The sequence below is a fragment of the Anomaloglossus baeobatrachus genome, chromosome 11 (assembly GCF_048569485.1).
Source record: "Anomaloglossus baeobatrachus isolate aAnoBae1 chromosome 11, aAnoBae1.hap1, whole genome shotgun sequence".
NCBI lineage: Eukaryota > Metazoa > Chordata > Amphibia > Anura > Aromobatidae > Anomaloglossus > Anomaloglossus baeobatrachus.
Window position 1 is genome coordinate 122,000,390 of NC_134363.1, and position 101,618 is coordinate 122,102,007.

At 46.0% G+C, this 101,618-nt stretch overlaps 1 protein-coding gene across 2 annotated transcripts; it reads left to right on the forward strand.

The window, feature by feature from the left end:
- Positions 1 to 14,265: 14,265 nt before the first annotated feature.
- Positions 14,266 to 85,277, forward strand: THAP7 (THAP domain containing 7). Of its 2 annotated transcripts, XM_075329223.1 has the most exons (8): positions 14,266 to 14,396; positions 16,403 to 16,509; positions 20,630 to 20,837; positions 42,297 to 42,376; positions 61,227 to 61,382; positions 80,796 to 80,885; positions 83,022 to 83,156; positions 83,573 to 85,277. In XM_075329223.1, the coding sequence occupies exons 2-8, from the start codon at positions 16,430 to 16,432 to the stop codon at positions 84,240 to 84,242; spliced, it is 1,419 nt and encodes a 472-aa protein (XP_075185338.1). In that variant the 5' UTR covers positions 14,266 to 14,396; positions 16,403 to 16,429; the 3' UTR covers positions 84,243 to 85,277. The 2 variants fall into 2 exon arrangements, with proteins under 2 accessions (XP_075185338.1, XP_075185339.1); XM_075329224.1 differs by lacking the exon at positions 80,796 to 80,885.
- The last annotated feature ends 16,341 nt before the right edge of the window (positions 85,278 to 101,618 follow it).

A 101,618-nucleotide genomic window follows, 5' to 3' on the forward strand; every position in this document is an offset into this window, starting at 1 on the left:
CACAAATAGGACAGACCTATTAGTATCACATAATAGAACAACATCTAATTCAATCACGAGATTTATTGGATCGTATGATGACCAAAATGACAAAGTCATGAGCATTTTAAGATGTCATTGGGATATCCTGAGGGCAGACCCAGATCTAAGAAAATGTATTACCCTCCATCCGAGCGTTACCTATGGAAGAGGAAGAACAATAAAAGACTATGTGGTTCATAGCCACTTTATATCACCGAGATCTACAGGCACATGGTTTGATCGCAAGCTGATTGGGACCTTCAGATGCAGCTCATGTAGCTTCTGTCCCTATATTGATCAGGCCAAGATGTTTTTGAATTTGAATACAGGGAAAATGTTTTACATGAATAACTTTGCTAACTGCCGCACAGAAGGTCTAATATGCAGATGTACTCGTGCATGCCCTCTAAGTTATATACGTAAAACGAAACGTTAGTTCCGGATACGAATTGGAGCACACCTAGGGGACATTGTGCACAAACGTTATTTGATACACTGATGATAGGCATGTGGTACAATGTCATCAGGGTAATCCAAAATCTATACGCTCCCTTATGATAGAGATGGTCCCGAAACCGATCAGAAAAGGGAATTGGGATAGAAAGATCTTACATAGGGAGGCGTGATGGATCTACCTATTTAGACACCATTAATCCCAAAGGCCTGAATGAGGTACTTAGTTTCACTAGTTTTATCTAGTGTGTGTCATTTTGTACAACTATTGCCCCATTTCTCATTGATATATGTATTCACATATTCCAGTATCAATACCAGATAGCTACTGGTATATACATACCGCTGTCTAGATAATATATGAACATTTATCATTTTGCTAACTAAGGGAATGTGCTCACAATCAGGACTCGCTGCGTTCTGCGCGGGTCCATGAGTCGCCTCTGCAGGAGAACGCAGGAGACTGCAGCTGCTTGTACCCACGATCAGGGTTCAGTGCGCTGCGGTCTCTCGCTTGTGTTCTCCCTACGGAGGACGCATGCAAATCCGCACCAAACAATGGACATGCTGTGGTCTGGAAAGACACACTACAGGTCAGTGTTGGCTGTGGAAAATCTCATTATTATTATTATTATTTATTATTATAGCGCCATTTATTCCATGGCGCTTTACAAGTGAAAGAGGGTATACGTCCAACAATCATTAACAGTACAAAACAGACTGGTATAGGAGGAGAGAGGACCCTGCCCGCGTCCACTATGCTTGTACTGTACAACCAGCGTTTTGGACGCAGCTGAAGGGTGCTACATCCAAAACGCTGCAAATACTGATCGTTGGAATGCAGCCTAATAATTCTTTCTTTGATATATAATATATACTCTTAGTTTTTCCATATAGCGATATCTATCAAATATATATTTTCTTGTCTCTTTGAAAAAATAGGATTTGTATACTGAATTCAATTAGTGTTTTAGTCATAATTCATCATTTAGGTATATTTAACAAAAATATAAGGATATTATATATAAAAAGGGTGTATTTTATTTACCTTCCAGTCATTAATACTGTATTGTCTATAGCGAATAGGCTTTTTTTTAATGCTTTAATCTAGCCTTTTTGCCTGCTGAGGGTACTGTTATCTACCCATTATCAGACAATAACATTATAATGGAACAGTTTTTTCATTAGATTGCAACTTACCCCCCTTTCCCCTTCCCCTCCCCCTTTTTTGATAAATGACTACTCTTGTTATTTGGCACACTGCAGCCATTGCTTTCCATTGGGCATATATGTATATATATATATATATATATATATATATATATATATATATATACATATATATATATATATAAAAAAAATAGTGGTACGCCAGTATTATCTATATAGAATCTTGTAATTTTCCTCCTGAGCATGGCAAGAAATGGCTAATTTGTGGGAGAATATGAATGCTTTTTGCCAGTCCTCCTCCTAAATTTGACTACCAAATTTCCTCTCCCAAGCCACAGTAATGGTAGAAGGTCACTACAGGTGTCCCTTTGAGTTCCTTTGTGTATACAAGTTACAAGTTTAATACAAAGACCTATTTAAGTGATTAAGGTTTAAAACGTAGTGAGTTCATCTTTTATACTTGTCAGATATATGTGAGAATTTTATAAATTATCTGAGCTGGAATAATCCAGCCAGGATAGACGCCCACCTGCACCAAGAGCCATCAAGTTCTGGAAAGGAAGGAAAAGAACTTGATCCCATGAGAACATGTCTCAATCTTCTCTTAGCGGATGTTTCCAAGAGTAGAAATGAGTCCATACCTGAAACAGAGAGGAAATGTTGATTGTCATATACGGGTGTTAATGGACTCCACCTACGTGAAATAGATGATGGGATTAAGACTTTTTCCCATGTTTGCAAAAACTGTTGAGCATTGGTAATTGTTTACTTTGTACATGTGTCCATCCAAGGTAGAGATGTGAGTGTCCAGGGAGAGAGTCCTCTTCCAGTTTCACCCATTGCTTATGTTCCACACAACTGAACCAGTTCACTGCTCTCATAAGAGTCACAGACTGATAGTATCTTTTCAGGACAGGCAGACTAGTACCGCCTTTATCATGGGACGACACAATATTTTAAAATATTTCCTAGGCCTCAACGTTCTCTATACAAAGTTGCTAATAGCCTTGTTGAAACAGGAGAAAAAGGTCTGAGTAACACATACAGGAATGGTCTTAACATTATAAACATATAAAGACATTTTGGTAAAATGTTCACTTGGATCACATTAGTACGACCAAACCAGGATAAGGGTTTTAATTTATAATTTGTTATATTTTGAAGAGTTTGTTCAAGGATAGGGATATAATTAAACTGGTAGGAAAGGGTAGGGATATAGTTAAACTGGTAGGAAAAGATAGGGATATAATTTCACCGACAATCTAACCGATGATCAAAGTTCCCTGGCATTTGTGTACCCAGGTACCTAATTCAGTCTGTATGCCTCTTAAAGGGAAAGTTATAAATTAACTGTTATATCAGTGCAGTATTAAAACTTATGTTCATGGCTTTCTTTTTTAGAGTAGTTGACTTTAAAATTGCTTACACAGCTGAATTCTTCTAATTTATTTATTATAGAAGGAAATTAGTTAATTGGGTTTGCAACGTAGAGAAATGGGTCATCTGTGTGTAGAGCTAGTTTACAGTGATGTGAAGCTATAGTGACTCCACTAATATCTGGATTTTTATATAATGTTGCTGCGAAATTTTCATCACCAATATGTATAGGAGAGGTGATAAGGGACACCCTTGACTCGTCCAATTTTTAATGGAAACTTTGTCAGATAGTCATTTACCCTAACTCTCGCCTTAAGGTCAGTGTATAAGGATAGAATTTCAGATAGCAAGAAAAGGCCCAACCCAATTTGTCGTAGAGTGCTCTTCAAGAAAGTCCCATGCACTCTCTTGAATGCTTTTTCAGCATCTACAGAAAGAAGGCGCATTGAGATCTTCTGATTTTTTGCATGTGAAATTAAGAATGTTTTGGTTGTATTATCACAATCTTCTCTGCCCCTTCACCCCCGGGCAATTTTCCATTTTTCATTATTGGTTTTTGCTCTCCTTCTTCCAAGAGCCGTAACGTTTTTATTTTTCCTTCAATCTTGCCATATGAGGGCTTATTTCTTGACGGACAAGTTGGACTTTTGAATAAACCATGAGTTTTACTATATAGTGCACTGGAAAATGGAAAAAAAAATCCAAGTGCTGTGGAATTGCAAAAAAATTGCAATTGCACAATAGTTTTTGGGATATTTTATTTCCCTCGTTCAATATATGGTAAAATTAATGCGTATGACTTCATAGATATCAAACGTATATTATTACATTTATCTAAGGGGTTAAAAAAATCTGAATTTTGTCAGAAAAAAGAATTGCGCTTTTGGTGCCATTTTCTGAGGCATGTAACGTTCTCATTTTTTGGGTTCTGGGGCTCAGTAATGGCTTAGTTTTTGGGTCTTGAGTTGGCGTTTTTGATGATACCATTTTTGTGTGGATGCTACGTTTTGATCACCTCTTATTGCATTTTAAAAAATTTTATGGAGACCAAAAAACGTAATTTTGGAGTTTGTAATTTTTTTCTCACCACAGTTTTTTGGAGTTTTTTTTTATTTTTTCATATTTTTTTTACACTTTTGCTTATATTACTAGTCCCCCTAGGGGACTTTACCACTGCAAAGTCTGGTCGCTTGTTCATTTTTGTTGATACAGTTTGTTATCTCTTAAAATCTGTAGAACCTGTTTTACATGTATCTGTTTCTCCATATCGGGTGAGAAGATCAAGGTATCATGCAATTAAACCACCACAAACCTGCCCACCAAATGGTGAAGAATATCATTCACAAAATGTTTGAAAACGGCAGGGGCATTAGTGAGACCAAATGGCATGACCAGACTTTCAAAATGTCACTCAGGTGTATTGAAAGTCGTTTTCATCCCCTTCTGATTCTAACCAGATTGAAAGTCCCCCTTAAGTCCAACTTGAAGAACCACTTAGCTCCCACAACCTGGCTGAATAAATCCAGAATCAGAGGGAGATAAAAAGGGCCTCGGATGGTAATCTACTTCAATTCTCGAAAATCCAAACAAAGGCGGAGACCTTTGTCTTTCTTCTTAACGAAGCAGAAAACTGCTGCCATGGGCAAAGAGGAGGGTCTGATATGTCCCTTCTCTAGACTCCCAGCAATGTAATCTTTCATGGCCTATCTCTCTGGGCCAGAAATATTATACAGTGTGGACTTGGGAAATTTTGCTCCAGGAAGCAGATTAATAGGACAGTCATATACACGATGGGGAGGCAAATCCTGACAGCCCCTCTCCAAAAATACATCCTCAAACCCAAACAAAAATGCAGGTAAGGACTCCGTAGAAACCGTAGAGAGAGAAGTGTTCAAACAATTATCAATACAGTAGTTTCCCCACTAGACAATTTCCCTTGATTGCCAATCCTCTACAGGATTATATTTCACCAAACAGGGTAGACCCAGTACAATGGAATTGGGAATGCTTTCCAGGAAAGCAAGAAACTACATCATAATGCAGGGATTCTATCCTTAGTTTTATACCATGCACCATCTGTGTCAGGCATCCCTTAGCAGGTGATGCTAAGTCGATGGCATAGATGGAGATGGGGTTAGTTAACATACTGCAGGTAAGTCCATGAGTTCTTACAAAGAGAGCATCCAACATGATGTCTCCTGTTCCACTGTCCACAAACAAAGAAATGTTCTCAGTCCTGCTCTCTAGCATCACTCAGCTGCCAGGAGAAAGTGAGAATTACATGTGGAAGATAATGATTGTCCTGATTGTCTAACCCCACACAACCAAGGGTAAGCCAAGTTCCAAATGTTCCTTTCTGCTTTGGAACTCAGGGACAGACTCCAACAAAATGACCCTCTGTACCACAAAAAAAACTCACCTTCATTTTTTTAGATTTTAGTGGGAACATGCAAAGTAGTGGCTCTCCTTAGCTGCATGGGCTCTTCCAAACCCATGAGTGATGGTTCACCCCCAGATCGCCCCCCCCCCACAATAGGTTACCGCCCCGAGAAAGGGTCTCCTTGGAGAATGGTCTAACAAGTCTATCTCGGAGCCATCTGTCCATACGTATAGCCAAGGAGATGGCAGTCTCCAAGGACTTTTTGTAAATCATCAAGGCATTTTTCAATTTCTCTGAAAGGACTTGACAGAATTGGCTTCTGAGAGCCGGGTCATTCCAATTAGTGTTGGTTGCCAATCTACAAAATTCTGAACAATAAGTCTCCGCTGACTGATCCACCTGCTCTAGGCGACGCAGCCTGAACTCAGCCAAGGAGACTCATTCAGCAACATTATAGATGAGACTCAAGGCTTCAAAAAATTCATCCACCGACCAGAGACAACTGGAGTCATGTGGCAAAGAGAAAGTCCAGGATTGTGGACTCCCTCGCAACAGTAAGATCACAATCCCTACCCACTGTTCCTCATCTCCAGAGGAGTAAGGCCGAAGCCTAAAGTATAGTTTACAAGCTTCCTTAAAACCAATAAAATTGTCTCTACCCTTTGCAAACCTGTCTGGGAGAGCAATTTTGGGCTCCAGCTGGACCTGCCTACCTGCAGAATTCCCAACAATAGGAGTCTTCGACCGCTGCTGCTCGGCTAACTTAAAGGGAACCTGTCATCAGAAATTTCGCCCAAAAGCTAAAAGATTCCCCCTCTGCAGCTCCTGGGCTGCATTCTAGGAAGGTCCCTGTTATTATTGTGCCCCATGTGAGACCAAAATAAAGCCTTTATAAAGTTCTACCTTTTTGTATGCAGCTTCTGTAAATCCGTCACGGGGGCGGGCTCTCTGCCGTCCGTTATTCTGCCCCCTGGTCCTGTATGCCGCCCCCATCGCTCCTTTCCATATCTGATGCACCGCCCACTGCTCCAGCCATCCCCGCGCATGCCCAGTGCCAGTCTCACAGGACTGAGCAGTGTGACCGCTGGTGACATGTGCGCAGGCAAGTGATTATGGACGGGACTTTGACTGTTATCAGCAAGTACCCGGCCATAATCTCTTGAGCGCGCAAATCTCTCCAGCATTCACACTGAGCTCAGTGTAGATGCTAGACTGTATGGGCTGCTTCCAGGAATGACGTCCCTTTGTCACGTGATAGTATTTCGAACACGCCCCTATCACATGACAAAGGGACGTCATCCCTGAAAGCAGCCCATACAGTCTAGCATCTACACTGAGCTCAGTGTGACCGCTGGAGAGGTTTGCGCGCTCAAGAGATTATGGCCGGGTACTTGCTGATAACAGTCACAGTCCCGCCCATCATCACTTGCCTGCGCACACGTCACCAGCGGTCACACTGCTCAGTCCTGTGAGACTGGCACTGGGCATGCGCGGGGATGGCTGGAGCAGTGGGCGGTGCATCAGCTATGGAAAGGAGCGATGGGGGCGGCATACAGGACCAGGAGGCAGAATAACGGACGGCAGAGAGCCCGCCCCCGTGACGGATTTACAGAAGCTGCATACAAAAAGGTAGAACTTTATAAAGGCTTTATTTTGGTCTCACATGGGGCACAATAATAACAGGGACCTTCCTAGAATGCAGCCCAGGAGCTGCAGAGGGGGAATCTTTTAGCTTTTGGGCGAAATTTCTGATGACAGGTTCCCTTTAAGGTCTGCAACCTTGAGGGACATACCTTGCAGCAACTGAGCCAAAGCAGCAACAGGATCCATAAGAAAAAAATAGAAAACAAATTCCCTTTTTTTTCTAACAAAATAAACACATTTCAGTTTTTTTTGTGCAGGTAGTGATAATGTCACTCTATTTACGTGGAAGTACCAAGCGAGTGGCGAAAGGTAAGGGAAAGGCACTGCTGCATCTAGAGAAGGGGAAGATGATGAGACACCTGACCAAACCTACTGCTGGTCCCTGGGGTCCCTCCTCATCCTCCAACCTATGCACCAAACCGGATACTTGACCCTAGGTATCCCTAGTGCTGGACCTTAAATAGGGAACGGGTGAAATGAGCTCTTTGTCAACCCCACTAAATGCTAAAGGAAGACACAAGGAAGACACGTGGGAGGAAAAAGCATGAACTATTTATCCACAGATGACTCAGGCAGATGTTCAGCAAAGCTTCAGCAATGATATTATAGATGAAATGAAGCCACCTGCTTGCAACAAGAGCTCGAATAAACGGAATAATATCGCCAGCACCAGTCCATGGGAGAAGGTAGTATTTAAGCACCAAGAGAATGCTGATAATTAGCAGCTGGGTGAATAGCGAGCTCCTGCTTACTCCAAAAGGGGGAGACATGAAAATCCAGCAGGTTAGCTACCTATTACAATGAATACTATCAGCAGGAACTAAAGTGAGTCAGGGAACACGACATTTCCCTTTCAGATAGCGACAGCGCATGGTCTCCCCATGGTTGCTGAAGATGTCGACATGATTATCATCAACGGCATTGCCATCATTGCTGTTATGGCAGCAGAAACCCACCCAACTACAATCGGTTACTGTCAAGGGGCTGTGTGGAGAAAAAAATCTGAAAAAAACTGGATTGCCCGATGCAGAGGAAAACCCCAGCACGCATGCATGTGATGTTGCAGTGGCTAGAACAGTAACCCATGAAAAGCGAAGTAGTCTCTGTAGTAAGCTCAGTTCTGATCTAGTATCTCTGTAGTAAGCTCAGTTCTGCTCTCATATCTCTGCAGTAAGCTCGGTTCTTCTCCCTTATCTCTTTAGTAAGCTCGGTTCTTCTCCCTTATCTATGTAGTGAGCTCAGTTCTGCTCCCTTATCTCTGTGGTAAGCTTGGTTCTACTTCTTTATCTCTGTAGTAAGCTCTGTTTACTCCCTTATCTCTGTAGTAAGCTCGGTTCTGATCTCGTACCGCTGTAGTAAGCTCGGTTGTGCTCCCTTACCTCTGTAGTAGGCTCGGTTCTGCTCCCTTATCTCTGTAGGAAGCTCAGCTCTGCTCCCTTATCTCTTTAGTAAGCTAGGTTCTGCTCCTATATCTCTGTAGTAAACTCGGTTCTGCTCACTTATGTCTGTAGTAAGCTTGGTTCTGCTCCTATATCTCTGTAGTAAGCTCGGTTCTGCTCCTATATCTCTATAGTAAGCTCGGTTCTGCTCCTATATCTCTGTAGGAAGCTCGGTTCTGCTCCCATATCTCTGTAGTAATCTCAGTTCTGCTCTTGTATCTCTGTAGTAAGCTCGGTTCTGATCCTGTCTCTGTAGAAAGCTCGGTTCTGCTCCTTTATCTCTGTAGTAAGCTCGGTTCTGCTCCCTTATCTCTGTAGGAAGCTCAGCTCTGCTCCCTTATCTCTTTAGTAAGCTCGTTCTGCTCCTATATCTCTGTAGTAAGCTCGGTTCTGCTCCCTTATGTCTGTAGTAAGCTTGGTTCTGCTCCTATATCTCTGTAGTAAGCTCGGTTCTGCTCCTATATCTCTGTAGGAAGCATGGTTCTGCTCCCATATCTCTGTAGTAAGCTCGGTTCTGCTCCTATATCTCTGTAGTAAGCTCGGTTCTGCTCCTATATCTCTGTAGTTAGCTCGGTTCTGCTCCCATATCTCTGTAGTAATCTCAGTTCTGCTCTTGTATCTCTGTAGTAAGCTCGGTTCTGCTACTATATCTCTGTAGGAAGCTCGGTTCTGCTCCCATATCGCTGTAGTAATCTCAGTTCTGCTCTTGTATCTCTGTAGTAAGCTCGGTTCTGCTACTATATCTCTGTAGTAAGCTCGGTTCTGATCCTGTCTCTGTAGTAAGCTCGGTTCTGCTCCTTTATCTCTGTAGTAAGCTCGGCTCTGCTCCCATATCTGTGTAGTTAGCTCGGTTCTGCTCCCATATCTCTGTAGTAATCTCACTTCTGCTCTTGTATCTCTGTAGTAAGCTCTGATCTGCTCCTATATCTCTGTAGTAAGCTTGGTTCTGCTCTCTTATCTCTGTAGGAAGCTCGTTCTGCTCCCATATCTCTGTAGTAGGCTCGGTTCTGCTCCTATATCTCTGTAGTAAGCTTGGCTCTGCTCCTATATCTCTGTAGTAAGCTCAGTTTTGCTCCTATATCTCTGCAGTAAGCTCGGTTCTGCTCCCTTATGTCTGTAGTAAGCTCAGTTCTCCTCCCTTATCTCTGTAGTAAGCTTGGTTCTGCTTACATATCTCTGTAGTAAGCTTGGTTCTGCTCCTATATCTCTGTAGTAATCTCAGTTCTGCTCCCTTATCTCTGTAGTAAGCTTGGTTCTGCTCCCTTATCTCTGTAGTAAGCTTGGTTCTGCTCCTACATCTCTGTAGTAAGCTCGGTTCTGCTCTCGTATCTCTGTAGTAAGCTCGGTTCTGCTCCTATATCTCTGTAGTAAGCTCGGTTCTGCTCCTTTATCTCTGTAGTAAGCTCAGCTCTGCTCCCATATCTCCATAGTAAGCTCGGTTCTGCTCCTATATCTCTGTAGTAAGCTCGGCTCTGCTCCCATATCTCTGTAGTAAGGTCGGTTCTGCTCCCTTATCTCTATAGTAAGCTAGGTTCTGCTCCTATGTCTCTGTAGTAAGCTCGGTTCTGCTCCCATATCTCTGTAGTAAGCTCGGTTCTGCTCCCATATCTCTGTAGTAATCTCAGTTCTGCTCTCGTATCTCTGTAGTAAGCTCGGCTCTGCTCCCGTATCTCTGTAGTAAGCTCGGTTCTGCTCCCATATCTCTGTAGTAATCTCAGTTCTGCTCTCGTATCTCTGTAGTAAGCTCGGTTCTGCTCCTTTATCTCTGTAGTAAGCTCGGCTCTGCTCCCATATCTGTGTAGTAAGCTTGGCTCTGCTCCCATATCTCTGTAGTAAGCTCGGTTCTGCTCCCTTATCTCTGTAGTAAGCTCGGTTCTGCTCCCATATCTCTGTAGTAATCTCAGTTCTGCTCTCGTATCTCTGTAGTAAGCTCGGTTCTGCTCCTATATCTCTGTAGTAAGCTCGGTTCTGCTCCTTTATCTCTGTAGTAAGCTCGGCTCTTCTCCCATATCTGTGTAGTTAGCTCGGATCTGCTCTCATATCTCTGTAGTAATCTCAGTTCTGCTCTTGTATCTCTGTAGTAAGCTCAGTTCTGCTTCTATATCTCTGTAGTAAGCTCGGTTCTGCTCCTATATCTCTGTAGGAAGCTCAGTTCTGCTCCCATATCTCTGTAGTAAGCTCGGTTCTGCTCCTATATCTCTGTAGTAAGCTCGGTTCTGCTCCCTTATCTGTAGTAAGCTTGGTTCTGCTCCCATATCTCTGTAGTAAGCTTTGCTCTGCTCCTATATCTCTGTAGTAAGCTCGGTTTTGCTCCTATATTTCTGTAGGAAGCTCGTTCTGCTCCCATATCTCTGTAGTAAGCTCGGATCTGCTCCTATATCTCAGTAGTAAGCTTGGTTCTGCTCCTATATCTCTGTAGTAAGCTCGGTTCTGCTCCTATATCTCTGTAGGAAGCTCGTTCTGCTCCCATATTTTTGTAGTAAGCTCTGATCTGCTCCTATATCTCTGTAGTAAGCTCGGTTCTGCTCCTTTATCTCTGTAGTAAGCTCGGGTCTGCTCCCATATCTCCGTAGTAAGCTCGGTTCTGCTCCTATATCTCTGTAGTAAGCTCGGCTCTGCTCCTATATCTCTGTAGTAAGCTCGGTTCTGCTCCCTTATCTCTGTAGTAAGCTCGGTTCTGCTCCTTTATCTCTGTAGTAAGCTCGGCTCTTCTCCCATATCTGTGTAGTTAGCTCGGTTCTGCTCTCATATCTCTGTAGTAATATCAGTTCTGCTCTTGTATCTCTGTAGTAAGCTCGGTTCTGCTCCTATATCTCTGTAGTAAGCTCGGTTCTGCTCCTATATCTCTGTAGGAAGCTCGGTTCTGCTCCCATATCTCTGTAGTAAGCTCGGTTCTGCTCCTATATCTCTGTAGTAAGCTCGGTTCTGCTCCCTTATCTGTAGTAAGCTTGGTTCTGCTCCCATATCTCTGTAGTAAGCTTTGCTCTGCTCCTATATCTCTGTAGTAAGCTCGGTTCTGCTCCTATATTTCTGTAGGAAGCTCGTTCTGCTCCCATATCTCTGTAGTAAGCTCGGATCTGCTCCTATATCTCTGTAGGAAGCTCGTTCTGCTCCCATATTTTTGTAGTAAGCTCTGATCTGCTTCTATAGCTCTATAGTAAGCTTGGTTCTGCTCCCTTATCTCTGTAGGAAGCTCAGCTCTGCTCCTATATCTCTGTAGTAAGCTCGGTTCTGCTCCTATATCTCTGTAGTAAGCTTGGCTCTGCTCCTATATCTCTGTAGTAAGCTCAGTTTTGCTCCTATATCTCTGCAGTAAGCTCGGTTTTGCTCCCTTATCTCTGTAGTAAGCTCGGTTCTGCTTACATATCTCTGTAGTAAGCTCGATTCTGCTCCAATATCTCTGTAGTAAGCTCAGTTCTGCTCCCATATCTCTGTAGTAAGCTCGGTTCTGCTCCCATATCTCTGTAGTAATCTCAATTCTGCTCCCTTATCTCTGTAGTAAGCTTGGTTCTGCTCCCTTATCTCTGTAGTAAGCTTGGTTCTGCTCCTACATCTCTGTAGTAAGCTCGGTTCTGCTCTCGTATCTCTGTAGTAAGCTCGGTTCTGCTCCTATTTCTCTGTAGTAAGCTCGGTTCTGCTCCCATGTCTCTGTAGTAAGCTCGGTTCTGCTCCCTTATCTCTATAGTAAGCTCGGTTCTGCTCCTATATCTCTGCTCCCATATCTCTGTAGTAAGCTCGGTTCTGCTCCCATATCTCTGTAGTAAGCTCGGTTCTGCTCCTATATCTCTGTAGTAAGCTCGGCTCTGCTCCCATATCTCTGTAGTAAGTTCGGTTCTGCTCCCTTATCTCTATAGTAAGCTCGGTTCTGCTCCTATATCTCTGTAGTAAGCTCGGTTCTGCTCCCATATCTCTGTAGTAAGCTCGGTTCTGCTCCCATATCTCTGTAGTAAGCTCGGTTCTGCTCCTATATCTCTGTAGTAAGCTCGGCTCTGCTCCCATATCTCTGTAGTAAGCTCGGTTCTGCTCCCTTATCTCTATAGTAAGCTCGGTTCTGCTCCTATATCTCTGTAGTAAGCTCGGCTCTGCTCCCATATCTCTGTAGTAAGCTCGGTTCTGCTCCTATATCTCTGTAGTAAGCTCGGTTCTGCTCCTATATCTCTGTAGTAAGCTCGGCTCTGCTCCCATATCTCTGTAGTAAGCTCGGTTCTGTTCCCTTATCTCTATATTAAGCTCGGTTCTGTTCCCTTATCTCTATAGTAAGCTCGGTTCTGCTCCTATATCTCTGTAGTAAGCTCAGTTCTGCTCCCATATCTCTGTAGTAAGCTCGGTTCTGCTCCCATATCTCTGAAGGAATCTCAGTTCTGCTCTCGTATCTGTGTAGTAAGCTCGGCTCTGCTCCCATATCTCTGTAGTAAGCTCGGTTCTGCTCTCATATCTCTGTAGTAATCTCAGTTCTGCTCTCGTATCTCTGTAGTAAGCTCGGTTCTTCTCCTTTATCTCTGTAGTAAGCTCGGCTCTGCTCCCATATCTCTGTAGTAAGCTCAGTTCTGCTCCCTTATCTCTATAGTAAGCTCGGTTCTGCTCCTATATCTCTGTAGTAAGCTCAGTTCTGCTCCCATATCTCTGTAGTAAGCTCGGTTCTGCTCCCATATCTCTGTAGTAAGCTCGGCTCTGCTCCCATATCTCTGTAGTAATCTCAGTTCTGCTCTCGTATCTCTGTAGTAAGGTCGGCTCTGCTCCCATATCTCTGTAGTAAGCTCGGTTCTGCTCCTATATCTCTGTAGTAAGCTTGGCTCTGCTCCCATATCTCTGTAGTAAGCTCGGCTCTTCTCCCATATCTGTGTAGTTAGCTCGGTTCTGATCCTATGTCTCTGTAGTAAGCTCGGTTCTGCTCCCATATCTGTGTAGTAACCTCAGTTCTGCTCCCATATTTCTGTAGTAAGCTCTGTTCTGCTCCCATATCTCCGTAGTAAGCTCGGTTCTGCTCCTTTATCTCTGTAGTAACCTCGGTTCTGCTCCCATATCTGTGTAGTTAGCTCGGTTCTGATCCTATGTCTCTGTAGTAAGCTTGGTTCTGTTCCCATATCTCTGTAGTAAGCTCGGCTCTTCTCCCATATCTGTGTAGTTAGCTCGGTTCTGATCCTATGTCTCTGTAGTAAGCTCGGTTCTGCTCCCATATCTGTGTAGTAACCTCAGTTCTGATCTCGTACCTTTGTAGTAAGCTCCTTGCAGTTCCCGTATCTGTGTAGTCATCTTGGTTCTGTTGCAGTAAGTGCGGTTCTGTTCCCATATATATGTACACGCCTGTTCATAAAGCCTGTTACCTCTGCTGCTTTAATGCAGCTACCAGAGATAATAAGGCCAAAGGTGGGTCGCATAAACTCGAGGGCCACTGCCTTATGATTGCCCCCCAGGCTAAAATGTGCCAGCCAGCCCCTGATTATAACCAAATGTTATCTGGTCGTCAATATGAACGGTGATGCAGTTATTTTAAAGGCGGTTTTTTTTTTGCGTTTTAACAGACGCATGTGTAGAAAAAGTAACAGATCGAAAATTTGTGACTGAAAACAAACATAAATTGGAAAAAAAGAGAAAACAATATTACAAATATCCGGTACAGACGGTCCCGCAACAGCGAGAGCACCGAGTGATGACACCCGGGGCGGAAAGTCTCCTCATACCGCCGGCCGCGCTCACTGCACCACGTGACCCGCCGAGCCTGCAGCGCTGCAGTGCGCTCCTCCGGCCAGCAGGTGGCGGCGTAGCGACAGCGGAGGGACGGGCTGTCTATGTGGAGTGGATGAGTTCGGTGCGCGGCGGATGGGAAATGAGGATGATGAGGGCAGCTGGAGGCGGATGAGCCTGGACTCTCGTGGGCTGGGACTCTGTGGAGGTGTATATGCAGCGAGCAGGTATGCAGGGAGGCGAGCTGGGCTGAGGGAGGGGTGAGGCCACCATGTTTGTTTATATTGTGTCAGGTCATTTACATATATCACCCAGTGTTGTCACTACAACTCCCAGCCTCTCCTGCTGCACCTTATATGGCTGCATACCTGTATATAGGGGAATGTCCTTATATCTCTGCATCCCTGACCTATACCTGGCGAGCTGCTCACTTTTCGCACTGCTGGGGGTTGTTGTTGTTCTATAGATGAAGCAGAGGAGCAGCCATGGTGATCACTCCTCACATCGGGTAGTTCAGTGCACCCATAACACAAATCCTGGGAAGCTTTGGTGGACAACATGTGCCGCCCCACAGAGAGTAAGTTCTGCCCCATAGAAGATGCTGCGCAAATGAAAAGTGCCGCCCCATAGAAGATGCTGCGCTAATGAAAAGTGCCGCCCCATAGAAGATGCTGCGCTAATGAAAAGTGCCGCCCCATAGAAGATGCTGCGCTAATGAAAAGTGCCGCCCCATAGAAGATGCTGCGCTAATGAAAAGTGCCGCCCCATAGAAGATGCTGCGCTAATGAAAAGTGCCGCCCCATAGAAGATGCTGCGCTAATGAAAAGTGCCGCCCCATAGAAGATGCTGCGCAAATGAAAAGTGCCGCCCCATAGAAGATGCTGCGCTAATGAAAAGTGCCGCCCCATAGAAGATGCTGCGCTAATGAAAAGTGCCGCCCCATAGAAGATGCTGCGCAAATGAAAAGTGCCGCCCCATAGAAGATGCTGCGCAAATGAATAGTGCCGCCCCATAGAAGATGCTGCCCTATGAAAATTTCTGCCCCATAGATGATGCTTGCCCCATAGATGATGCTTGCCCCATAGATGATGCTTGCCCCATAGATGATGCTTGCCCCATAGATGATGCTTGTCCCATAGATGATGCTGCACTAATGAAAAGTGTTGCCCTGTAAAAAGTGTTGCCCTGTAAAAAGTGTTGCCCTGTAAAAAGTGTTGCCCTGTAAAAAGTGTTGCCCTATTTAAAGTGTTGCCCTATTTAAAGTGTTGCCCTATTTAAAGTGGTGCCCTATTTAAAGTGGTGCCCTAGTTAAAGTGCTGCCCTATTTAAAGTGCTGCCCCATAGAAGATGCTGCGCTATGAGAAGTGCTTCCCTATAGAGAGTGATGTCTTGTAGGAGGTGCTGCTCTGTATAAGGAGATGCCCTATGATAAGGAACCCCCCCCATAGAGAAAGTCTTATAGAAAGTGGCTCCCTAAAGAAGATTATGCCTTATGAAAAGTGCCGCCCCATAGAGTAAAGTCTTATAGGAGATGATGCCCCATGAAAAGTGCCGCCCCATAAAAAGTGATACCATATAGTAGGTTTCTCCTTATGTAAAGTGATGCCTTTTGGAGACTGATGTCACATAGTAGGTGCCTCCTTATAGAAAGTGACACTTTGCCTTCTTTTGACTTGGTAGCTTTAGCCGTTGGCCAACCTGAGACCTTGGAGCACAGGAGTGGGGTAATATGGTAGCAGTCATGGTTTGCCAGGGCAGAAACTCCCATATTCTTGAATAATGGGAGTCATTGGGCCACTGTTATGCCAAAAAGGACCCGGAGGTGCGATTTCACTGTGTCGAATGTTTATGAACCCTGTAAGGCCACTCGTATTGTACGGCGGGAGCCAAGTAACTTTTAAACACTAAAAACATAGTACATAGAAAAATATTCCAGTTTGAGAGTCCTCAGCGTCTTGATATCTGTTAATGGCTAACTGAAAAGTTAACAAATAGCAGATTTTGAGACTACGTAGGTCTCTACGGCCTACCATGCCTGAAGAGACCTGAGCAGTGGAAGGCTGCTATTTGTTACCATCTTTTCAGTTCACCATTAAAAGGTCTCAACCACTGAGGACTCTCAAGTCTGAATGACCTTTACTGGGAGCTGTGGAAATGTGACGTGAGCAGTGTGGGCTGGTGCAAGGTCTCAGCTATTACTGTCATACGATGGTTTCTGTCTCCTAATCTCCAGGTAAGATCCACGCCTAAGAGGAACGAAATGGTGCGATCATGTTCTGCTGCTAATTGTGTCAACCGCCAAACAGTGCAGACGAAGCGCAAAGGAATAACCTTCCACCGGTAAGTGGCGTGGCTCCCTGTACTCCTAGAATGACAGGTGCCCGTGCAGTGGAAAAGGGTTGCATCTGGTTATAGGACGCGGCTCCTGATCACCCAGGGCACCTGAGAGTAACAATGGAATCACACATGACCTTATCTGTAGGCAAGAAGTCCCACCATCTGTCAGCGTGCTTGGCATTGAGGCAGAGTTTTTGCTTCATATGGAAGAATTGAGGGTGCACTCAAGTTAGGGCAGGACTGTGATAATAGGGCCCTCTGGGTGACCACACACTAGTCATACAGGACTGTTTTTAATGGACATCCCTTCTACATGTCTTTAAAAGGAACCTGTCACCAGATTTGAGGGCTATAAGCTGCGGCAATCACTCCTGGGCTCTTATATACAGCATTCTAACATGCTGTATATAAGAGCCCAGGCCGCTGTGTATAACATATAAAACACTTTATAATACTCACCTAGGAGGTCGCTCCGGTGCAGACTGGTCAGATGTCTCCGGTGCTGGTGCCTCCTCTTTCGGCCATCTTGGTCTTTCTTCTTCTGAAGCCGGGGTGCATGACGTGTCCTACATCATACACACTCGCCAACATTGAGGTCCTGCGCAGACGTACTGATCTGCCCTGCTCAGGGTACTTCAAAGTATTGTAGTGCGCCTGCGCAGGACCTCAATACCGACCTGTGTGTATGACGTAGGACACGTCATGCACGCCAGCTTCAGAAGAAGAAAGACCAAGATGGTTGAAAGAGGAGGCACCAGCACCGGAGAACGGAGACATCTGACCAGTCTGCACCGGAGCGACCTCCTAGGTGAGTATTATAAAGTGTTTTTTATGTTCTACACAGCAGCCTGGGCTCTTATATACAGCATGTTAGAATACTGTATATAAGAGCCCAGTGGTGGTGGCCGCAGCTTATAGTCGCCACATCTGGTAACAGGTTCCCTTTAAAGAGTGCGCTGTGATGTCCCTTCTCGATGAGCTATTGTGATTAAAAACAATGAAAGGCTATGTGCGCACGTGTGCGCTCTGCACCGCACCGAAAATGTGCGCTTCAGAGCGCAGCTGAAAAGCTGCGTTCTGAAGCGCATGGTGCCGGCATATTCGTGCGCTCTGCATGCTGCCTCTCCCTATAGACAGCATGCAAACCGCACGGAAGAAGTGACTTGTCACTTCTTAGAACGCAGCGATTCGGCAAGCAGCCGAATCGCTGCGTTCTAACATGCCACGTGCGCACGGCTCCTGCACAATCTCCATAGACTGTGCAGGGGACGCAGGACGCATGCAGTTACGCTGCGGTGCAGAACGCAGCGTAACTGCATGTAATACGCACACGTGCGCACATACCCAAAACCAAGACCAAATACAAATTCTGTCTTGTAAAGAGGCTCAACCACCAGGATTTTGCTATATGAAGTAAAGGCAGTGCCATACAGGCAGTAAGATACTGAATCCAGGCATACCTGTTGTAGAAAGATCAAATGCTTGGTTGGGAAATATCTTTGATGAAAGTGTTGCACAAGTTCACCAGACTTTGATCGACGTGTGCAACATGGTCGGGTCCTCGCTGTAAAGTCCTCCTCCAGCTTCCTCTATGATGTGCCCCCTTTTCTTTATTTGAATATTGCGCTCTGCCACCATTGTTGTTGGTGGTGGTGTGTGCACATTGACACGGTGATGCTGTCATTATTAAAATAGCGCTGGAATCCACGCATGCGTGTACCGCGATCTCTGGCCTCATTTTATTGAAGACACTGCGGTGACGACTGAGCGGCAGGGGCTCGTCCACAGATGCAAGAAAAAAATAAAAACATGCACACGCTTCAATGCCTCTCATAGTACACACGGTATATTCTAATTGTACTGTAATACACTCATTTATCCTCACCGGCATAATCCACGACCCCAGGCTTTTTAGACCCCAATGCTGATGTTTTTAATTAATTTTTTATATTTTAATATCTATTAAAAGTAACTTTTTTAAAATGTAGTACTATTTTGCTTCTTATGATCTGATTATACACATTCCTTTAGTATTGATTTATCCTTGAAGCTCAGTGCCATAGAGGATTCTACAATTCCCATAAAGTTTGACTTTTTTTCTGTTGAATATGTCCACACTTACCATTTTTGCTGTTTTTTTTTTTTTTTTTTCTGCAGCCAAAATCTGCTGTATTGGCAATAAAAACACTCATTTTCGTGTTGTTTTTTTTTTTGGGTGCGGGTTGCTTGCGTGCTTTGTCTACAGTACATGTTTAAAGGGAACCTGTCAGGTGTAATATACACCCAGGACTACAAGCAGTTCTAGGTGCATATTGCTAATCCCTGCCTAACCGTCCCTGTATACACTAGCATAGATAAAGAGATCTTTAAAAAAAAAAATTTCTAAAGATCTTTTACCATATGCTAATGAGTGAGGGCGGGGCTAGGCCGTTAGTTTCCCGGCCAGTCACCCCTCGTTAGCATGTTAGTACGCCCCTGTGGGTGTGCTATCCTGCTAAATGAATACGCAGTGTCACAGGATGATCTCACTCACCTCTCCGCCGCCATCGCATCTGACAAGGGATTTCGCCTCAGTGCGTATGACTCTGAAGTATGGGTCATGCCCACTGCTAATGAGGGGCGACTGGCCGGGGAACTAATGCCCAGGGGACTAGTCCCTGTGCTCATTAGCATACGATATAAGATCTTTAGATATACTTTTTCTAAAGATCCCTTTATCTATGCTAGTGTATACAGGGACGGTTAGGCAGGGATTAGCAATATACACCCAAAACTGCTCGTGGTCCTGAGGGCATATTGCACCTGACAGGTTCCCTTTAACACTTCAAAAAACGTGTCCAAAATGTTTGTTGCATTTTGCCTCATTTTTTCACTTTCTCATTGCTTTTTATGCTGAACATTTAAAAAACACTGCAATTCTCAAAATCGCTCTGGAAAAAACGAGTGTGCGTGAGATTTCCAAACTCTCCCTGGTATTGTTAAAAGCAGCTTTGAATTTGCATAAAAATGCAGCAAAAAAACAATGCATATGAACATAACCTAAGATATGCTACAGTATTCTAGGCGGTTCGCATCTGTGGGGGCCATGTGAGGCCATGCTACATCCGACTAACCTCCATCCACTGTTTAAAAGTTGGGAAAGCTGTGATAAAAACATCACTTAAATGGTCCTAAAATGATCAACTGTTTAGGATCTGTGCACACTAGGAAATTTGCTTTTATTAAGGAAAATCTGCACCCTTTGGCAGAATTCCACAGCTGCGGCAAAAACCGTGGCAATAATGCATTCGGAATCAGCGGTTTGTTGTGGTTTTGCCGCGGGTTTTCACTATTATCTAAGACAAAAACGCAGGTACCTGCGGAAAAGAAGTGACATTCCTCAAGAAATTCTGCAGCAAAACCTATAGGAAAAAAAACTGTGCGCACAGCATTTTGGATTTCCCATAGATTTTGCTGGGGAAGGACTACAGCAAGGTTATAACCAAAAACCTAACCTTTTCTGCAGCAAATAACGCAGTGTGCGCACAGGGCAGTTTTTTTGGCGCTTGATAAATTCCCCCCATAATTTCCACTTTTCCTAGTTTTTAGGCTTATAGTATAAAATTATGGTGCTCGTAACCCGAAATGGCGATTTTTATCCATGTTTATTGTGAAATGTTTTATAAAAAGCCTTATTTTTGGCACAGGGCTAGTCATCGGAGACTGCTATACCTACCTGGTGCTGCTCAGAAGGCATCTCTGTTATTTATAAGTCTTTCCTGCAGTCTTTGAGCCGTACTCAAGAAGAATGGGGACTATAAAGAAAGGACTTCTTACTGGATCTATTTGGCTCAAAAATATGTATCAAATGCTGCCAATGAAATTGTTGTACTTTAACCCTAGAACGTGCAACCAATCTTGCAGACAATAGAAAACAAGTAACCTAGCAGACCTGCGAGGCCCCAGGTATGCGTTCTAGGGTTAACCTCCGAATGGGAAAACACTGTCTGGTTAGACCCAACAGTCACCACCAGGACCAGTAGAGGTAGCGGTGGTTAGCAGTTTAGTTGGAAAGCCGTTATCTCTGTTGGCTAATCTGTCTTCACTTTCTTGCTCAATATTTTGACCATTTTTTGCAAACTAGATTTCCAAAGAAAGAGTCTCGGAGGACCCTGTGGGTGAATGCCGTGTCTCACTCGCACACGGCTGTCGGCAGTGACTGGACCCCATCTGTTCACAGCTCCCTGTGCTCGCAGCACTTCCACGATACGCAGTTTGATCGAACTGGACAGACCGTGCGACTCAGGGACTCCGCCGTCCCTGTAATCTTCTCATCTCTCGACTTGTCAAAGGTGAGAACATATCTCCTAATTATAAGGTTATTCCTACCATGTAAGATGAGTTTAATTAGAAAGTCCTTAAAAAAAACCTAAAACTTTCTAATCGGCTATTTGCCAAAATTTGAACAATTTTCCCAATATCACTGTTTTTTTGTTTTTATTGCTCATGGGATGGCCACCTCTGTGGCCAAGCATCGTGTGTACAAGCTCTTTTCTATGAGTTTGTAAGAACTGCTCTGAAACTAGTCGGGTCGCTTTTAGCTCTTGATCGCAGCCAGTTTCAGGCCCACACTACAAAGCTGCCTCATGTAGCAACATGGGTGTGCACCTGAAGAGAGAAGATGATCCATCTTTTTTATTTAAAGGGATTGTATGGTTTACAAAACCCAATTTATGTATTTTGATTTGGAAAGATGAAAGTCTTCTGTGTAAATTCTCACCACCTGGGCAGTGGAGCGGGGAATGTTTTATTTTCTGGTTGATCTGTCCTGTCTTGCAGAGCGCAGACAATCCATTTATTTGTATGGGTACTGTGTAATACTTCAGTTATCCTTTGGCGGCATTGCAGGAAAATCAAACACCATGGAGAAAACTGCGGGGGGTCCCAATGTCAGCGGGCATGTCTAACTACACCCAAGAAAAAAAACAAAAATGAGAAAACATCCTAAAATAAGTAAATAAATAGCATTAGTGCATGTAAATATAATGGGGTACTTAGTTAACATATTTTTTTTTCTTTTTATAAAAAAAATAAAAAATAAAGCCATCCCACGATGTCAAGGTGACCCATGTCGGGACGGTCCTAACATCTGATATTTAAAACCTTACTATATTTCTAGCAACATGAATGTGAAATAAGGACTGAGCAGGAACGGGGCCCAATATGGACACCCAGCAATTGGAAGCTATATAAGCATAATGTCCAGCTCGAAGAATAGGCGGCCACAGCCTTGTTTGCATTACAACAAAAAAAAACAACATAAAACCGATAGAAATGAACTGGGGTATATGTTTGTATACATGCAATGTGTAGGAGATTACTCACACTGACTATTAAACAGTAACACGCAAGAAAAAAATATATACAGTCAGGGCCAGAAATATTTGGACAGTGACACAAGTTTTGTTATTTTAGCTGTTTACAAAAACATGTTCAGAAATACAATTATATATATAATATGGGCTGAAAGTGCACACTCCCAGCTGCAATATGAGAGTTTTCACATCCAAATCGGAGAAAGGGTTTAGGAATCATAGCTCTGTAATGCATAGCCTCCTCTTTTTCAAGGGACCAAAAGTAATTGGACAAGGGACTCTAAGGGCTGCAATTAACTCTGAAGGCGTCTCCCTCGTTAACCTGTAATCAATGAAGTAGTTAAAAGGTCTGGGGTTGATTACAGGTGTGTGGTTTTGCATTTGGAAGCTGTTGCTGTGACCAGACAACATGCGGTCTAAGGAACTCTCAATTGAGGTGAAGCAGAACATCCTGAGGCTGAAAAAAAAGAAAAAAATCCATCAGAGAGATAGCAGACATGCTTGGAGTAGCAAAATCAACAGTCGGGTACATTCTGAGAAAAAAGGAATTGACTGGTGAGCTTGGGAACTCAAAAAGGCCTGGGCGTCCACGGATGACAACAGTGGTGGATGATCGCCGCATACTTTCTTTGGTGAAGAAGAACCCGTTCACAACATCAACTGAAGTCCAGAACACTCTCAGTGAAGTAGGTGTATCTGTCTCTAAGTCAACAGTAAAGAGAAGACTCCATGAAAGTAAATACAAAGGGTTCACATCTAGATGCAAACCATTCATCAATTCCAAAAATAGACAGGCCAGAGTTAAATTTGCTGAAAAACACCTCATGAAGCCAGCTCAGTTCTGGAAAAGTATTCTATGGACAGATGAGACAAAGATCAACCTGTACCAGAATGATGGGAAGAAAAAAGTTTGGAGAAGAAAGGGAACGGCACATGATCCAAGGCACACCACATCCTCTGTAAAACATGGTGGAGGCAACGTGATGGCATGGGCATGCATGGCTTTCAATGGCACTGGGTCACTTGTGTTTATTGATGACATAACAGCAGACAAGAGTAGCCGGATGAATTCTGAAGTGTATCGGGATATACTTTCAGCCCAGATTCAGCCAAATGCCGCAAAGTTGATTGTACGGCGCTTCATAGTACAGATGGACAATGACCCCAAGCATACAGCCAAAGCTACCCAGGAGTTCATGAGTGCAAAAAAGTGGAACATTCTGCAATGGCCAAGTCAATCACCAGATCTTAACCCAATTGAGCATGCATTTCACTTGCTCAAATCCAGACTTAAGACGGAAAGACCCACAAACAAGCAAGACCTGAAGGCTGCGGCTGTAAAGGCCTGGCAAAGCATTAAGAAGGAGGAAACCCAGCGTTTGGTGATGTCCATGGGTTCCAGACTTAAGGCAGTGATTGCCTCCAAAGGATTCGCAACAAAATATTGAAAATAAAAAATTTTTGGGGGTGTGGCCTGGACCTCATGTAGAGAGGAAGCAGCGTGGGTGATCTCCTGCCTGGATCCTGAATTATCCTGCACACCGGCCTTGCTGACAGGCACTACCGACCCTGGAGGGCTGCAACACAACTTATAACACCCAGGGAAGCGAGCACAGCCAGGATATGCCGACCCGCAGTAGCAATAAAAGGGACAGAGACGCGCAGGAGCGTGCCTCTGAAGAATCCAATATGGCGCCGCCGGCATCCACACCATCCCGAGCTGGAGCAGTGGGAGTAGAAAAAAAGCAACAATAAGAGGATAATGTCCTCCAAAAATCAAGTATTACTCACAGCAAGTTGGGCTGCAGTGTGTACATCGCCCTGGCCAAAAACTGATGCTCTAGCAGGATACAGCTAAACCCCCACTAAGTGGAGGCATCACAGGTGCAGGAGAAGCAGATCACACACACACCTTCATGGAATGGAGGGGAGGTGACTGCTAGATGATAAAACTGCACACAAGTGGCTTGCATAGAGCGCTGTTCACATGCAGATGACACAGTCACAAACCCGCAGCCTATTAGGTAACGCCCTTCTATTAGATCAGGCGGGCTGCCAAGCCGTACTCCACTGTATATCATGCACGGACAGACACTCTACAATGCAAGGCCCAACAGAAAGGGGCCTGGCTGTATCCTGTACAAACAAAAAAATATGAGGTTTTTGTTGGTATTTATGGCCATAAAACGTAAGCCTACACCCTCGTCAAGGGACCTCATGTCTGTAGGTCCCTACACTAAATATAAAAAAAGCAACAATAAGAGGATAATGTCCTCCAAAAATCAAGTATTACTCACAGCAAGTTGGGCTGCAGTGTGTACATCGCCCTGGCCAAAAACTGATGCTCTAGCAGGATACAGCTAAACCCCCACTAAGTGGAGGCATCACAGGTGCAGGAGAAGCAGATCACACACACACCTTCATGGAATGGAGGGGAGGTGACTGCTAGATGATAAAACTGCACACAAGTGGCTTGCATAGAGCGCTGTTCACATGCAGATGACACAGTCACAAACCCGCAGCCTATTAGGTAACGCCCTTCTATTAGATCAGGCGGGCTGCCAAGCCGTACTCCACTGTATATCATGCACGGACAGACACTCTACAATGCAAGGCCCAACAGAAAGGGGCCTGGCTGTATCCTGTACAAACAAAAAAATATGAGGTTTTTGTTGGTATTTATGGCCATAAAACGTAAGCCTACACCCTCGTCAAGGGACCTCATGTCTGTAGGTCCCTACACTAAATATAAAAAAAGCAACAATAAGAGGATAATGTCCTCCAAAAATCAAGTATTACTCACAGCAAGTTGGGCTGCAGTGTGTACATCGCCCTGGCCAAAAACTGATGCTCTAGCAGGATACAGCTAAACCCCCACTAAGTGGAGGCATCACAGGTGCAGGAGAAGCAGATCACACACACACCTTCATGGAATGGAGGGGAGGTGACTGCTAGATGATAAAACTGCACACAAGTGGCTTGCATAGAGCGCTGTTCACATGCAGATGACACAGTCACAAACCCGCAGCCTATTAGGTAACGCCCTTCTATTAGATCAGGCGGGCTGCCAAGCCGTACTCCACTGTATATCATGCACGGACAGACACTCTACAATGCAAGGCCCAACAGAAAGGGGCCTGGCTGTATCCTGTACAAACAAAAAAATATGAGGTTTTTGTTGGTATTTATGGCCATAAAACGTAAGCCTACACCCTCGTCAAGGGACCTCATGTCTGTAGGTCCCTACACTAAATATAAAAAAAGCAACAATAAGAGGATAATGTCCTCCAAAAATCAAGTATTACTCACAGCAAGTTGGGCTGCAGTGTGTACATCGCCCTGGCCAAAAACTGATGCTCTAGCAGGATACAGCTAAACCCCCACTAAGTGGAGGCATCACAGGTGCAGGAGAAGCAGATCACACACACACCTTCATGGAATGGAGGGGAGGTGACTGCTAGATGATAAAACTGCACACAAGTGGCTTGCATAGAGCGCTATTCACATGCAGATGACACAGTCACAAACCCGCAGCCTATTAGGTAACGCCCTTCTATTAGATCAGGCGGGCTGCCAAGCCGTACTCCACTGTATATCATGCACGGACAGACACTCTACAATGCAAGGCCCAACAGAAAGGGGCCTGGCTGTATCCTGTACAAACAAAAAAATATGAGGTTTTTGTTGGTATTTATGGCCATAAAACGTAAGCCTACACCCTCGTCAAGGGACCTCATGTCTGTAGGTCCCTACACTAAATATAAAAAAAGCAACAATAAGAGGATAATGTCCTCCAAAAATCAAGTATTACTCACAGCAAGTTGGGCTGCAGTGTGTACATCGCCCTGGCCAAAAACTGATGCTCTAGCAGGATACAGCTAAACCCCCACTAAGTGGAGGCATCACAGGTGCAGGAGAAGCAGATCACACACACACCTTCATGGAATGGAGGGGAGGTGACTGCTAGATGATAAAACTGCACACAAGTGGCTTGCATAGAGCGCTGTTCACATGCAGATGACACAGTCACAAACCCGCAGCCTATTAGGTAACGCCCTTCTATTAGATCAGGCGGGCTGCCAAGCCGTACTCCACTGTATATCATGCCCAACTGTTGGGCCTTGCATTGTAGAGTGTCTGTCCGTGCATGATATACAGTGGAGTACGGCTTGGCAGCCCGCCTGATCTAATAGAAGGGCGTTACCTAATAGGCTGCGGGTTTGTGACTGTGTCATCTGCATGTGAACAGCGCTCTATGCAAGCCACTTGTGTGCAGTTTTATCATCTAGCAGTCACCTCCCCTCCATTCCATGAAGGTGTGTGTGTGATCTGCTTCTCCTGCACCTGTGATGCCTCCACTTAGTGGGGGTTTAGCTGTATCCTGCTAGAGCATCAGTTTTTGGCCAGGGCGATGTACACACTGCAGCCCAACTTGCTGTGAGTAATACTTGATTTTTGGAGGACATTATCCTCTTATTGTTGCTTTTTTTTTATATTTAGTGTAGGGACCTACAGACATGAGGTCCCTTGACGAGGGTGTAGGCTTACGTTTTATGGCCATAAATACCAACAAAAACCTCATATTTTTTTGTTTGTACAGGATACAGCCAGGCCCCTTTCTGTTGGGCCTTGCATTGTAGAGTGTCTGTCCGTGCATGATATACAGTGGAGTACGGCTTGGCAGCCCGCCTGATCTAATAGAAGGGCGTTACCTAATAGGCTGCGGGTTTGTGACTGTGTCATCTGCATGTGAACAGCGCTCTATGCAAGCCACTTGTGTGCAGTTTTATCATCTAGCAGTCACCTCCCCTCCATTCCATGAAGGTGTGTGTGTGATCTGCTTCTCCTGCACCTGTGATGCCTCCACTTAGTGGGGGTTTAGCTGTATCCTGCTAGAGCATCAGTTTTTGGCCAGGGCGATGTACACACTGCAGCCCAACTTGCTGTGAGTAAAGCAGTGGGAGTAGCAAGCAGGTTGGAGCGGTTTGCCAGAGTGGCCCCTGGCACAGAGCCTACCTGCAACGAGGCACCCGATGGCAGCGCTGAACGGGCCCTGGAGCAGGGAGAAAACATACCCGACAGTGAGACTGTGAGTACCCTGGGCCCTGCATGTTCAGCAGCACAAGGTATGGAGACACAGAGGCCTGCGCTGGCAGAGGGAGGAGGGGGAGATGTGGAGCAAACAACACCTGTTTTCACTGAGGCCATACTGAGAGACATTCTGGCAGCAATTAACTCTTGCAATACCACATTGGCCACTCTAAGCAGCCAGATGGGAACTGTCACCTCAGATATGGCCTGTATTAAACGTGAGCTGCAAGGGGTGACTGTCAGAATGGGGGAGTTGGAGGAAAGAGTGAGTACAACAGAGGATAAATTGCCCCCAATGTCACGAGAGCTGGGAAAGGCCACGCAAAATATCTCCACACTGCTAAACAAGGTGGATGATTTAGAAAATCGCTCCCGCAGAAGTAATTTGCGACTGGTGGGGGTCCCAGAGAGGATGGAGGGCAATGACCCACTGAATTTCTTTGAAAAATGGCTTAAAGACACCATGGGAAAAGACATACTGTCCCCTTTCTTCACCATTGAAAGGGCGCACAGGGTCCCTGCGCGTGCCCCACAGCCGGGAGCACCCCCACGTCCTATTCTGATTAAACTACTGCACTATAAAGATAGGGACACTATCCTGCGCAGAGCCAGAGATATCAAAGAACTTGCAATTGATGGGAGGAAGATATCAATATTTCCTGATTTCTCCATGGAAGTGCAACGTAAAAGAGTGCAATTTATTGAGATAAAAAACGACTGCGCAACCTGCAAGTGCCATACTCCATGATGTACCCTGCTAAGCTGCGGATTGCTGCGAACGGAGAGACTCATTTTTTTGATACGGCTGGGGCGGCATTGTCTTGGCTGGATATCAATGAGAGATCCCTGAGGAGGAAGAATACCTGAGATTTCCCTTTCTGCCGCCAGGCGTTGTTTTTGTTTGGGACGCTATGCTGGTGAGCTCATTACAGTTAAATTCATCTAGGATCCAGGTTGGGAGACGGCCGGTTCATTGTGGACACACGCTGCACTAGCGAGTTGTGGACCCCCCTCCCTGCATGGACTTGGGGCGTGTTTTTAGCCCTGATTCTCTCTATTTGGGAGAAATGTGTAAGATACACTTGATTTTGAGGGCAGGGGCACTGCGCACTGGTGTGCGGAGCCCTATCTCTCTCCTTGTTTTTCTTGTTTATTGTTATATGATGCAATCTGTTTGGGAAGTGTGGTGTGCCTCAGTCGTGTCGCTCAACCTAATGTTTTTGAGAATCGGTGGAGAACGCCTCTCTCCTCCAGGTATGAAGTATCCGTCCGGATCATATCTTAGTCTACGCTTATGGCGACATCTTTAAATATTGTAGCGTGGAATGTTAGAGGGCTCGGAGATGCGAACAAAAGATGTGCTATATTTACTCACCTACAGAAACTTTTACCGGCTATTTTATGTCTCTCCGAGACCCACATGGTCAGGGATAATGTTCATTGGCTGAGGAAGGGATGGATCGCGCATGAATATCATTCCACATACTCGACCCATGCACGGGGTGTGAGTGTGTTGGTGCACAAATCCATCCCGTTCTCATGTACCAAATCAGTGATTGACCCGGGGGGCAGATTTGTATGTTTGCTTTGCACGCTGTATGGTATACAATTTATTCTGGTTGCGATATATATCCCTCCACCATATTCAGTCGAACCGGTAAAAAGGATATTGTCTATTTTAGATTCCCTTCCATCTGTGCCGACGCTTTTGATAGGGATGTAAGTAATTATTAAAATCCCCTATCTAGATAAATTACACTCGGGAAACATATCGGAGAACGCCGCCCCGACTTCATTTGCTAGAATGCTAACGGAGCTGGGTTTTGTAGATCTTTGGCGTGCCCAACACCCCACAACCAAACAATTCTCCTGTTACTCTAGCTCCCACCACACCATGTCACGGATAGACCTGGCTATTGGAAACGCACTTATGGCCTCATATACACAAAAGGTGGCCTACCTACCTAGAAGCGTATCTGATCACTCACCATTACATGTTACGCTTGCATGGGGAAACCCCGTCACTCTGCCCAGGCCTATCTGGAAACTTAATCCCTTCTGGATCCAGCTTATTGGGGGATCTTTACATGATAACATTCTAGAATACTTCCATGTTAATGAGTGCTCTGCACCGCCACACATAGTTTGGGACTCTATGAAAGCTGTGGTAAGGGGCATATATATTAGAGAAATATGCATACGCAAAAATCAAACCAAATGTTACACCCAGAGTCTGATTCAGGAGGTATCTGATGCGGAGGCTGCGGTGGTGCTCAACCCAACAGTAGAAACTAAAAACACTCTAGAGAAGGCACAGATGTCACTCAAAGAAAATCTCATGTCGGTGGCAGAAAATAAACGTTATTTCCTTAAACAAAATTATTTTATGGCGGGGAGGGCGTGGGGCACCTACTGGCCACAGTCATTAGAGCACAGGAAGGATCTTCTTATATAAATAGGTTAAAGACGGAATCAGGTGACTTTGTAACAGAAAGCGAGGATATAATAAGAGAAATAAAGAGCTATTATATGCGGCTATACACATCAGACTGTGACCTCACGGAGACTGAGATTGAGCAGTATTTGGATGCTCTCTCTCTTCCTTCACTGAGTGATGTAAACAGGGAATTGCTGGACCGGGACATCTCATTGGAAGAACTGGAGGAAGCGCTTGGCCAGACACAAAATGAAAAAGCTCCGGGAACGGATGGCCTGCCTGGAGAGTTTTATAAAGCGTACGCACCCTTACTGCTACCCAAACTACTTAAGGTATTTGAAGAGGCTGAAAGGCAGAGGGTCCTCCCGCCCTCTATGAGGGAAGCCTTAATAGTCTTAATATTAAAACCTGGAAAAGATCCAGAGATCCCGGATTCGTATCGCCCAATCTCTCTCCTACAAACAGACATTAAATTGCTGGCCAAGGTGCTCGCCAATAGGATGTCCCGAGTCATCTCATCTATAGTGCAGAGTGATCAGACGGGCTTCATTCCATGCAGAGCCACATCTATGAATCTCAGGAAATTATATTTGGGAATTCAACATAGTTCTGAGGTACCGGGGGAAAGGGCAATTTTGTCATTAGACGCCGCTAAGGCGTTCGATAGCCTTGAATGGGAATATATGTGGGCTGTACTTCGGAAAATGGGCTTTGGACATAGATTCATAAATTGGGTAAAACTGCTATATGACTCACCGGTGGCAAAGGTTAGGGTTAATGGCAGGGTCTCCGAGTCTTTTCCTCTTGGAAGAGGTACTAGACAGGGGTGCCCGCTTTCACCCTTGCTCTTCGCAACTGCAGTGGAGCCGTTGGCAGTGGCAATACGGAAATCCAGGGAGGTAGAGGGATTTCGGTGTGGAGCCGTGGAACAAAAGATATCATTATACGCAGACGATCTACTCTTATATTTAGACAGGGTACGTTCCTCGATTTTGCCGGCAATGAATATCATTCGGGAATTTGGACAGAGGTCTGGTCTACTAATCAACTGGTCCAAGTCGGCTTTAATGCCGTTGGACCCCCTTCCGGGGGACTTTTCGGACTTACAGATTCCAGTTCCTGTGGTCCGGGAGTTTAAATATCTGGGAGTAATTGTCAGCCCAATCCCGAAGGATTTCCAGGCCCTAAATCTGGAACCCCTGTTACAGCGATTCAGAGCAAAAGTGCATACCTGGTGCCGTTTGCCGCTATCAAATGTCGGCAGATCCAATTTAATTAAAATGGTAATGATGCCACAATTACTATACCTTATACATAATTCTCCAGTGTGGATATGTAGGGAATTTTTTTGTAAAAATTAATACAATATTCCGGGAACTTATTTGGAAGAAAAAGCAAGCTAGGATTCGACTGGAAGTGCTACAGCGGGGAAAGGAGGAGGGAGGACTGGCGGTACCAAACCCATATATATACTATATAGCCTCCCAGAAGCAACATCTGAGGGGTTGGGGCAAAGAAGGAGGGTATGATACCAGTGGTGATATAGTGAGAGAGGGATCAGTATGGAAGTACCCAGGTTGCCGGTTGGATGTGGGACAAAGACAGATAAATGGGGCACGATATCCCACACTGGCTATGATATTCCGGGTGTGGGACAGGGGTAAGTCTCTTTTGGGGATAAGCGGACCTACAGAGCTCTGGCCACTGTGGCAGAACCCCGACTTGCCAGAAATTAAAAAATTAGTAGGGTTCAGAGGATGGGAGGATAAAGGGATCCATTTAGTGTCACAAGTACTACAAAATAATACTCTTAAAAGCTTTGAACAATTGAGAACGGAGTTTCACCTTCCGCATGTCTTCTTTTATCAGTATTTGCAGCTGAGACACGCACTGGAAAGACAGGGGAGGACAAACCCGGTCACAGTGACACATAATCAAACATTACATAGGCTGCTTACATCTGAGTCCTCTAAGGGTCTTATTTCGGAACTATATAAAAAATTACTACCTGCCCATCTGGAAACACATCCATTGCTTGTTAAAAGCAAATGGGAACGAGACGTCGGTCCCCTGACGGAAGGCCAGTGGTCTGATATATTGGAACAAGTTCCTAAACTGGCGGTATCGGAGTGCCAAAAGCTGTCTCAAATATATCTCATCCACAGGGTATATAAAACTCCCAGTCTACTATTTAAGATGGGACTCAGACCAAACACACAGTGTGTTAGGTGTGGACAGGATGATGCCCATTTGATGCATGTTATGTGGGAGTGTGGACACATTGGTGATTTCTGGAACCAAACCCTGGGACTTATAGGTCAAATATATCATATCACAATACAACCGTCGCCCCGCCTGTGCCTGTTGAGCCTATAGGAAGGAGAAGTGGATCCGGATTCTCCAACAGCCCTGGGAATAGCACGTATCTTGTACCAAGCAAGAAAGCTACTTGCATATCACTGGTTAGACCCTCTACCACCAACATTACCAGAGCTCAAAAACAAATTAAATAACGTCATAAGATTTGAAAGGGGAGTTTATTTAAAAAGAAAAACATTGAAAAAGTTTTACAACATTTGGCGGCCATGGATGGAGTTGCCGGGCCTACCCTCTAGTGCACTGGTTCGGGATGCAATGCTGGACCGGTTACTGTTGTGCCTGCAGTGATGGCATGTGTGAGGAAGGGAATTAAAACTAGTTTTTTCTGTGGCGAAATGGACTTTGAATGAAGAGGTGAGAGAGGACTGGAACGGTTTCATGGATGACTGCACGGAGAGGGAGGGGCGGGAGAGTATAGCAATATGATGTGGAGCGACACGGCTGATGGAGGAGGTGTTTCTGTTAGTCTGAGGCATTATTGCATAATTTAAGTTTTGTTTATTTGTAGAGCCACGAGGTTTGTAGGCTCAAGTTATATAATATAATTATGATTTGAGAACTCTATTATTATATTTACATACATGCAGAGAAAGAACCTGATTTATAAATCATATGTGTTTATCTGTTTATTGTTATCAGTTATATGAAAAGTGAAATACTCTCTGTATTGATCCCTAATGATTTAATAAAAAAAGATCTGATTTAAAAAAAGAAAATAAAAAATTTTTTTTTGGGTTTGGTTTATTTGTCCAATTACTTTTGACCTCCTAAAATGTGGAGTGTTTGTAAAGAAATGTGTACAATTCCTACAATTTCTATCAGATATTTTTGTTCAAACCTTCAAATTAAACGTTACAATCTGCACTTGAATTCTGTTGTAGAGGTTTCATTTCAAATCCAATGTGGTGGCATGCAGAGCCCAACCCGCGAAAATTGTCACTGTCCAAATATTTCTGGACCTAACTGTATATTTTAGGGTATTTGCTGATTTATTTATTTTTTCTTGGGTGTTGCTGTTTAATGGCCAGTGTGAACACGCTCCTACACATTGCATGTACAAACTTATATTCCAGTTCATTTCTTTCAGACACTTCTAATAAGTAGATTTTGTACAGTACCGAGAGAAACGTTTTAACAGAGGAGGACCTCCTTTTTATTGTTTTCATTGATTAGAGAATGGACAGCAGCTTCAAAAGGTATTTCTCATTATCCCTAATATGCACAAGAGAAGAAAGGGCTTCATAGGCACTAGTGATAAGTGAGCACTACCGTGTTTAGTACTTGGAATGAGTATTTTAATTCTTGGATGGGGGCAACTCGTTTACCATGTAGAATGGAAGTCTAGAATATACCGTATTTTTTCCAGTACCCATGACAGCACCACGAGAGAGGGGATCCGCCCTTCAAGGACAGGAAACCTCCAGGATAAAAAGGGGCGGTACCTCTCACCGCATCAGTTGGTTTCCTGTCCTTGAACAGGGAGCCTCCAGGGATCCACTAGATCCAGGATGGTCCTGATGAGCCGAAGATTCAAATCCGGCGCCCGGCCAGCCGTCTCTGGCAGCGGCATGGGTCCTGCTGCGGTCGGCCGTGGAGCTGCCGCAGCGGACCCACGGGGGTCAGGCCTGCGTGCGGCACACCATCCTCCGGTGATGCCAGGACGGATTCCAGGCGCGAGGACGTGGTGTGGAGCCTGCGAGGACCAGGTAAGGGCTAGTCGGCCGCAAGTGCTCTCCCGCCGCAACAAACCCACGGGGGTTCCGTCTGAGCGTGGGCTCCCTCCCTCTCCTTACCACCGGCGCCAGGGGCTGGGATGGAGGTGGCTGCTGCTGCGCTTCCCTGCGGTGGCGTCCTCGTGGCTGCAGGCCCAAGGGGGATGTGCCTGTGTGTGTTGGCGTCGGCCTGTTTCTTTGCCCTCACCTGGGAGTGGCGGCGCCTGCCAGCAGCAAGTCTGAGGTCGCACCACAGCAGCCCACGGGGGCTATGCCTGTGAATAACAGTGTCTCCCATGCTCCAATGCTACAGGAGCAGTGACGCTGTTTTACCTGCCCAGAGGTAAGTGGTGGTGTTTCCACAGTGTGCTTCGGGGCCTCGCAAGTATCTGCCCGGCCACTCCGGGCGATTGAGCAGGAGCGACAACGGGGGACGCCATCTTGAGGATGGCCGCTGCTGCATGGTGTGTGTGTGCGCGCAGGCGCGGGATCTTCTCTGGGTTCTCGCATGACGCTCAACTGACGTCACCTCCCGGAAGAGACACCGGCTGTGTGATAAGACTCGGCTGAAATGAGATGAACTGAAGGCTTCACCCCCCCGGTGGAATACGAACGTCTCTGTGCTGCTGGAAACAGCTTCCAGGGTTGCATGTGGCCTGCGGGCCTGGTGTTGGAGACCCTTGGTATGGGTCGGCCTCTGCGTTTAGTGACATGGCTCCTATAACGTTATGAGTTTGAGTCCGTACTTGCAGACTGCTATGTACACGGTAACAGCTCTGTGTTGACAGCTGGGGGATGGAGGGAGCTGGTTGCTGGCAGTTGCTGCACTCATATAGCTCTTGTCGGTCGCGCTAAAATGACTGATAACCCTTTAGATGTGAGCATTCATGTCATTCAAAACAAAAAAAAAAAGGGGCTCACTGAGGCAACCTCCAGTTCTGCTCCTACAACACAGCGCAGGCTGGCACGCAGTTGGGGCAGTGTGATTGCAAGCCTCAACGCGGACGGGTATACTAGCTCATGTGATACTCTGGGAGGATCGGCACCTGGTCCAATTAGTGGAGTCTAACATCCAGCGGGACCGATGCCCAGAGCCTGCAGAGGAGATTGATCACATGCCATCATTCCTCCTTCTACCCCAGTTCCGCCTCTGCATCAGAGTGGTAAGTGACCTTCGTGAAAGTTCGCTTTGTTCAGAGCCACTCTTGCCTGTTTTTGGGGCGGACTCAATGGATACACTTCAATAACTGGACCACGCTCCCTTTAATCGGGAGATGTCTGTTACCTGGTCTCAGAAGTGGTGGCAGAAGGGTATTAAGCATAACCTCTCAGGTGAGGTCTTGGATTAGGGCTGTCAAGCCGATGTTGGCTTGACAGTTTTGTGGCATCATGGCCTTCGGAAATTCAGGCCTGCCTTCCCTGCTTCTGGGGACTCTGACAGGTCCGAGGGTGAGTGGAATTCTTCAGCGTCCACATCAATGTCCGACAGTATCTCGGGTTGTTCAGACTTCTCGATGGAGAACAATGTGACACTAGTGACTGTGGTCGGGCCCGCTACGGGCATCCCTGAAGTGGCACCCAAGAGATGTCTCGATTTCGTATGTTTGTGGCCTAGAAGAGGGAAACCGTGATGCCTCCCGGTTGTTGATAATGTATAGTCCCTCATTGCTATATAAGGGACACAGGTGGATAGGCAAAGTTCAACCCAGACTGCCCTTTGAGGAAGCAGCTTGTTCCTTCTGTCGCAGGGCCCCTTAAGCTGACTGTCACTGCTATCAGGATTTCAAATAGTCATCGGCCACTCTAGGCTGCTTGTTCCTGCCCTTGTTAGCTCACAGCGGCTCTACAGTTTGAGACTGGACAAGTAACAGCTGAAGGGATTGGGGGGCAATTCCCGGTTCTGTGAAAAAGAGGGAAGTAAGGACTTACAGCGTTCTAGGATGGAAATAACGCCACTTCCTCAAATACCTGGGATTTTTCAGCTGGGGCTTGCAACAGCTAATGTAGCTGCTTACACAACGGAGTCCCTGGCGGTATGAGTTGACCACATCAAGGATCGGCTATGCCAGAGAGCCCCTAGACGGATCATGTCCCCACTCCTCTTCTCACAAGGAGCGGCAGCGTTCCTTTTAGACTCATCTCCGGCCTCACCCAGACTGGCAACCACTTCTCTCGTCATAAACCTGTTTTGGAATAGTGTCCAGGAGGTACAGTGTGAAACATTTATTCCAGGCGGTCACATACCAGTAGTGAATCTGACGGATTTATACTATCATGTCCAGTTCGACGTAGTTCAGAGTTCCTCAGAGTAGCCTGTTTATGGAAGGAAACGTTCGACGTTTCCGGTATGCAACCCTTCCAAGGGATGACGATGGGCTGGGAGTCTTTGCAAGATTTTCAGAAGTTACAGTGCAGAGAAGTGCTTATCATCCCTTACCTCGTCAACTTCTTGTTTGATGGCAGGCCTGCCTGTCATCGTGCCGCCTTTCTGCGGGAAGGTGTTCTTCCTGCTCACACGGGAAAGGCTCCTACACTAGGAGAATCAGGATTATATCCGAGGAAAGACCTAATTTTTTTTTTTTTTTTAGGGCTTACTTAGATTCAGAAGTTCAGCTATTTCGTCTTCCGGAATCCAGGCTGGAGAATCTTCTGCTCCTAATAGATCTGGCACCAGAGGCACCAAGGTTGTCCCTCAAAGGTGCTATGTCCCTACAGGGTTCCCTTACATCCGCCATTGCGACAGTTCGGTGGTACCGGACGCACACTGTAGTAACCTTCAGTGGGACATATTGGAGACTCAAGCAATTGTTGGGGATCATTGACCAAGTGCATTGCACTCCAGCACATTCGAATCCCTACATTGCTGGTTGAACCAGTGAAGTAATGACACATGCTTCATATGACCTGAGATCCTAAGGTGCTTGCTTTTGCCGCACGTCTTCAAAGAGGAGCCCGCCTTCGGGGTCACCTGATCTGCGGTGTGTGGTCTGGGAGCGAATCCCATTGTTTGTTTTCTTTTCTTAAAATTACCAGGATATGGCTGGCTGTAGAATGAGCGATGGGCTGGTCCCTACCCTCCCTGTCTGGTCGTCAGTTCCTATATGGAGAAAAGTAATCGGTTTGGACTTTTTCGGCAGCAGCCGGTTGAGACGGGGGATGGGTCCTCCGTCAGTCCATCGTCACTTCGATATACGTTGCCTGTGTTCCGATAATAGACCTCTTTGTGACCTGAAATAAGGTTCACTGGTTCTGTTCTCTAAATCCTCGGGATCAACCTCATGTGGTGGACGCCCTGCTGTTCGAATGGAGATGTGACCTTGTTGTACCTCTCCACTCAGCCTGTTTCCAGCCGTGTTGAAGAAAATCCTGGAGAACAGGGCAGTGATGATCCTGATAGCGCCATTTTTTGCCAGATTTACCATGATTCTATTCCCTGGTAACTTGTCGGTCTCCAGGCCGGGGGTCCTACTGGTCCTCCTCACTCCGGTTCCAGATCTTCACCCCCTGTCAGGCATATTGCATCTTACCGTGTGGTCTTTTTTGAAAGGTCACCTTACGAATCAGGGTTTTCTCTTGTTCTTGTACCTACTCTTCTTCGGAGTAGTAAGCCGGTTAAAAAGCAAAAAAAGAAAAAAGGGGGCCTGGACAATATTCTTGTCTTCCAAGGGTGAGCCCTGATGGACCGACGACTGTTGCGGTAATCTTAGAGTTTTTCTGGAAGGGGTTGACACTGGGTCTGTCATTACGTTCATTAAGAGTTCTAATATGGGCCCTTGCAACCTGGTACCATTGTGTCCTGTCTGGAGTCCGCTGGACTCCCGGTTCGTTCGGATATGGTCTAGCCCTCTGCGCAATGTATCTTGCCCCCTTGGGGCCTTATTCTCGTCCTATCTGCCCTGACAAAGCACCATTGATCCTTTTTGGAGTCCATGTCATTTAACTACTCTGTCTCTGAAACAGACTTCCTGACATCTTCACATCAGCTTGTAGGGTTAGTGACTTCCAGGCCCTATCTTAGTTCCACCATTACTCAGCTTTCAAGGATAAGGTGTCCTGAAACCTGCCCCTCCTTGCCTCCTGATAGTACGTCATGTTTTCTTAATTCAAAAGGGAATTGCCGACTATCCCAAAGGATGGAAGAACAAGATCAGGAAGGGGAGAGGGGGCATTGCCTGGACATTAGCGGTTCCTTATGGAATATCTGACTGCAGCAGAGGCAGGTCCGGTTTGTTTTCTTTCAGGGTGATAGCTAGACGCTCAAGGCTTCTAAATCCACCTGGTGGGTGGATCTGCGAAGCCACTTCTTCGCCTGCTCGGCTTGTGGTAGGTATGTGCCTGTAGTTCTGAAAGTTCACTGCACAAGGGCGATGACATCTCCTGGGCTGCAAGATCGTATGTCACCATTGAGCAGCTTGTCAGGGGCCACGTGATCTTCCCCTTTCACTCGCTATAGGCGCTATAGCTTGGCTTTATCCTTACTCGCTTCACCTGGGGAGCTCGGTTCTGTGATATTTCCCCCCCCCCCTTGGCTTATTCCTCTATGTAATTCTCTCGTGGTGCTGTCATGGGTGCTGGAAAAATACGTGATTACTTACCGGTAATGTGTTTTTTCTGAACCCATGACAGCACCCTTACATTCCCTCCCTGCATGTGGATAATTTGGCTGTTTTTTAGCTGCACGTGGTTCATGTTGGTGCTGGTTATGTTATAATGTTGTTTCCTCCGGAGGTCCTTTCATGCTCTGTAAACCAACTGATGCGGTGAGAGGTACCGCCCCTTTTTATCCTGGAGGTTTCCTGTCCTTGAAGGGCGGATCCCCTCTCTCGTGGTGCTGTCATGGGTTCAGAAAAAACACATTACCGGTAAGTAATTACGTATTTTCGGATTATAAGACGCACTTTTCCTCCCAAAAATTTGGGAGTAAAATGAGGGGTTCGTCTTAAAATCCAAATATAGCTTACTGGGTGGTGGAGAATTGGCGTAGGGGCTGTGCAGGCGGCTGCCTGAGTGGCCGCCTGTCCGTGCAGCCAGCCGCCTGGCTACCTCTCTGTGCGCTGGCCGGCTGTCTGTCTGTCTGTCTGTGCGGGCTGCGGTGGCTGTGTGTAGCAGGTCAGTGCGGCGAGTGTCCCAGTTGCTCTGGCTTCAAATGATGGTTCTCAGAGTCGGCGCTTGCGCAAATTGCGCTCTTGACTCCAGATCTTGTCATTGAGCTGAGAGCTCAATCTGTGTACACGCTGCTCTGTGCGCCATTTCTTTGAAGCCTGCACCGCCGACAGAGCATCTGGGACACCTTCCAGACCGGCCTGCTCCACACAGCCAGCACAGCTTCCGCTGCCAGCACAAACCCCGGCACTGCCTCCTGTGACTTCGCCCCACCACCGCTACCGTCCCCCTCTGCTAAGACAACACCGGAGTAGAACACGGACCCAGTTTACTTGTTGTTTTAACCTTTTTTTCTATCTCTAAATTTGGGGTGTGTCTTATAAAATGAAAAATACGGTAAGTCTGTAAGTTCCCCATAGACTGCCATTATACTCGGTAAACGTTAGTTGTGCCCGTCCCAGGGTCAAAATGCTCGTTCCAAATAGTGAGCACCAGAGCATAGTAATGCTCACTCATCACTAATAGGCAGTACTATTACTCACTGCGGGAAGACAGAGGACTACATCCAATGATTTTACCTCCTGGGGTCGTACAATGAGGCACAACTGTCACTAACTAGTGTTTCTCTGAAGATTATTATGGGACATCAATCGTTGGCCCTTTTCAGGGACCCAATGCTGATACCTGTGTTAGGAGCTCAACAAGAAGGAATGGATGGACCTCTTTTCAGTGCTGCACAAAAATGCTTTGAGATTTCTCGGTATTTGAGTACATTTTTGCTGTGTTCAAAGCAGCACATTTTGGACTTGGACCTCCGTCTTTCACCAGCTATATATCTACCTCCTGTATGGCTCTAGAAGGAAAATATACAATTCACTGTCCAGTGTTCCCTCCCCATTTTATTTTGCAAATAAAAACCCTTATGTTTAATAAAATATTTCATTTATTATTTTTATATACTTTTCCGGTCGCTCCCCAGTCCAGTGCTTTTTTATTTGCCTAATCACTTGTTACCAATCCTATTTTTTTTTTTTTTTTACCTATATGTACTACCTGTTGTTTTCAAACTTTAGGATGATGCCATGAGGGCATATCCTTCCATTCCACATAGTGCAAGCCCAATAAATAAAAGAATATATTAACACCTTAAGGACAAAGCCAGTTTTGTACTTAACCGCTTAATGACCGCGGGCCGTGAAATTACGTCCTAGCTGTCATATTGTTGGGTGGGGGGGATCCGCGTACATGTCAGCTGACATGTGTACCTACCACATACGAGCAGATTCGCGATCTGCCGTATCTGTTAACCCCTTAAATGCCGTTGTGAAACTGTCACAGTGGCATTATAATAGCGGTTGCGATGTTCTGTTTACTTACCGCCCGACACTGGAAGTCACGTGTCGTGAGTCACATTACTCACTTCCTGTCTCACACGGCCGAGATAGATGAGCATATCTGGTGTTCACAGCTGTGTAGCTGTGTGACCTTGAGAGGTGACATGTGATTCAGGTGATATGTGACAGAAAATACCCAAAAGTGACCCCATTCTAAAAACTGCACCCCTCAAAGTATTCAAAACCACATCCAAGAAGTTTATTAACTCTTCATGTGCTTCACAGGATCTAAAGTGATGTGGAATGGAAAAAAAACCCCAAAATGATCATTTTATCTAAAACTGTTGCTCTACACCCAATTTATTCACTTTTAGAAGAAATAACACATCAAAATGGACCGCAAAACTTGTTCCCCAGTTTCTCTTAAGCGCGCTGATACCCCCCACATGTGGTCAGGAACCTCTATTTGGGTAATTGGGAGGGTCAGAACAGAAGGAGCAATATTTGAATTTTGGAACAGAAATTTGGCTGAAATAGATTGCGGGCACTATGTTGCATTTGCCGGGTCCCTAAGGTACCTAAACTGCAGAAACGTCCCACAAGTGACCCCTCAAGGATTTTATCTAGAGTTATAGTGAGCATTTTGAACTCACAGGTACTTCACAGAATCATATTGAAAATTTTAATTTTTTTCACAAATGTTGATTTAGCACCAAATTTCTCACTTTTTCAAGAGGCAACACAAAAAAGTGGACCCCACAGTTTATTTTTTTATGAGCACAGGCATACCCCACATGTGGTCAAAAACCTCTGTTTGGACAAACAGGAGGGCTTGGAATGGAGCGAGCACTATTTGAATTTTGGAAAAGTTTAAATAAATTGTGGCACCATGTATCATTTGCAGGGCCCCTAAGGTACCTATACAGCAGAAACCCCCCACAAGTGACCCCATTTTGGAAAATGGATTTTATTCAGAGGTATAGTGAAAATTTTGAATATACAGGTACTTCACAAAAATGTTGCTCTAGCAGTAAATTTCTCACTTTTAGGCTATGTGCCCAAGATCCGGCAACACCGTGTCTAGGACACAGTGCCAGCCTTCCTGTGGTGATGTCAATGTTGTTCTCAGGAGAACGAAGCTGCCCGTGCCCACAATCATAGTTCAGGCCGCTGTGGACTTTAGCTCTATTCTCCCCACGGAAAACACTTGTCTCCGCAGCAAACAATTGACATGTTGTGGCTCTTGAAGCCATGCCGCAAGTCAGTTTATGCTGCAGAGAAAAGAAGCGCAGTGGGCAGGAGAGTTCTGAAAATCCTTCCACTGCTTTTGTACTGCACATCGCAGCGAAAACACTCTCCACATCCACTATACTGCAAATCCTGATCGTGGGCACACAATCTAAAAACCTAAGATGGATAGATAGAGGTAAAATATATATATATATATATATATATATATATATATATATATATATATATGTGTGTATATATTGTATATGTATGTATATATATATATATACATATACATAATGTCCCACATACGTTTTTTTCACAATTGCGCATCAAAATTTTGAATTTAATTTCTCCTAAACAAAATATAAAGAAACAGTCTTGTGACATATCAAATGAAAGCCGGTACTGTTCCGAGAAAAATGATGCCTCTCTCACCTCTTTATCTTACTTTTAGCTGGAGATATGATAAATAATGTAAAGCCATACCAGGCCAAAATTTGCACTTTTTCAAAACTTTAAAAGTCTGTAAAAAATTAACCGATGAAGAAAAAAATTCTAAACTTTTAATTTGTAATTAACTAAAGTTGTACTTCATAAACATAAAAAAAATCGAAAGACGTCAGGTAAAAAAAATATTCATATTTGGATCACTTGATATGGAATGACCCTTTAGGTGATCGTGAGGGGGAGGTGGACCAAGGTTGGGGGGCACTTTGCCACACCGGGGGACCGATGGAGGAGATTTAACGCCTTAACTCCTATCTGACATGTGTGATAATGCCTGGTGGGAGATAAATCATTTTTTACCTGCACTTCCATTTTCTGTAATATGATCACGGTTCTCTGGTATATACCGGTGATCATGTGACCAGGGACCGCAAAAAGAGGCCCAAATTGTGATCTCCAGTGTTTCAACTGCCCCCGGTAGCTGACACCCCGGAGATTTTCCATTTTGAAACTATGGATCAGGATAAGTACCCTCTTCTGCTGCCGGTTTAATCCATAAGGGTGTTATAAAGGGGTTTAACATGAACTATTGTTCATAGCATTGTATGTTTTATATAAAAAAAAAAAACTGATAATAGATTTCCTTTTTAACTCCTGTTTTTCTAACCTTACTGTATACAAAATCTCTTTCGTGGTCTAGATGCCGCGTCACTGCTCTGCCCTCGGATGCACCACTCGAGACTCTCAACAGACAAGAGACGACAACATCTCTTTCCACAGGTCTGAGCTAAGGGCTTATTTTATACTAACCGAAAGGTTTTGGGAATAAGAAGGAATCAAACAGAGCATCTTAAAGGGGTTGTCCGATTCTTTTACATTGATGGCCTATCTTTAGGATAGGTGGGCATGAGACACCCAGCAAACCCATCAAACAGATGTTCTCAATGCCATCAGCGGCCGTAGGTGATCATTTGTGGGGCACAACGGCGCAGATCGTGAACAGCTGTTCGGCACAGGTACTGGCTGTCACACCCCCACCGATCGATGACCTATGCTAATAATAGGCCCATCTGCTATTTATATAAATGTATTCAGGCACTTCCCGTGGTCCCCACATAGCTTTCTCATGAGCCAGATCAGACACCCAATACTTTGCACTGACGAGGGGCAAGCACCCCGAAACACCGTGCCTGCAAATTGGGATTCTGATCTGGCATATATCCTGAGTCATATTGCAAAGGATTGTTAAAAATCCACTTGTGACTTTTAGGATCGCTACTTCCAATAGGTGGCGCTGCGCTAGAGTTTGTCTCCTTTAGTGGAGAGACAATTCAGGCACACTGATATGGTGAAACAAATTTTATTTATAACAGCAGCCAGTCCAGGAAAAAAGACGTTTCGGTCTAGGTTCAGACCTTCCTCAGTTAGAACTGATAAACATAAAACATAATGCATAAGTGAAATTGTACAGAAAAGAATAATAGTCTTCACAATGTATGGTCACAGGTAACCAACAAACAATGTGCATATAATGGGAATCAGTAATAAATATCCCAAAGGTGATGATGTAATATAAAGTAAAAAAGTTTATTATAGGGGAAGGCGCTAGCAAGATAAAAAAAAAAGAGAAAGGAGAAATAGAAGGTGAAAAGAAGAGCGAAAGAAAGAAGATAACCGGGGAAAGGAAAGGAAGAAGAGAAGGAAAACCAAGAAAGGAAATATATAGAAAAAAGGAGATGAGAGGAAAAATAGATAAAACGAGGGGGGGGGGTAGAAAAAAGGAGAGAGGAAAGCAAGAAAAAATAAAAAAAATAGGAGGACGAAAAAGAGAGAAGCAGGAACTAGGTGGAGCAAAGATGAGCAAAGAGAGGGAAAAGGGGTAATGGGGCCAAGATGAGATAGGAGATGGGAGAAAATCGTATATGGCATAAGGGAACAGATCAGGGGAAAGAAGAGGAAGAGGCAATGGTAAATGGAGGACGGAAGGAAAAAGAGAATTGAGAGAGAAAACGGAGGAAGACAGAGAGGAAAGACCCACATAGATGATACAAAAGGAAAGGATGTTTAACACTAGAACTACTGGACTCGTGACACTTATATAGAAATACATGGTGCAAAGTAGTCAAAATGACTACCTCAGTAGTTCTAGTGTTAAACTGAAGGATCATGCCAAAAACATGTAACATAAGATCAAAGGCAAGACACTGTGCATAACACACATAGCATCTTCAATGGCAAAGTTGTATTATGAGATATAGCGAACAGAGGCTAAGTATAGAGAATAGAGTACCAGGACATAAGACAGTAAAACGATCAAAGTCTGGGAACGTAATTACTCTGCTGCCGGTGGGAATCTGCCTGTGTGCGGTGCTATGGATGCACACTGTGCCCACCACTTGTAATGGTGAGTGCCGGCTGCTGTGGAGAGCTTCCGGGTTTAAAAAGTGCACCAGGCTGATGAGGGGCGGGTGACGTGACAGATGGGGACGCTGTGTCTGGTGTCAGTGCACTTGCGTTTATGATGCAGGTTGTTGAGAGGCTGAATGGGAATCACTGGGTACAAGTGCGCATGCGTGGGTGGCCGTTGTAATACAATACCAGCCGCTGCAGTCCTGATAGCAGTATGTGGGCTAAGGGTACCTTCACACTTAGCGATGCAGCAGCGATCCGACCAGCGATCTGACCTGGTCAGGATCGCTGCTGCATCGCTACATGGTCGCTGGTGAGCTGTCAAACAGGCAGATCTCACCAGCGACCAGTGAACAGCCCCCAGCCAGCAGCGACGTGCAAGCGACGCTGCGCTTGAACGGAGCCGCCGTCTGGAAGCTGCGGAGACTGGTAACTAAGGTAAACATCGGGTATGGTTACCCGATGTTTACATTAGTTACCAGCGCACACCGCTTAGCTGTGTGTGCAGGGAGCAGGGAGCCGCGCACACTGCTTAGCGCTGGCTCCTTGCTCTCCTAGCTACAGTACACATCGGGTTAATTAACCCGATGTGTAATGCAGCTACATGTGCAGAGAGCCGGAGCAGGCAGCGTGAGAGCTGCAGAGGTTGGTAACTAAGGTAAATATCGGGTAACCACCTTGGTTACCCGATGTTTATCTTGGATACAGCTTACTGCAGCTGTCAGATGCCGGCTCCTGCTCGCTTCATTTGTCGCTCTCGCTGTCACACACAGCGATCTGTGTGTCACAGTGGGAGAGCGCCTTTGAAGAAAACGAACCAGGGCTGTGTGTAACGAGCAGCGATCTCGCAGCAGGGGCCAGATCGCTGCTCAGTGTCACACACAGCGAGATCGCTAATGAGGTCACTGCTGCGTCACAAAAAGCGTGACTTAGCAGCGATCTCGGCAGTGAGCTCGCTGTGTGTGAAGCACCCCTAAGGAAAAAGGCACAGAAGGTGTCTATGACAGGTAAGGTGTGATAGGGCTCCCTTGAGATGAGCACGAAAGCCTGACATCAGAGCAGATAACTTTTAGGTATGAGTCTGAGATAAAAGAGAAGATCTCATTAATCTCAAAGATAACGCAGTATAACAATTAGAGGCTCATAAAGCTAACTAAGATTAACAAATAACAAAACTATAGACAATGTGATGAATAGATGGGTCATCCACAATAATACAGACAAGTACCGTATTTTGCGCTTTATAAAGGCCCAGTCACACTAAACAACTTACCAGCGATCCCAACAACGATCCAACCTGATAGGGATCGCTGGTAAGTTGCTAGGAGGTTGCTGGTGAGATGTCACACTGCAACGCTCCAGCGATCCCACCAGCAACCTGACCTGGCAGGGATCGCTGGAGCGTCGCTACACGAGTTGCTGGTGAGCTCACCAGCAACCAGTGACCAGCCCCCAGCCAGCAGCGCCGCATGGAAGATGCTGCGCTTGGTAACTAAGGTAAATATCGGGTAACCAACCCGATATTTACCTTGGTTACCAGCGCACGCAGCTACACGTGCAGAGAGCAGGGAGCAGCGCACACCGCTTAGCGCTGGCTCCCTGCTCTCCTAGTTACAACACACATCGGGTTAATTACCCAATGTGTGCTGCAGCTACATGTGCACAGAGCAGGGAGCAGCGCACACTGCTTAGTGTTGGCTCCCTGCTCTCCTAGCTACAGTACACATGGGGTTAATTACCCGATGTGTACTCTGCTACACGTGCACAGAGCAGGAGCCGGCACTGACAGTGAGAGCGGAGGAGGCTAGTAACGAAGGTAAATATCGGGTAACCAAGGACAGGGCTTCTTGGTTACCCGATGTTTACTGTGGTTACCAGCCTCCGCAGAAGCCGGCTCCTGCTTCCTGCACATTTAGTTGTTGCTGTCTCGCTGTCACACACAGCGATCTGTGCTTCACAGCGGGACAGTAACAACTAAAAAATGGCCCAGGACATTCAGCAACAACCAACGACCTCACAGCAGGGGCCAGGTTGTTGCTGGATGTCACACACAGCAACATCGCTAGCAACATCGCTGTTACGTCACAAAAGTTGTTCGTTAGCAGCGATGTTGCTAGCGATGTTGCTTAGTGTGACGGGGCCTTAAGACGCACCGGATTTTAAGACGCACCCCAAACTTAGACATAAAAAAGGTAAAAAAAAAAAAGAAAAATGGGGTCCGTCTTATAATCCAGTGTTCTCTTACCGGAGGGGGGCAGCAGTGGTGATGAAGCTGGGTCACAGGAGGCAGAGGTTGTGCTGGCAGGCACGGCGGGTCAGTGGCAGCGGGGTCCATGGTGGCAGGTGGCGTCCGGGGTGGCAGGAGCCGGGGGACCCGTGGTGGCAGGAGCCGCAGGGTCCATGGTGGTGGCGGCGGCAGCAGCAGCATCGGCGACGGCAGGTGAGTCATGCGGCAGGCCGGTGCAGTGAGTGTCCCAGTGTCCGCGGTCCCGGTTCAAATAATGGCGCCTGCGCAGATGGAGCTCTCATTCAAGAGCTCCATCTGCGCACGCGCCAGCTGCCATCATTTGAAACTGGGACCGTGGACAAACTGGGTAACTTGCTGCACAGCCGCCCGCCCCGCTGCCCACCCACCCTGCGTGCAAGCGGCCGGGTACCTGTGCTTGCATGCGGGCGGCAGCCATCTGCCGCCCGCACAGGCACCCGGCCGCTGCCCGCACACAGCACCCGGCCACTGCCCGCACACAGCACCCGGCCGCTGCCCGCACCCAGCCGCCGCCCGCACACAGCACCCAGCCGCCGCCCGCACACAGCACCCAGCCGCCACCCGCACACAGCACCCAGCCGCCGCCCGCACACAGCACCAAGCCGCCGCCCGCACACCGCACCCGGCCGCCGCCCGCACACAGCCACCGGTACCCGGCTGCCACCGCACGCAAGCACAGTTACCCGGCCGCTTGTACGCAGCCACAGGCACCCGGCCGCCCGATCACCGCACAGACAGGACCCCCAGGTACCGCTATATTCGCTTTATAAGACGCACCCCCCATTTTCCTCTCAAATTTTTGGGAGGAAAAGTGCGTCTTATAAAGCGAAAAATACGGTAATTAAACTATTACAAATGTTTACTTTATATACTCATAATTTGAAGGAACATCATATCAGAAACTCAGTACAAGACTGTGAAAAATCTATGAATTCAACACATACCCTCACCATTACAAGCGGTGGGCACAGTGTTCTTCCATTGCCCCGCACACAGGCAGATTCCCACCGGCAGCAGAGTAATTATGTTTCCAGACCTTGATCGTTTGACTGTCTTATGTCTTGGTTCTCTATTCTCTATACTTTCTTACTGCTCACTGTCTCTGTCTATATCTCATAATACAAGTTTGCCATTGAAGATGCTATGTGTGTTATGCACTGTGTCTTCCCTTTTGATCTTATGTTACATGTTTTTGGCGTGATCCTTCAGCTTAAAGGGAACCAAACATCAACATTTTACTATGAGGTGCAGTCAGTGCAGCACTGGCACTATGAGGCACATTGTGTACATACCATCAGGGGGCAGCTCGGGTGTTTAGGCAGTGAAATCCAACTTTATAAAGTTGGAAAAATCAAGCACATTTTGATTGACATGTGCACCACTCTCCTAATGTCCGGGCGGGTTATGCACGTGTATCCCCGCCCTCTGTTCCTTCCTCTCTCTGGTTGTATTCAAATTTCTCTCTTCAGAAACATGGCGCCGGAGTTAGCACCTGCGCCTAGCGCTTATCTCCGGCGCCATGTTTCTGAAGCCCGCAGTAGCTAGTATTACCTGCAGCTACGATATCGTGCCGCCCCAGGACACTGTGCCAGCACAGCAGCTGCCTAGGACACCGGGACGCCACAGGAAAAAGCCGACAGCAGCCTGCCAGCGACATCGGGGGTCAGGTGAGGTAAGTTCACAATGGACTCACATGACCCCGTGACGGCAGTGCTGCGAGACCCGGTCACGGTGTCCTGGGGCGGCACGATATCATAACTGCAGGTTATACTAGCTACTGCGGGCTTCAGAAACATGGCGCCGGAGATGAGCGCTATGCGCAGGTGCCAACTCCGGCGCCATCTTTCTGAAGAGAGAAATTTGAATACAACCAGAGAGAGGAAGGAACAGGGGGCGGGGATACACGTGCATAACCCGCCCGGACATTAGGAGAGAGGTGCACACGTCAATCAAAAAGTGCTTGATTTTTCAAACTTTATAAAGTTGGATTTCACTGCCTAAACACCCGAGCTGCCCCCTGATGGTATGTACAGCCTGTGCCTCATAGTGCCAGTGCTGCACTGGCTGCACCTTATACATGACAATCCTGATGTTTGGTTCCCTTTAAACATCCTTTCCTTTTGTATCATCTATGTGGGTCTTCCCTCTCTGTCTACCTGCGTATTCTCTCTCCATTCTCTTTTTTTTTTTCCTTCCGTCCTCCATTTATCATTGCCTCTTCTTCTTCTTTCCCCTGATATCTGTTCCTTTATGCCCAATGCGATTTTCTCCCATCTCATCTTGGCCCTATTACCCCTTCTCCTGATAAGGCCGTAATTTAGGTTGATGCAATCTAATCATGCATCCCTCTTAAACTGTCTGCAGTCCAAATTATGAGTCACTCGTGGTAGCATGCATTACCCTCTCTTTCGCTCACACCAGAGAGACGTACTCAGATATGAATAGAAAGTAAGACTGATTTATTTCCGGAAGTGTTACAAATATATATAACCTTATTGGCTAGGTGCCAAGAATACGTAACACGTCTCCTATTGGATAAAGTAGAACAGCTTATTCTGTGATATACAATTTACTGTAATGTGCTTGGTTCCTCATTTATATTAAGCAATGTCAGCATGATTCACTGGTGACAAGAATAGCCCAGACTGTCTGTCTGAGTCTTATGCCAAGAGATATGTGGGGTACAGTTCAAACAACATCTTAAATCTTGTTCTTTATGGATATCTCCATGTAACTCCTATATACTCATAATAATGATAATCACATCCCTAACAGTCCCCCCTTTGGAGATAGCCAAAAAGTCTTTCCTTACGTTTCCAGGTCTATTGATCTGTCCTAATGCTGATGGTTACCTCACTCACATACGAGATACCCCATCCCTTGTGGATGAATCTCCCCACCCAACAGACTATGCATAGGAAGCCAGATCCTGACCGTGTTCTCTAGACTGTCCTCATGGCTATGTTCCGCTGGCACACGTTATTCAGGAAGGGGGAACGTGGCAGTAGTCCTCTAATGGGCTAATATTTATCAGGGTTGGTTTCTCTCAGAGTCTCATGCTCCTCAGTCCTTAGGCGGTGATGGTGGGACATCATCAAAGGTGGGATGCACAGTCGTCTTTTGGTCCACATGCTTAGATATCATCGTCCTGGCACAAAGTATCGGATAGAAGAGGGAAGACAGCCATCTCCTGGTCTCAGGCAGGTCCGACATCTTTGTAGTGGAAAACATGGATCTTCGTCCGAAGAAAAAGAGTGAGAGAAGAGAGAGAGAAAAAGAGAGAGAAAGATTGAGAAGAGAGGAAGAGAGAGAAAAAGATTGAGAAAAGAGAGAGGAAAAGAAGAGAGAGAAAAAGAGGAATGAGAGAAAGAGAAAAGAGAAGAAATCTAGATCTGGCTGGATCTGGAGGAGAAAACTCAAAAACGTGTATTAGGCAAATGTTTAAACAAACAACAAGCTTAGTTGAAGTATCTGGGGGTACTTCTAAACAGGATTTCATAGGGTCTCAACCTAGTGGTCCCTGCTGTGGTGTGTCTGACACTGAACAATGCAAGCGAAGACTCTCATGCCCTTGCTTTCTACACTGCCCCAACCTCCCAACCTTCCCTCTATTCTGTGGCTGGTATGGGGTGTGTAGAGTCAGTTCTGTGTCTAAGGCCTGCCATATCTCTTTGGCTGGCAGTGAAAGCAGGTCACTAGCCACTTCCTATGGTCTCCGGGAGCCCACAGCTGCACCCTATCTCAGTCCTCTTCTTCTTCTGGGACTTGCTCTTGTAGGGTCAGGACAACGTTTTCTCAAGACTTTCCATCCTTCCTTTCTTCTTCACATCTGGGTCATTCGAAAAGCACAGATTGACTGACTGTTTCTCTCGTAAGTGGTCTTGGGGCTTCTTTGGATGTTCTGTCAGTGAGGGCACTTCTTACTGCTTCCCTTGACTCCTCCAATGTAGGCCTCAACCCTGCTCACCGCGACTCTGTCTGGACATAGCAAAGCTTCCATCCGTTCTTCTATGGCCTCATGGCGATGTACAGTTCCATTGTCAGTGATCAAGTCTCTTATCCTCCACAGAGTAGATGCTGGCTGCCATCTTGCAGGCTGCAGCGAGAGCACATACATCTGCTTCTTCACAGACAGGCATGCGGGTAGCGACTGCTCTATCAGCACAGCGTCTTCTGCTACCAGCACCATACCCATGTGGAACCGTCTTCTTGATGCACATCTTGATCCATCCGCAAAGATGTTAAGTCAGGGTCCAAAGGTGTATCCGTCACGGTATCGAATCCAGAGTTTCAGCTATGCCAGAGTCGACTACCTCTTCCACCAAGGTGTCAGAGGTGGGACACTCCCCCCTTGGAAGAGGGAGAAGTTCAGCAGGATTAAGGACCGCACACCGGGAGTTGGTGACTTTGTCAGGGAGCAGTGATGTCATACGGGCACTGATCTTCAACTGGTGCTTTAGGTAGGTGTTCAATCTGGCTGAGTAGTGTTCAAAGGACTGCTATCTTCCTCCATTGCAAACATGTAGAATGACTTCTGGGCTGGAGATGACATGATTATACTCTTCAGGTGACTGTAACTGTAACTCAGGTGACTGTGACTGTAGCTCAGATGACTGACTGTAACTCAGGTGTTACCAGCTGTAGTTGTTTGCATATGGGCTCTCGGAGACCTGATACAAAGGACTATACCCAGGTTTGTAAGAAAGAGCAATGGGTGTAACTTTGGGGTCAGGAGAACATTGAAATTCTAAAAACTAAAATCCCCTAAAATCCCGGGGAAAGAGAAAAGAGCACAAGAGGGTTTGGAAACTACCAAGCAGCACCCCCTGACTACATCTACACAACTAGGAAAAAGCAGTGGAGCGTATCTACTCTACCTCTCCTGTGCTGACCCTGTAACTCGGGGCCCTGCACTCTCCCTCATCCCGACGGTAGACCTGATGGTGGTCAGGGTCGGGCCTCCAGCGTATCCCTCTCTCCTGTCAGACCCTGCAAACTAAGACACAAAGGATTACTGGGTGCTGTCAACGAAAACTCTAATATATACCAACTCCTGAAGATCAATGTCCCCTTGGGACCACATGAACCTCCACCCTCTCTATCAGGGAACTCTTGTGCAAGACACCAGGCAGGATAACATACAAGTGAAAATAACTCAAAACCAGGCTAAGTAACAACTGCCATATGCAGAAAAATATTCACTGTCCACCAGGACTAATAGTGAGCAGTCTATATGGTCTACTAAATTGTATAACATACAGAAAAAACAAATATGCAAAAGTGAAGGGAAAAGGTCCACAGGACTATCAGCAATAACCTCTGCTAAGGTTCATTAGTGGAAAAATGGAGTGTGTGTGTTCCAGGTCCCCTGTCTCCCCCCTCTGCAGTCCCTGCTATGTCAGCAATAAACAGAGCAGTGACTGTGGCTGCATAAACAAAAATGGGGAACTGGGTGTCGGCTGGACTAAAATGGCGTCTAAAGATGAACTATGTAGTGTCTGAGTTAAAACGTCCACTAAAGATAATTACCGATAAGAAAACAGCCGCTAAAAGAGGAAGTAGGTGTTGGCCAAAAATGGGCGTCTGAAGAGTCCTGGGAGGGAGTGAAAAGAAAAGATGTCATGTATTGTGACATCTACATTCAGGAGGTATTCAATCTGTCACCGGGAATATGGATTATATAGGGACCCCTGGGCTGACCCTGTAACTAGGGACCCTGCACTCGCCCTCATCTCGACGGTAGACCTGATGGTGGTCAGGGCCGAGCCTCCAGCGTATCCCTATCTCCTGTCAGCCCCTGCAATAACTATCCCCATACCATACCCCACCCAGGGCTGAGTGACAGAAAGAAATCTACATTCAGAACAGGAAATAATGGGGTGGGCTTACGTGGACACAAGTCCACCCTATATATCAGCTTATATTTCTTATTTTCACAGACAGGTAAAATACACATAGTGCAGTTGCTAGATTCAGAATTACTCATCAATTTACATCTAGAATTCTCCATTTCAACATACGTGTGTCATTTACAACTAAACTTCACAGAATGTCATTCACAGGACTAAAATGGAAACTAACACTTCCCTGTTTTGTTTTTTTTTTGTTTTTTTTCTCTCCTACGGTGTTTCACACCAAAAACTGCGTACATTATACATAAAACATCTTCCAGTGTCACTTGGGTGATAAGGTACACGCACCCTCACTGCAAACCTGGCTCCATTACTGGCCAGAAAGAATCCCCAGCTTTAATCTGGGTGAAAACATCTTTCAGGGAAAACTATATATGAGATATTATGTCAGAGAGAGAATTCACGATATACATACACCTCCATGAGAACGGTCTATCGAATACTCAATAATTCCGATTAAGACCAAAGTTTAGGGGTCTTCCCCAATGTATTTAATTCTAGGTAAGAATACATTGACATCTACTAAAACAAGACCAGTGAGTACGCATACAACGTTCAACTCACTGCTTAGCATGAAAACCGTACCAGGTAACAGTCAGGGCTCTTTCACCCACTTGTTCCTTAACACTGCACCTGTACATCAGGTCCAAGGTATCAAACATCAATTATTGATGACACGTCACTCATAGGTGCATATATCTCAGTGTTCCTTCACAAGGACTGCAGCCTCTTGAGGCTTCCATGTCACATATTTAGGGCGTTCTTGTCTGGGACTATCGGAATAATGGTGCGATGCCATGTGTGGCCTGACGTCCTCAAATAGGACAGCACCTGTGGTTTACCTCTACTAGGGACAGTGTTGGTGGTGGGGTGGATCATTGTTAAATCATTGTCATCTTCCTGACACCCCTCGGTGTCTTCTGCTGCTCCAGCAACAAATAGGCCAGTGGCCTTGGGACTTAAGATGGCCGGAAAAGGGAACTAGGTGCGGCCCAACCTGAAATGACGTCTGGGCAGGCTAGGGAGGGCGTTTGGTGGGCAGGGGGACAAACTACACAAGTCCAACCCTCTGGGGACGACTTATAAGGAGGGGGGCGTTGTTTCCTAATGGGCTTGGCCACTTCCTGAGAAGCCATTTTCTGATCTGGTGCAATATAGAAATATCTACTATCTCCATCCTATTCCTCTTTCCAGGCCAATCTTTTAACGTCCTTTGACGTTCTATACCATGCTTCAGCATCCATAAGGAGATCTTTATCTTTCAAGATCCCTCGCTTGTTTAACAAAACATCTTTCCATTCCTTCTCGTTCGCTTACTAATTCTTCTGCCGTTAACTTGACAGGTGTGGACTGATTAGACCCCATATTAAAAAGGGTACACGACCTAAACTAACACGTCAATCTGGATGTCTGCTATGCCGTAATCCACTTCCTCTTCTGGACCAGAGACTATACACATCCACAGAATACATAGAATTTCTACCTCAGTCCACAAACCATAACTTGACAGGTTGTCCTACCAGGAAGTGGTGTCACGTGGGTGATAGATACTAAATTCACCCTCACTATCTCTTACTTCATGTACTGGTAACCTCTGTTCACACTATATACACCTTCTTTGAACGGTCCGTCCAGAACATCAATAATCAATGATTAAGCCTGACATCAAGGGTTTTCCCCAGTATATTCAATTCCTAGGTAAGAATACACTGACATCCACTAAAACAAGACCAATGAGTACAACTTAAACTCACTGCTTAGCAGGAACACCATACCAAGTAACAGTCAGGGTCAGTCCCCCACTTTTGTAACTTTATACAAGACTGCACCTGTACATAGAAAACCCTTCCAAATCTTCTATCCCCGAAGATCAGGTCCGTCCAAGGCCTTATCAAACATCAACTATCGACCGGGCTTGTTAACACACCAGTGTATCTCCTCTTATACACAACAGTTAATTTTATTTTTTTTTTTCCAGTTTCTCCTTCACTCATAGAAGAAACCAGCTTCAATATACTTCAATATATCAAAGTATATTCCCGTGACACAACTTCCTCTTTTCGCGTAACCTGCAAGTACGAACGAACAAAGCACATAGAACTTCCTCTTTTTGCAGCCCACCTCGCTGCAAACAAACACAGTGATTAGAGCGATACCAGCAAGTATTCCACCTGCTGCAAATAGACAGACATTTTTACACAGGTAGACACAGGTCAATACAATGACATAACAATAAGGACACTATATACACCATCCAGGTGGCTGATCTCACCTGCAGATATAACCATATATATCCATATATATGTATCCAGCGTATATCACAACTTCCTCATTTTCCTCTACTTTCAACTCAGAGAAAAACGAAACTATAGAACTTCTGCTTTTCTCAAAGAGCAGACAAAAACCACATTACATAAATTACAGACAGCTTAAGGTGAACCTGACCACCTTGGTGTGAGATCTCTTAGGACGGCTTATCTCATGCGAGATGGCGGTCATTAGGTGTCTAGACTGGGACAGCCCAACCCCCCCTTCGAAATGCAAGTACACGCAAGAGGTTTGCAAGGTGAGATTATACAAATGATCTCACCTGCAGCTGGAGTTGCGCAATTCTCCACCTCTCGTGTAGTTGCCTTCCGACTGAAGGTGTCAGCATGGCTGTCCGCCATCCAGAGCTCCGTCCTAAGGTTCGTTGGGCGCCAAATGATAAGGCCGTAATTTAGGTTGATGCAATCTAATCATGCATCCCTCTTAAACTGTCTGCAGTCCAAATTATGAGTCACTCGTGGTAGCATGCATTACCCTCTCTTTCGCTCACACCAGAGAGACGTACTCAGATATGAATAGAAAGTAAGACTGATTTATTTCCGGAAGTGTTACAAATATATATAACCTTATTGGCTAGGTGCCAAGAATACGTAACACGTCTCCTATTGGATAAAGTAGAACAGCTTATTCTGTGATATACAATTTACTGTAATGTGCTTGGTTCCTCATTTATATTAAGCAATGTCAGCATGATTCACTGGTGACAAGAATAGCCCAGACTGTCTGTCTGAGTCTTATGCCAAGAGATATGTGGGGTACAGTTCAAACAACATCTTAAATCTTGTTCTTTATGGATATCTCCATGTAACTCCTATATACTCATAATAATGATAATCACATCCCTAGTGCACTGGCACTATGAGGCACAGGCTGTACATACCATCAGGGGGCAGCTCGGGTGTTTAGGCAGTGAAATCCAACTTTATAAAGTTTGAAAAATCAAGCACTTTTTGATTGACGTGTGCACCTCTCTCCTAATGTCCGGGCGGGTTATGCACGTGTATCCCCGCCCTCTGTTCCTTCCTCTCTCTGGTTGTATTCAAATTTCTCTCTTCAGAAACATGGCGCCGGAGTTAGCACCTGCGCCTAGCGCTTATCTCCGGCGCCATGTTTCTGAAGCCCGCAGTAGCTAGTATTACCTGCAGCTACGATATCGTGCCGCCCCAGGACACTGTGCCAGCACAGCAGCTGCCTAGGACACCGGGACGCCACAGGAAAAAGCCGACAGCAGCCTGCCAGCGACATCGGGGGTCAGGTGAGGTAAGTTCACAATGGACTCACGTGACCCCGTGACGGCAGTGCTGCGAGACCCGGTCACGGTGTCCTGGGGCGGCACGATATCATAACTGCAGGTTATACTAGCTACTGCGGGCTTCAGAAACATGGCGCCGGAGATGAGCGCTATGCGCAGGTGCCAACTCCGGCGCCATCTTTCTGAAGAGAGAAATTTGAATACAACCAGAGAGAGGAAGGAACAGGGGGCGGGGATACACGTGCATAACCCGCCCGGACATTAGGAGAGAGGTGCACACGTCAATCAAAAAGTGCTTGATTTTTCAAACTTTATAAAGTTGGATTTCACTGCCTAAACACCCGAGCTGCCCCCTGATGGTATGTACAGCCTGTGCCTCATAGTGCCAGTGCTGCACTGGCTGCACCTTATACATGACAATCCTGATGTTTGGTTCCCTTTAAACATCCTTTCCTTTTGTATCATCTATGTGGGTCTTCCCTCTCTGTCTACCTGCGTATTCTCTCTCCATTCTCTTTTTTTTTTTCCTTCCGTCCTCCATTTATCATTGCCTCTTCTTCTTCTTTCCCCTGATATCTGTTCCTTTATGCCCAATGCGATTTTCTCCCATCTCATCTTGGCCCTATTACCCCTTCTCCCTCTCTTTTTGCTCCACCTACTTCCTGCTTCTCTTTTTTTTTTTTTCTTTTTTTTTCGTCCTTTTTTTCCCCTCCTTTTCCCTATTTTTTTCTTAGTTTTTTTTCCCTTTCTTTTGCTTCTTCTTTCCCCTTTCTCTCTTTTTCATCTTGCTAGCACCAACCCCCATAATACACTTTTTTACTTTATATTGTATCATCACCTTTGGGATATTTATTACAGATTCCTATTTCATGCACATTGTTTAATTCTTTTTGTATCTGTGACCATACACTGTGAAGACCATTATTTTATTCTTTTCTGTAAAATTTCACTTACGCATTATGTTTTATGTTTACCAGTTCTAACTGAGGAAGGTCTGAACCAAGACCGAAACGACTTTTTACCTGGACTGACTGCTGTTATAAATAAAATTCAATTTGTTTCATATTGGAGTGCCTGATTACAGATATATGTGTATATATATATATACAGTACAGAGCAAAGTTTTGGACACACATCATTCGAAGAGTTTTCTTTATTTTCTTGACTTTGAAAATTGTAGATTCACATTGATGGCATCAAAACTATGAATTAACACGCGTGGAATGAAATACTTAACATAAAAGTGTGAAACAACTGAAAATATGTCTTATATTCTAGGTTCTTCAAAGTAGCCACCTTTTGCTTTGATTACTGCTTTTCACAGTCTTGGCATTCTCTTGATGAGCTTCAAGAGGTAGTCACCGGAAATGGTCTTCCAACAGTCTTGAAGGAGTTCCCAGAGATGCTTAGCACTTGTTGGCCCTTTTGCCTTTACTCTGCGGTCCAGCTCACCCCCAAACCATCTTGATTGGGTTCAGGTCTGGTGACTGTGGAGGCCAGGTCATCTGGCGTAGCACCCCAACACTCTCCTTCTTAGTCAAATAGCCCTTACACTGCCTGGAGGTGTGTTTGGGGTCATTGTCCTGTTTGAAAAATAAATGATGGTCCAACTAAACACAAACCGGATGGAATAGCATGGCGCTGCAAGATGCTGTGGTAGCCATGCTGGTTCAGTATGCCTTCAATTTTGAATAAATCCCCAACAGTGTCACCAGCAAAGCACCCCCACACCATCACAGCTCCTCCTCCATGCTTCATGGTGGAAACCAGGCATGTAGAGTCCATCCGTTCACCTTTTCTGCGTCGCACAAAGACATGGTGGTTGGATTCAAAGATCTCAAATTTGAACTCATCAGACCAAAGCACAGATTTCCACTGGTCTAATGTCCATTCCTTGTGTTCTTTATCCCAAACAATTCTCTTCTGCTTGTTGCCTGTCCTTAGCAGTGGTTTCCTAGCAGCTATTTTACCATGAAGGCCTGCTGCACAAAGTCTCCACTTAACACTTGTTCTAGAGATGTGTCTGCTGCTAGACCTCTGTGTGGCATTGACCTGGTCTCTAATCTGAGCTGCTGTTAGCCTGCGATTTCTGAGCCTGGTGACTCGGATAAACTTATCCTCCGCAGCAGAGGTGACTCTTGGTCTTCCTTTCCTGGGGCGGTCATCATGTGAGCCAGTTTCTTTGTAGCGTTTGATGGTTTTTGCCACTGCACTTAGGGACACTTTCAAAGTTTTCCAAATTTTTCAGACTGACTGACATTAATTTCTTAAAGTAATAATGGCCACTCGTTTTTCTTTACTTAGCTGCTTTTTCTTGCAATAATACAAATTCTAACAGTCTATTCAGTAGGACTATCAGCTCTGTATCCACCAGACTTCTGCACAACACAACTGATCGTCCCAACCCCATTTATAAGGCAAGAAATCCCACTTATTAAACCTGACAGGGCACACCTGTGAAGTGAAAACCATTATCGGTGACTACCTCTTGAAGCTCATCAAGAGAATGCCAAGAGAGTGCAAAGTAGTAATCAAAGAAAAAGGTGGTTACTTTGAAGAACCTAGAATATAAGACATATTTTCAGTTGTTCCACATTTTTTTGTTAAGTATTTCATTCCACATGTGTTAATTCATAATTTTGATGCCTTCAATGTGAATACAATTTTCAGAGTCATGAAAATAAAGAAAACTCTTTGAATGAGAAGAAGTGTCCAAACTTTTGGTCTGTACTGTGTGTGTGTGTGTATGTATGTATGTATATATAATATATATATATTTATTATAGGTGGACAGTATGTGTAATAGGGCTATCAAACATGGTGCAAAGTGAAACTGACTCAGTTGTCCTTAGCAACCAATCAGATTTCACTTTTCAGAGTCTATGAAGAATGAAAAGTGGAATCTGATTGGTTGCTAAGGGCAACTAAGTCAGTCTCACTTTGCACCATGTTTGTTAACCCTATTACACATACTATCCACCTACTTTTGGACCACCCTGTATATAATCTCTATATCTATCCTGTCTACGGGTTTAAACCCTACCAGTGCACCCAGACATGGTCAGAAGTACTGTGTTTTGTATAAGATCTACTATTGATGACCTATCCTAATGATAGACTGATCTGCTATTGATGTCCCGCTAATGGTAGGCCATCTATACATCAGTAGGGATGTGACCCCAGGCATCGCGCCGCTCAGTTGTACCCTGGGCTGTGCTGTTTCGCTCCGTAAACTGATAACATCCAGACACCGTCGGCATTGGGAACAGCTGATTGGTGCGGGTGCCAGGTCTTGCACTCCACTGCTCTGATATATATGGATTGTGATCAAACCAGTGGATAGGTCATCAATATAAAGATCCTTTAAAGGATAATTCCTAAGGCTTCTTTCACACTTGCGTTGAACGGCATCCGTTGCATTGCGTTGTGTTATGGATGTGTTGCATATAGTGGTACAACGGATGCAACAGATCGTACAAAACGCAATCCGTTATTTTTTTTTCTTGACTTTACACATCTGGGCATGCGCAGTTGTGTAAACACGGATGCATTAACGGAATCCGTCAAATGACGGATTCTAAGGGAATCCGTCACCATTGGCATCCATTATAAAAACAACGGATGCCGACGGAATCCCGCAGGTTGCGTTTTTTTGACAGTCCGCTAAGCGCAGAAAAACGCTACATGCAGCATTCCATCCGCCAGACGGATGCAACGCTGCGTCGGCTGACTGATGCAACGCAAGGCCATTCGTTGCTATCCATAGCTAATAGAAGTCTATAAGGAAGAAAACTGTTTCCTGCAACGGTTACCGTAATTCCTCAAGGTGTCGGATAGCAACGAATGCCGTTCAATGCAAGTATGAAAGCGCCCTAACTTGGAGATGTCTGGCATATTCACAAGATATTAAATGAATGCTCAAGAGTTGGGACCTGCACATGCCTCATAAACAGGATCTTCTCTTAAACCACCAGGAATTGAGCGGTAAAACAGAGGCTGGAATTTACTAAAACAGAGTGTATAAATATACAAAAATACTTAGTCATCAGCAGAAAATGTGATAAATCTCAATTTGCAATACATTAGCAAACTGTAGTGGTCAAATGTGCTGTAATAAATAGGCAACTCAAGACAGATCTTTTCCATTGTGGATCTTACCACGAGGTAATGGGAAATCAAGCGTGATTCTGCATCGCAATGTAGATGTGTCAAATCTGGTTCCCCTTTATACTTCACCCTGTACTTCAGGGAATAAATCGTACCATTAAATTTCCACAGCATAAAGCACATTCTGCTTCTATTTCCTTGTATGTTGATAGTTTTATCTAAACCCTTCCGCATATATTGCACTGTACTTTGCTTTTGCTTCGCTATGTGGAATCTGCACCACCAATCCACAGTGTCTGAGCTCAGTGATAGGCAAAATGACGTATATTCTGTTGTTGTGGATGGAATACCAAGAAAACCACATAAACCTTTGTTTAAAAGGGTTGTACACAAAGGGGTTTTGCACACTAAAAACACACTAAAAACATGGCTTACTACTCCTCAGACTAGTGCCACACCAGCTTGACTTACCGTATTTTTATTCAATGGGACATATTAGGTTAGGTTCACACTTCCGTTGTTTTGCATCAGTCACAATCCGTGGCCTTGAGGAATTACGGTATCCTGCAAAATATTTTGCAGGAATCCAGTTTTTCCCCATATACTTCTATTAGTGACGGATTGCGACTGATGATGCTGCATTGCATCCGCTGCGTCGCGGTCAGTCGTTTTTTAACTGACCGCCGGGCGGGAGCAATGCAGCCTGTAATGTTTTTTTGAGCAGCGCGATCCGTAGGATTTCGCTGCGCATGTGCTCTCTGGCTCCCTGCACCCGTAACCAGGATACACATCGGGTAACCAAGAAAATGCGCTTTGGTTAGTTACCCGATATTTGCACTGGTTACGTGTGCAGGGAGCCAGCGCTAAGCGGTGTATGCTGGTAACCAAGATAAATATCGGGTAACCAAGCAAAAAGTGCACTTTGCTTATACCCCATATTTACCCTGGCTGTGCAGGGAGCCTGACACTTCCCCGCTCGGCTCCGCCTCCTCCCGCACTCAGCATGTACACACACATACATACACACACACACACTCTCACACACTCACCTGTCCCCAGCCCTGCAGTCCCCGCGGCACTGACATCCTCAGTGCCACAGCTCCGCCCCCTCACGCTCCGTCCCCCGCACACAACGGAGTCCGACAAAGAATTCTGTTCTTTGTCATCCGTTGTCAAGCAACGCATGTGACTGATGCAAAACAACGGAAATGTGAACTTAGCCTTAGACAACAACCTGTGGGTAGATAAGGAGTTGTTTCCAGAATAAAACCATGGTTTTCCAAGCTTAAAAAAAAACCTTTAACATCACCATGTAGCAGATATGTTTCATATCTGTATATCTTCCTTCGTCTCAAGGCTTCCTAGGAAAGAGGACCCTAGAAGGAGCCTTTGGATTGCAAACTGCAGAAGAACAGACCCCAGCGGCAATGGACTTTGGGACCCTTCTTCTGACTATGTCTACTTCTGTTCCAAGCACTTTGAGAAGAGCTGTTTTGAAGCGGTTGGCATTAGGTAGACTTATTTTTATTTATTCCCTTAAATGCATTATGGACGATGTTTAACCCTTTTCACTCCAAGAACATTGACAGCCACACTTTAAGACATAGGTGTCAGCTGTAATATACTGTACACCTAATACCCTGCTGCAACAGCGAGCACCGATCCTGACCGTTTATCCCTCTAGATTCTGCAGTCATTATATATGTAAAAAAAACACAGAAATAGCCCTTCTTCATTTTTAAGCCTTATATTATTGGAAAGAAAAAAAAAATGTATATAAAAATATGTATGTACCAGTCAAAAGTTTGGCCACATTTATTCATACTAAGGTCTTCCTTGTGTTGTTTTTTTATGAAATGTGCAAATTTTGAATTCAGACTGAAGGCAGAAAAAACATGAACAAAACAAGGAGTAAAGAAAATACCGTATATGTTAAACGTTGCATTCCTCATAGCAACCCACCCCCACGTATTTAGATGACAGCTTTACACCACCTTGTAATTCTCTCAAGACGTTTGACGTAGGAACCTCACATGAGCCCGGGGAGCGAGTGCTGACACTGCTGGGAAGGCACCAAAGGTGAGTGTGAACTTTTTTTATTTTTATGGGGGCAAACATGGGACAGGTGAAAGGTGTTGCCCTAGTAGTGAGCACCCCGTTTAACGTTTGGAATCACTGTGCTCTATAAAGCGTTTGCGATCGTTGGTCACCTTTTCCAGAGGCAGTGTTGGTACACAAGTCCATACAGTGCTGAGACCTTTTCCAGTAACCTGCAAGAACCAAGCAACTAAGTAATGAGACAGACAGTCCGTCAGTTAATGAAGGTTAATTCATCCTGAAAAATGCTATAAGTGCAGTGATGAAAACCCTTAGGCTGGGGGCACACGGGCATTAAAGCGAGTCAGTCATGTGACACTCGGCTCCAGCTCTGCTGGAGTGTAAGCAAAGTGTCATGCGACTAATGCTACAATGATGAAGAGGGAGGGATTAATCTCCCCATCTCATCCATTGTCAGCTGATGCGATTCTTACACTGCACTCGCATTACAGCGGTGTAATGCGAGTGCAGTGCGATATTTCTCTCGCACTAATAGACTTTTATGGGTGTGATTGAAAATGAATCGGATTCTACCCGCAGCATACTGCAATTGTTTACTCGGTCCGATTAGGGCTCAGAAAAAAAAATTGCTCATGGGAGCGGGTCCGGGTGGAATGCAATTTTTTTATTTATTTTTTTTTTAAACACATTCTACTCGTCTGTGTTTCTCGGCATGTGTGCTCAGCCTTATTCTCTTTGATGAATTTGGCTCTCATGAAGACTGCTCCAGAAAAAGATCAAGAATGACCTAAGGATAATTTCATTAGCATTACCAGACTCACAAACCTGAAATTGGCAGTAACAGCCCTCATCAATGGTGCACAGAAACTGCTGGTCAGACCGCTGCAAAGAAGACACTACTGAAGACCACAAACAAGAAAAAGATTTGCTTGGGCCATGTAACAAAAGGACTGGACATTGGATCAGTGGAAATCTGTCCTGTGAGTCATGATGAGTCAAATATTGAGATTTTTGGTACCAACCTCCATGTCTTTTTGAGATGCAGAAAAGGTGAGCGGCTGGGTTCTACATGTGTGGTGCTCACCATGAAGCATGGAGGGGAAGAGGAGTGTGGCGGAGGCTTTGCTGGTGGTACCGTTAGTGATTTATTCCAAATTCAAGACACACCCAGCATAGCTACCACAGCATTTTTCAATGACATCCTATCTGTATTACACTTAGGGGTACTTCACACACAGCGAGATCGCTACTGAGATCACTGCTGAGTCACGGTTTTTGTGATCTCATTAGCGATCTCGCTGTGTGTGAAACTGAGCAGCGATCTGGCCCCTGCTGTGAGATCGCTGCTCGTTACACACAGCCCTGGTTCGTTTTTTTATTGTTGCTCTCCCGCTGATAAGCACACATCGCTGTGTGTGACAGCGAGAGAGCAACAATCTTGAATGTGCAGGGAGCAGGAGCCGGCGTCTGACAGCCTGCGGTAAGCTGTAACCAGGGTAAACATCGGGTAACCAAGGTGGTTACCCGATATTTACCTTCGTTACCAGCCTCCGCAGCTCTCACACTGCCAGTGCCAGCTCCTGCTCCCTGCACACGCTAAGCTAAGTGGTGTGCGCTGGTAACTAAGGTAAACATCGGGTAACCATACCCGATGTTTACCTTAGTTACCAGTGTCCACAGCTTCCAGACGCCGGCTCCGTGCAAGCGCAGCGTCGCTTGCACGTTGCTGCTGGCTGGGGGCTGGTCACTGGTCGCTGGTGAGATCTGCCTGTTTGACAGCTCACCAGCGACCATGTAGCGATGCAGCAGCGATCCTGACCAGGTCAGATCGCTGGTGGGATTGCTGCTGCGTCGCTAAAGTGTGACGGTACCCTAAGTGAGGCCATTATTTGTCTTGCAACAGGACAATGACCCCAGATCACACCTCCAGGCTCTGTAAGAGGCTATGTGACCAAGAAGGTGAGAAATGGAAGCTGTGTCAAATGACATGGCCTCCTCAATCCCCACCAATAGAGATATAGAGATGGTTTGGAATAAGTTGGATGCACACCGAAGGCAAAGCAGCCAACAAGGGATCAGCACGTCTGGGAATTCCTTAAAGGCAGTATGAAGACATTTCAGGTGACGTCCTGATGAAGCTGCTTGAGAGAATGCCAAAAGGGTGTAAAGCAGGGCTAGGAAAGTGGCGACCACGGGCCACATACAACCCTCTGGCTGTTCCAGTCTGTGGACCTAGACAGTCGAAGGGCTGAAACCAGTTAACCACGGGCTGTATCAGGCTCTCTCGTCATCACTGCTGCCTGCAGCCTGATGGTATCCCTATTTGTATCCATAGGATGCAGACAGCAGTGAACACATTGGTGAATGACTGTGCCGATGGTCCGTCTTCCACCAATCAGTGTGAGACACAGCAAAGTCAATGATGTGACACAATCTCATGTGCTGTGCGTAGCGTCAAGCGTGTCGGGGGAACAGGAGTGAGATGAGTGGGGTTTTTTTTTTTTTCCTCCTTCCATGTGTATAGGATATTTGCATGTATGTAGTGGGTTGTGTGGGGGCTCAGAAATGTATATGGAAGGATTTGTGGGTGCTCAGAAATGTATATAGGAGGCTATGTGGGGTCTCATTCTGTATTTAGGAAGCTATGAAGGTGCTCATTCTGTATTTAGGAGGCTGTGTAGGGGTCATAATGTATATAGAAGGCTATGTGGGGCTCATAATATATATATATATATATATATATATATATATATATATATATGGGGCTATATAAAGGCTCATTATGTGTATAGGAGGCTATGTGAGGGCTCATAGTGTCTGTATGAAAAAATGTGGGGCTCAATGTATATGGGAGGCTATGTGTGGGCTCACATTATATAGGAGGCTATTTGAGGGTTCATGGTATATAGGAAGCTATGTGGGAGCTCATACTGTATATAGAGGGTTATGTGGGGGCTCGCACTGTATATATGAGGCTATTTGAGAGCTCACACTTTATATAAGGCTATGTGGGAGGCTTACACTATATAGAGGGGCTGTGTGGGGACCTCATACTGTATATATAGAGGGGCTGTGTGGGGACCTCATACTGTGTATAGCTGCTATGTGGGGGCTCATACTGTATAGGGACTTTCAGGGCTTATACAATATGCAATATGTAGGGGGCTGTGTGGGGGCTCATACTGTATATAGAGAGGCTTTGTGGGGGACTCGTTTATAAAGATGACGTGTGGGGGGGCTCATATTGTATGTAGAGGGCTGTGTGGAGGCTTATACTCTATATATGGGGCTGTGTGGGGCTCATACTGTATATAGGTAAGCTATTACTGTATATAAGTTGCTGTGCAAGGACTCGTGCTGTATTTAGGTAAATGTGTGGTGGCTCATACTGTATATAGGGGGCTGTTAGTTTAAAAACACATTAAAAGGGGTAAAAAAAAAAAAAGAGGGTTTAATAGCTTGAAACTCCGGTGGACATCATGGTAACAATAATAATAAAAGGATGTGTGTATATACCAAAAAATGCCCAGGGATTCCAACTATAAATGAGTTTTGCATTACTCCTTTTGTTTACTCAAACACATCTTCTGCGCAGCTTGTGACTATATAAAGTAACTAGCTGTAGTTCCCGGGCGTTGCCCGGGATAGTAATTGTCTGTGTCTCTCCCAGTCTCTGTCTGTGTGTTGGTGTCTGTCTGTCTGTCTCTTTCCTTGTCTGTCTGTGTCTATGGCTCTGTCTGTCTGTTTCTATCTTTCTGTCAGTCTTTCTCTCTATCTCTGTGTTTGTCACTCTCTATCTCTTTGCCCGGTCTCTCTCGCTCTCTCTTTGCCCGGTCTCGCTCTCTCTTTGCCCGGTCTCGCTCTCTCTTTGCCCGGTCTCTCTCTCTCTTTGCCCGGTCTCTCTCGCTCTCTCTTTGCCCGGTCTCTCTCGCTCTCTCTTTGCCCGGTCTCTCTCTCTCTCTCTTTGCCCGGTCTCTCTCTCTCTCTCTCTTTGCCCGGTCTCTCTCTCTCTCTCTTTGCCCGGTCTCTCTCTCTCTCTCTTTGCCCGGTCTCTCTCTCTCTCTTTGCTCGGTCTCTCTCGCTCCCTTTGCTCGGTCTCTCTCTCTCTCTCTCTCTCTTTGCTCGGTCTCTCGCTCTCTCTCTCTCTTTGCCCGGTCTCTCTCTCTCTCTCTTTGCTCGGTCTCTCTCTCTCTTTGCCCGGTCTCTCTCTCTCTCTCTTTGCCCGGTCTGTCTCTCTGCCCGGTCTGTCTCTTTCTGTCTCTCTCTGTCTCCCCACCGACATCATATTACCTCACACAAAAGCTTCTTATACTAACAATGTCCTTTGGTTCTATAGCAACCAATCACAGCTGCTATTAAAACCAGTAGTTTACGCTCTATTTACTTTAAAGGAGGCATGTTTTTTGGAGAGTAATTGTAAAGCATGGGGTTAAATTTTCCTGTCAAAACATAGTCTACGACGTTCCCTGGGTAACATGAAGTGTCTGTGGAAAATTTCATGATTGTAAATGTGACAATGCGGATTCCTTTAGCAGACATACACACATACATACACTCAGATTTATATATTAGACTAGCTGTAGTAGCCGACGTTGCTCGGGATAGTAACTGTCTCTCTCCCAGTCTCTGTGTGTCGCTGTCTGTCTCTCTGTCTGTCTCTTTCCTTGTCTGTCTGTCTCTCTCGCTATCTCTGTAAGCAAGAATGGTTAACCTTAAGGAGAACATCCAACACCGCGGAGATACCATCACGTGTTTCTCAACGCAGTGATTCTAGAGCAATGTACCCTGGGAAATATTCAAAACAAGAAAGCCTGCGGAGACACCATCACATGTTTCTCAACGCTGGCAGGAAACTAGCCAGGTCTTTCACCGGGAAGGAACAACCACGGGAAGGGCAGTCTCCAGTAAGGGTATGTGCGCACGTTGCTTTTTACCTGCTTTTTTGCTGCTTTTTCTTCTGCGCTGTTTAATGCCAAAATGGATGTGTTCTTCTATTCAAGCAAAGTCTATGGGAATTTGGGTTTCTTGTTCACACTATGTTGTTCAAAATGCTGCCTTTTTGTGGCAGAACTTTGGTCAAAAACTCAGCTTTGCAGTGCAAAACCCAAATGGCAAAAAAATTGACATGTTGCTTCTTTGAAAAGCTGAGTTTTTGACCAAAGTTCTGCCACAAAAAGGCAGCATTTTGAACAACATAGTGTGAACAAGAAACCCAAATTCCCATAGACTTTGCTTGAATAGAAGAACACATCCATTTTGGCATTAAACAGCGCAGAAGAAAAAGCAGCAAAAAAGCAGGTAAAAAGCAGGTAAAAAGCAACGTGCGCACATACCCTCAAGGAGACCACCTATGCCAAACATGGTATCCATCCACAGACATCTGTTTCGGGGTATTTGCCCCTCATCAGTGTGGAGTAGGAAACTGGCTAGTGGGAGCATTGCCTAGTAGAAGACTACATAAGCAAGGATGGGTGACCTTAGGGAGATCAACATCCAACACCGCGGAGACCCCATCACGTGTTTCTCAACGCATTGATTCTAGAGCAATGCCCCCTGGGAAATATTTAAAACAAGAAAGCCTGCGGAGACACCATCACGTGTTTCTCAACGCTGGCAGGAAACTAGCCAGGTCTCTTTCTCTGTGTCTCTCTCTATAGGCCCCGTCACACACAACGAGATCGCTAATGAGATCGTTGCTGAGTCACAGTTTCTGTGACGCAGCAGCGATCTCGCCAGCGATCTCGTTATGTGTGACACCTATCAACGATCAGGCCCCTGCTGTGAGATCTCTAGTCGTTGCAGAATGGTCCGGACCATTTTCTTCAAAGGCGATGTCCTGCTGGGCAGGACGCAACGCTGTGTTTGACGCTGTGTGACAGGGTCCCAATGACCGCCGAAATCGTTATATAGGTCGCTACTGCGATCTGTATCGTTACTGTGTCGTTAGTAAGGCCTGACTGTATGACATCTCACCAGCGACCTCCCAGCGACTTACCAGCGATCCTTATCAGGACGTATCGTTGTCGGGATCACTGGTAAGTCGTTGTGTGACTGGGTCTTGTGTGTGGCTGTCTGTTTCTCTCTCTGCCCGGGCTGTCTCTTTGGCTGTTTATCTCTGTCTCTTTCCCCGTCTGTCTCTCTGTCTGTCTGTCTCTTTTTGTCTCTCTATCTCCCCACCAATATCATATTACCTCACACATAAGCTTCTTATACTAACAGTTTATTTTGTTCCTATAGCAACCACTGACAGTTGCTATTTATAGCCTGTAGCTCCCACCTCCATTCAGTTTAATAGAGGCAGGATTTTTGGAGAGTAAGCAAAGCATGGGGTTAAACTTTTCCGTCCAAACATTGTCTATGACATTCCCTGAGTCACATGGGGTGTCTGTGCAAAAAATGTCGTGATTCTAAATGCAACGGTGCGGGGACACACACACACACACACACACACACACACACACACACACACACACACACACACACACACACACACACACACACCTTTATATATTAGATTAACCAGTAATATGGCTCCCCGTAGTGGTGTTTGGAGAACAGTGCAGAATGAAACCATAGATTCCTGTGATAAATTACTCTGTCAGGACTGTAATTATACTATGAACTCACAAAGAACATACAAGTTAACGGTGCATAGTTACCCTCATAAGGACTCCTAGGACCCTTTGCAGGAAGCTATCGTTTGATCTTGCACTTTTCTCTAAACCCCACCAGGGGGAGCCATATTCCAGGTTAATTATTTTACACTGCGCAGAAGATATGTTTGAGTTCACGATAGGAGTAATACAAACCTCATTTATATTTAGAATCACTGGGCATTTTTTTGGGATGGGGGGGTTTTGTACATCCTGTCATTATCATTGTTACTATGCTTTCCACTAATAACGCCCCAAAAATATTTAGCCAATAAACACGTATATTTATGTAAAAATAAACAAAAAAGTAAACATACTTGGTTTTGCCACATTTGAAACGTCCCAATCTGTAAATTTGTTATCTGGTTAACCCCTTCAGTGAACACTGAAAAAAAAAAAAATTTTTTAAAAATGTAGGCTTTTTCATCAAACAGCCGGAAGAAAAAGTGGAATTAAATATGGTATCAATGAAAAAGTCATCTCGTTGCACAAAAAACAAGCCACCATTCAACTGGTAGCAGAAAAATAAAAAAAAAAATATATAGCTGTCAGAATATAGCAGTGCAAAATCATTTTTTTTTCTATAAAATTGTTTGTGTGAAGGAGGCAAAACATAAACGTGGTATCGCTGTAATCGTTCTGATCCGTGGAATAAAGCAGTGTTTTACCAAACCGTGAACGGCATAAAAGAATTTCTGAATTGCTGTTTTTTGTTAGCGTATTTTTCGGATTATAAGATGCACTTTCTTCGGCGCTCCATTGGGAGACCCAGACGATTGACGATTGGGTGTATAGCTACTGCCTCCGGAGGCCACACAAAGCATTACACTAAAAAGTGTAAGGCCCCTCCCCTTCTGGCTATACACCCCCAGTGGGATCACTGGCTCACCAGTTTTCTGCTTTGTGCGAAGGAGGTCAGACATCCACGCATAGCTCCACTGTTTAGTCAGCAGTAGCTGCTGACTATATCGGATGGAAGAAAAGAGGGCCCATATAGGGCCCCCAGCATGCTCCGTTCTCACCCCGCTTGTGGTTTGTAAGGTTGAGGTACCTATTGCTGGTACGGCGGCTGGAGCCCACATGCTGTTTTCCTTCCACATCCCCCTGAGGGGCTCTGAGGAAGTGGGATCTTACCGGCCCCAAAGCCCTGAGGCCGGGCTCCATCCACAGACCCATTGAACCTGCTGGATACGGAGCTGGGTACCGTTCAGGGACATGGCCCTGCACCATTCAGGTACTCTGTGTCCCCGTACACACAGGCACAGCACACTCCAGACTTGCTGGGTGTGCTAGTGCGCCGGGGACAGTAAAGGGTTACAGTCACTGCAGCCTAGCTGAGTGACTTTATGTATTGGGAACTACCGCGCCGGACGCTCCGGGAGCGGCGGCGCGGCTGGGACTTGTAGTGCGCCGGGGACTTAGCGCCGACCGCGCTTTTACGGCGGCGGCGCTTATAAATCCAGTCCCCGGCTTTTGCGGCCTAGCTCCGCTTCGTTCCCGCCCCCACCCTGTCAATCAGGGTAGGGGAGAGACGCTGTACAATCAGCAGCGCCGAGGGCTGGAGCCTTATTTACATGCTCCAGCCCTCTCACTGGACACTGTGGGACGCCGGTTTCCCGCTCTGACTTGGGGGCACGCCCACGGCCCGCCCCTACTCACACGAGCTGGAGAAGGACGCCGGCAGCCATTCCTGCAGTCCGAGCTGAGAGATCGGACTCTGGGCAACCAGGCACAGGACTAGGGCGACCACACACCCGCTTATAGGCGGGCGGTAAGCGGCACCTGAAGTGCTGACCCCACTAAATACCGCAGTTGTCCATTTGTATTTTTATGCTTACACTGCATAGGTCGCTATTTTTGGCTATATGCCCTCTTAGATGGCGACACAACAGCAGCAGGAAAGCAGGGGTGCTAAGGCACAGGCTTTCCATGCTGCTTGTATTGCATGTACTGAAGTGTTCATGTGTATTTATGCTTGTATGCTATACACTGCACTGTACGGTCGCTAGTCTGGGCTATTTTCGCCTAGAATGACTAGACTACAGCAGCAGAAAAGCAAGGGTGCTGAGGCACAGGTTTTTTTCTATGCTGCTTGTATTGCAGGGGTTGCAGTGTTCATTTGTACTTATGCTTGTATGCTATACATTGCACTGTATGGTCGCTATTCTGGGCTATATTCCCCTAGATGGCTAGTCTACAGCAGCAGAAAAGCAGGGGTGCCAAGGCACAGGCTTTCTATGCTGCTTGTATTGCATGTGCTGCAGTGTTCATTTGTACTTTATGCCTGTATGCTATACATTGCACTGTACGGTCGCCATTCTTGGCTCTATATCCTAGATGGCTAGCCGGCAGCAGCATAAGCAACACAGGCTTTCGATGCTGTTTTTACTGCATGTGATACTGTTCCACGGCACTGAACCCCATTGTGTGCAATGCTCCCCTGTAGCACTTGGTCAGCCGGGGTCTCTACTAGACGTGGCCAAAGGAACCACCTGTCAACCCTGTCCAAGGACAGGGATGGAGTTGCAATGGGATAGAGACTTGCAGTCCGGACAGGCCATGGGCAATCTGGATCATTGCTCCCTGGCCACCCTCATTTGGAAAAAAATCGGTGCTCCGGGGGGGTCCCAGGAGGCTCTCTGTATGATGAGGCAGACGTAGCTCATCAGGACTTTGATCCTGACACCGCTCTCAATCCGGATACACCGGATGGTGACGCCATAAGGAATGATCCTATAGCGTCCATCAATGGAATGTTGGATCTTTCTCCCTCAGCTCCCCCAGCGGAGGAGTCAGCTTCACAGCAGGAGAAGTCCCATTTCAGTAGCTCAAACGTATATTGAGTATTTTTCTGGCCACGCTGACTTCAGAGAAGCAGTCCAGGAACACCACGCTTACCAGATAAGCGTTTTCTCCAAACGTATTAAGGATACACGTTATCCTTTTCCCCCTGACGTGGTCAAGCGCGGGACCCAGGGTCCAAAGGTGGATTCTCCAATCTCCAGGCTTGCGGCTAGAGCATAGTTGCAGTGGAGATGGGACTTCACTTAAAGATGCTAGACAGATGGACTCTGGTTGAAATCTGTCTATGAGGCTATCGGCGTGTCGGTTGCTCCGGCATTTACAGCCGTATGGGCACCCTAAGCTTTTCAGCTGTTCTTGCACAGCTGGTCTTGAGCATATGTACATTTGTGCCGCAGGGGCGTCCGTAACCTCGCAATGTCTGCATTGCGACTTACCCTATTAATGCTGTCCTGGAAGGACAGTCGAGGTTTCGGTCCTTCCCAAGCTCGGGCAGGTCCCAATTGTCCTCGTCCAAAAGAGCTGAAAAGCCTCAGAGGGGCTCAGCTTCCGGGGGCTCAATCACGCCCAAGGAAGGCAGCCGGAGGAACCGCTACCAAGGCGGTCTCCTCATGACTCTCAGCTCTCTCATCTCTCCGCATCCGCGGTTGATGGCAGACTCGCTCGCCTTTGGCGACATTTAGCTGCCACAGGTCACAGACCGGTGGGTGAGGGACATGGTGCCCACGTGCACAGGACAGAGTTCTGTTCTCGTCCTCCGACTCGATTCTTCAGAACGTCCCCACCTCCCCACCGAGCCGATGCTCTTCTGCAGGCAGAAGGAGTGGTAATCCCTGTTCCTCTTCAGGAACGAGACACGGTTTTCCTCCAATCTGGTTGTGGTGCCAAAAAAGGACGGCTCTTTCCGTTCCGTTCTGGACCCAAAACTGCTCAACAAGCACGTGGAGGCCAGGCGGTTCCGGATGAAACCCTCCGCTCCGTCATTGCCTCAATGTCTCAAGGAAATTTCCTAGCATCAATAGACATCAAAAAAGCTTATCTCCACGTGCCGATTGCTACAGAGCACCAACGTTTTCTACGTTTTGTGATAGGAGACGAACATCTCCAGTTCGTAGCTCTGCCATTTGGTCTGGCGACAGCCCCATGGGTGTTCACCAAGGTCATGGCGGCAGTGGTAGCAGTCTTGCACTCACAGGGACACTCTGTGATCCCTTACTTGGACGATCTACTTGTCAAGGCACCCTCTCAAGAGGCATGCCAACTCAGCCTGAATGTTGCGCTGGAGACTCTCCAGACTTTCGGGTGGATCATCAACTTCTCAAAGTCAAACCTGTCACCGACCCAATCACTGACGTATCTTGGCATGGAGTTTCATACCCTCTCAGCGCTAGTGAAGCTTCCGCTGGACAAGCAGCGGTCACTACAGACCGGGGTGCAGACTCTCCGTCACGGTCAGTCGCACTCCTTAAGACGCCTCATGCACTTCCTCGGGAAGATGGTGGCGGCAATGGAGGCGGTTCCGTTTGCGCAGTTTCATCTGCGTCCTCTTTATTGGGACATTCTCCGCCAATGGGACGGGAAGTCAACATCCCTGAACAGGAAAGTATCCCTTTCACAGACGGCCAAGGACTCTCTGCAATGGTGGCTTCTTCCTACCTCATTATCACAGGGAAGATCCTTCCTACCACCGTCTTGGGCGGTGGTCACGACAGACGCGAGTCTGTCAGGGTGGGGAGCAGTGTTTCTCCACCACAGGGCTCAGGGTACGTGGACTCAGCAGGAGTCCACCCTTCAGATCAATGTTCTGGAAATCAGAGCAGTGTATCTTGCCCTACTAGCCTTCCAACAGTGGCTGGAAGGGAAGCAGATCCGAATTCAATCGGACAACTCCACAGCGGTGGCATACATCAATCACCAAGGGGGGACACGCAGTCGGCAAGCCTTCCAGGAAGTCCGGCGGATTATGATGTGGGTGGAAGCCACGGCCTCCACCGTATCCGCAGTTCACATCCCCGGCGTAGAAAACTGGGAAGCAGACTTCCTCAGCCGCCAGGGCATGGACGCAGGGGAATGGTCCCTTCACCCGGACGTGTTTCAGGAAATCTGTAGCCGCTGGGGAAGGCCGGACGTCGACCTAATGGCGTCCAGGCACAACAACAAGGTCCCAACCTTCATAGCACGGTCCCGCGATCACAGAGCTCTGGCGGCAGACGCCTTAGTGCAAGATTGGTCGCAGTTCCGGCTCCCTTATGTGTTTCCACCTCTGGCACTCTTGCCCAGAGTGCTACGCAAAGATCAGATCCGACTGCAGCCGCGTCATACTCGTCGCCCCAGACTGGCCAAGGAGGGCGTGGTATCCGGATCTGTGGCATCTCACGGTCGGCCAACCGTGAGCACTACCAGACCGACCAGACTTACTGTCCCAAGGGCCGTTTTTCCATCGGAATTCTGCGGCCCTGAACCTGACTGTGTGGCCATTGAGTCCTGGATCCTAGGGTCTTCAGGATTATCCCAAGGGGTCGTTGCCACCATGAGACAGGCTAGGAAGCCCACGTCCGCTAAGATCTACCACAGAACGTGGAGGTTATTCTTATCCTGGTGCTCTGCTCAGGGAGTGTCTCCCTGGCCATTTGCATTGCCTACCTTTCTTTCTTTCCTGCAATCTGGGTTAGAAAAAGGTTTGTCGCTCGGCTCCCTTAAAGGGCAAGTCTCGGCGCTATCCGTCTTTTTTCAGAAGCGTCTAGCACGACTTCCTAAGGTGCGCACGTTCCTGCAGGGGGTTTGTCATATTGTACCCCCGGACAAGCGGCCGTTAGATCCATGGGATCTGAACAGGGTACTAGTTGCCCTCCAGAAGCCGCCCTTCGAGCCTCTGAGGGAGGTTTCACTTTCTAGACTATCACAGAAAGTGGCTTTTCTGGTAGCGATCACATCTCTTCGGAGAGTGTCTGAGCTAGCAGCGCTGTCTTCCAAGGCTCCCTTCCTGGTCTTCCACCAGGACAAGGTAGTGCTGCGCCCCATTCAAGAGTTTCTCCCGAAGGTGGTATCCTCTTTTCATCTTAATCAGGATATCTCTTTGCCTTCGTTTTGTCCTCATGCAGTTCATCGGTATGAGAAGGATTTACATTTGTTAGATCTGGTGAGAGCACTCAGAATCTACATTTCCCGCACGGCGCCCCTGCGCCGTTCGGATGCACTCTTTGTCCTTGTCGCTGGTAAGCGCAAAGGGTCGCAGGCTTCTAAGGCCACCCTGGCTCGATGGATCAAAGAACCAATTCTTGAAGCCTACCGTTCTGCTGGGCTTCCGGTTCCATCAGGGCTGAAGGCCCATTCTACCAGAGCCGTGGGTGCGTCCTGGGCATTGCGACACCAGGCTACGGCTCAACAGGTGTGCCAGGCAGCTACCTGGTCGAGTCTGCACACTTTCACCAAACATTATCAGGTGCATACCTATGCTTCGGCGGACGCCAGCCTAGGTAGAAGAGTCCTGCAGGCGGCAGTTGCCTCCCCGTAGGGGAGGGCTGTCTTCGCAGCTCTAACATGAGGTATTTCTTTACCCACCCAGGGACAGCTTTTGGACGTCCCAATCGTCTGGGTCTCCCAATGGAGCGCCGAAGAAGAAGGGAATTTTGTTACTTACCGTAAATTCCTTTTCTTCTAGCTCCTATTGGGAGACCCAGCACCCGCCCTGTTGTCCTTCGGGATTTTTGGTTTTTTTCGGGTACACATGTTGTTCATGTTGAACGGTTTTTCAGTTCTCCGATGTTACTCGGAGTGAATTTGTTTAACCAAGTTATTGGCTTTCCTCCTTCTTGCTTTTGCACTAAAACTGGTGAGCCAGTGATCCCACTGGGGGTGTATAGCCAGAAGGGGAGGGGCCTTACACTTTTTAGTGTAATGCTTTGTGTGGCCTCCGGAGGCAGTAGCTATACACCCAATCGTCAATCGTCTGGGTCTCCCAATAGGAGCTAGAAGAAAAGGAATTTACGGTAAGTAACAAAATTCCCTTCTTTCCTCCCAAAAATGTTGGCGGAAAATGAGGGGTGCGACTTAAAATGTAGCTTACCGTGAGGTGGAGAATGAGTGCTGTGCTGGTTGTCTGTGCCGGTTGTCTGTGCCGGCGTCTGCCTGTGCGGGCGGCTGTGGGGAGCAGGGTGGTTGGTAGATGTCCCAGATGCTCTGGCTTAAAAAATTGGAACCCAGAGTCGCAGATGGAGCTCTCGGCTTGTCATTGAGCCAAGAGCTCCTTCTGCAAACGCACCAACTCCGGGTGTCATTTTTTTGAAGCCCGCACCGCTGACAGAGCATCTGTGACACTTGCCGCACCGCCCTGCTTCACACTGCCAGCACAGACCCCATTACAGCGCCTGCAGCATCGCCCAATTCCACCCCCCCCCTCCGGTAAGACACCACCGGAGTATAAAATGGACCCCATTATTATTTTATTTTAAAAAATTTTTTAACCTTATTCATCTCTAAATTTGGGGTGCGTCTTATAATTAAGTGCGTCTTATAAAACAAAAAAATACGGTATTGCTGTAATCTGAGGAATAGCTGCTTTTTACAATATCAGCAAAAGCTAGGAGATGTCAGAAATCTCAAACACACACTTGCTTTTATTTACTGACTGAAATGAAAAACTGCTTTTTGTTTGCCGCGGATTTGAAAGAAGCAGAATGTCAGTTCTTTCAGCCTTTTGCTGCGGTTTTAGGCTTCTTCGGCTCGGCTCATATTTAGCTTGCTCTCTACTCTGAGTGCATACACCTGGGGTTACATATAAATCTCTGAAATACGAGAATCCAATATAATATACACTATAATGAGGCAGATGAAGACACTGTGGACTCTGTATCCCTGCTCTATAATCCAACAGTGTCCATCTTTTTAAGCGTTCATAAAAGTGCGGTCGGACACCGTTTTGCCTCAAAAGTAGTTTTTGACCACATATGGGATATTGCCGCACTCAGGAGAAATTGCACAACAAATTGAATGGTGCGTTTTCTCCTGCTACTCTTGGGAAAATGCAATATTTGAGACTAATGCAATAGTTTTGTGGGAAAAAGTAAAATGTTAGTTTTTTTTTTCTTTCCACATTGCTTTAGTTCCTGTGAAGCATCTAACTTCTTGGATGTCCTTTGTTTTTAATAATAATGTTCAATAATAATGATCTGATTTAAATACACTTCTTGGATGTGGTTTTGAGAAGGGTGAGGGGTGAAGTTTTTAGAATGGGGTCACTTTTGGGTATTTTTTGTCACCTAGGCCTCCCAAAGTCACTTCAAATATGTGGTCCCTAAAAAAAAAAATGGTTTTGTAAATTCTGTTGGAAAAATTAGAAATTTGTGATGAACTGAACCCTTATTATAACTTCTAACCCCAAGAACAAATTGTTTCATAAATTGCATTGTAAAGTAGACATGTGGGATTGCATTGTAAAGTAGACATGTGGGATTGCATTGTAAAGTAGACATGTGGGATTGCATTGTAAAGTAGACATGTGGGATTGCATTGTAAAGTAGACATGTGGGATTGCATTGTAAAGTAGACATGTGGGAAATTCAAAGTTTGAAAATTGCGAAATTTTTTGCCATATTTCTGTTTTGGGGTTTTTTTTGCACAAAACTGAAAAAACATCATCCTATCTTTACCACTATCATGAAGTACAATGTTATGAAAAAAACATTTTCCAAAATCACTGGGAATCCAGAGTTATTACCTTATAAAGTGACACTGGTCAGAATTGAAAACAAAATGGTCTGGTCATGAAGGTGAAAACAGGCTCCGGATTAAGATCGTACACATAATCTGACTTGTTTCACATGCATCTCCTTCTTGTTTTCAAATGTGCACCTTCATAGTTTTTCTGTCTTCAGTCTATATCTACTGTGTGGATATTCCAATCAGAACAAGGAAAAACATTGCATGAAGAGGTGAGTCTAAACTTTTGACAGTTCATATTTGGTATCTCGGCATCTGTAAAACCCCGATGTATAAAAATAACAAGCTATCTTATCTGCTTGGTGTACTCTATAAAAATTGATGCTTTTTTGGTTCCATGTTCTCCAAAAAATTGAAGAAAAACAAATCTAATAGTCATATCACTCAAATGATACCAACAATTAAACGATATAAATCATACAATTATGCAGTTTGTAGTGCTATTTTTAGTCATCCTGCCTCCAGGGAAAAAAATGATATAAACAGAATTCAAAACAATCAAAATTTACACCAAAATGTTACCAATATGTTCTACAGCTCATCCTACAGAAATTAAGTCCTTGCACACCCCTACTGACAAATTACAGGCAGTACCATACTGGCGCTAGGATGGTGAATCAAATATTCCTCCTCCTGGTTTGCTCCCTTTTCTTTATTTGAATTTTGCGCCACACCACCATTGCTGATGTTGGCGTGTGCGCATTGCTATTGTGATGTTATCTTTGTTAAAAGGCCTGGGAGTCAGCACATCCTGCGACCTCCGGCACCATTTTGTTAAAGACACTGTCGAATATGAGCGGCATCGGCGTATGCACAATTAATTTTTTTTTCCCATCTGCCCATTCACCCCTGCTGTTCATGGTAGTCTCCAGTGTCTTCAACAAAATGGTGCCAGAGATTGTTACGCACATGTACCAACTCCGAGGCTTTTAATGAAGACAAGTCACAATAGCAATGCACACGTAATCCGACATTTGAATAAGCGGGGGCAAGCTACGAGGAGGCAGGAGGAGGAATATGTACACCGAACCTGACCTACAAAGGCTCACGCCGCTGCACTCGCCACTCAACCAATGCTCTCATTTGGGTCATTCCGTGTCAAGTGGACCAGTTTTAAAAATCGGCTCCACTCGACGTTCTCCGATTTTGCTGAAAATTTCTAAGGATGTACATGTATGTTTGAAAAGAGGTTCTGTAAATTTTTAGGGCCAGATCTCAAATATATTGGCCACTGTTGACCTTTCACTGGAGGCCCCCCCCAAGCCTGCGGCTTCAGCTAAGAGGATTTTGCAAACTTTGGCACATAGCCATTAGAGTTCTATACTGGCTATGATGCTGAAATTTGGCATACTAGCTCAACTTTTGCTGCTAAACGCGATAAAATTATTACCGGCTATGACAAAACAATATTTCGGCCGCAATTTTGTGTCAAAGTAGCTTGCAAAACGCGTTGCATAAAATGTATGCCAAACTTTGCCCATATATAACTCAAGACCAAAAACCAATAGGAACTGGTGCTTTACCCTGTACAACAAACATCTTCATGACTTTGCATTGCTGCAATATCACGGTCAAAGCATATGTATTTGTGGAAATATTCACACCCACATATGATGAAAAACTTAAAAAAAACGATTTTTACCTATTTTTAGGTCAAATTTCCCAAAAAAGGGTACCCCTAAAATATATTAATTCTGTTATTTGAAAGAGCACATTTTTCTCTACAAGGATCATTGTTTTTTTTTTGGAGTCTCTCCATTTAAGAAAAGAAAAATGCCACTGAACATGGTGTTATTTATTAATACGCAATGGATGATAACTGCACTATTAAAAACCCTTACGTTGGTCCATGGTGGTTATACCACAACCAATTCCCTAAGAATTGGTCTTATAATCCTATTAAGAATTGTAATAATGCTGTCTTTCGAGAATTGGCAGCCCCATCGCCTAGGAGCCATGGCCGATAGCCGTGCAAGGCAAGTCGCGGGTGGTCTCTTTATCACAGGTTCCAAAGCCTGAGGGTGGGTGTCTTTGCCTAGGATCCCAAGCCTAATATTGGGTATCTTTTGTTGGTTCCCAAGCCATAATGTTCAGTCTAAGTAAGTGGTCTGGAATTGTTGCTGAATTTGCAACATAATCGGTTCAGAGAAGCTGTATTGTCGCCCCATTGCTGTTGCATCTGGTGCTGGAATTATTGCAATGATCGACTGCTCGGGAATCCAGAATGTATCATTTCTCACAGGCCAGTGAAAGAAGCTAGCTGGTCCATGAGGATGCATAAAATGTATTAATGCATTATGGTCGTCGACTGAAATTTCAGAAATATTTCCAATCCACCAGTTCCTATCGTAAATGCAGGCAATGTATTGCCCTGGCTGGAGGTTTGCAATTGGCACAAAAGGCATTTCTGATCTGACAGATCCATCTACATGGGCAATGAAAGATGAAGGGTCATTTGACACCCTTGAAATGCGAATCTTTTTGTCATCAATTGGCACAAACTGGTGATTTTCTCTTGTTCCAGCAATTGTATGTCCATCTTTGAACCTTTCCTCTTGAACTACCCGTATTTCGTCAATTTTTTCTTTTGGACCAAAAAAAAACTTGATTCCATGCAGTTGCTCGTTGCAAAAGTTGAATAAATCCACCGGGGTCAGTATTTGGTTTTCAGTTGGGCGTTGAAGACTGGCACGAGCTGCCAACCTCTTTGCTGTCCCTCCAATCCCATCACAGGGCGACTTTCCATGACTGGTACCAAAAAAATTCCATTCAGCGCTGATATTGAAATCAGCATTGTGGTGGCACAAGTTGAGAAAATTTTTGTACTGGGCTGCAGATCCATCACTGAAGTAGTGGATATGATGAATCCCATTGATGAGAGTCTTGAGATACTCCACAATTACTGTTAAGAAAGTGTGGACTGCAACTGTGTCATGTCGTGAGCAATCACTAATTATGCACAAGCTGATGTTCTGCGCAGCTTCACCATTTAACTCCTTGAAGTAAATTACAAATGGGTGTACTGTAGCTTGACTATTTTCCCAGTGGAAACCTTGAATGGCATCTTGAACAATAAATGAGTAATTTTCAGCAAAGTCCAGAAGGATCACAAGCTCTCCAGGTCTCAGATTTTCCTTCAACGATTTCAGATAGCAGCTTTGATGCTTGGCGATGTAGTGATGGCTACAAAGTTTAGAAATTTTCAAAACCAATTCTTCAATGAAATCTTCGATAGTCAGTTGTTTGGTATCAAGCGTGTCTCGATCTGTGTGAATCCATTGTTTGAACTCAATAATATCATCAGGGTCACTGTTGACAAACACATTGACTAGAAATTCTTTTAAAACTTCAGAACCCGGTCATTTATCACAACGGCCAAGCATACAGTCCTTGGATTCAATTCCACAGACCATTTTGCATAGGAGTTCTTTGTAGTCATCATTGATTGGGCATGCTGCAAGCATTAGTTTGACATTTTGGTGAATGGTACACACACAAACGGAATGTGTTCCAGCAGATCCAACGGTTACGCACCACTTTGGCCGAAGCTCACAAAACTTTGAAAATCCAATTTCAGGGCCATTCCGATCCCGATAGGCAACAAACATTTCCCTCATATTGCTCAGTAATAGTCGCTTTTGCATCTGCTTTTTTTCTCCTGCTGTTCGCACTGATACATAGTCTTTTTTTCCAGGGCACATTCGACTGAATTCATCATCCTAAAAAAATGTCTGCACCTTTTTCTTCACTTCCTCAGAAACTTTCTTGCCACACTTGATTGTAGGTAAGGCTAAGATCCCATGTTCACATTTAAGCTTTCGAGCTTGTTTGACCATTTGTTCAGAGACTCCGAATTCGTCTGATATAGTTAATGGACCAACTGTTAGGTGCCAATGTCAAGATTTGGACCTTTTCTGCCCGACTGGACACCTGCAGCTTTTGCTTCAAATCTGCCAAAAGGTGATTGTAATCCAAACACATTTTGCACTGTGCTGTTTTTGTTTGCTCAATGTCTTTCGGCTCAAGCCCTCCAATTGAAGCAATCTTGCTAGAAAATGCATTTTGTACCTGGCTTATCTTTCTCCTTGCATATCCAAGTGAATCTCGCTGGCTTACCCGTGGATATTTCAGAGGAGAGATGCCAATGGATGTTAAGCTTGAATTTACACTTTCAGGAGAACATTCCATTCCATCTGGATCTGATTCAGAGGAAACTGGATCAGCTGATTTTTTTTCTTTTAGCAAATTCTTTTCGACATGATACACACATCTTCTGGCCAGGCTTCACATCATTCTTTGTGAATTCGTTCAACTGGTCAGCTGCTAACAAATTGATAGCTCGCAAATTCTTTTTGGTGTTATGACCTTTCTTCCCAAAAGGATTGCAACAAGATTTTTGCAAATGCTCATATTTGGTCAAGAATGAAGCTTCATGGTGTAAACAGATTTGTGAATGTTCGTCAAAATTTAGTCCCACTCGTCGACGCAGCAATTTCTGTTCATCCAATCCAAAGCTTGTAAACAATTTCAACTCATCCTTGCTATGGGTGAATGTCTTAAGGTGGCACTTTGAATTGTTCGCAAGGCCGATAGAGCACTGGGCCGATTCGTCATCAATTTCATTCTCCATTACTAAAAAATAAATAATATATGCATTAAAATGTAACAATAGTCAATAGGTTTATAGGTTTTTGATTATAATAGACATTGCTAGCAACAATACAACTCTGTAACATGTGATAAGAATCTGAAAATCAAACACAAAATCAATGCATTACGTGCATACATAACACCATGTTCAGTGGCATTTTTCTTTTCTTAAATGGAGAGACTCCAAAAAAAACCCCAATGATCCTTGTAGAGAAAAATGTGCTCTTTCAAATGATAACAGAATTAATATATGTTAGGGGTACCCTTTTTGGGAAATTTGACCTAAAAATAGGTAAAATTCGTTTTTTTTAAGTTTTTCATCATATGTGGGTGTGAATATTTCCACAAATACATATGCTTTGACCGTGATATTGCAGCAATGCAAAGTCATGAAGATGTTTGTTGTACAGGGTAAAGCACCAGTTCCTATTGGTTTTTGGTCTTGAGTTATATATGGGCAAAGTTTGGCATACATTTTATGCAACGCGTTTTGCAAGCTACTTTGACACAAAATTGCGGCCGAAATATTGTTTTGTCATAGCCGGTAATACTTTTATCGCGTTTAGCAGCAAAAGTTGAGCTAGTATGCCAAATTTCAGCATCATAGCCAGTATAGAACTCTAATGGCCATGTGCCAAAGTTTGCAAAATCCTCTTAGCTGAAGCCGCAGGCTTGAGGGGGGCCTCCAGTGAAAGGTCAACAGTGCCCAATGTATTTGAGATCTGGCCCTAAAAATTTACAGAACCTCTTTTCAAACATACATGTACATCCTTAGAAATTTTCAGCAAAATCGGAGAACGTTGAGTGGGGACCACTGGTCCACTTGACACGGAATGACCCATTTCTAGACCTTCTGAGAGTTTTTTTTCGGCAATCAAAGATCTAATCTGGAAACTGAAGGTATGATTTTATTCACCATGCTAGCGCCAGAATGGCACTGCCTTTACTGTAGATGGGAAAATCCTGCTAGTTGGTTCCCTTAAAGCAACTACAGGGGGCTGCCAGAAATAAAGTCATTGCTTACTGATAACTAGCTTGGATTTCACTTACTGACCACGTCTTTGCCTTACCTTGTACCATCCACTGACGCCACTCGCTGAAGGATTGGACTTGTTGTCATTTCCATCCTGAGCTCCTCTTTTCAAGAGTTGCCCAAATTTCAGTGAAACACGCTGATACATAAGAGCACTAGGAGAGCAGGGAGGTGACGGCATAAAGCATGCTTTTATGGAATGAGTCACGTTGTCCCTATTTTGTTTCCGTATTGCAGCGGTTACCATCGTCTGAAGGAAGAAGCTGTACCAACAATATTTACACCATCCACAAAACTGCGAAGAACGGCAAAACTGAAAGCTCAGAAAAAGAAAAACTCCAAGATCACCAAAGCGAAAGTAAAGAGGAAAAAGTGAGTGTGAAATGTCCATGCAGACATTTGTGGAGAGGACAGGGGGAGTTAGTTACTTGTATGTTGTAACCATTCTGGCTTTGCTGTTATGATAATGGGCTGCCCTTACACGTGACCTCCAGCTGAGCTAGCAGTATAAAGCATGGAGGAGAGATAGAAAGCAGCCTGACTCTTAGATGAAACAGCAGAGGGGTTGATCTACAATGGACAATATTAGAGGGTCCCTTGTTTGTGAAACCATCCACCCACCTTTACGCTTCTGGTATTAGCTGCCGACTGCAGTTGGTTTTAGCAAAAGACCCCCAATAATCAGCTGATTGTCACTGATCATGCCTTCTGTGGTGTCAGTTTACTTTACAATTATTGAGCTTACTGTATCATTCCGTAGTATTCACTAATTGTTATTTCCCCCATAGGGACTTGCTGGTAAGTAATACCACCGCCCCACCAGAAAGTGCAGATCGTTCCGACAACCAATGTTTTGACAGTGGACGGTATGACAATGTACCCACGCCTGATCTGGTTAACTTCCATGGATTATGCCCTGAAAACATTGATATTCCAGGAGATGCTGCGCCAGCTGAAGGCGCTTTGGCCACCACAGTGGACCACCAGATGCATCCAGAAGCGGCACTAGAAGATATAGAGGTTGCATCAGTAATGAACGGACCACTGTCAGACTTAGAATTGTCTCATGTACGAGAGGAAATGTCCTCAGAAATGTCAATGAACACAGAACCATGCGAACCCTCGGAGCAGGTGGACAGAACACCCCGGCCTGTGTCTCCCTCCACGTACATGATGCGTATCCCCCAGCCACCAGGAGCTTACATCCAAAATGAGCATAGTTACCATGTGGGGAATGCTCTCCTGTGGAAGAGAAGAGCGGAGGCAGCGCTGGAGGCTCTCAGTAAGGTCCAGAGGCAGCTGGAGGCTTGTAGGAGGCGTGAGCAACGGCTCCGTCTGCGGATCTCTTCTTTACAGCAGGAACATATGCGGGAGAGGCGTGCACAGTCCGATGTCAGAGAAAAGTTGAAGGAGCATCTTCAAGTGTTTGAACTCCAGCTCATCAATGACTTTGTGTAAAATAGCTGCCAGGACAATGAAGGCTAATCATTGAAAAGTATATCAAACTTATGCCACACTTTGTGTTTCAATTACTCATGAGTTTTAGGATCCCTGATTTCTGTCATGGGACAGAAGCTGAAAATCCACACTGCCTTTAACGCAGTTCTCATCTTCCAGGTAGATGGCTCTTCCCGACACTGAAAGTGTAAGGCTGGGGCCACACGGGGACTACTGCGATCCCCTTGCATGAGACTCGGCTCGTGCTGGCAGTACAGCAGAGCCGAGTGTCATGCTTCTGTCCTTGCAACTGAGGTCCGTTCGTGCGAGCAGACCTCAGCTGCAGGGGGCGGGCCGGCACTCAGGAGGGGAGGGAGGGATTTCTCTCCCTATCGCCTGTGTAGCCGGCTATAGCCATTCTCGCACTGCACTGGCAGTACACCGGTGTACCGCGAGTGCAGTGCGATTTTTCTCTCGCCCCATTCACTTGAATGGGTGCGAGAGAAAGAGTCTCAGCTTACAATCGCAGCATGCTGCGATTGTTTTCTCGGTCCGATTAGGGCTGAGAAAATAATCGCTCATGTGCGCTGTCACACAGGCTAGAATTGGTCCGAGGGGAATGCGATGTTTTATCGCACTCCACTCGCACCGATTTTCTCGCCGTGTGGCTTAGGCCTAACAAACACTCAGGTGTGTGGAAAAGATAATTATAGATTACTTGATAGTAAGCAGAGATCTTGATGGGGAATTTGTCACAAAGTATTAGTTACAGGACTTTATTTATGCAGAAATGATTAGTCTTTATTTTACCCTAAAGATATAAGTCACTCCGCTTAAAAAAAAATGTGCTCGAGTTGGGATCCAGTCCGTATATAGTGGGTACGAAAAGTATTCAGACCCCTTTTAAATTTTTCAGGGCAGTACAAGAAACAAACAGTGGTGCTGCACCAGCCGCGTGTTACCTGCGGAACCGCATGCGTCCAGAGAAAGGGTGCCGAGGTAATCAATCCAGAGCGGGGGTGCCCGTCAGCATTAAGGATCCGAGGGGAGCAGGTAAGATGAAGAAAGACCGCACTCCATCCGCTGTGCTGGAAAACATTTATTTCAACAGGTGCATGGGTAAAAGGCTGGAGGCAACCTGAGAGCCGGCTCCTAGAGGGGGACGACGGCCGCTTCGCCTTGATTAGGCTTCCATTGGTTCACCATGTGGACCCGTGGAAGCCTAATCAAGGCAAAACGGCTGTCGTCCCCCTCTAGGAGCCGGCTTTCGGGTTGCCTCCAGCCTTTTACCCATGCACCTGTTGAAATAAACGTTTCCAGCACAGCGGATGGAGTGCAGTCTTTCTTCATCTTACCTGCTCCCCTTTTAAATTTTTCACTCTGTTTATTTGGTAAATTCAAAAAAGTTTTTTTTTCTCATTAATGTACACTCTGCACCCCATCTTAACAGAAAAAACAAACCAATGTAGAAATTTTTGCATATTTATTAAACGAAATATCAAATGGTCATAAGTATTCAGACCCTTTGCTCAGTATTGAGTAGAAGCACCCTCCTTTTGAGCTAGTACAGCCATGAGTCTTCTTGGGAATGATGCAATAAGTTTTTCACACCTGGATTTGAGGATCCTCTGCCATTCTTCCTTGCAGATCCTCTCCAGTTCTGTCAGGTTGGATGGTGAAAGTTGGTGGACAGACATTTTCAGATCTCAGAGCTGCTCAATTGGGTTTAGGTGAGGGCTCTGGCTGGGCCAGTCAGGAATGGTCAGAGTTGTTCTGAAGCCACTCCTTTTGTTATTTTAGCTGTGTGCTTAGAGTCATTGTCTTGTTGGAAGGTGAACCTTCAGCCTAGTCTGACGTCCAGAGCACTCTGGAAGAGGTTTTCTTCCAGGATATCTCTGAACTTTGCCACATTCATCTTTCCTTCAATTGCAACCACTCTTCCTGTCCCTGAAGCTGAAAAACACCCCCATAGCATGATGCTGCCACCACCATGTTTCACTGTCGGGATTGTATTGGCAGGTGATGAGCAGTTCCTGGTTTTCTCCTCACATACCACTTAGAATTATTACCAAAAAGTTCTATCTTCGTCTCATCAGACCAGAGTATGTTATTTTTCATAGTCTGGGTGTCCTTCATGTATTTTTTTGCAAACTGTATGTGGGCTTTCATATGTCTTGCACTGAAGAGAAGCTTCCGTCGGGCCACTCTGCCATAAAGGCCCGACTGGTTGAGGGCTGCAGTAATAGTTGACTTTGTGGAACTTTCTCCCATCTCCCTACTTCATTTCTGGAGCTCAGCCACAATGATCTTGGGGTTCCTCTTTACCTTTCTCACCAAGGCTCTTTTTCCACAATTGCTCAGTTTGGCTGGACAGCCAGGTCTAGGAAGAGTTCTGGTGGTCCCAAACGTCTTCTATTTAAGGATTATGGAGGCCACTGTGCTCTTAGGAACCTTTAGTACTGCATAAATTCTTTTGTAACCTTGGCCAGATCTGTGCCTTGCCACAATTCTGTCTCTGAGCTCCTTGGACAGTTCCTTTGACCTCATGATTCTCATTTTCTCTGACATGTACTGTGAGCTGTGAGGTCTTATATAGACAGGTGTGTGCCTTTCCAAATAGAGTCCTATCAGTTTAATTAAACACAGCTGAACTTCAATGAAGGAGTAGAACCATCTCAAGGAGGATCACAAGGAAATGGACAGCATGTGACTTAAATATGATTGTCTGAGCAAAGGGTTTGAATCCTTATGACTGTGATATTTCAGTTTTTCTTGTTTAATAAAATTGCCAAAATTTCTGGGGGGGGGGGGGGTTTCTGTCATGATGGAGGGCAGAGAGTGTACAATAATGAGAAAGAAAATGAGCACTCAATATGGTGGAGAATGAACAAAAACTTTTAATGGCAATCCAGAACAAAGAAAAGTTAACGATTAGGTCGCTCAATCCAGACGATTGACAGAATGTGAGGAGCAATAAACATGAGATATGGAAAGAATAAGGTGGTGTATTAGCATATTATAAGCTGATGGAAATCATCATACAGCGGAACCTCGCTTAACCTGTAACCCAGTTAACGAGAATTTCGCTTAACAAGCAAAGCTTTCTGTAAATTTGTAACTCTGTTTACGAGAAAGCTTTGCTGTGCGAGCAAAATCCTCACCGCACACACTTCCGGTTCCGTACATCCACCGCGCTTTAACCCGCACTTGCAGTCCACACAAACACACACAAGCACGCACAAACACACATGTATGCACACACATACAGTATTATGCTCACCTTACCTTCCGTTCCACCGCCGGCCTCATGGTTCTTGTAGTCTGCCGGTACATCGCGACGTCCTCGCAGCGAACTAAAAGACCCAGGAGGCCGGCGATGGAATGGAAAGTAAGGTGAGCATAATATGTGTACCTTCAGTTCCATCGCTGGCCTCCTGGGTCCTGTACTTCGCCAGTATAGGCTGTGCATCGGCAACCATAGCGACAAAGCAAGAACTTCCTCTGTCACCGCTACTCAAAGGCAGCACGCTGGCCAATCCGAGGCAAGCGTCTCCTGACTTTGACGTCAGCGCTCTGGCCGCAGAAGTTCTTCCCTCGTCGTTATGGTAACCCGATACACAGCCCGGCCCCGTACCAGAGAACAGCAAGTCCCAGGAGACCGGCGATGGAAGGTAAGGTGAGCATATAATATGTGCATGTGCGTGCGTGCGTGCTTGTGTGTGTTTGTACGTGTTTGTGTGAAATGGCACAATAGGGGACCAGGATGGAACATTTAACAAGTTGTGGAAGGAATTGTCTGCATTGCAATGATTTCCTATGGGAAATCTTGCTTTGCTGAACGAGTAATTTGGTTTACAAGCACACTCCCAGAACAGATTGTTCTCGTTAACAAAGGTTCCACTGTAATTTCCAAAATCTTATAATAATTAATTACGAAAGAATCAATGTGTAAATTTCATCTGTAAATCATTAACACATGTACCCATTTTTGTAATTTAGCCATCTCTACATAAAGTATATACTCTGTTGACCAATGTTTTATTCTTGCCACATCTGTCTATTTTCCTCACACTTTTCACAATTTTCATTCTTACAAAGGTCCAAATTGAGGGACCGAAATTGTTTTTTGTTTCCTCTGGATTGCCATTAAAACGGTTTGTTCCTTGTGCTTTGTCTCTTTCATTCTAGGCTTTTATTTCACGTAATACTGGATGAGCACTAAGGCTGGGTTCACACATAGCGACAGCGAGAACGACGTCGCTGTTACGTCACCATTTTCGGTGACGTAACAGCGACCTTGTAAGCCGCTGTTATGATCGCTGCTTAGCTGTCAAACAGCGACGCAGCAGCGATCATAACGTCGCTACATGTGCAGAGAGCAGGGAGCTGCGCACACTGCTTAGCGCTGGCTCCTTGCTCTCCTAGCTACAGTACACATGGGGTTAATTACCCGATGTGTACTGCAGCTACATGTGCAGAGAGCAGGTGCCGGTAGCACAGGCAGCGTGAGAGCGGCGGAGGCTGGTAACTAAGGGGTAACCACCTTGGTTACCCAATGTTTACCCTGGTTACAGCTTACCGCAGCTGCCAAATGCCGGCTCCTGCTCTCTGCTCGCTTCATTTCACCGCTCTCTCGCTGTCACACACAGCGATCTGTGCGTCACAGCGGGAGAGCGACGACCAAAAAAACGAACCAGGGCTGTGTGTAACGAGCAGCGATCTCGCAGCAGGGGCCAGATCGCTGCTCAGTGTCACACAGCGAGATCGCTAATGAGGTCACTCTTGCGTCACCAAAACCGTGACGTAGCAGCGATTTCGGTAGCGATCTCGCTATGTGTGAAGCACCCCTAAAAGATGAGGGATTGTTTGGTGATACTTTACTAATCGTGATCACTTCTATTTACTTTCCCTGAATCTGCTCTGTTAAATTAATGTTTTTCTCTGCACTTTTTTTTGTTCTTTATGATGTCTTTGTTGACCACTGTGATGTTACTATAGATAACACATCTCTACTTTCAATGATTAGCCTCCATGATCATTAGGGACAAGATATCGTTACACAAAGGCGGTGCAATAGACTTAAGCAGGTAAGGAAGGGTATGGTAACATTTTTGTATTTGTAGTTTGGGCTGCTTAAGCTTTGCAACGTCAAAGGCTCCCCCCAAATTGTGGGATATTTACCTTATATACACAATAAGGTAGCGATAAACTGAACATATGACTAACAGCAGACAGTATAACAAAATGATAAATCATAACTCACACTCAAAATCTCCCACTATCCTGGTTCTTCAGTGTTACCTAACAGTCCTACATCTGTGATGTGACATACATAGTGACCGCTGCAGCTAATTACTGGTCTCTAGATTAAAGGAACCTGTCAGGTGCAATATGCACCCAGAACCACGAGCAGTTCTTCATGCATATTACTGATCCCTGCCTAACCGTCTTGTATCTAGTAGCACACATTAAGAGATCTTTAGAAAAAAGTATTTCTAAAGATCCTTTATAATATGCTAATGAGTATAAGGGCTAGTCGCAATGGCCTTCCTGCGCTCATTCCGCTCCCTTAGCATGTTAGCACGCCCACCGGGTCAATGCAGCGTCATCAGCGGTGATGTGCATATCTGTGTTTGCTGTCTCCACTGATCAGAAGTCCCGTCAACTCCGTTAATGCGCGTTAGACCGCTCTGAAGCCAGGACGCGTATAATCTGCTTCATAGTGTGCAAAAACCGGAAGGGCCAGGACTTCTGATCAGCGGTAACAGCAGACAGAGGTACGTGCATCACCACTGATGACGCTGCATTGAATAACTTGTTAGCACATCCTTGTGGGTGTGCTAACATGCTAAGAGAGAGGAATAAGCGCAGGAACTAACACCCTTGCAACTAATCCCTGCACTCATTAGCATATCATAAAGGATCTTTAGAAATACTCTTTCTAAAGATCTCTTTATGTATGATACTAGATGCAGGGACGGTTAGGCAGGGATTAGCAATATGCACCTAGAACTGCTCATGCTTCTGGGTGCATATTACACCTGACAGGTTCACATTAGACCCTTTTGACATCCGTTTTTAACACTGATGCCACACGTACCCATGTTATTCTCTGGAGTTACTCACATGGCCGTGTTTTCACACGGACCGCATGGCCCCGCACGCACACACACAGACATGTCCGTTGTTTTCTCTGGCAGCAGAGGTGTCACACGGACCATACACTGATGTGATCCGTGTGTCATTAGTGGGACATGTACCGAAGAAAAGATGGGTCTTTGAAATAAAAAGATTTTCTATATTCAGTGCTGTTTTCTTCGGCTCTGCTGCCTCCCACTTCTGACCGCCACTCATTATATTCATTGATTATTCACCGCGCTGAGGAGCTGGAAACCAGAGCATCGCAGGGACAGCACCGCCGGTGACTGGTGAGTATTGAGCAAGCAGCGTGTGTGTGCAGTGACATCCAGGAGGTCTTTGGAGTTCCCAAGGAACTCTGATAAACCTGTGAAGTCACCGTGGTGAACACCCCCTGTAGCGCGGATGTCGTGGGGGTGTCATCAGAGTTCATTGGGAACTCCAATGACCTCCTGGACATCACTGCACACACACTGCTTGCTCAATACTCACCAGTCACCGCCGGTGCTGTCCCCGCGATGCTCCGGCTTCCAGGTCCTCAGTTCAGTGAATAATGAATGACTATAATGAGCGGCGGTCAGAAGAGGGAGGCAGCAGAGCTGAAGAAAATAGCGGTGTATATAGCAAATCTTTTAATTTCACAGACACATGTTTTTTTCCGGTATGTGTCACACTGATGTCACACGTGTGAAACGCGTATGACCATACCGATGCATGCGGCTTGTACCTGATTAAACACGGACGTCTGAAAGGGGCCTTAATGTATAGCATGTGACCAGCTGCAAGACCGGCAAGGCCCACCACACCTACCGCACTGGAAGGGTGGGTGATTTTGGAAGTGGAGTGGTGAATTATTTTATTATAATATTGCCTACTGTTATCAATTACATTTAATCCTGGCAGATACCTTTTAAATGTGTTGTTTCATATAAACAATTTTAAAAGAAGGTAATGGTGTGGAATATTAAAAGAAAGCAATCTTGCCAGCTCTAACCCCCTGTGACTCCATTAAAGGCCATGTAGTGGTCTCCACCAAGCCAGGATGTGATGACGTTCTGTTCTTTGGTCACCTAACTACTAAGGCCTGTGATTGGCTGCAGCAGTTTTTAAGACAAAAAATCCCATTACCAGGTCCCTGGTGACTTGTCTAGTTTTGTTACTGAAATTTCCCCCAAACAGCAGTGTAAATTCTGCGTCATACAACTGTCAAGATAGGGGAGGTCATTGGTAGCCCACCACCATTATGACCTTCATATGCCCAATGCTGGGGCAGAAAATCCACTGACCTTTCACAGATATTCCCTTTCCCTGCTTACAATATTCTGCTACATGGTCTACCTTGTTTGCTTGAAGGGATGGGTGTGTTCTTTGATGACAACTGGCAGGACATCCATTATTTGTGGATGTTTTTTCCTTTCATTTTGTAAATGTGTCTGATTCCATAATTAAAACCTATCTTTCGTGTTGTTTGCCGCCATCCCATCTTATTCAATTTTCATATTGATTAAAGGGAATTTATCCCCAATACGGGCCCCTTTTTATATTAGGGCTGCTAGATCAGCTGCTGAATTGTGATTGTCAACAGCTGAGAGGGGTGAAAGTGCACATCCCCCGAGAAAACTAGAAACGCCCAGTTGGACTGCAAAGAAGAGACTTCACATACTGCGCTCCAGAAGAAACAAATGTGAATATATCTGCAATGGCCAAAAAAAAGCTGCAGAATCAACAGCGCACTGATTTTTACAAGGTACGTAACTAAAAAAAAAATAAAATTTGCGCAAGTTACTTTTAGTTCTCTCTTAAAGAGAACCTGTACGTGTTATTGAACATCTTAGAGACCTACAGAAAGTAAAAGCCCTGTCACAAACAGAGATAAATCTTTGGCAGATCTGTGGTTGATCTGTGGTTGATCTGTGGTTGCAGTGAAATTGTGGACAATCAGTGCCAGGTTTGTGGCTGTGTACAAATGGAATAATATGTCCATGATTTCACTACAACCACAGATCTGCCAAAGATTTATCTCTGTGTGTGACGGGGCCTTAAGAGATACACCTATATATAGATGTGAAGGAAAAACACTGAGTAGGTGAAAGATCAAGCACTTTGTGCTTGATCTAAGTTATTAATCACAAAGATGGAGGTGATTGGACCAGGAAATATTACAGACATGTCAATGGATTTTCGAGATGGTATCAGTAAGTCCTAAAGGACTTAGGCTAGTTTCACACATCCGGCTTTTCGCCGGTTTGCCGGATTCAGTGGACTCCAGTACAGTGTATACAGTACAGTGGCAGCGCGGCTACTTCCGGGTCACATGCTGTCATGTGACTGCAGCTTGTTGCGCTGACATTGTACTGTATACACTGTACTGGAGTCCACTGAATCCGGCAAACCGGCGAAAAGCCGGATGTGTGAAACTAGCCTTAAGGAATAAGTTAATGTCAGCTGAACCTACTATATTGACAGGTTTGGCTGATAGTCTAATGTGTATGGCCATGTCCTGTGAAATTTTACTCATGCATAACTGATTGCAGACTTTGTCCTACCGGAGATAAGCCGTCAAGGCGCCTTGAAAGAGATTATTGCCTTATATTCATTGCTACTGTGTAATTAACCCCTTCACCCCCGGGCATTTTCCTGTTTTTTTGTTTTATTTTTTTTCCTCTTTCTTCTGAGAGTCGTAACCTTTTTTATTTTTTCCGTCAATCTTCCCATATGAGGGCTTGTTTTTTACGGGACAAGTTGTACTTTTAAATGAAACCATAGGTTTTACCATAAAGTGTACTGGAAAAAAGCAAAAAGAAATTCAAGTGGGGAAAAACTGCAAAAAAACTAAAGGTTTTGAGATATTTTATTCACCATGTTCACTATATGGTAAAACTGATGTGTCGATGTGATGCCTGAGGTCGGTGCGAGTTTGTAGACACCAAACATGTATAGAGTAAAGGCCGCTTTACACGCTACAACATCGCTAATGGGATGTCGTTGCGGTCACAGAATTTGTGACGCACATCCGGCCGCATTAGCGATGTCGTTGCGTGTGACACCTATGAGCAATTTTGAATCGTCGCAAAAACGTTCAAAATCGCTCATCGGAGACATGGGGGTCCCTTCTCAAATATCGCTGCTGCAGCGTGTACGATGTAGTTCGTTGCTCCTACGGCAGCACACATCGCTCCGTGTGACGTCGCAGGAACGAGGAACCTCACCTTACCTGTCGCCGCCCGCAATGCGGAAGGAAGGAGGTGGGCGGGATGTTACGTCCCGTTTATCTCCGCCCCTCCGCTTTGATTGGGCGGCCGCTTAGTGACGTCGCTGTGACGCCGCACGGACCACCCCCTTGAAAGGAGGCGATTCGTCGGTCACAGCGACGTCGCAGGGCAGGTAAGTAGTGTGACTGGTCCGGGCGATGTTGTGCGACATGGGCAGCGATTTGCCCGTGTCGCACAACCGATGGGGGCGGGTACCCACGCTAGCGATATCTGTACCAATAGCGCAGCGTGTAAAGTGGCCTTTACTTGTATCTGAGGGGTTAAAAAAAATTCACAAGTTTGTCCAAGAAAAGTGGTGCACGTTTTGTGCCATTTTCCAAAACCCGTAGTGTTCTCATTTTTCGGTATTTATGGCTCAGTGATTGCTTATGTTTTGCGTCTTGAGCTGACGTTTTTAACTATACAATTTTTGCGCAGAATACGTTTTGATCGTCTGTTGTTGCATTTTTTGTGCAAACTTTGCAGTGACCAAAAAACGTAATTATGGCGTTTGCAAATTTTTTGCCACTACGCCGTTTACCGATCAGATTAATTGATTTTATATTTTAATTGAGCATTTCTTAATGTGGCGATACCTAATTTGTGTATATTTTATTTTTTTAACTCTTCAATTTTTCAATGCGGTGAATTGATTTGAACTTTAATTTTTTTTATTTTTTTTTTAACTTTTTTTAACTTTTTTTTTTTTTTTTTATTTCTTTGTCGCTCCTAATTGGGAGACCCAGACAATTGGGTGTATAGCTACTGCCTCCGGAGGCCACACAAAGTATTACACTTAAAAGTGTAAGGCCCCTCCCCTTCTGGCTATACACCCCCCCGTGGGATCACGGGCTCCTCAGTTTTATGCTTTGTGCGAAGGAGGTCAGACATGCACGCATAGCTCCACTGTTTAGTCAGCAGCAGCTGCTGACTATGTCGGATGGAAGAAAAGAGGGCCCATACGGGGGCCCCCAGCATGCTCCCTTCTCACCCTACTTGCGGTCGGCGGTGTTTGTTAAGGTTGAGGTACCCATTGCGGGTACGGAGGCTGGAGCCCACATGCTGATTCCTTCCTTATCCCCATTAGGGCTCTGGGTGAAGTGGGACTTGACCGGTCTCCGGGCACTGAGACCGTGCTCCATCCACAGCCCCTGGAGGATCTGCTGGATACGGAGCGGAGTTTCCTCAGGGACAGGACCCTGCTTCATTAAGGTACTCCGTGTCCCCGTGCTTACCGCACGCACACTGCAGCATTGCTGGGTGTGTTAGTGCGCCGGGGTAAACAGCGCTGCTGCGCTTGTGCCGTTACTCACTACAGCTCTGCTGACTGAGGAGACTTAGTACGATCGGCCGATCCGGCCGCTGGGGTCAGTGTTTACTGCGTCGCGGCTGGGATTTGTGGTGCGCCGGGGACTTCCGCGCTGGCCGTGCATATATGACGGCCGCGCTAGATTACTACAGTCCCCGACTTTTGCGGCCTAGTTCGTATCGTTCCCGCCCCCAGACCTGCCAGTCAGGAGGAGGGCGGGACGCTGTACAGACCAGCAGCGCTAAGAGCTGGAGTCTGTTTTACATACTCCAGCCCTCACACTAGGCACAGTGGGACGCAGTTTCCCGCACTTTTGTTTGTGGCACGCCCACGGTCCGCCCCTCTTCACAGGACGCCGGCAGCCATTCCTGCCTGCACGCTGAGCTGCAGAGGGGAGGCTGGGAGACCCAGACAAGGGATTCTACGACCTCACACCCGCTTTTCAGCGGGCGGTAAGCAGCCCTCAAGGGCTCTCCCCCACTTGTGCCATAGTGTACTTTGTATTTTGTGCTGGCAATACTTTACACTGTACGGTCGCTGGTGATTTTCTGCTATATACCCTCCTTAGATTTCTCAAGGAGACAACAGCATGTCGTCCGCAAAAAGCAAAAGTGCCAAGGCACGGACTTTATATGCTGCCTGTACCGCATGTGGGGTTGCTCTACCGGAAGGTTCCACTGGCCCCCATTGTGTGCAGTGCTCGGCCCCTTTGGCAATTGCTCAGCCGGGGCCTCTGCTAGAGGTGACCCAGGGAGAACCACCTGTGAATGCTGTCCAGGTGACAGGGACGGAGTTTGCAGCTTTTGCTGACAGATTGTCTATGACTATGTCTAAAATTCTTGAAACATTGCAGTCTAGACCAGTAACTCAGACCATGGGCACTGTTGGTTCATTGCCCCCTGGTCCCCCTCAGCTGGAACACTTCCTAGCTCCGGGGGTGTCACATGCACCCCAGGGTGACGGCTCTGACTCGGACGACAGTCCCAGACAACCTAAGCGGGCTCGCTATGAGCGACCCTCAACTTCATCACACTGGTCAGGGTCCCAGCGGGACGACTCTCTGTGTGATGAGGCGGATGTAACTGATCAGGATTCTGATACTGGGGCCGCTCTCAATCTAGATACCCCGCCATAGTGAATGATCTTATAGCGTCCATCAATAAGATGTTAGATATTTCTCCACAAGCTCCTCCTGCGGAGGAGGCAGCTTCACAGCAGGAGAAATTCCATTTCAGGTATCCCAAGCGTAAATTAAGCACTTTTCTGGACCACTCTGACTTTAGAGACGCAATCCAGAAACACCACGCTTATCCTGATAAGCGTTTCTCCAAACGGCTTAAAGATACGCGCTATCCTTTTCCCCCTGACGTGGTCAAGGGCTGGACACAGTGTCCCAAGGTGGACCCTCCAATCTCCAGGCTTGCAGCCAGATCTCTAGTTGCAGTGGAAGATGGGGCGGCACTTAAAGATGCCACTGACAGACAGATGGAGCTCTGGTTAAAATCCATCTATGAAGCTATTGGAGCGTCGTTGGCGCCAGCATTCGCAGCCGTATGGGCACTCCAAGCTATTTCAGCTGGCCTTACACAGGTCGACACGGTCACACGTACATCTGCTCCGCAGGTGGCACCATTGACCTCTCAAATGTCTGCATTCGCGTCTTACGCGATTAATGCTGTCCTAGACTCTACGAGCCGTACGGCGGTGGCGTCAGCCAACTCCGTGGTTTTACGCAGAGCCCTGTGGTTGAGAGAATGGAAGGCAGATTCTTCTTCCAAGAAGTGCTTAACCAGTTTGCCTTTTTCTCGTGACCGATTGTTTGGTGAGCGTTTGGATGAAATCATTAAACACTCCAAGGGTAAGGATTCAGCCTTACCGCAACCCAGACAAAACAAACCCCAACAGAGGAGGGGACAGTCTGGTTTTCGGTCCTTTCGAGGCTCAGGCAGGTCCCAATTCTACTCGTCCAAAAGGACTCAAAAGGATCAGAGGAGCTCAGATTCTTGGCGGACTCAATCACGCCCAAAAAAGCCAGCCGGAAGAACCGTTACCAAGACGGCTTCCTCATGACTTTCAGTCTCCTCTCTCCGCATCCTCGGTCGGTGGCAGGCTCTCCCGCTTTGGCGACATTTGGCTGTCACAGGTCAAAGACCGTTGGGTGAGAGACATTCTGTCTCACGGGTACAGGATAGAGTTCAGCTCTCGTCCTCCAACTCGTTTCTTCAGAACTTCTCCACCGCCCGACCGAGCCGATGCTCTGCTGCAAGCGGTGTCCGCTCTAAAGGCGGAAGGAGTGGTGACTTCCGTTCCTCTTCAGGAACAAGGCCACGGTTTTTACTCCAATTTGTTTGTGGTGCCAAAGAAAGACGGGTCGTTTCGTCCCGTCCTGGATCTAAAGCTGCTCAACAAACACGTAAAAACCAGGAGGTTCCGGATGGAATCTCTCCGCTCCGTTATCGCCTCAATGTCTCAAGGAGATTTCCTAGCATCAATAGACATCAAGGATGCTTATCTCCACGTGCCGATTGCACCAGAGCATCAGCGTTTTCTACGCTTCGTTATAGGAAGCGAACACCTGCAGTTCGTAGCTCTACCTTTCGGGCTGGCGACAGCCCCTCGGGTCTTCACCAAGGTCATGGCAGCAGTAGTAGCAGTCCTGCACTCGCAAGGTCACTCTGTGATCCCGTATTTAGACGATCTACTTATCAAGGCACCCTCTCAAGAGGCATGCCAACACAGCCTGAACGTGGCACTGAAGACTCTCCAGAGTTTCGGGTGGATCATCAACTTTTCAAAGTCAAATCTAACCCCGACCCAATCACTAATATATCTTGGCATGGAGTTTCATACTCTCTCAGCGATAGTGAAACTTCCACTGGACAAACAGTGCTCGCTACAGACAGGGGTGCAATCTCTCCTGCAGGGCCAGTCGCACCCCTTGAGGCGCCTCATGCACTTCCTAGGGAAGATGGTAGCAGCAATGGAAGCAGTTCCTTTTGCGCAGTTTCATCTGCGTCCATTACAATGGGACGTTCTCCGCCAATGGGACGGGAAGTCGACGTCCCTCGACAGGGAGGTCTCCCTCTCTCAGGCAGCCAAGGAATCTCTCCGGTGGTGGCTTCTTCCCACCTCATTGTCAAAAGGAAAGTCGTTCCTACCCCCATCCTGGGCGGTGGTCACGACAGATGCGAGCCTATCAGGGTGGGGAGCAGTGTTTCTCCACCACAGGGCTCAAGGTACGTGGACTCGGAAAGAGTCCACCCTTCAGATCAATGTTCTGGAAATCAGAGCAGTCTATCTTGCCCTACAAGCCTTCCAACAGTGGCTGGAAGGCAAGCAGATCCGAATTCAGTCGGACAACTCCACAGCGGTGGCATACATCAACCACCAAGGGGGAACACGCAGTCGGCAAGCCTTCCAGGAAGTCCGGCGGATTCTGACGTGGGTGGAAGACACGGCATCCACCATATCCGCAGTCCACATCCCAGGCATAGAAAACTGGGAAGCAGACTTTCTCAGTCGCCAGGGCATGGACGCAGGGGAATGGTCCCTTCACCCGGACGTGTTTCAGGAGATCTGTCGCCGCTGGGGGATGCCGGACGTCGACCTGATGGCGTCACGGCACAACAACAAAGTCCCGATTTTCATGGCACGGTCTCACGATCACCGAGCTCTGGCGGCAGACGCCTTAGTTCAAGATTGGTCGCAGTTCCGGCTACCGTATGTGTTCCCACCTCTGGCATTGTTGCCCAGAGTGCTCCGCAAAATCAGGTGCGACTGCCGCCGCGCCATTCTCGTCGCTCCAGACTGGCCAAGGAGGTCGTGGTACCCGGATCTGTGGCACCTCACGGTAGGCCATCCGTGGGCACTACCAGACCGTCCAGACTTGCTGTCTCAAGGGCCGTTTTTCCATCTGAATTCTGCGGCCCTGAACCTGACTGTGTGGCCATTGAGTCCTGGATCCTAGCGGCCTCAGGTTTATCTCATGAAGTGGTTGCCACCATGAGACAGGCTAGGAAGCCATCCTCCGCCAAGATCTACCACAGGACGTGGAGGATATTCCTATCTTGGTGCTCTGCTCAGGGAGTTTCTCCCTGGCCTTTTGCATTGCCTACTTTTCTTTCCTTCCTGCAGTCTGGGTTGGAAAAAGGTTTGTCGCTCGGCTCCCTTAAAGGTCAAGTCTCCGCGCTATCCGTATTTTTTCAGAAACGCCTGGCGCGACTTCCTCAGGTACGCACGTTCCTGCAAGGGGTTTGTCATATCGTCCCCCCTTACAAGCGGCCGTTGGAGCCCTGGGACCTGAACAAGGTTCTAATTGCTCTCCAGAAGCCGCCTTTCGAGCCTATGAAGGAGGTTTCCCTTTCTCGTCTTTCACAGAAAGTGGCCTTTCTAGTGGCGGTCACGTCTCTTCGGAGAGTGTCCGAGCTGGCGGCGTTATCATTCAGATCTCCATTCCTGGTGTTTCACCAGGACAAGGTAGTTCTGCGTCCAATTCCAGAATTTCTTCCCAAGGTGGTATCTTCCTTTCATCTCAATCAAGATATCACTTTACCGTCTTTGTGTCCGCATCCAGTTCACCAATTTGAAAAGGGTTTGCATTTATTGGATCTGGTGAGAGCACTCAGGATCTACATTTCCCGCACGGCGTCTCTGCGCCGCTCGGATGCACTCTTTGTCCTTGTCGCTGGTCAGCGTAAAGGGTCGCAAGCTTCCAAATCCACCCTTGCGCGGTGGATCAAGGAACCAATTCTTCACACCTACCGTTCGGCTGGGCTTCCGATTCCATCAGGGCTGAAGGCCCATTCTACCAGAGCCGTGGGTGCGTCCTGGGCATTACGGCACCAGGCTACGGCTCAGCAGGTGTGCCAGGCGGCTACCTGGTCGAGTCTGCACACTTTTACCAAGCATTATCAGGTGCATACCTACGCTTCGGCGGATGCCGGCCTAGGTAGACAAGTCCTTCAGGCGGCGGTGGCTCACCTGTAGGAAAGGGCTGTTTGACGGCCCTATCACGAGGTATTCTTTTACCCACCCAGGGACTGCTTTTGGACGTCCCAATTGTCTGGGTCTCCCAATTAGGAGCGACAAAGAAGAAGGGAATTTTGTTTACTTACCGTAAATTCCTTTTCTTCTAGCTCCAATTGGGAGACCCAGCACCCGCCCTGTTTTCTTAGGAAGTTTGTTTTTTTCGGGTGCACATGTTGTTCATGTTGAACAGTTCAGTTCTCCGAGGCTGTTTCTCGGGTTGAATTTGTATTTAAAACAGTTATTGGCTTTCCTCCTTCTTGCTTTTGCACTAAAACTGAGGAGCCCGTGATCCCACGGGGGGGTGTATAGCCAGAAGGGGAGGGGCCTTACACTTTTAAGTGTAATACTTTGTGTGGCCTCCGGAGGCAGTAGCTATACACCCAATTGTCTGGGTCTCCCAATTGGAGCTAGAAGAAAAGGAATTTACGGTAAGTAAACAAAATTCCCTTCTTTACTAGGCCCCTTAGGGGTCTATAACGATCAGCAATTTGATCGCACTTCCATTTCTCCAGATCACAGCTACACAGCTGATATCTACAGATATGCTGCTTAATGCCAGCGTCACACTTGCAATTGCAAAATCGGTCCGATTCTCATGCCTGAGAGTAGGACGAGCTCTGTCCGAGTGTTGATCTTTATGCAATGGCAATGCGGGTTTGTGATTTTTCTCGTGATAGTGGTCTGTGAACAATCCGTATTCAATCTGTATGTGATCCGTTTTTTCTCAGCAGCTATGTCATTACAGTCATGTTACAGGAGCATTTACAGTGTTCTCTGCTACATGCTAGAATTGTATTTAGAAAATTGGATGTCACTAGGATGGTCCGTATGTTGTCCGTGTGAAATCCGTTTTTTTCTCACACCCATAGACTTGCATTGGAGAGACTTGCACGAGAAACTCTAGGAATCGCAGCATGCTGCATTTTTTTTTTCTTTTTTTTTTTCCAATCCGATTTGGACAGAAAAAAAAGCAGATAGGAGCTGCCTCATTGTTTAACATTGGTCCAAGTGCAATGCGAGATTTTCTTGCATTGCACTCGTGTGAGTCAATCGCAAGTGTATTGCCGGCCTTACTCTCAGTGCCGGCATTGAGAGAAAGTGACTCATGATAGCTACATGCGTCATCACATGACCCTGTGCTACCATGGCAACCACCGGCAGTCACGTGACCTCCGATAGGGGCGGGTAAATTTTCGTTATGGCTGTGTGCATATTCATCTCGCTGCCAGATTTTGGCAGCAAGATGTAAGGGGTTAATAGTCGCAGGTGGAATGCGATTCTACTCGCAACTAGCAAGTACACATGTCAGTTGTTGAAATCAGCTGATATGTGTGCGGATCGCCGGGAATTACCTTCACACAATCCATGACACATGTACATCATGGGTCGTAAAGGGGTTAACCCAAAAGTCCTTTTCAGGACTAATTCAAATATTCTATTTAATTAAATTGCTCTTAGCTGCAATTAATTGAGAACACTAATAAGAACCAAATCAAATAGCCAAAAATAAAATGTAAATTTTATTTTAATAAATTGAAAAACAAGGTGCAAAAACAGTGATTGAAAAAGAGGCAGCACAACATTGCAGGGGGAGTTATAACGGCATAGAGGTTGTTACACAGCAAAGCTCAAAGGACACTAGGGGATTGAATGAATTAATCACGTGAGTCA

Coding starts and splice junctions, on each gene's coding strand:
- THAP7 (XM_075329223.1), top strand. CDS start 16,430: ATGGTGCGATCATGTTCTGCTGCTAATTGTGTCAACCGCCAAACAGTG. Junction 80,886..83,021: donor CTTGCCACACTTGATTGTAG/GTAAGGCTAAGA, acceptor TCCGTATTGCAG/CGGTTACCATCGTCTGAAGG. Junction 83,157..83,572: donor GCGAAAGTAAAGAGGAAAAA/GTGAGTGTGAAA, acceptor TTTCCCCCATAG/GGACTTGCTGGTAAGTAATA.